The 127273-nt window shown below is 43.5% G+C and overlaps 4 protein-coding genes across 6 annotated transcripts; all 4 read right to left on the bottom strand.

Annotated features, from left to right (window-relative positions):
• Nucleotides 1–12406: 12406 nt before the first annotated feature.
• LOC116979403 (protein FAM243-like) lies at nucleotides 12407–13347 on the bottom strand. Its single transcript, XM_033030974.1, has one exon. The coding sequence runs from the start codon at nucleotides 13269–13271 to the stop codon at nucleotides 12447–12449; it is 825 nt and encodes a 274-aa protein (XP_032886865.1). The 5' UTR covers nucleotides 13272–13347; the 3' UTR covers nucleotides 12407–12446.
• A 3108-nt stretch (nucleotides 13348–16455) lies between these two features.
• LOC116979158 (V-set and immunoglobulin domain-containing protein 1-like) lies at nucleotides 16456–44678 on the bottom strand. The gene is made up of 7 exons (XM_033030683.1): nucleotides 44555–44678; nucleotides 39549–39712; nucleotides 31022–31220; nucleotides 23046–23201; nucleotides 22114–22233; nucleotides 19166–19307; nucleotides 16456–17815 (listed from the first exon to the last, which is right to left on the bottom strand). Exons 1-7 carry the CDS (start codon nucleotides 44601–44603, stop codon nucleotides 17578–17580), a joined length of 1068 nt encoding a protein of 355 aa, XP_032886574.1. The 5' UTR covers nucleotides 44604–44678; the 3' UTR covers nucleotides 16456–17577.
• A 14046-nt stretch (nucleotides 44679–58724) lies between these two features.
• On the bottom strand, nucleotides 58725–92439 carry LOC116979159 (heat shock factor protein 1-like). The gene is made up of 13 exons (XM_033030685.1): nucleotides 92094–92439; nucleotides 83509–83617; nucleotides 81821–81945; nucleotides 77024–77148; nucleotides 75138–75213; nucleotides 73316–73377; nucleotides 72707–72812; nucleotides 71391–71497; nucleotides 68717–68881; nucleotides 65700–65805; nucleotides 63592–63657; nucleotides 61812–61881; nucleotides 58725–61278 (listed from the first exon to the last, which is right to left on the bottom strand). The coding sequence occupies exons 1-13, from the start codon at nucleotides 92184–92186 to the stop codon at nucleotides 61124–61126; spliced, it is 1365 nt and encodes a 454-aa protein (XP_032886576.1). The 5' UTR covers nucleotides 92187–92439; the 3' UTR covers nucleotides 58725–61123.
• Nucleotides 92440–99637: 7198 nt separating this feature from the next.
• On the bottom strand, nucleotides 99638–119272 carry lamp2 (lysosomal associated membrane protein 2). 3 transcript variants are annotated; one of them, XM_033030687.1, is made up of 10 exons: nucleotides 119015–119240; nucleotides 118907–118982; nucleotides 109235–109350; nucleotides 107499–107712; nucleotides 105484–105645; nucleotides 104470–104666; nucleotides 104264–104377; nucleotides 103107–103173; nucleotides 102583–102753; nucleotides 99638–101186 (listed from the first exon to the last, which is right to left on the bottom strand). In XM_033030687.1, the coding sequence occupies exons 2-10, from the start codon at nucleotides 118953–118955 to the stop codon at nucleotides 101047–101049; spliced, it is 1230 nt and encodes a 409-aa protein (XP_032886578.1). In that variant the 5' UTR covers nucleotides 118956–118982; nucleotides 119015–119240; the 3' UTR covers nucleotides 99638–101046. The 3 variants fall into 3 exon arrangements, with proteins under 3 accessions (XP_032886578.1, XP_032886579.1, XP_032886577.1); XM_033030688.1 differs by having other exon boundaries at nucleotides 103107–103170; nucleotides 118907–119272; XM_033030686.1 differs by having other exon boundaries at nucleotides 118907–119240.
• Between the last annotated feature and the right edge of the window lie 8001 nt (nucleotides 119273–127273).

Consider the following 127273-nt stretch of genomic DNA (forward strand, 5'->3'; position numbering starts at 1 on the left):
ATTTTATGAGGAGTAACATTGAGGGATTACGTGAAGACCCCGTCCAGTACGCATGCGTGTCAATCTTCAAAGCAGCGGTGTGAAATCACAGATAACAGTTGTTGAACTGAACATAGTAAGATAAGAGAACCATAATACCAGTTGAACTTTATGATAGAGGGCTGGGAGCGGAGGGCACGTAATCCCTCAACGTTACTCCTCATAAAATAAAGATCAAACTTCAAACTGGTAAGTTCTCATTTAATCTTACTATTTTACTTCGGAGTCACGTGAGTGACTACGTGAAGATTTTAAAGCTCTGTGATTTCATGCCGTGGAACCGAGTCCAGGCGTCATACACTGCATCAGTAGGCCAATGATGAGTGAACATTAAGAATGCATTCAGACATGACATAGATATAGACATGCTGATGCTATTAATGAATAATAGTGGCAATAGTAACCTCCCTCAACCTGGAGGAAGTATGAACCATACCTAACATAGAGTTGGCAAATACCCCTGATCTTGCAATAGGTTTATTCTGAATATTTGGACAGATCAATAGTTTGACCATCCTGCAACCGCTAAGATGTGGTCCATCCCTGCTGCTGAGGTATAGCGGTCCTGGTGGAGTGAGACTCAATGTCAATGTACACTCCTGTATATGCCAGACCCATATAAGCATCTGGAGAAGGTTCGTAGTGATTCCTTCTAACAAGATTTTATGTAACTAATAATATTGCTGTCAGTCTATAAGGCTCTTAGGAACCTTGACATACTGGTGTAAATGCATGATCACACGCAACCCAAGGTCCATAGGATATGCAACTCTAGTTTGGTCTTGTGTCCCTGTCTAATCTGCTTGATTAATCATAAACAAATTGATTGATTGATTGATTATTCCTTTAATAATCCTTTTCAGGAAATTACAGTGCCACGACAGCTTCAAGACAAACATAACACCACGCTTTCATACATAACAAGTTAAAATACGTTAAAATACAGGTTAAAATACAATTAATTTAAAAAAAGTGCAGTTATTTATGCTCATTATAAAGTCTTATAGCAGCTGGTAAACAGGACTTCCTGTATCTCTCCGTTTTGCACATTGGTGCAATCAGCCTCTGGCTGAAGATGCTGCTCTTGATCACCTTCAGGGCATGGAGTGGGTGAGTGGGGTTTGTCATTATGGAACCTAGTTTATTTAGAGTTCTGGCCTCTGCCACCTGCTGGACCGTTCGTTGCTCAGCCCCGACCACTGAGCCGGCCTTCCTGATTAGTTTGTCCAATCTGTTTTTATCCGCTATACGGGCGCCATCTCCCCAACAGGCCACAGCAAAGAACAGAGCACTGGCCACCACTGAATGGTAGACACTGCACAGTAGGGGTTGGCAGATATTAAAAGACCTCAGCCTCCTTAAAAAATACAGTCGGCAAAACATGTTATTATAGCCCGCAGATATGATAATCCTATCCAGTGTTGCAATGACTGGACCCATAGCGCTGTACTCAGTGCCATGGCGTAATCACTAGTACGTGAGGATGTTGCTGGTGCCCATCGGTGAAGTGACGTGGTACTATGTTAACAACCCATATCTCTGCGTCCCTAAACCTGGGAGGGTTTAAGCTGACGATACCTTCATTCTCTGGATATCAGAGGGTGACCGGACAGAGTGGTTTATGTACTCATCAGCCAAATGATTAGGAGGTACTTAAGGCACAGTAATGGAATAGTAACTTAATGTTATAATCCCATAAAACTGAATGTTAATGTGTCAGCCATCCGTGCCGAGTTAAACGTAAGGAAGCTGCTATTTGGTGCTATCCCTGCAATCTGTAGTGAGCACTCTTAACGCTTATGGTTTGATAACCCAAGCCGCAGAAACGATCTCTCAGAGTCTGTAAGTCTATGATTGATTATATCATGCAGAGGATGGTTTCAACATCACAACTGAACCAGCATCTTTTTATCCGGGATTAACCATGTAAGGTTTTATGTTCATTCTTCACCTCAGCAGGAGCCATGGGTGTATAACCCAGGCAGGCACTATGAAACCCGGAAGCGGGAATCTTGCTGAATTTTGCAAACCCGTCTATTGAGGCCAAATGGAGGAAGACATAAAAGAACATTCCTTCCTAGTGTAGCGAGAATGCACCCTTCGCCACTATATGCCTCGTTCACTGTTGATTGAAACTGGATGCAAGCAACTCAATAGTTAGTGTTCTATCAATCCACATTGTCATTAAATACTTTGTGATCATACATTCATACCGTGTTGTCATTGATTTTGCATAATAATACACCAGTGCTAAATGTGGTTTGATAAAACTATCACCGGATACTTTGATTTGATTGTACCTTTGTGATTAACATATACCACCACCAAACTGTATCACCTTGTGCATGCCGTATATGCATATCCACACACCCTTTAATGCACAGAATGCACCTGGTGTCCATTGGCAGTTGATACCATGACTGAACACTTGATAACTCATGCTAATCCCATCTGCCTCCGTAACTAGAGATGGTATTAGTAAATTATCCATCTTTGGGCAATAGCATCAGTTTGGAAATGACTGAAGATTTACGACTAAGAGGTTTTTGTGGAGCAAAGCTGTCCATCATTGTGATTTTGATTGTTTCAGCTAAAAATAGCAGAAGTCTAATTTTTTGTCTCAGTGCTGATCCCAGACCAATAAATGGATGATTGTATCCCAACAATCAATAGTTTCAGTTGGTATCAACTTAATTTAAATTTAACTGGATGGGTGAGAACCAATTCCTCAAATATATGTGGCTGATAAGGCTAATTTAGTAAAATACAGTATGTTCAATATCATCCAGATTGGCCATGCTACTTATTGTTAGCTCTGTGCAGCCGAAGCACTGATAGTAGTTGTAGATGGTTTATGCATGCAACCTATAACGTAGCTACCTCAATATCACTAACCACGCCTACCCATATCAGTATAACTGTGAGATCCTCCCTTTGTTCCTCCCTGTTGGTTCCAGCACGCCTGAAGACTAGATGCAGTCAGTGCTGGGACGTGTGTACCATGTGCTATAATAAAGGACTCAGTAAAGGTTACAGTGTGTTAGACTTCACTCCTTTACATGGTGTCAGCAAGTAAGCCTAGCGCCTCCTGTTTATCGGTTTTTATTTCTCCCTTGTGTATCAGTGTTTAATTTCATTTTGTCAAGGCATCTTCATGCCGAAGGCCATCTCCCCTTGTCTTTGACGCTGACATTGCGGAACGATGGGCTACTTTCGTGATGGACTTCAATCACTTCGTTAATATCGTGCACCGAAATGACCCAGATGCGGTCAAAGCCTCCCTTCTGTTGAACCTTGCCGGTCCAGACGCCATGAAACGTGCTCAAGCTTTCGTCTACACTCCAGCGGTCCTGGATGACAACGACCAGGTCATCGAGCCGGCGGAATCTGCTAATGACCCGGTATGTCTCTTGCGCAAGTTTGCGGAGATTTGTGACTTGCCCTCCAACCGCATATTGGAGCGGGCTAGATTCTTTACTCGTAAGCAGCAGCCTGATGAGCCTGTTGAGTGTTTTATCGCTGACCTGCGCTACCTTGCTCAGCGGTGCCGTTTCGATACCATGCGTGATCAACTCACCAGGGATATCCTGGTCACCGGCATGCTAGATCAGAAACTACGTGCAGATCTGCTGCAGAAGCCGGACCTCACTCTAACTCAGGCAATGCATGCCTGCCGTATCGCTGAAGTGGTTGTCCCGCCTCATGGGCTGAGGGGGTCTGAAAACCGTGCTATAAATCTAACGGGCTTCGCCATGCCTCGTCGTAGGCAAGACCATCTTTGCTCTCCGCCGCGTCCCTCCCGCACATCCAGGGTCCCGAATACCAAGAAGTGCCCCAACTGCAGTTATGTCCACTCCATGCAGTCCCAGTGCCAGGCATTTGGAAAAGCCTGTAATTTCTGTGGTAAACTGAACCATTTTGCAGCTGTGTGCCGCTCCCGTGGGAACGCTCCCCAACCTTCCAGACAATTCTTAAACAACCTTCAGCAGGTTGATAATGACCTCGATTCTCAGTCTTCTGCCGACACTGCCCCCGACTCTGAGCTCAGCATTTCAATGGGTGACACCAGTATTTACACTCTCCTCCATAGCCGATCTCGCCTCCCCGATCCTTCGGTGCTCGTTACTGTGAACAACAAGTCTTTCTCTGCGAAGTTAGATACGGGTGCAAAAGTGAATGTTATGTCAACATCACTGTTCAACAAGATAAGTTGACTGCTGATCGCTCTATACTACGTGCTTATGGGGGAGAAGAGCTAACACCCGTGGGGAGGGCTACCTTCCACTGTGTGCTGCAGAAAGCATCCCGTGACCTGTCGTTCTTCATTCTGGACTGTGACTGCGTGACTCTTTTGAGTAATCAAGCCTGCCAGGAACTTGGCCTGGTGTCTTTCGACCGCATGGTCCACGAAGTGCGGGTGATGCTGAACCCACTCTCCGAGTACCCCGACCTCTTCGATGACAAATTGGGGAAGCTGCCTCTTGTGTACAAGATTGCTACTGACCGCTCTGTCACGCCTGTGATCCGTGCCCCACACCGGGTGTCATTCGCTATGAAGGACAAAGTGGAAGCCATGCTGAACAACATGGTTAAAATGGGGGTGTTGGAAGCCGTCAGCGATCCCACCGAATGGGTCTCCACCATGGTCGCCACCATGAAGAAGGGTAAGAATGAAATACGGGTGTGCATCAACCCCAAGGATTTAAATATGGCTATAAAACGTCCCCACTACCCTATGCGGACTGTAGAAGATGTTGCTGCCCAGGTCGGTCAGGCCACAGTGTTTTCGGTCCTCGATGCCAGAAGCTCGTTCTGGCAAATACCTCTGGACAAACGCTCCTCAGACTTAACTACTTCAGAAGGTTCAAGTTTTTACGAATGCCGTTCGGCATCAACTCCGCTAGCGAAGTGTTTCAGCGCTCCATGGAGCAACTGTTTGCCGGTCTGCCGTGTGCCATTATTGTGGATGACATTCTTGTTTATGGGAGAGATGCTGCTGAGCATGATCGCAACCTCCGACGGATTCTTGACCGCGCTCGCCAGATCAACCTAAAGCTGAACCCGTCTAAATGCAGGTTTCGTGTAGCTGAGGTGCCATATGTTGGCCACATTTTCACGTCCCGCGGGTTGAAACCTGATCCGCAGAAGACAAACGCTATCTCCGAGCTGCCTGCCCCGACTGAAGTTACCAGCCTGCAGCGGTTCCTGGGTATGGTCAATTATCTGGGCAAGTTTATCCCGAACCTCAGCGATCTGAGCGCGCCTCTGAGGCAACTGACAAAGAAGGACATCGCCTGGTCCTGGTTTCCCCAACACCAGCAGGCTTTCGATCTCCTCAAAACGAAGCTGATCAGCACACCGACTCTTCGGTTCTTCAATCTGCAGCGTCCAATCGTGGTGACGTGCGATGCTTCCCGTTTTGGACTCGGTGCTGCCTGCCTGCAGCTCTATGGTGATGGCTCGCTGCAGCCCATATCCTTTGCCTCGCGAACTATGACGGACACCGAGCAGCGCTATGCTCAAATAGAGAAGGAGCTTCTGGCGGTTGTGTTTGCCTGCTGCAAATTTAAGGACTTCCTTTTCGGTGCCAGGTTCACTGTCGAGACGGATCATCAACCTTTAGTGACTATCCTCAACAAGCCAATCCACATCGTCCTGGCCAGACTGCAGCGGATGATGCTGCAACTACAGCGGTTTGACTTCAAGATCGTGTACAAGAAGGGCACTGAGATGCACGTGGCTGACGCCCTGTCCAGAGCCCCCCGGTCCTCCTGCGACAGACATCCCTACGAACAGGAGGACTTGCAGGTTCTCAACGTCAATTTCGTTCCCTCCAAACAGCTGCAGTGCCTGGTTGAGCACACTGCCAACGACCCCGATCTGCAACAGCTTGCTGCTGTCATCAGGCGCGGGTGGCCAGACAAGCGCACCTCGTTGCCTGCGGGTGTACTTCCTTCCTTTCTGGTTCGCGATGAACTGGTGCTCTGGGACGGGATCATCATCAAGGGTCACAAGGTGGTCGTCCCTGCCTCCCTGTATGCCTCGTACTACACCACTGCCCACATGGGGCACCCAGGAGCCGATGCCACAGTCTCACATGCCCAAGAACAGTACTATTGGCCTGGCATGGCAAAGTACATTAAGGCCCGTGTAGCCTCCTGCCCTGATTGCAACTCTCTTGCCCCTCACCAGCAGCGCCAGCCGCTTCTACAACAGCCGGCCCCTGACATGCCCTGGTCATCGCTGGCCGCAGACATTTTTGATTGGCGTGGTAAGCAATACCTCATGTTGGTTGATTCCTACTCGAACTGGTTCGAAGTGGACCTTCTCCCTGCCATCACCTCTGAGATGGTCATCAGTAAGCTGCGTCGACACTTCGCCACCTTTGGGTCCCCGGTCCGTTTACAGACCGACAACGGCCGTCAGTTCACCAGCGCCGAGTTCAAAGCTTTTGCCGTGAAGTGGAACTTCACTCATTTCACCAGCAGCCCAGAATACCCGCAGAGCAATGGCCTGGCCGAACGTGCTGTCCACAGCGCCAAGACCTTGCTCGAACAGTCTCGTCTCTCCAACAGTGATTTCTACCAGGGCTTGTTAAACCTCCGTAACATTTCCAGGGACAATACCATGCGATCCCCTGCTCAACGTCTGATGTCACGCGTTCTTCGCCCACCGATGCCGATCGCACAACAATCCTTGGTGCCAAAGGTCCTTCAGCCTGCTGCTGTCCAGCAACGGATTGCTCAACGGCATGAAGTTCAGCGCCGCTCCCACGACAAGTCCTGCCGCCCCCTCTCACCTCTGCTGCCTGGCCGGGTCGTTCGTTTGCAGACTTCCACCGGTTTCTCCCGACTCGCAACCGTGGTCGGGGTGGACAATTTGCCACGGTCCTACTTGGTGGACTTTGAAGGGACTATCTATCGCCGCAGCCGCCAGCACCTGTTGGCTGTCAACGAGCCTAAGCCATCCCCTGCGGCCCCGCATGCTCCTCGGTTGCGATTCGAGCCTGCTCCCACTAACTACCCCTCGACTCGCTGCATGCCCCCATCTGCCCGTTCGCCGCGGTCCCCTCACCATGCTCCTCCTCCGGGTTTCTCAACCCCTGTCCGCTCCTCCCCTTCCCGCGCTCCTCTCTCACCGCCTGCTCCGATCTCTCCTGCACAGTCCCCTTCCCCAGGCTCTCCTGTGCCGGTCGGCTCCCCTTCCGCATTCCAGGCTGAGTCTCCGCCTGCGTTCTCCATTCCAGCTGTTCCTGCTCCTCCTCCTCTTCTTTCGGGTGGGGGAGGGGGAGGGTGCCATGCGCACCTGCTCGGGTCGGGTTGTCAGACCTCCTGACCGTTACGGTGATTTCGTTTAGATTTGCAGGTTTTGTATAATCTCCCTGCCACTGTTGTATCTTTGATTTCTTAATTTCCTAAGGGGAAGGATGTAGATGGTTTATCCATGCAACCTATAACGTAGCTACCTCAATACCACTAACCACGCCTACCCATAACAGTATAACTGTGAGATCCTCCCTTTGTTCCTCCCTGTTGGTTCCAGCACGCCTGAAGACTAGATGCAGTCAGTGCTGGGACGTGTGTACCATGTGCTATAATAAAGGACTCAGTAAAGGTTATAGTGTGTTAGACTTCACTCCTTTACAGTAGTGATTTGGTAAATAATCTGGAAACGAGTTAGCCAATTGTAACGCTACTGAGTGAATCGTTGCCTCATCCAGTTAAATTTCAAATATCTTCAACCCTGTGAGCGGAAATGATCACATGGAAGTTATTCAAAAAAGTCTATACTGCACATGCGGGTTGAGGCTGTTGACAATGATCAGTCCACATCCCATTCTTGTGAGCCTTGTCTTGAAAGGCAACTCCAACCATACCTGTGTGCAGTATAAACTAATCTAGTGTTATCCCAAACCAGTGTAAATATTCAAGCCAGTTTAATATTACCAACTTGTATCCGTGACAGGAGACATCATCGATGAGGTTCCATACCTTTATCCGAATGGGAGGACTTATGCAACCCGACCAGGAGCTGCCTCAAACATGTGTGCATGATTTTACATCTGCTCCTGGGAGGTAGAGGAGCTCGAGTACGAGGTTGGCGCATCTTCCAGGAAGGCCGTTCTGGGCTGTGGTCTAAAAAAGACCTTTGTCCTGGTTGTACGGCCTTCAAGCTTTAACCAGCTTCAGTTCATCGTGGTTTGCTGGTGGGTGCGTAGGGGTGCTGCCGTCGAAGATGTGAGGTCTTGCGTGATGATGTGGCCTTCCTGAACCCGATGGCCACTCGTCGAGCTCCTGCTGCTGGTAATGTTGTTACTGCACCCCCTGCACACTTGTGGTTTCTTCAGCCAAACCCCTGTCTTCAGAGGCAGCCCAGAAGTGACTCCTAATACACCACTCTGTCGAGGGAGTTGCATTATGCAGCCCTCAATAAGGTGCTGCTATGGGCGTCCCAGGATCCCCTGGTGACTAGGCTCCATATACCGGAGCATGTCACATTGGAGCTTCGGTTCCATGCGGGATATGCGATCACAGTTGCTCCCGCCGGCGTCCATTCCTGTAACATATTCTCACAAAATAGCACAAAACGACCTTCGAGTAAGGAATTTACCTGCATGTCCTTTTAAAACCTTCTGCTGCGGGGCAACGCTCCTCCCGAGCCTGGTCTCGTGGTCGTGGTTTGTTACAGCTGGGGTTCCTCTGTGGTCCTTGTAGAAACACTTCCATTGCGGGTTATTTCTCCCCCGAGCTTTTTCTCCATGGTCCCTTATAACAGGGCTTCTCCACGGTGTTCTCTAGTTGGGGCTTTCTTTCCCCCCCCCCCCCCCCCCGATCTGGGTATTCCCGCAGTAACTGCAGCCGGGATATCCCCGCGGTCCCTATCAAAGGGATAGTCGCGATTTACAAAGTCGGGGAGGGTATCCTACTTCGGGGGGGGAGGGTATAGGGTGATTTCACGAAAGGTCACTGGAGCGTAAATCCCCACTCACGTGACCGAAAATTTTAACTGGGGGACAAGCGTCACTTCCGGTACATGTTAGTGAATGGGAAAACACGCACTTTCACACCCGTTAAAAACATCGAAAACGGCCAGGTTTTGAGCTGCAATTAACGGAGCCAGTCGGGGTGACCGTGAGGAACAGCTACCTAAATTTACAGTCCAGAAAAAAGGTAGAAACTAAGGTAAATACAAGAGCGAGCTGAAGGTGTAAAAAAGGCGGAAGTGCTAGCGGACTTTTTTCTTGGAGATTTAAAGATCCAAAATATCGGGAATTATCGCGTTTGCTCGCTGCATTTCATCAAAAGTGGCATTATTGACTTTTTTATCTTTATTCATTTGTTATATGAAAAGTATTAAAAGTTAGAAACCCGTCGGTAAAATTGCAAAATCGCCCATGGTTCTCGGGTGGGTTTTAACATGCAAAATGAAAACGCATCTGAAGCTACATTTACCATTTAAATAATCGTAAACTCTCAATGCTTTTGGAAATCAATTTTACTCAGATGCAAGCTCGTTTAACTGCCAGCAGCACAGCACTTACTGCCGTCCGCTCGTCGCATCCCGCAGTCTATGGAACGGGTTCTCAGGTCGCTCCCCATATTCCACGGACTCCGGAGCGGCTGTCTCGGTGCCCCCGGCACCAATATGAAGCCGTTGGCACCACCGCCAGCGGCTTGAAGGCGAATCCACCGCCGTCCGCTCCCCGCTTCCCGCGGTCTCCCGAGCGGGTTCTCCACCAATATGAAGCCGCTGGTTTTACTGCCAGCGGCTCAAAGGTGAATTTTCCGCCACTCGCTACACCGCATTCCGCGGATCCGAGCGCCTAGGTCCGTGGGCGGGATTCCCCGTGACCGGGGTTCCCTGAAGTCCGAGACTGGGGTTTCCCCTCCGTCCCGACTTAGCCCCGGACTTTTAGCAGAACCTCTAAGTAGAGGTTCCTGCAAGAAGATTTCTTCTTCTTCTTCTTTGGAGTTTTACGGCAGCCGGCATCCGCAATGTTGCATTGCTGCCGCCTTCTGGCTTCATTCCACAGTACTCATGTCTTTATATTAGATCCATTTTATAAGCCCAGAGGCCCTCAAGAAATCAAACAACAACTTTATTCCTTTTCCTTTCCCCCCACACTCTAGAATGTTCTTTACTGATATTTCTGTCAATCCAATTTTTCTCATTTCAATTATCATAAATCCTCTTTCTGTCTCATATCTCCTACATGCAACTAGGGCATGCTGAACTGTTTCTGGTTGATGGCATTCCTCACACAACCCAGTAGGGTGTTTTCCCAATATTTTTAATGGGCTGTTCAGGTGAGTGTGTCCTATCCTCAATCTTGTTAATACTACCTGTTCCCTCCTGTTCCCCCCTCTTCTTACTGTAATGCCCACTCTGTTTTGTAGCGAATAGAGGTGTCTTCCCTTTGTCTCCTGTTCCCAGTATTGTTGCCATTCCTGATTTATTTTCTTCCACACAATGTGTTTTCCTTCAGATTTGGATAGTTGTAAGTTTACCTCTATGTTTCTTTTTTTACAGCCTCCTTTGCCAATTTATCCACCTTTTCATTCCCTAGAACACCAATGTGTGCTGGGACCCACAACAAAGTCACGTCACTGCCCCTCCTTGTCACTTGGCTTAATAGTAGCAGGATTTCATAAACTAAGTCAGGCCGCCTATGGGATGCACCAGATAATGAGTCGCTACATATTACTACTTTACATGGTTGCACCTGTTCCATCCACCGAACTGCCATCAAAATAGCGTACAGTTCCACTGTATATACTGTCAAATAGTTGCAAGAAGATTTTAAAACCTGAAAGTATTTAAAAAACTTACCTCAGGTCTGTTGCTGGCAGGAGAATGACGTTCACCCTGCCAGTCATCACGCAATGTGATAGACGATATGACACGCATGCGTACTGGACGGGATCTTCACGTAGTCACTCACGTGACTCCGAAGTAAAATGGCAGAGTAGACTCTATGAGCTGAATGACCTAATTCTGACTTAAGAACTCTTATGAACTATACCATCACATCTGCGGAATAAGAGTTCTGGTAATGAAATTAATTTCATTATGGAATTCAATCTTTTAACTGTGAATTCAATAATTGATCAAACTGCTATTGTTGTTCCAAAGTGACCATTTTCTGATCAAGAAACAAGTATCTACTCATTGGGAGAAACAGATATATTGTCTATATTATGGATCACGACAAAGCATTTTTTAAAATCTCTTTCTGACCTTCATATAATGTCTCCAGCACTGAAACTCAAATCAAGAAATGTGGTTACATTTTTAGCCTGAAGGAATAACAAAAGACGTCAGTTTAGATTGTAAACAAGACAATATGATGTGGGCCTTGAGTCTGTTACTATTTAATCCAGAGATTGCACATTGTCTCAAATTTGCAGACTGAATGTAAGTAGAAAAGAAGGGGGATGGTGACTGAAAAAAATATGGACTTGGAAATTTAGACGTGATCCAAGATAAACCTTGTGTGCCAATTTAGTTTTAGTTTTAATTTTAATGTTAGAGATACAGCATGGAAACAGGCCCTTCAGCCCTGCTGAGTCCACGCCGAACATTGATCACCCGTTGACACTAGTTCTATGTCATCCCACATTCACATCCACCTCCTGTGCATTAGGGGCAATTTTTTTAAAGAGGTCAATTAACCTAAAGACACACAGGTCTTTGGCATATGGGAGGAAACTGTAGCTACCTAAAGGAAGCCCACGCGATCACAGGAAGAATGTGCAAACTCCACACATACAGCACCCAAGGAGAGGGTCGAGCTTGAACCTCTGGTGCTGTGAGGTGGCAGCTCTAACAGTTGTGTGGTCAAGCATTGAAAGTAATGTTAGGTTTTAAAGAAGGATTGAAGGTATTTTGAGAACCAAATAGAGAATGGCTAGGATTAAGAAAAAAGTAGAAAATTAATAAGTTATAAAGATGTTGTGTGCTTTCAACAAAAAGTAAATCCTTCAGTTAAATACAGGTTCACCACCAATATTCTGACAACCAATGGTGCGGCACCTGCTTTATCATGAGAGCATATTTAAAATACCCCCCACCGTAGTCTCCCCCCGAAAATGTGGCGCTTAGGTTAGGTGGGGCGGCCAAACTTAACCTCATGGGTTCTTCCACGCCGATCAGTGTGTTGAATTTGCTCACTGCAGCCAGGGCTCTGGACCTCCAATCCCATAGATCTCAGCTCCGTTCCCATAGCCAACTTCCGAACTAGAGTCATGACATGGATTCCATCCCCTAAATAAGATCACCTTGCAACAACACCTCTGAATTGGAAACATCGAAAATTGCCTTTCCTAAAATCTTTTCTGATGTTTAAAAATGATACCTCAAAAATGTGGCATTGATATTTTATTTGCAATTATCAGAGGAGAGGCCCCTTACTGCGCTTGGTTGTCAAGATATCGATTCTCCCACTTCTTGACTCGGTTAAAGGATGTTTCCCATTTGGAAGGCGTTACTCCCTCAATCGCGTTTTCAATCAAAGCCTTCAAGTGGATGCGCTTGTAGTCGTTTATTTTTGGAAAGGCCGCGACAGTGAAATGTTTCCTATTGTTGATTAAGGCCCATTTAACTGAAGACCATGCTGATTCTAAAGGACTGAGATGAGGATAAGGGGGAGGAAGGTACAAGAACTCGTGGCCCTGGTGTCTCGCAATCCTGGGACAAAAAACCTTTGTCATTTGGAGATTGTCTGGAGATTGTGAAGGGGGATCGAGCTTGGCCTCTGGGTTCCACGGAGGGGTCACTGACTGGTCTTCAGAGGAACTTTGAACCTGTGACTTAGTTGCAGGAACCCAATATTTGGATCTCATCACCACTGTGCATTTTCCATAGGTTTTCCTGAGCACCTGACAAAATTCTTCAAAGATCCGCTCATTAGCATCTACAGGCTTTGGAGACATCCATAGCTGCTGTGACTGGAAGAAGACTCTGTATTGCCACGGGACCCAGCCTCTTAGTCCCCCAGCGTGGATTAATGTCAATTCTTCAAGAGGCGATTTGGTTTTGACCACGCTAGAGTTCACATCGCCTGTTATCAGGTTTTCAGAAATATGCGTTTCGCCCAAGTAAACCGTGTAAAATCCATCATTCTGAAAATTCCTCAGTGTCTTCAAGTATTGCAAGCATTGGAATTTCCCTGGGCTGCTGATTGCAGTTGAGTATGCCTTGGAGTGTAGGAATAATTTAGTTAAGATTCTCATATTGTTCCATTCTTATGAAATTAGTCTTTGAGCGAAGGGCTGCCGTAACATATTAACAGATGGGTTTCATTGGACATAACATGATTCAGGAGGTATCAGATGACAACATAATGCATGGGATGACCAGTGCATGACATCGCAATTGATGTGATGCACGTCGCGTGACATGGCAAAACAACATGAAAAGATCTGCTGCAGCGCCCAGCGGCTGTACGAGTCAACCTCTGGAGTTTCACTGGCCGAGGTTTCAAGACCAACAATGTTATCAGAACTTGTGTGCAAAATAATGAAGAGGGAAACTAAGACAAGGAGGATAAATAAATAAATAATAAATCATATCTCATAGTAGTGTTTCAGTAGGTGAGTTGAGCTCTGCAAGATTGAACAGACTGGATGCTTTGCAGGCTGTTTTAATTGTATATAAACTCAACATGATTGAACTGTGAGTTACCATGTGAAAGAGGGATTTAAAAGTGTGGAGTCCTATATATCGGCGAGACCAAGCACTGACTGGGAGATCTTTTCGCTGAACACCCTTGCTTGGTCTGCCTTGGCCTAGTGATCTCCCGGTTGCCAAACACTAACTCCCCTTCCCATTCCCATACTGACCTTTCCGTCCTTAGCCTCCCCCACACTCTATGGGCCGAATGGCCTAATTCTGCACCTGTAACTTATGAACTTGTATGTTTCGGCAACGTTAACGCACGTTATTTTATTTCAGAGGGCTTTGTGAAACTTTGATCCACAAAGGTTATCCCCAAAGTCAATCCATCATAAGCGCATTTCACTACCCAGCTATGACTTGCTGCTTAATGACAGATAATATTCTCCTCCAGAACAACCAAGGAACATTACATTCCAAAGAGAATCCATCATTGCATCGCATCATCCTCATAGAAGATGGTGCTAGTTATTGGCCAGCATAAATTCTGGTATTGATTTTCCCTCGTGTTAGAGATGAAAGCAGAATGATACCAACAGTTTTATTTAAGAAGTAGTTTATATTAATGCAATCCTATTTTTATACAGACGTTATTGACTTCAGACTTTTTTTTTTACAGAATTGTAAAATGTACAGTTGATTAACACTTTACAGTCTTGGTGGCAATATAAGCAACGATTTAATCAAATAAACATGATTTAAAAACAAATGTTTAACTTTTGACAGGCAAATCCATACAAAGGCAATTCATTAGAAAACATATTAAGAAAGCCACCTGCTTATTTAGAAATTGGAAATTCTGACGATCATCAGTCAACATCTAATATTTCAGGTGTCATTATCTTTTACACCAATTAACTGTATTGCAAAGAAATAAGAAGAGATGGGTAGAAAAAATAAGCGTGTACAAAAAAGAAATTATTAATCTTCTTAAAGAAAAGAGAAGAGCAAATAGTTGCAGCGATATTAAATGGTGAAACTTAAAATATTGAAGACATTTAGAAGGTACATTTAGCCTTTTTTTTCCGGCTTAGATTTTCTATCGCTTATTACAAAATGTTTATGTGCACTTTGCAATAGAACTTAATCAAGAAAGCAAATGTGGAATGCAATCTGATATTTCTGCATTGATCTGGAAGATTGTAAATCTGTTTCCAGCTCTAGTATCTCTGACATAATGAACAGCGGCACCTGACCTGCAAAATAACCTGTGACAAATCTGTGGAATTCAATGCCACAGAAGGCATTAGAGGCCACGTCAATGGATAGTCTTAAGGCAAAGATTGATAGATTCTTGATTAGTATGTGTGTCAGGGACTATGGGGAGAAAGCAGGAGAATGGGGTTGAGAAGGAAAGATAGATCAGCCATGATTGAATGGCAGAATAGTCCTGATCGGCCGTATGACCTAATTCTGCTCCTATAATTTATTAACTTAATGCCCAATAAGGTGCCACACCTGCCTGGACACAGGGCTCTGTCAACTACATGAGACATTCATGCAGAGGCAGGCAACTGCAAAACGTTAAAAGATATTTTAAATCTGGCACTTGGAACTTGCTGCAGGTAAATGAATGTAAATTGAAAATTAATCTGTTAAAAATGAAATTTGGGTCGCTCTCAGCTCCACCCTCCAAATTTTGATTCCAGACACTGAGCTACAGTGAAAAGCTTCTGTTGTGTGCTATCCAGTCAGCAGAAAGACAATACATGATTACAATCAAGCAATTGACATGGTAATTCTAAAGATCTATTCTAAAGCAATCTCTGTATCTTTCCCTTTTTACATACTTTGCTCATTCCTTCTAATTTATTTTTCAAAGAGATTCGTTATCTGATAAGTGTCTTAAATCCATATTAGGAGCAACTTCCTGCTGTTATTTAAGCAGGATTTCTGTTAAGAGAATAGTGGGTAGTTTCTGTATTTATAATGGGGACACGGGGCACATACCTTGAAACTCCAGCTCATTGCTACCCATTAATTAATAATGATGTAAAAAACGCGTCTGGGTGAGAGTGCATAACTACATAACATCTGCTCCCTAAACCACGGGTTGTTCAACAACACATTTTTCAATGGTATTTACTTCATACAAACATAAAACAAAAGAAACTATTTAGCAATCACGCAGTCCCCAATTGGTTAAACAGTGACATTTACAAAGTCACGATAATGACCATTATGGACATTCCCATTGAATCCTTGGGACTCGGGTCCAAACCAGATTGATGAGATGTCAATTATTTGTCTGCGTTGAAGATAAGGATCTTGATAAGAACGAAGAGCTCAACGGAGCTTCATGCCGAAAAAAAAACGATGTTTGGATTTTTTTTTAAACTATCTCCGCAAGACATTTGCTGAGGAACTGTTCTGTGATCAATGGTGGTTCTACAATTCTACCCCAAAGTGACCACCCTTCCTCTATATATATCTCGTGTAGGTAAATGTTAGCTTAAAAAGCAGAACATGCTGCAAATAATCCGAATGCAAAGGCATTTACGGAAAGAAACAAAGTTAACCATTCAGTCACCTTTCATCTCGTTGAAAGGCCTTTGATCTAAAATGTTAATCCAACAATAAAATACTGCACTTGTTGGAAATCTGAATTAAAAATAGAAAATGCAGGGTATACTCAATGGGTGAAGCAGCAACTACAGAGAAACACATTTACCATTTTAGGATGATAATCTTTCAATAATTGGATTTCTCTCTCCACATAGGCAGCCAAACCTACTGAACATTAGCAGTGGTTTGTTAGGTATCCGTGAATGTCAATTTCCTACCGATCTTCAGGGGTTTATGACCAACACTGACCTTCTTCATAGAATCATGGAATCATAAAATCCTACAGCATGGCACGAGGCCATTCAGCCCAACACATCCATGCTGTCTGGGAGGTACCCTTCCATTATAATCCAATTGCCCAGCATTTAGTCCATAATCTCAACCAATGTAGCTCTGTACAAATAATCAAATTGCCTTCATTTAAAATGTCAATTGCATGTGTCTAGGCTCAAAACCATACTTGTTCTTATCATGTGTAAAGCTGCTTACAGATATATTTAAATCTACTTTACACCCGATACAAAATGTCATCTATCCATGTTCTCCAGAGACGTTGCCTGACCCAGCGAGTTACTCCAGCACTTTTTGTCTTTTATAGTAAACCAACATCTGCAGCTCCTTGTATTTCTCAATGTAAAAGTATTGATCAACAAGCAAACTGCTGGAGGAATTTAGCGGTTCAGGCAGCATTTGTGGAAATAAATGGGCAGATAAGGTTTTGTGTCCTGACCCTTCATCAAACTGATGAATTTCCTTTCACAGATGCTGCCTAACCTGTTGAGTTCTTCCAATAGTTTGTTTATTGTTCAAGATTCCAGTACAAGGACTGATCTCTGGGTAGTGACTGAAAGAAGGATTATTTTCCCCGTCCTTAGTTGAGGAATCCCTAGATCCAGCGAGCCATCCTCACCCTTGACCCAATAAACTTGTCAAATGCAAAATGATTCATAAGTTCTAGGGGCATAATTAGGCCATTCGGCCCTTCAAGTCTACTGTGCCAAAATGATGTATTTTCATCAATGAGGTGGGAAATTTAGGACAACAAATTATTCATTGCTTTGCACTCAAGTCAAATATATCTTGAACCAATTTTTAAAACGCATAATAATAACGAGAATGGCTTTGGCTGGGAAGCAATTGGCAATACATATGGAAGGAAATTCTATTATGTGTACAGATTCACTCATAATATTGGGCTTGCAATATAAATTATTTTGATGTTTTACTTAGAGACCCTTCATTTCTCTTTTTTTTTGTATAAAATGATAGCTCCTGATTATTAGTCACCCTGCTGGCTAACTAAGTCTCCTGTGGACCATCTCCCTCACTCTCCTTGCATTCTGCTTGCCCGCTGCCCGATGGAGCAGCATGTTCACTCAAGGGCAGATGTTCGTGCGGAGGTTGGTGGAGCTCAGGGGTGTCCGTGCTGTTTTGGCCCACATCTGGTGACTCAACATGGTTTGTACTTTCCACAGTTGCAGCTTCAGTGGGGACAGCCACATAGGTGGCCAGATTGTTCTTGGATTCTTGCTTGGACCTTGGAAGAAGAGAAATAACGATTAGTGGCGACATTCACTCAATGTGACATGAAAGATGAAAGCAATATGGCTCAGCCTCAAACAGTGGTTCCCTGCCATCATAAGTTTAAAAGTGGAGACTTTTACTGATGAGTGAATATTGTTCAACTCCTCAGAAAATGAAGCTGTTCACATCTACATGCAGGTAATCCGACACAACATTCAGGCAGTAGTTGGGATTGTTCTGCTATTTGTAGAAGACATATTCGGAGGCATGGTGGCGCAGCGGTAGAGTTTCTGCCTTACAGCGCTCACAGCGCCAGAGACCCGGGTTCGATCATGGCTATGGGTGCTTGTCTGTATGGAGTTTGTACTTCTCCCCGTGACCAGCGTGGGTTTTCTCTGAGAACTTCGGTTTCCTCCCACACTCCAAAGACCAACAGGTTTATAGGTAAGGTACACAAAATTGCTGGGGAAACTCAGCGGGTGCAGCAGCATCTATGGAGCGAAGGAAATAGGCGACGTTTCGGGCCGAAACCCTTCTTCAGACTGATGGGGGGTGGGGGGGGGGAGAAAAGGGTATATAGGTAAATTGGCTTGGCATAAATGTAAACATTGCCCGTAATGTAGGATAATATTAATGTGCGGGGATCGTTGGTCGGTATGGACTCGATGGATCGAAGGGCCTGTTTCCGCACTGGATCTCTGAACTAAACTAAACTAATATCTGGGCAATTTCTATATAGGGGATGATCAGCCATGATCACAATGAATGGCGGTGCTGGCTCGAAGGGCCAAATGGCCTCCTCCTGCACCTATTGTCTATGTTTTCTAATTTCCCACATTGTCAAGTCAATGTCTCCCAGATGTCTCCTTCTCTCCAGAGATGCTGCCTGTCCCACCGAGTTACTCCAGCTTTTTGTGTCACCTTTGGTTTAAACCAGCATCTGCAATTCCTTCCTACCCAAGTAGATGTCAGTGTTGTACCTTTAGTAGAACAACTTGGTTGGAGACACAGACGATTTTGGAGAGCAAGTATCCAGTACTGTAGCTGAGATGTTATCTGCTCCCATGCATTTGACTGCATTCAGTGCTCTTAATAGTTTCCCTCGCCCATTATTGCAACAAGGCAATTTTTACCAGGGTAAGATCAACTAATTGACGACAGATGGTGATTATTTGTAGGGTTGTTGCCAGAAAATCACAAGCTCAGGTGAAGGTTAGAGCTGGTATTTCATGGAAAATGCCAACTCATGATTCTTTTCCATTGTGCTGATAAAAACAGACAACATAACATAGACAAAACCCAAGCATTTCCCCAAGGACTAAATATAAAGCATTTGGAACAACACAGTAAACGTCATACTCACTGAAGTTCGGTATCTTTTTGCGCATTTTTCTTTGCATTTTTCTTTGCATTTTTCTTTGTAACCATCCAGATGATAACTCCAATGATCGATGCTATCACAACCGCCCCAATAATACCTCCGATGATGCCATCATTCTCAGAAGCTGAAGCAGAAAGGAAAGATCAATGAGTTAACTGTTTGATCCATTCAACGTATCTTTTGATAGAAGGAATTGCTTAATATAAGTTTGTACGTTTAGTTTCGAGCTACAGAGTGGAAACAGGCCCTTCGGTCCACCAAGTCCATGCTGACCAGCACTTACACTATCCACACGCACTTACACTATCCTACACACACTAGAGACAGTTCATTATTTTACCAAGCCAATTAGCCTACAAACCTGCACGTCTTTTGAGTGTGGGAGGAAAGCGGAGCACTCTGAGAAAACCCTCGCAGGTCACGGGGGAGAATGTACAAACTCCATACAGACAGCACCAGTAGTCAGGATTGAACCCATGTCTCTGGCGCTGTAAGGCAGCAACTCTACCACTGAGCCACCATGCCTCCCTTTTTTAGAGATTTATTTTTTAGAGATACAACTGTTCTAGAAACATGTTACCCTTAACATGATGTTTTCTGGCATTCCACTGCAATATTGGGAGTTCAATTTCACAGATTCAACAAACAAGAAAGCAAGACACAAATTGTGAATTTACAAAACTCCAGCATAATCATATTGTGTAATTTCAGCTCAAACCCACCAGTTCATATTCAAAATATCTAAACGCTACTATCAGGCAGAGGAATTCCATTCAAATAACAGTAGATATCCACAAGATAGGAACAAAGTGCTGGAGTAACTCAGCGGGTCAGATAGCATCTCTGAAGAGAAAGAATGGGTGATGTTTCAGGACGGGACCTTTCTTCAGACTCTGAATCTGAAAAAGGGTCCTTACCCGTAACATCGCCCATCCAGAGTTGCTGCCTGACCCGCTGAGATACTCCAGCAATTTATGTCTATCTTTGGTATATACCAGCATCTGCAGTTCCTTTCTACACATAGATATGCACTGTTCTTTTATTCTTATTCTATTATTGTGAGGCTGTTGCTGGAGTCACCGAGCTGGTGGTCAACTAGTCGTACTAGTTGATTTTATCCCAAAATACCTCTAGTAAGCTTATCCACAATGTGAAGCTTAAAACAGTTTATTTAGTGAATTAGTATTTATCACTAGTAACATCTATGCAAAATACTAATGTAAACAATAAACAGTTTTATAAAATGTAGAAAATTACAATCTTATGAGAAGAAATATAACATGAGATTTGTATCATGTGTATATTGCGGGGTATACCAATCTTGATTAATACGGTGTCTAGGGGTTATGGTGAGAAAGCAGGAGAATAGGGTTGAAAGGGAAAGATAAATCACCCATGATTGAATGGCGGAGTAGGGTTGATGGGTCAAATGGCCTAATTATGCTCCTATAACTTATGAACCTTTCCTCAATTGCACTAGAGGATAAAGGTTAGTGCATGAAAGCCTGAAAAAGAAAATCCAGATGTTGTAGGTTTAAAGTTGGGCAAGTAAAATTATGGTCACTCAGAACGTGTTGAGTTTTTATATTGGAATTTTATAATTGATCAATGTTCAAGGAAAGTGTAACATGACATTTAGATTTTGAATAAGGCAAGGGTTTCCCATAAGCTTTTGAACATTCACTTTCCTGGCTCCAATACGCCCATCCCGAAGTTGTTAAAGTCACTTCTGACCAGCATTATACTCTCTTCCATTTAAAGTTCTTACTCTCTTCACTATACACTCCCCAGCTCAAAAACTCTCAGCAGTTCTAGCTCTCAGTCTTCATTCTGTCTACAATCCTACAAAGTGGGGGGCGACCATCGACTCCACAGTCAAAAAAGCACAACAGAGGATGTACTTCCTACGGCAGCTGAGGAAGCACAATCTGCCACAGGCAATGATGGTCCAATTCTACACGGCCATCGTAGAGTCTGTTCTCACCTTCTCCATCATGGTCTGGTTTGGCTCAGCCACCAAGCACGACACGTGGAGGCTGCAGCAAATCGTCCGATCAGCAGAGAAGATTATTGGCTGCAACCTTCCCTCCATTGATGAACTGTACACTGCAAGGGCCAGGAAGCGAGCAGGCAAGATCATATCTGACCCCTCTCACCCTGGCCACAAACTCTTTGAATCACTTCTCTCTGGAAGGCGACTCCGGACTGTCAAAACTGCCACAGCCAGACATAAAAACAATTTTTATCCACGAGTAGTTGCTCTACTCAACCGCCAAAAATCTGTAGCCTCCCTTTGATCCGGTATTTTGTTGGTTCACATGCTTGATCAATGGTGTTTTATCATTAATGTTTTATTATTATTAATGTTTAGTGTTTTCTGAGTCATTCGTAACTCTCACTATATGTCATGTGTTACTTGTGGGCGGAGCACCAAGGCAAATTCCTTGTATGTGAATACTTGGCCAATAAATTTACTTACTTACTTAAGTGATTTGCATCGTTAGGATGCCCAGCAGTTGAGCTCTCAGGAAATAGCAGAGAATTGTGGACGTAGCCCAGACCATCACACAAACCAACCTCCTTTCCATTGACTCCATCCACACCTCACACTGCCTTGGCAAGGCCAACAGCTTAATCAAGGACAAGTCGCACACTGGCCACTTCCCCTACTCCCCTCTTCCATCGGGCAAGAGGTATAGAAAACACACACCTCCAGATTCAGGGACAGTTTCTTCCTAGCTGTTTTCAGGCAACTGATCCATCCTACCAACAACTAGTGAGCAGACCTGAGCCAATATCTATCTACCTCATTGGAGACCTTTGGCCTATCTTTGTATCTCTTTACACAGATGCTGCCTGATTATTGAATGTTTCCAGCATTTTTTGTTTTTCTTTATCCCAAACTTAACAAGCTATCAATGGATACTTACACATTTTTGACAAGTCGACAGTGCATGTTTCATCTCCCAGTATATTGAATGCGATGCACTTGTAAATACCATGTTCATTATCGGAAATATTTGAAATGGTCAACATTCCGGTCCTTGGATCTGAAATATTAAACAAAATAGATACCTACAGTAAAAACTGTTCACTCGCTGGTTAGCAAGAATCAGGAGACAAATAATAGATGGGAAAAGTTGAAAGTTGGGCTATTAAACATTACAACCTCCAAATCAGCTTTGAACTACATATTGGCATTGGTTTTATCCTTTTGCATTATTATTTGTTTACTTTTATGTGTGTGCATGTATGAGTATGCATGTATTTGTGTGCCTGTGCGTGCATGTATGTATATACATACTTTTTTCCCCACTGAACATTTTTTTGTTTATTCTATTAGAGCCATAGAGTGATACAGTGTGGAAACAGGCCCTTCGGCCCAACTTGCCCACACCAGCCAACAATGTCCCAGCTACACTAGTCCCACTTGCCTGCGCTTGGTCCATATCCCTCCAAACCTGTCCTATCCATGTACCTGTCTAACTGTTTCTTAAATGATGGGATAGTCCCAGCCTCAACTACCTCCTCTGGCAGCTTGTTCCATACACTCACCACCCCCATGTGAAAAAGTTACCCCTCAGATTCCTATTAAATTTTTCCTCTTCACCTTGAACCTATGTCCTCTGGTCCTTGATTCCCCAACTCTGGGCAAGAGAATCAACCCCATCTATTCCTCTCATGATTTTCTATACCTCTATAAGATCACCTGTCATCCTCCTGCGCTCCATGGAATAGAGTATTGTTTATAGTGTACTATGTTTACACGTTCTATCGTGCTGCTGCAAGTAATAATTTAATTGTTCTGTCTGGAACATAGGAGAATAAAACAGTCTTGACTCTAGTCTCTTTTGGTTCTTACCAAGATGACCAGAAATGTTTTGATGAACGTGGTCTACCATGTTCACCCAGCGATACCTGGGACTTGGGACGCCTTTATCGCAATGGCAGGTAAGGATTGCTGACCTGGCCTTTACCGGGTGTGCGACGATGCCACAGTTTGGCTTGGAGGGTGGAACTGCAATTAAAAAAATTAAATGACTTTATTAAAATCTCTGAAGATAGACACAAAATGCTGGAGTAACTCAGCGGGACAGGCAGCATCTCTGCTCTGGATTATTATTATTATTATTAAAGCTTTATTACAGACACAGGTCCATATAACACATCAAACAGAAAAAAAAAAGATACAAAAATACATAAAAAAAATTGCATATTAGCCTATAAAATATACAAGCTATTGCACCTATTAGCCTAGAAGTGAATCTATAGCAGCTTTTCAGAGGGCTGACTAGGGCTTCAATTATATGGTTCTCTGACTTGTCCAGTCGACACATAAAACTAAACATCAGCTGTCTTAAGAGTGCCTCACAGGTTGGCACTCTAGTGGACACGAACAATTGACTGGCACTATGCCACCTAGGGACACGAAGCAGCAACCTCATTGCATCATTGTATGCTACCTTGAGCCTTTGCATACTCTTTTTCTTATACTTCGACCACAATTGGGCTGTATACAACGGTGTGATGTAGGTTCTGAACAGGGAACACTTCACAGAGTCAGAGCACATATAAAACTTCCTTATAAGCATGTTCGCTTGAAGATAAGTTTTACAGCGCTGTCGGTAAAGGTCTTTGTCATCCGTCCAGTCATCGGATATGACATGACCTAAGTATTTAATTTCCTCACACACAGCAAGAGGACCGTCTGACAAATAAAAGGTCGGAAAAGTTGATTTCCTGTCCTCAGCGCTCCTAACTACCATTATGCGGCTTTTCTTAGCGTTGTACTTAATGTCATAATCAAGGCCATACTCAGAGCACACCTTCAGCATCTGCTGCATCCCAGCACTATATGGACAGAGCAGGACCAGGTCGTCTGCATACATCAGATGATTAACAATAGTGTTGCCCACAAGACAGCCAGTTTTTAACCTATTTATCTGATTTGGCAGTTCGTCCATATAAACATTAAATAAAATAGGAGACAAAATTCCTTCTTGCCGCACTCCGTTACTAACACAGAATGGAGCAGATACAACATTGTACCATTTAACCTGAAACGTTTGATGGGCATACCAAAACACTAAAATTCTCACTAATAATTTAGGGGCACCTCTATCTAGCAATTTTACAAACAAGTGTTCGTGATTAATTCTATCAAATGCCTTGGACGCATCAATAAAACATAGAAATACAGATGAATTCAGGCTTGTGTACCTGAACACAATCTCTTTAAGAGCATAGATACACAGGTCAGTTCCATGTTTCCTTTTGAACCCAAACTGATGGACAGTGGTAAGGACAAACATTTCCAGCTTTGTCAACAGTATTCTCTCCAGTACTTTAGATAAGATGCTGGCTAAAGCAATAGGTCGGTAATTATCCATACTGTTGAGCTTACCAGCCTTATCTTTAAGCACAGGCACTAACATTACAGACATAATAACATTTGGCAGGACACCATGAACCAGACAACCATTAAAGCACATGGAAAGCAAAGGGCAGAGCTTATAGCTGGCATATTTTAGATGTTCTGCAGTAATGCAGTCCATACCGCAGGCTTTGTTGTTATCCAACATGTTAATGGCATCATAGACATCTGCTGCCCTAACTACCAAATCTACAGAGAGATCAATATGTTCATGATTGATTCTAACTGGGTTACTTTTAACACAGTTAAACAGGTTACAGTAGTGCTCACGCCAACTCTCAGCTATTTTTTCTGGGCTACTAACACCTTCAATGTCCGATGGTAGGGGTGTTTTACTATTATTCATAACTTTGACCTCTTTCCAGAAGTTAGTAAGGTTGTTATTCTGTAGCTTCCTGGCAAGCGAGTCTGCTCTCATTGTATTTTCATTTTTCTTAATAAAACGAAGTGCATACTTAACCCTAGCATTTGTGTGTTTTTTCATATCTAGCAATACCCCCTGTCTAGGCCTACCTGCCTCTGACCAGAGTCTAAAGGCCTCTCTTGCCTCAGCCTACTGCTCAGCCACAAAGTCATTCCACCCAGGTCTGATGTTGGGTACCTTACATTTCCTTTTACAAAAGGGTTCACTGGAGGCAATGAGACATTTCACAATAACATCATACATGGCACAGAGTTTTTCAGCATGTTGCACGTCTTTACAATTCATATCTGAGCACGTTAGGGCCTCTTGAGGCAATGCAATATTATTTAAAAACTCTCCGTTCGCAGTGAGTAACCAGCCATAACCTCTCTGCTCAGTTTTGACCAGTCCAGTTTACTTGAGGAAGCAGTATTATTATTACTGGACAGCAGGGGTACATTCTCAACATTTAACCGTGCAGCAATAGGTATGTGGTCAGAGGTGGCAAGTTCATAACAAATCTCCACCTTTTCCAGTGAGGCATGAGCATCAGCTGTGGTCACAATATGGTCTAACCAGGATGTTGTGTGCCACGCTTCACTAACATAGGTAAAACTTGTATCAGGCAACAGAGCTTTACTCGATAGAATTAATTTAGACTCATTACAAAACTGCTGCAGGTGTGCTGCAAATAAAGATTTGCTATCTGACAAGTCAGCATTAAAATCACCCATGACATAGACACAAGATGAGCTGTTGTCCTCTATAAAGGACTGAATAAAAGCTAATCTGTTCAGAAACTCGTCCTCATGCTCATATGATTCATACGGTGTATAAACATTTAAGACAGTAAATTTCTTTTCATTATAATTACACTCCAGCCCTATGGCCCAGTCAACATTTAGTCGCACCACCTTCACCAGTGAGTCATATTTGATGTTCCACAGTATAGCTACACCACCAGCTATCCTACCCCGAACCAGCCTCGTACTGAGGTCAGTAGTGGACTCTCCAGCCCCATGGAAGTTCATGTGTAGAGTGTTCAACTTATCCAGATCTTGTTTCGCCATCCAAGTTTCTTGCAGGCACAGAATGTCACATTGGTCTAGCAGTGTGTCCACCACCAAACGTCTTGATCTATCAGTAGCAGAATGTCCTACTCGCAAACCGCGAGTGTTGTATGAAACAACATGCATTTAATGTATTTTGTCGCTCCCTGCGGAGCAGCTGGCATTCATCCCGTCCTCGCCCACAGATGCGACAGGCACCCCAGCATCATTACCGTGCAGCAGCTCCTCATCCTGAGAGCGAGGGGCTTCCTCTGGACCAGACGGACCTCCGTCTGCTCCTCTTGGGCGACGAGGCTCATAGTAGCGTTGGACAAAAGACCCAGCGGGCCAAAGCTGCGGATCATACAGTTCCGCCACATCATTACATTCAGCAGTGACACAAAAGGAGCTGAATCTACTCTGTGTCATCTCTATTTTCCTACATATCACTTCCCGACCCAGCTTCGTTTTTAAGTAGTCACTGAGAGTGTTGGCGTCTAAGCTGGCGTCAAACTTTGTAGCAAATACCTTTACCATCTTTGTTTTGACAGCCAGTATATTGCTACCCACACCAGTCCCGATTATGCCGGTCTTCTTTCTCACACGCCTCGCTGGAGTTTTTACAGTGCGAGGTGTAGGGCGTCGATGGGCAGAGTTCTCAGGTACCTGCTTCAGTCGGCGCCCTTCCTTCACCACCATGCCCCACGGGGGGGTCTGCGTTCGTCCCAGGGCTGGACCTTCAGGCTGGGCTGGTTGTCTATCGTCGGACCCACCTGGCATTGCTGTCAACCATCCATTAACCACAGAGGGAGTGAAGGGGGCAGGATCAGCGCCCGGCGGCTTCTCCATCACAGCCGAGTAAAGACCTGTCGCACTGGGCGCAGGGCCCGGTTGTATCTCCACCGCAGAAAGGCAGGCAGCCGAAAAAGTATCGTCCGGGCCACAGGGCCTCTCCACAGCAGTCAGACAACCGTCGAGTTTAGCAGAAACCTCCCGCAATGTTTCACAGGCTGCTACCTGAGTTCCCATAGTTCTTTTTAGGTAGTCAATGTCAGCATTGATTTGCTGCATTCTCCCGAGGAGCGCAGACACATCGATGTGTTTAAATGAGACGGGGGGTAATTCATCCAGAAAGTGTGATACAAATCTCGGGATCTCTTCACCGCACTCATTAAGCACTTGCAGGCACATTTTGACATTGTTAATGTCCTTCTTTTGTCCCCTGTAGGTGATCCGTCGTTTGTTGTGTGGAAAGAGCTCTGACAAAACTGCCTTTGAGGACTCAATCCGCTCGGAGCTGAAACTGCTCGTAACTATCGACACAATATTATCGTGGCTTAGTGTTCGCATTTTGACCACAATAAAGTTCAGCAAATCATCCTCGACTATGACTCTACCGTCTTCAGTATGGTAAATCTCCAGTTTAATTCGCAAAAACTCTCGAGAAAACTCTCCCACAGCACGCCGTGCTGCTGCTGCTGCACCGGCCGCCATCTTCGATTGAAGGAATGGGTGACTTTTTGGTTTGAGGCCCTTCTTCAGACTGAGAGTCTGGGGCGAGGTACAGTGAAAAGCTTTTGTTGCCTGCTATCCACTCAGCGGAAAGACAATACATGATTACAATCGAGCCATCGACAGTGTACAGATACATGATAAAGAGAATAAGAGGGATATAGTGTTGTGAACTGTGGAACTGGTAAAACAACATTGGACAACATTAACAACATATTATTCTTTTTTTGTGGAACCTTTAAACAACAGACTGATGTCCCAATTAGCTGAACTCCCACAATATGGAGATACACATTATAAAGGTTGAGGCCTTCATTTTTTAAATTATCACTCCATATCACTCTCTATATTTGTTCTTGCACCATTTTCACCTTGTATTATCACCCCTCTGCCATTTAATCTCTCCTTGCTTCCGTTTCTCATAAACTGAAAACTTGTTTTATCTCAATTTTTTTCCCCCCGGTTCATTTGAAGTAAAAGATAGGTTTGGGTTGGACTACGGCTGCATGAAGTACATGAACTGACTGGAACTACCTGTACTTAGAACACCTCTGACAATCAGCCTCTGTACATACACAGAACCAACAAGTTGTACAATAAGTTTCAAAGTTTGTTCAGGTGTGGTCATTCATTTTGGCTTGAATATAGTAGACATCTGGGAATGCTTACAAGGCAGCAAGGTCATCGATGATTCAAGTGACTTGATTTATGCAAGCTCAAAAGGTTCAATGCCTTGAAAGTGTTCTCAAAAATCAGGAAAAATGGCACTGAAATTATCATGAGCTTGCTTTCGTATATAATTTACAAAACAATATTTATGCCACAAGGGACTCAAAGTGCAGGAGTAACTCAGCAAGTTAGGCAGCATAGACACAAAATGCTGGAGTAACTCAGAGGGACATGCAGCATCTCTGGAGAGAAGAAATGGGTGACATTTTGGGTCAAAACCCTACTTCAAATTCTTCAGTCTGAAGCATGGTCTCAACCCAAAACGTCACCTATCCATGTTCTCCAGAGATGCTGCCTGACCTGCTGAGTTGCTCCAAACACTTTGTGTGTCTTTTTGTGTATGAACCAGCATGTGCAGTTCCTTGTTTCTAAAATTCATGCCATTTGTTTGTTTGGGTCTTTTTACACTGGCAGTCAACCTTACTTTTCTTAATGGTATTGAATCAATCTTCAAAACAGTAATGGCAGCGATATATTGATGAAGGTCAACAATTGGCGACAAGGAGATAACATACTCAACATTATATAATGCTATAATAATATAATTGATATCAAAATAATTTTAAAAGTTCTTTCTTAAGGATACTTATTGGTGCATTGCAGACTTCAGCCATATTGACTGAGGGAATTGCAAGCTTTCTACATAATGCTTCTACAGGAACCCCACCCATATTACTCGCAAACAACATTTTTACTGGTAGTACAATATTTGTTCAATGACAAAACGCCATTCGGTTTCTTGTGCATTGGAATGATGCCAAAGTTAAAAAGTAAACACTGTAGCTACAAAAACTCTAAGAGCTCACTAAGACTTAGAAACATTGACTTCAACAAACTTGGGGAACACTTAACTCCAAAGTGCCAAGGAGAGAAAATGTTGCAAATATGTTACACTCGAGGCAAACAGTATATTAGAGTCTGGCCAAGATGAAGAGGAATATCACAGCTAGTTTTTGTTTATCGCTGTGACCTCGACTTTCACAAAATTGCAGGTTAAATATTTTCCTCATTGTGGAAACTATATTGGTCTTCTTGGATTCCACATGCTGCACTAAATTAACAGATTGACTTCAAATTTCCCTCTGAAGACTCAGTTGATAAAAATAATTGGATAATTGAGCTAATAGATGCTAAGTACAGGCACCTTGCATTTCACATGTGCGAGATTCATGTGTTTTTGCTCTTCTTTAATACCAAAGCTTCATTTATGTGCTGGTATTTTTGGAATAGCTTACTCAAATTTAATTCTCAAATGTACAGGTTTGTAGGTTAATTGTCTTCAGTAAGATTGTAGATTGTCCCTAGTGTGTAGGATAGTGCTAGTGTGCAGGGATTGCTAGTCGGCGCAGACTCGGTAGACCGAGGGGCCTGTTTCCACGCTGTATCTCTAAACTAAACTAAACATGGTCGCATATATGTTTAATTCACACATTTTTGATCTACACGCTGCTTTTCAAGCACATAACCCCCGTGTGAAACACAAGGTGCCTGTATAACCTCTGATCAATATTAAACTAGATACATTTGGTAGAGACATTGCATTAGCTTCAACAAGCGTGAAACTGCAAGGATTTTCAGACTAATCATCATTGGATCACACGACCTTTTCCCAGTCACGTGTTGTCTGACCCTTTGCTTTGTACCACCTTAAACTACAGCCCTAACCATTTTCATTTGTAGGAAAGAACTGCAGATGCTGGTTTAAATCGAAGGTAGATACAAAATGCTGGAGTAACTCAGCGGGACAGGCAGCATCTCTGGAGAGAAGGAATGGGTGACATTTCGGGTCGAGACCCTCCTTCAGACTCCACTTTCATGCTTCTACACATGCAGAGCCCATCTGAACGACAGCCTATAAACATGGTCTTAAAAGATGGACTAAACTTATAAGAAGGAAGTCCGTAATTCTGCAGTGCAGTGTGGTAGTCTTCGGATTTTACCTCAGAGATATGCATGGAGTCTGCATATCATTGGAATTACGACCCGAGTGATGAAAGTCTTCTCCGTCTGAAGACTATGAGGCCCCTGTGTGAAATGAATTGGGAGATCCTCAACCCAATTCCATACCCACAGCACAAAATAGGCCCAAGTTAATGATGCTTAGCAGCGTTGTGCAGAATGACAATGGGAGGACTGCCACGTGAGGTTCTTTATGGTTCAATGGAGCTTTATTTCTCACATATGCAACTGCACAGTGGAATCCTGTTGCATATATTACACCCGCGGGCGCCATCATTTTTGGCGCCATTATTCAAAGTCCAAAGTCCGATCCGCACGCTCGATGTACTGGAGCAGTTCCCACGAACCAACGTCCCTCTCCTCTCCTCACCCGTCCATCTTTGTGTCCTGGGCGCGCCTCCTGCAGCCGACCGTGAAGGCGCTTGAGGCATTACCCTGGTTTACCCTCGTACCAGCCCACTCCTAGCGCCTGACATCTCCAGCTCCCTCCTGGTCACACTGTCCACCGAGCCTTCAGGCAGGTTACCGGTCCCACCGGCCGACGAGATTTGGGGTGGATACTGGGTATTCTGAGATTAGAGTTGACTACTGTTTTTTGATAGAGTGACTATATGCACGTTACACTCGAACACTGTGCAAGGGTTGAAATGTTGGATGAACCGTGTGAAATGCGTTTCAAATCAGCATGAAGTGCACAAAATTATACATGGGGAGAAAAAGGTGTATAGCAGTGGAGGTAAGTGATACACTACCGAAAACTGTGAGTGTTGCTGATCCGATGTTATTGCCTGTGAAGTCCGGTGGATTCTCAACTTCACAGATATAATTCCCAGAGTCGGTGGGTCGCAACTTCTCAATGGTAATTGATGCATTTCCTGGATTATGTCCTGCCAATAATCTGCCTTTGAAGGCTGGATTTATAAACGTCAAGTTGCCCCCATAGAAGTAGATCTGTAAATAAAAACATGCAGTCATAATACACCGAGTCAGCCTTATATAACAGTATATGAGCATGTGTACGGGAGAGAGCAAACTGACTGGTTGCATTGTGGCCTGGTTTGGTAACTCGAACACCCAGGAATGGAGGAGGCTACAGAGAGTGGTAGACACTGCCTGATCCATCACAGGTACTGACCACCCCACCATCGAAGGCTGGGAGAGTCTAGGACTAGTCATAGCCTCAGAATTAAAGGACGTTCCTTTAGGAAGGATGTGAGGAGGAATTTCTTTAGCCAGAAGGTGATGACTCTGTGGAATTCTTTGTCACAGATGGCTGTGGAGGCCAATGGATATTTTTAAGGCAAAGATAGATAGATTCTTGATTAGTACGGGTGTGATGGGTTATGGGGAGAAGGTGAGGATGGAGAGATAGATCAGCCACGATTAAATGGCCAGGTAGAATTGATGGGCCGAATGGCCTAATTCCGCTCCCATCACATGACATGGCCTTATGATCTATAGGAGGAGCTTCCTCAAACAGGCAGCCAATATCATCAAAGATCCACATCACCCTGCCCGCACTGTCATCTCACTACTACCCTTGGGAAGAAGGTACAGGAGCCTGAAAAGCGTGACCACGTTCAAGAAGAGCTTCTTCCCGGCAACCATCAGGCTCTTGAACATTGCACAACACTAACCACTATCACAGAACTATGATCTTCTATGAACTTTCATTTTGGTTGTCTACGGTCTTCGGTTTTGCACAATTATAGTTACCTCGTGTAACTGTTATTATGGTATTATTGATTATTACATATTTATTTGTGTGTTGTTGGGCCTGTTCTGCTGCCGCATGTAAGAATCATATTGTTCCATTGCCGATTCATATGACAATTAAACACTTGAAGCCTCCAACAATGAGAACTGGACATCAATACTGTAGATTCATTCTTGTCCTTAGAGCGAATCAACAGATGTCAGTGCAGTTTTTGAGACTAAGATCCATTCGGAAGAAAGAAACATTCAGAGAGACGGCACAGTGGCGCAGCGATAGAGGTGCTGCCTTACAGCGCCAGAGACCCGGGTTCGATCCTGACTGCGGATGCCATCTGTATGGAGTTTGCACGTTTTCCTTGTGAACGCGTGGTTGTCTCCGGGTGCTCCAGTTTCCTCCCACAATCCAAAGACGTGCAGGTTTCTAGGTTAATTGGCTTCAGTAAAAATTGTAAATTGTCGCTAATGTGTAGGATAGTGTTAGTGTACGGGGATCGCTGTTTGGCACAAACTCAGTGTTTCCATGCTGTATCTCTAAACTAAGCAGCTTCTGATAAAAATAGCCAATGCGCATAATTTGTGGTAAAATTAAAGAGCGCTCCTTTGGTCAGAAACATACAGTGCAGTTGGTATCTACCCCATTACCATGGCAAATTAGTCAAACGTGTGAATTTGAAGAAATTAGCACCTTTATACCAAGTAAAGAGATTTGATAATTTATTTCATGAAGACTGCAACCCTTAAGCTGCTCTTAATTTAGCTTAAAGGTACACAAAATTGCTGGGGAAACTCAGCGGGTGCAGCAGCATCTATGGAGCGAAGGAAATAGGCGACATTTCGGGCCGAAACCCTTCTTCAGATTCCCTTAGTTCAGTTTAGATACAACATGGAAATAGGCCCTTCGGCCCATCGATTCCATGCCAACAATTGAAAATCCGTGCGTATTCTATGTTATCCCTCTTTATCATCCACTCTTTACGCACTAGGGGCAATGTACAAACCTGCACATTTTTGGGATGTGAAAAGAAAGTGAGCACTCGGATGAAGCCTACGCGGTCACAGGGAGAACGTGCAAACTCCACACAGACAGCACCCGATGTCAGGATCGAACTTGGGTCTCTGGTGCTGAGACATCGACCCTACCAGCCGCGCCACAGACATCTGTTTATTCTTCAACAGTTGAAGAAACAGGAATCTGGTGAGTAGGTTCTGAAAGTTATGAATTTACTGTAGCATTGTGTGTTAATTGCACACAACACACCCCAATGCATTCATCATTTGTAAATGTCATCAGGAGTGTTTGATAAAAGGGTTGTTGGATACAGCTGTGCTGTGTAGATTTTTTTTGTTTGAACCAAATTAAATAAGGGCACTGTTTGCTTTGTCCTGGTGAAAAGATACTATTGTTTGAATATTCTTTTCGTGCAAAGCACTTTGTATGACGACTCTCTCAGAAGGAGATAAAGAGACCACTCTACATAAGTAAGTGCATAGAGACTTGACCATTGCTACGAGGGGTAAAAGATTAACTATTATGATGTGTGCTTTTAGAGGGATCTGAAAAGCTACGGGTTTAGGGGTTGGCCAAGCCTGCTATATGCTTTTGAAAGAGCTGGCTTGCTTATCAACTAGCCCTTTTAATAGTGGCAGGTCTTGGCTGGCGCTTTGATGACTAACGGGTTGACTAATGGCTTGATTCTCTCTATCAATTCCTGAAAGCCACAAGCTTATGAAATTAAAATTGCTCTAATTAAGCCTCAGCTGACATATCTTCAACTTACACGGCTGCTTATGCGTGAAATAGTAATGTCACACTCATTCCTCATCGACCATCTATTAAGAAATTAATCAATTTAAAATTAATCAGCACAGTCGTGCAGTCATAGAGTTGCTACCTTACAGCCACCTGCCTGCATTTGGTACATAGTTATTTTTTTCTAGTTGACTTAAGGGCCTGTCCCACTTTCACGACCTAATTCACGACCTTTTTTACTCGTGGACATTTTTCATCAGGCTAGAAAAACGCCCCGACCTACTTGATGCCACGAGTACCCACGACTAGCATCACAACCTACCCACGACCTACCTACGACCTCGTGACGACCATGCTGCGAGTACGAGTCAAGGTCGTGAAAGTGAGACAGGCCCTTAAAAGCCTGATTTATCTAGTAAGCTGCAGAATGGATTCTTGTCTGTGTTAGACTGGCTAACATTTCTTATTTCTAAAAGTGCAATTTGAAGCATTAATATCTATTTCTCTGTACTTCAGTCTCAGATAATCCTTTCTGTTCTCAATGTGCTCTTTCCTGCACCCAAAGAGCATTTAACTTGCTAAAAGTTACTAACACAAATGAGAGTGCTTTTTTTTAAGGTGAAAAATATTACAAATAATATAAAGGAATGATTATCTGGATGACATAGATCGAGTGAAGTTTGAATTGGTACTTTAGTTTAGTTTGGTTTAGAGATACAACGTGGAAACAGGCCCTTCACCCACCGAGTCCCCACCGGATAGTAACACACATTAACACTATCGTACACATACTAGAGACAATTTTACATTTATACCAAGCCAATTAACCTACAAACCTGTACGTCTTTGGAGTGTGGGAGGAAACCGAAGAACTCAGAGAAAACCCACACGGTCACGGGGAGAACGTACAAACTCCGTACAGACAGCACCTGTAGTCCGGATCGAACCCAGGTCTCTGGCGCTGTAAGCACCGTAACGCAGTAACTCTACCGCTGTGCCCCGCTTTATTTTCATTAGCTTATGTTATATTTCAAAGGCGACTTTATTCATTTGTGAATGGTTTGTTAATGGAGAGATAAGTTTACTGATCTAAGAAGCATCATTTCCATGTGCCGTTCACAAACAGAGAATGGACAGCCACGGACACATGGTTCACAATAGAGAACGTGGAGGACTTGTCGCTTTACAACATTGCATGGTGCCGTATTCTGTCCGTCATATAGAGACAGAACTTACCTCTAAATGTTGGCTACACAATCCTCGTTTATCAAATATGTGTACCGTCTTGGGGCAGTGCATCACGCTGCTCTCATCCATAACATAACCAGTGGGACAGGGGCTCTGCTGGATTTGGGTAGAAATGTGCTCGTTGGATAACTTGCTGAAGAAAGGCTTATATTCTGTCATGCTCTACCATTGAAACTCCCACTTTACAGAGATTGAAATGTCTCAATGGATTGTTTTAGAATCAATGAATATATAATTAAGGACGAGCATAATCACGGACGAGTCACATCACAGCCATTCCCTCTTCTCCCCTCTCCTATCAAGCAATAGGCACAGAAGTGTGAAAACCCACACCTCTAGATTCAGGGACAGTTTTTCCCCCCAATGTTATCAGGCAACTGGACCACCCTACCAACAACTAGGGAGCAGTCCTGAGCTAATATCTACCTCATTGGAGACTCTCGGACTATCTTTGACTGGACTTTATCTTGCACTAAACGTTATTCACTTTACTCCCTTTGTCATGTACCTGTACACTGTGGACGGCTCAATTGTAATCATGTATTGTCTTTCCACTGACTGGTTAGCACGCAACAAAAGCTTTTCACTGTACCTCAGTACGTGACAATAAATTAAATCTAACTCAACAATTAGCTGTTTTTACTTCTGATCTCGCTTATTTGGCAATATTTTCTCTTTCTCATCCATTCTCTTCTGGATGCATTGAATAATTTGGAGCCAATTATAACCACATTAATAACATGCACCTCCAGTAAATGGCCAATGAACACAAGCTGTGAATGAATAATTAACCTTCAATATCTCTGACATTAGCGATCCACCGGGAGTTTGTTTTTAGTTTAGTTTATTGTCATGTAAACCAAGGCACTGAAAAGCTTTTAGCTGCGTGCTATCCAGTCAGTGGATGGACTATACATGATTTCAATCAAGACATCCATAGTGTACAAATACAGGATAAAGGGAATAACGTGTAGTGCAAGATAAATTCCAGTAAAGTCCGATTAAAGACTGAAGCCCAATTAACCTACTATCAATACGTTCTCAGAATAAATAAATATTTATTTCATGAACCTAGAGGTGTCAAAAGCAGATGCAAAAGATTGCATAGGAAGGAACTGAAGAAGGGTTTTGGCCTGAAACGTTGCCTATTTCCTTCGCTCCATAGATGCTGCTGCTCCCGCTGAGTTTCTCCAGCTGTTTTGTGTACCTGGGATACCAGTGGAGTTGTTCAAAACTTAAACTTTAACTGTTTTTCTTTCAAGAGTCAAGAGAGTTTCATTAACACATGTATTGGCAACATAACAATGAAATTCTTCGTTTCAGATATTGCTGAACTACTGAGCATTTCCAGCATTTACTCTTTTTATTTCTGATTTCCAGTGCCTGTGCTTTTTTTTGATCAAGTGGACATAGAACGTGTAGGGAGGAACTGCAGATGCTGCTTTAAATCGAAAATAAACACAAAATGCTGGAGTAACTCAGTGGGACGGGTATCTCCAGAGATGCTGTCTGTCCCGCTGTTACTCCAACATTTTGTGTCCATCTTGGATACATAGAACTATTGAAGATGAAATTGATGTGCAGAAATATGATTTGTACCTGTTTGAACCAAGTCTAAACGGTGTTCTGCTTTAAAGCTGTGTGGGAGTAAAGGGGTTTAGCCAATTGAACCTACAACATAAAATCTTAAAGCTAGTCCACAAGCCCAAAGTGTGTTTAAAAAGTCTAACGCAATAATGACCAAAGATCCTCTAGTATCTTTGATGCTGACTTTGCAGAAAACTGGAAATCAACAATGAGGATGCGATGTTCCATTATAGAGAACCATGATCTAACCCCATGGGTCTCATTTAGGCTGTGTACAATGTGTTTGATTTAGTGCACGCTATCTAAATATTGATCAGATCGATACTAGGGCTGAAAATGTGTAAATAAATGTCAGGATGGCCGAGTGGTCTAAGGCGCCAGACTCAAGGAATAAAGTCCCTCTGCAGTCAAGCGGGTGTTCTGATCTCCAACTGGAGGCGTGGGTTCGAATCACACTTCCGACACACATCATTTTGAGGTGCGCTCACAATGTCAGAGTCCCGGGTACAATTCTAACTAATAAAATGTCATGAATGTAGGATTAGTGTGAATGGGATTAGCTAGGAACTCGGTGGGCAATAGGGACTCTTTCTGTGCTGTATTTCTCTATTGGGACAGCACGATGGCGTAGTGGTAGAGTTACTGCCTTACAGTGACAGAGACGCAGGTTCGATCCTGACTATGGGTGCTTTTCTGTACGTTCTCCCTGGGAGCTGCGTGAATTTTCTCAGAGATCTTCGGTTTCCTCCTACACTCTAAAGAAATACAAGTATGTAGGTTAATTGGCTTGGTATAAATGTAAAAACTGTCCCCAGTGTATGTAGGGTAGTGTTAATGTGTGGAGATTGCTGGCCGGTGCGGATTCGGTGGGCCGAACGGCCTGTTTCCGCCCCATATCTCTAAACTAAACTAAAAATTAAAACTACATTTTTGTTGCAAACTCTAAGAAGTTTAAGCATAATCCAATTTTAAAAGAAGATTTCAACAAGGTAAGTATGTAGAGGCTTTTTAACCTGGTAATGGAAGGGTAGAATAAGGGGGCACAATATGAAAACTGGGCCTTTATTAAAACATTTTGGGAAACACAGTCAAAATAATATTAAAGTAGCTTGCTAAAGCTGGGGAATGTGGCCTGTATGGAAGGAGGGTAGAACTGTGGAAAGTCCCTATGTAATTTCCCCTCCATTCTGTACAACCAGCTCTGTTCTCAAGCCAGCTACCAAGTGTGAGGTGGATAGAAGATTCTAGTCCCACATACCGAGCACCAGTCTAATGAACTGATGTGCTACAATGCACTAGGATGATGATAACTATATTCTGCACTCTATATCTTTCCCATTGCCCTATGTATTGTGCTGGAGTTTCATAAGTTGATAAGTGATAGAAAAGAATTAGGCCATTTGGCCCATCAATTCTACTCCACTACTCTATCTTTCCCTCTTAACCCCATTCTCCTGCCTTTCCCCCATCATTTCTGACACCTGTACTAATCAAGAATCTATCGATCTCTGCCTAAAAAATATCCATTGACTTGGCCTCCACAGCCTTCCGTGGCAATGAATTCCACAGATTCACCACCCTCTGTCCAAAGAAATTCAAGGAATGTTCTTTAATTCTGAGGCTAGGACCACTGTTCACAGACTCTCCCACTAGTGGAAACATCCTCTCCACATCCACGCCATCAGAGTTTGAACTGTTTGTATCTATGAAAGGCACATCTGTTTGGATAGTGTGCAAAACAACACCTCAGTTCATGTGACAATAATAAGCCTAAACCTTTTGAATAATTATCATTCATGAGTCAACATTTCTTCACCTCTTGACATTCCCAACCCCACCAGACTACTTGCAATCATTCATTATCCCAATATCCCACTCTTGGGTCCATTGTCTCCCATCCATACCCATTTACACTCTGTGTTCTCACTTACCCCTGATCAAAATATTGTATGTAAAACATTACTGTTTGGGAATATTCACATGGAAAAGTAGGACACAATAGTCATTACATGGGACCATAGAACTGGAGTAGATCACTCACCCCTCTAGCCAAATTACACTCTGTCTATTTTAAATCCACAAACTTCATCAAACTGCCAAAAACTAGTCGCTCTTAATTTTTTTAATATAATTTTATCGAGCAATTTTATGGAGAGAATTTCAGTCTTCCCAGATCCTATGTGCAAAGGAATATTTCTGTGCTTTTTCTCCTAAATGATGTAACTGATCTGTATACTGGAATCTAGCACATGTGGCTAAAACCACTGAGGTCTCAGACCTGTAGTCCTGACTACCCGTACCTTATCAGTGTGGCTGTTCCAAAAACAAGGCTAATCCAACACTAATATTTTATGAATACATGTTTCTTAGCATTTCAGAGCTGTTACCCTCCCCCATTGATCCTCCACTCCAACATGTTACTTCTGCCAAGACAACGGGCCTCTCTGGCCAAACTAAGACTCTAAAACCTTTACAGAAATTTGGACTTGAAGGGTACAAGATGGCGCCTGAAACGTGGTGACTCTTGTGTACTGTTTCAGTGTTGTCTACTATCTTACACTCTTAGTATGATTGTGTCTAATGTATAGTTGTATTGTCACTAAATTGTATGCAAAAAAATAATTTCACTGTAGCTAGGTACATGTGACAACCATTCCTAGGAAGTTTTCTATCTCATCTTCTATAAAGTTATTGAATGTTTTTGCATTTCCCTATCTATCAGTTTGCCAGCATTACTGAGTTGGTGGTGGGAGTGGAACCTTTCTACCAAGCCTCTCCCTCCCCTCCTTTTCATCCTCGTGGATAGTCGCAATGTAGCAAATACATCCTTGGTCAATGGTGCTGACATGCACGTATAGTGGCCTGACCCTGGGCCTGGATCACCGAGGAGAATCGAGAGCAGAGCTCACCAGCTCCTGCGCTACTCTGCCTACACACATAGCAAGACCAAGATTGTCACCACCCATACTCGCATTTACCTGCGTATGTGATTTGGACTGGCTTGGCACGAAAGACCATTGGACGTTCAGATTAGACGAGTCACTGTCTGAAGTTGTGTAGGTGCACAGCAAGGTCGCGCTCCCTCCTTCCGTCCCATTCACATGGCCGTACTTCACTGTCACCTGAACCGCACGCACACATCCTGAGGACAAACAGGTTTAGTGTAGCATTCATAGCAAAAGGATTTGAGTATAGGAGCATGGAGGTTCTACTGCAGTTGTACAGGGTCTTGGTGAGACCACACCTGGAGTATTGCGTACAGTTTTGGTCTCCTAATCTGAGGAAGGACATTCTTGCCATAGAGGGAGTACAGAGAAGGTTCACCAGACTGATTCCTGGGATGTCAGGACTTTCATGTGAAGAAAGACTGGATAGACTCGGTTTGTACTCGCTAGAATTTAGAAGATTGGGGGGGATCTTATAGAAAATTACAAAATTCTTAAGGGGTTGGACAGGCTAGATGCAGGAAGATTGTTCCCGATGTTGGGGAAGTCCAGAACAAGGGGTCACAGTTTAAGGATAAGGGGGAAATCTTTTAGGACCGAGATGAGGCAAACATTTTTCACACAGAGAGTGGTGAATCTGTGGAATTCTCTGCCACAGAAGGTAGTTGAGGCCAGTTCATTGGCTATATTTAAGAGGGAGTTAGATGTGGCCCTTGTGGCTAAAGGGATCAGGGGGTATGGAGAGAAGGCAGGTACAGGATACTGAGTTGGATGATCAGCCATGATCATATTGAATGGCGGTGCAGGCTCGAAGGGCCGAATGGCCTACTCCTGCACCTATTTTCTATGTTTCTATGTTTTCCTTACGTTTTATTCCAATTAACACAGTAGCATATCTACGGAGCAGCAAAGAGGGGCACGGACAGTATCGCCAAGCCATGCCAACCCTACATCATTGAACCAGTGCCATCACCAGGACAACGGGTCTTTAAGGTCAACATAAGACTCAATATCTTTAAGAACCTGATTCTTGAAAGGTACAAGATGGCACCGGAAACATGGTGACTCTTTGTGTATTGACTCAGAATAAACCTGCAATTTGACACTATAATTGGTGCACTCGTGTACAATTGTGTTTATGTTTACTATGATGATTTTATTTAAAAATAAGAGGGTGACCAGGGAGAAGGTGAGGCCGCTCAAAGATTAAGGAGGGAATCTATTGTTGGAGTCGGAGGTTGCAGGTGAGGTACTGAACGAGTATTTTGCATCTATATTCACCAAGGAGAGGATGTGGAGGAGAGCAAGATCAGTGTGGAGAATAAATAATGATAGTCTGAAGTCTGAAGGTCTGAAGAAGGGTTTCGGCCAAAACGTTGCCTATTTCCTTCGCTCCATAGATGCTGCTGCACCCGCTGAGTTTCTCCAGCATTTTTGTGTACCATAAAAAATGATAGGGCAGTTTGAGATTGAGAAGGAGGTGGTGCTGAGTCTCTTGAAGAACATTAAGGTGGATATGTCCCCAGGGTCTGATAGGATCTATCCCAGGTTCTTGAGGGAGGCAAGAAAGGAGTTTACATGGGGCCTTGACGAAGATCTTTGTTTCTTGTCTAGCCACAGGCGAGGTCCGTGAGGGCTGGAGAGCGGCCAATGTTGTTTCTTTGTTTAAGAAAGGAAGTAGGGAAAATCCAGGGAACTATACGCCAGCGATCCTCTCGTCAGTGGTGTGGAAACTATTGGAGAGAATTCTTCAAGATAGGATTTACTCCCATTTGGAAGAGAATGCACTAATTAGGGATAGCCAGCACGGCTTTGCACATGACAGGTCATGTCTCACTGGCTTGATTGAGTTTTTTTGTGGTGATGACAAAGGAGATTGATGAAGGTAGTTGGGTGGATGTGGTATACATGGATGTTAGTAAGGTGGGTGGTCATAGTTTTGTATTCCCAGGGTAGAGGATCACTCCCTCTGTAGCTGTAACACTATAGTCCGCACTCCTTTCCTTTCTCTTTTGACACTACCTGTTGTACTCATGCATCATTTTGATTATAATCAGGTATGGTGACTGTACTGAATCTGTACCATTGTATCTCGGTACATGTGACAATAATAAAACACTTCCAATAATAATAACACTCAATAAGGCCATAGATTTAATTGAGAGGGGAAAAAGTTTAAAGAGATCTGAGGGGGCAAGTTGTTCACACAAGAGGCTGGTGGATATATGGAACCAGCCGCCTGAGGAATGCATAGAGACAGATGCAATTATAAATGTTCAAGAGATATTTGGACAGGTACATGGATAGAAACGTTTTAGAGGGATATGGGCCAAATGCAGACATTTGGGACTAGCTCAGATAGACAACTTGGTTGACACAGGATGAGTTGGGCTGAAGGGCCTGTTTTCATGCTGTATAACGCTATAATGCCCCTGTCCCACTTAGGAAACCTAAACGGAAACCTCTGGAGACTTTGCGCCCGGCCCAAGGTTTCCGTGCGGTTCCCGGAGGTATTTGTCAGTCTCCCTACCTGCTTCCACCACCTGCAACCTCCGGCAACCACCTGCAACCTCCGGGAACCGCACGGAAACCTTGGGTGGGGCACAAAGTATCCAGAGGTTTCCGTTCAGGTTTCCTAAGTGGGACAGGGGCATAAGGAAGCAATGCCCAGACTGGGCATCTCATCCATTTTCACCTCTCCTCCAGGACTGAGGAAGGATAGAATTCCCTTGGTTCACACCTTCCACCCACCAACCACCATATTCAACAGATCACTCATTGCAATGTCTATTACCTTCAAAGAGATGCACTAGCAGACACATCTTCTCCTCTCCTCCCATTCCAGCAGTTCACAGGGACAATTCCCTTCATGACTCCCTGTTGCCCATTATACACTCCATTGATCCAATGCTGTTTAGTTTCTTATGATCTGTCCTCTGCTTCCCCTCAGCTTCCCCCATTCACAGAAACCATTCTTCAGATGATCAACATACTCCACAGGGTAGCAAGAAATGGATGAGGAAGACTAAAGGGTCATCTAGCAATCTGCTCGTAGTGCTAAAAACTGCTCAGAAATATCATTACCCTCCTCTCCTTTATGGCCCCATCATGAACTTGCACCTTTCTCCCCTTCCCGCCCACCTTCCACCTAATATTCCTTCCTCTGGCTTCACGATTCACACGTCTACCATCCTTATCTCACACCTTTTGTCTTCTCATCTCTAGCCTATGTCCAACCATTAGCTTATCAAGAGTGCCTCTCAATGATATCTACCTATGACTCACTAGGTTTTTTCCTGCCCTTCCTCTCTTCGAGCTTTCTTCCCCCCCCCACCCCCCCCCCCCTCCTCATCCCCACCGCAATCAGTCTGAGGAAAGGTCCCGACCCAGAACTTCACCGATCCATGTTCTCCAGAGTTGCTGCCTAACCCTTTGAGTTATTCCAGCACTCTGTGTTGTTTTTTTTTTACCATAACTGTACTGATTGGCACAATTCAAGAATGATTCAATATCAATTTCTCAGGACAATTAAAGAAAGTTGGTCTAGGTAGCTGCACCCACATTCTGATAAGTTAATAGAAAAAGATAAAATCTCATCAAATCACTGGTTATTTCTCTCCATTATCTTCAAACCTGCAGTCATGGGGATTAGTCTTTCATTTCAATTTCTCAATAATTATTCAATTAGCTGGAACAAGTTAATTAATTCATGGGGAAGCAAGTGGCAGTTATTTTTTCACAATTAATACTCTACTGTCCAATCTCTAGTTGGAGGTTTATATTAATGTCTTCGTACAACAACTCCTTCTGTGATTTCCCTACATTGTAATCACCTCTGTTTGACCAGACCTCGAAAGAGATGGGCAGTAACTTGAAGACAGACTTTTCCATAAACAAAATGAAAGAACATAATGGTCCTATCCTCAATCTGGCCTGGAACTGGCTTTTCCTGGACACTGCTAATGCAGTCTTATGCGTTAAGCAAATTTGTTCATAGCCTCCCAAAAAAATAAGAGGAAAATAAACTAAATTTAAAATGGAGAGTAAGGTAATATCCCTGTTCACTGTAAATCGGGACAACTTTTGTTTTTCTGAGGAAAATTAGTTTCATTTTGTCACTATATAGCAAATTATAAAAATATAGATAATAAATAAAAGCATTTGGAGCAAACAGAAAAAAATAATAAAGTCGTCAAATTTAAAACACAAATAGTTTTAAAAGAATTTTACAAATTAATAAGACAACCTTCCACTGCAAATGGAATTCGAAAATTTGTTTAGTTGCTAATCTACTTTTAACATTAGTTTTCAAACTAAAAACATTCCTTTCCCTTCATTGAATATTTTAATGGAAGGCCAATTATGGAAGACATTAGCAAAGCTGAATGTAAGCATTTGGTAATGTTTGCTATGGTATTAGGAGAACTCATCAGCTTGCTCTATGTTCGACATTGATTCAAATTATACATCATCTCCAAAGTTGCTATCTAAACACCAGAATTGTGTTCGAGGTATCCCAGAGATGGTGTGGGAACAGCACGATCACTAAATGAGAAAAGCAAATAGGCGGTCCTCGCAAATAACTAGAACTGAGCTCTCTCTGTTAATGTGAACGGCCATTTTCTCTCTTTGTCCTTGTGTACGGGACTATATCAATGTAACTTGAAAGTTATCAAGAAGAATGGGACCCAATGCTAAAATAGTTTGAAGAAGAACTGGTAGGCATTTGCCATTTCTGAAGATTTAATTCTAGATTGTCACCTTAATTATTGATTATTGCTGGTTGGCTTGAGGACAAAGACGTAAATCGTACAAGATTAAGAAATACGAAAACTATACAGCCTGATATAGAGATTTGACTGCACTGATTGAGGGATGTGGCATTGCCACACTGTGATACTCACTACCAAAAGAAGTATCGTCCTACATAATGAGAAAACTAAGCAGCCACAGATATAACTTGTCAAATGCAAGTATTCAGATTTTATCCTCTCCATAATCCAGGTCAAACCAGAAATAAACCAATTGAGCGTACATACCTGAAAATGTGATTAGAGTCACCAACAACTGCAATTTGAGAGTTGACATCTTTGTACTAATGCAACAATGAAATATGTGGATTTGAACGTCTCCTGTTGCTCGAGTTCCCAATCGGTTTCTGCAGACGTCTGAGCAAGGAAGGCAGGTGCAGTCATTTATCATTCCTCGATCTCCATGACAAATACACGTTTCATTTTCCGGGGCGTGGGTGCAGGTCTTTTCACTAACTGTAAACTTGTAGTCACGACCGAGTCTTAGTTTCGATGAAACACTTGTTCCTTTTCCAATTTTATCTACTTTCATTAATATACCAGTTGAAACTGTTGTTATATCAGTGGGGCGGGAATTTAAACATAGGGAGGTTTTGCTGCAATTGGAAGATGCTTAAGGCCTCAATTGTAACACTATATAATACTACACTATAGAATGCTACACAAAAAAACTACTAACACTGTATAATACCACACGATATAATACTACACAGAAATTACTAACCCATGTAATACTGCACTATATAATATTACACAATTAAACTACTAACACTATATAATACAATACTATATAAAAATCTCATCATGTCTAAAGAGTTGAAAAGGAGTAGGGACCTTGGTTCACTTCTGCCACCCAGCCACAGATCTAAGATTAAATTAAGCACTTCCATTGCTGTACCACAGAGACTGACATTGAGTGCTGCTGGAAGGTCATCAACTCAGTGAAAGACGCTCTTTGGTCTGCCTGAGCATTGTTGACCACCCAGCGGAGCGAGATGTCCGTCGGGGAATGTTGCCGACTGGCCCGCTGCAGACTGCAGGAGTACGTGCTGAGGGACGCACTGAAGCTCGGTGCAGCCAACGCCAAGGCTCGGTGGGGGAGGACCACAGTCTAGGGTCCTTCCGCTGCTGGTCATTGGGGGGCAAGGTGTGATGGAGATGCCGCTCAAAATAAGGGAAGGGATTCCACGCCAGTGGGCCACGTGTGTGGCAAGGGTGGGGGATAAAATTGTGATTTGGGGTAACTGTATTGTATGTATGTGTAACCTCCAGGAATGTCGGATGGAGTTTTGTAAGCATCATGTATTGTATATATTTATTTCTCAAATAAAGTCTATTTTGAAATTTAAAAAAAACCTGGTCTGCATTTCATGTTCTCCCAAAAGCAGATGGAACATGGTGCTATTGGTTAGATGGAACCATGCATGTACGGTTCCACAACATAGGTCTAGTAGGAACGAGTACTACCAGGTAAAGTTCTACACAGACATGGGTCAATTTGAATTGAATTGAATTGAATCGAATTGAATCCTTTATTTGTCATTCAGACCTTTCGGTCTGAACGAAATGCTGTTGCCTGCAGCCATACATGTAATAATAACAGCACACAATAAACACAAATTAACATCCACCACAGTGAGTTCACCAAGCACCTCCTCACTGTGATGGAGGCAAAAGTCTTAGGGTTGCTGTCTCTTCCCTCCTCTTCTCCCTCTGCGCTGAGGCGATACCCCACCGGGTGATGGTATCAGTCCCGCGGTTCAAGCTCCGCGGCCCGGGGGTGGTCGAAGCTGCCGCCCTCCAGTCCAGGACGCAGCTGTTGCAACGGGAGCTCCGGAAAACAGGCATCAACCTGTGACCCGCGAGCTCCCGACGATGTCATCCACTGGCCCGCGGCCAAGCCCCGGATTCAGGTCACCGCCGCCAGAACGCCTCCTCAGCCACCGGAGCACCGTCTCCACTCCGCACCAGGCCGCCCACACGGGAGCGTCTCAGCCCCGCACCGGGCCGCCCACACGGGAGCGCCTTCCAGCCGGGAGCCGGGCCGCCCACACGGGAGTGTCTCAGCCCCGCGCCGTCCGCCTTCACCGGAGCGCCGAGTCGTGCCACTGCCCGAACACCGCCGCAGCTCGAAGACAGCCAGCCTCGCGTTGGTAAGTCCTGGCTGGCTCTACCTCCGGAGCCTCGAGGTCGGTCGCAGGTTGGAGGCCGCCAGCTCCGCCATTAGGCCTCAGCGCAGACGGGGAAGAAAAGGGGGATACGACAAAAAAGTCGCATTCCCCCGAAGGGAGAGACAGAAAGCCCTGTTTCACCCCCACACACACATAACACAACCCAATAACCAAAGGTTTAACTGAACAAGACAAAAAAAACAAGACAAAAAAGTAAAAACAGACAGACTGCAGGCGAGCCGCAGCCGTTTCACAGCGCCGCCACTTCCGGTTTGCAATTTGCAGTTGGTGGCGTAGTAATTTATTCCTATTGGTATATAGATCTGCTGGCATAATATGAATGAGGTGTGAGGTTTCTGGGATACGGTTTGCTGGAGTATTATTCCACAAAGTTGTGCTTTTAACAAAACATAAAACTGTTGAAGTATGGATTCATTTTACTATGGTTCTGCAGGATTCTAGCACAACTGACAGATGGCTCTGCGTGGAGTATGATTCCACCATGGAGTGACACAGTTGGGTGTGATTCAAATGGACATTATAATAGAAAATGTCTCATCTTCACCTTATTTCTGCCTTATTCATGGCCACAAATCTTTAATTCCTAAATGTAAAGAATGGGGAGAAGACCTTTATGTCTAACCGTCTTGCTGCTGCTGCTGCTGCTGCTGCTGGTCAAGTTTAGTTTAGTTTAGAGCTACAGTGCAGATACAGGCCCTTCGACCCACCGTGTCTGCACCGACCTGCTATCCCCGCACATTAACACAAGCCTACACACACTTGAGACAATTTACACTTATACCAAGTATACAAACCCAAGCCGATCAACCTACAAACCTGTACATCTTTGGCGTATGGGAGGAAACCGAAGATCTCGGAGAAAACCCGCGCGGTCAAGGGTCAAACATGCAAACGGCGTACAGACAGCACCTGTAGTCGGGATCGAACCCGGGGTCTCCGGCGCTGCAAGCGCTCTAAGGCAGCAACTCTACCGCTGCGCCACCGTGCTGCCCCTCTTAATTCTTGTGAAGAGGATGGTCATCAGCTGCAGAATGATGCATTTTTATTTCATTTTTATTTACTCTATTGCTTGGATTTGTTTTACTTGGAAGTTTAGGTTTAGATTTATTATTGTCACGTGTACTGAGGTACAGTGGAAAGCTTTGATTTGCATGCTATCCAATCAGAGTAGATAACTACATAAATAACCTCAAGTGTAATATATACATCTTAAAGTATAGTAGATAGAGCAAAGGGTAAGATACGGAGTGCAGAATATAATTCTCAGTATTGTAGCGCATCAGTTCCATAGACAAAGTGCAATGTCCTCAATGAGGTAGAATTGGCCAATTCCCTAGCTTATGGAAGGACTGTTCAGAAGCCTGATAACAGAGGGGAAGTGTTGCTGCTGAGTCCGATGGTGCGCGCTTTCAAGCTCCTGTACCTTCTGCCCGATGAGAACAGGGTGAAGAAGGAATGGTTGGGGTGGGTCAAGTCTTTGATTATATTGGCTGCTTTACTGAGGCAGCCTGAAGAGAAGGCAGAGGGATAATCTGACTGAGTTTGCTAAAATAATGTGGGGTATAGATAGGGTTGATAGTGAGAAACGTGTCCCATTAGCTGAGGTGTGTATAACCAGATGACAAGAGTTTCAGACAAGTGGTAGGACCGGAGGGGACTGGAAGAATATTTTTTTCAATGAGAGAGTGGTATGAGTCTGGTACTCACTGCCTGGGGGAGTGGTAAAGGAAGGTGCTCGCACAATATTTAAGAGGTATCTAGATTGGCACTTGGAAAACCATGTTTGGAAGGCAACAGGCCAAGTGCAGAAAATGGGATCAGTCAGTAACGTCATTGGGTGGTCGGCATGAACACTGTGACCATAAGACTTGTTCTTCCGCTGTAATAATACGATTCTGGAGGTCGTTCAGTTTTCATGAGATTTCTAAAGGAGTCGTAGAAACTTTGGGGGGAGTAAACGGATTCCAGTAATAGGTTTAGTTTAGAGATATAGAATGGTAACAGCCCCTTCAGCCCATCTAGTCCACGCCGACCAGCGATCCTCCACACACTAACACTATCTTACAAACACTAGGGACAATTTTACCAAGACAATTAACCTACAAACCTGTACATCTTTGGAGTGTGGGAGGAAACTCTGGAGCACCCAGAGAAAACCCACGCAAGTCACAGTGGGGAACATGCAGACTCCGTACAGTCAGCACCCGTAGTCAGGATGGAACCCAGGTTTCTGGCGCTGTGCTGCTCTACCAATCCTCTACCGCTGCGCCACTGTGCCGTCCATAAAGGCGAACAAAATAAATATCAATCATCTAAAGCTTAAGCTTTTGGGCGGGCACGGTGGCGCAGTGGTAGAGTTGTTGCCTTACAGCAAATGCAGCGCCAGACTGCGGGTTCTGTCTGTACGGAGTTTGCACGTTCTCCCCGTGACCTGCGTGGGTTTTCTCCGAGATCTTCGGTTTCCTCCCACACTCCAAAGATGTACAGGTTTGTAGGTTAATTGGCTTGGGTGTAACTGGGTGGTGTTAATATGCGGGGATCGCCAGTCGGCACGGACCCGGTGGGCCGAAGGGCCTGTTTCCGCGCTGTATCTCTAAACTAAACTCAAAATCTATCAACATGAAAAAATTCAACACTACCATAAATCTGCTCAATCCACTGGACAATTTAAAGAACTATCTCACTGAATTTTATTCTTTGTAGAGAGTGACTCAGACCTTGCATACAGGAGTCCTGCCTCAGGTTTATAATGAAACTGTGTCAGGCAGCGCTTGGAACCTTTTTAAATTAGGAGAACAAATATGAGTCATTCTAAAAGAAAATAATTAAAACAACACCACTCCCTTTCCCCCAGATTTACACCCTACAGTTAGATGAGTGTGAAGCTCATGAACAGTCCTCAGGGTGGAAACGACATACTGATAAATATTATGATTCACTCTGCATATATGTATTTTCACATATTCACTGCAATAATGTTCATGTGATAGGAGCAGAATTAGGCCATTCGGCCCATCAAGTCAATCGTGGCTGATCTAAGTGTTCCTTCTCAACTGCATTCTCCTAACTTCTCCCCATAACCCCCGACACCTCACATAATCAGACATTATATATGCTTCTTAAAACCCAAACTACAACCACATATGTTGAGGAATACAAGAAAATCAACTTCCAGCCACAATTAAGCCCTTGGCATTCAATCATTAATGGCATCATGCTGAGGGGGTTGGCATATGGGCCAAATATCCAGGGAGTCCTGTTCCCTTTACAATTTCTTTTCCCTTCAAGGATTTATCCAATTCCTTTTTGGAAGCTGATATTGAGTCTGCTTGTACCAGATCTTCAGGATAAGTGGCCGATTAGGAAAAGGGGAGATGCAACGAGACCTGGGTGTCATGGTACACCAGTCATTGAAAGTAGGCATGCAGGTGCAGCAGGCAGTGAAGAAAGCGAATGGTATGTTAGCATTCATAGCAAAAGGATTTGAGTATAAGAGCAGGGAGGTTCTACTGCAGTTGTACAGGGTCTTGGTGAGACCACACCTGGAGTATTGCGTACAGTTTTGGTCTCCTAATCTGAGGAAGGACATTCTTGCCATAGAGGGAGTGCAGAGAAGGTTCACCAGACTGATTCCTGGGATGTCAGGACTTTCATATGAAGAAAGACTGGATAGACTCGGCTTGTACTTGCTAGAATTTAGAAGATTGAGGGGGGATCTTATAGAAACTTACAAAATTCTTAAGGGGTTGGACAGGCTAGATGCAGGAAGATTGTTCCCGATGTTGGGGAAGTACAGAACAAGGGGTCACAGTTTAAGGATAAAGGGGAAATCTTTTAGGACTGAGATGAGAAAAACATTTTTTACGCAGAGAGTGGTGAATCTCTGGAATTCTTTGCCACAGAAGGTAGTTGAGGCCAGTTCATTGGCTATATTTAAGAGGGAGTTAGATGTGGCCCTTGTGGCTAGGGGAATCAGGGGGTAATGAGAGAAAGCAGGTACAGGATACTGAGTTGGATGATCAGCCATGATCATATTGAATGGCGGTGCAGGCTCGAAGGGCCGAATGGCCTACTCCTGCACCTAATTTCTATGTTTCTATGTTTCCATAAGCTATTCAGATCGTAGCATCTTCTGGCATTAAATAAATTCCCTCCATCGTAAACTGCTCCTTTTGCAAATAGCAAATGTATAGCCCCGGCTTATTAGTTATTTCGCTACTGGGAGCAGCTTATCTGCATCTAAACCTTCAGGCATTAACAAGCTTGAGTTTCCACCAGCTCCATCCTAATCAGCAGTCTGTATCCTCCCCAATTCCTCGACATTGTCCTTTATTATGACATTGGAAATTGCTCATTTAATCGACCCGCCTTCTGCTCCATGAGCTGGTATTTGTTAGTCATTTATCATCCCCCACAGACCACACCCTTCCTTTGATTACCGTATCAGAACACAGGGACAAAGTCTCAGGGTAAGGGGTCAGGCATTTGGGATTAATAGAAACATAGAAAATAGGTGCAGGAGTAGGCCATTCGGCCCATCGAGCCTTCAACGTCATTCAATATGATCATGGCTGATCATCCAACTCAGTATCCTCTACCTGCCTTCTCTCCATACCCCCTGATCCCTTTAGCCACAAGGGCCACATCTAACTCCCTCTTACATCTAGCCAATGAACTGGCCTCAACTACCTTTTGTGGCAGAGAATTCCACAGATTCGCCACTCTCTGTGTAAAAAATGATTTTCTCATCTCAGTCCTAAAAGATTTCCCTCTTATCCTTAAAATGTGACCCCTTGTTCTGGACTTCCCCAACATCGGGAATAATCTTCCTGCATCTAGCCTGTCCAACCCCTTAAGAATTTTGTAAGTTTCTATAAGATCCCCCCTCAATCTTCTAAATTCTAGCGAGTACAAGCCGAGTCTATCCAGTCTTTCTTCATATGAAAGTCCTGACATCCCAGGAATCAGAACGAGAAATTCCTTTGCTCATAGGCTTGTAAATCTTTGCGATCCTCGATCCAAAAACTCTGAGGATTTCAGTTGTTCACTAAATGCAAAGACGAACAAACCCTTTGGGCGTGAAGGAAATCAGGAGGTGTGGGAATAGGCACAAAGTGATTTTGAAGCATAGGAACAGTCATGGTTTTGCTGAATGGTGAAGCACGTTCAAAAAAGATTATTGGTTTCCTTGTGTCGGAAGGAACTGCAGAAGCTGGTTTAAACCGAAGATAGACAGAAAATGCTGGAGTAACTCAGCGGGACAGGCAGCATCTCTGGAGAGAAGAAATTGGTGACGTTTCGGGTCAAGACCCTTCTTCAGACTGCAGATATCTCACATCTCTTCTGTTTTCCGAGCCCCCACTCCTTCAACTTTACTATGGACGTTCAGATGGCAGTCTGAAGAAGGGTCTCGACCTGAAACATCACCAATTACTTCTCTCCAGAGATGCTGCCCGTCCCGTTGAGTTACTCCAGCATTTTGTGTCTATTATTGATTTCCTTGATAGATTGTTGGTTCCGTTACTCTTAGTGGAGTAGACTCAATGAGCCGAACAGCCTAATTCTGCTCCTATCACTTATGACCTTACTAATGAACCTATAACTCCTTGATAATGCCGTTGTGGCGGCACCTGGTGGTGAGCCACCACAGTACGAACCCTCGGCTCTGGAGGGAGGTGTCAAGTGTTCATGGTGAAGGGAGGTGCAGGTCACGGGGCTCCCTGGGGAGTATATAAAGTTGGGCAACGCCTGTGCCCGGGGTAGGAGTAGGGAGCTGTACTGAAGAACGAATAAACATCAATTGCTTGCACAAACATTGTGTCCCATTTTATTCCTGGATGGACATCTACGAGTCCTGCCACACCATCTTACTCCTCTTACCCTTTTAGATCTCCAGTTTAGATAGTCAGTGGGTTTGTAGGAGAGTGAACCCACTGACTCCCATGGTTATCTGGACTACACTTCTTCCCACCCTGCTTCCTGTAAGGACTTTATCCCCTATTTCCAATTCCTCCGTCTACGCCGCATCTGCACCCAGGATGAGGTGTTCCAAACCAGGGCTTCAGAGATGTCCTCATTCTTTAGGGAACAGGGGTTCCCCTCTTTGACTATAGATGAGGCTCTCACTAGGGTCTCCTCTATATCCCGTAGCTCCGCTCTCACTCCTCATCCCCCCCACTCATAACAAGGGCAGAGTCCCCCTTGTCCTCACCTTCCACCCTACCAGCCGTCACATACAATAGATAATCCTCCGACATTTTCACCACCTCCAACGGGATCCCACCACTGGCCACATCTTCCCTTCTCCTCCCCTGTCTGCTTCCCGCAGAGACCGCTCTGTAACTCCCTGGTCAATTTGTCCCTTCCCACCCAAACCACCCTCTCGCCTGGCACTTTCCCTTGCAACCACAGGAAATGCTACACTTGTCGCTTTACCTCCCCCCTCAACTCCATTCAAGGACCCAAGCAGTCTTTCCAGGTGAGGCAGAGGTTCACCTTCACCTCCTGCAACCTCATCTGTTGCATCCGCTGTTCCAGGTGTCAACTGCTCAACATCAGTGAGACCAAGAGTAGGCTTGGCGATCGCTTCGCCCAACACCTCCACTCAGTTCGCATTAACCAACCTGATCTCCCGGTGGCTCAGCACTTCAACTCCCCCTCCCATTCCAAATCCGACCTTTCTGTCCTGGGCCTCCTCCATGGCCAGAGTGAGGACCACCGCAAATTGGAGGAGCGGCACCTCATATTTTGCTTGGGTAGTTTACACCCCAGTGGTATGAACATTGACTTCTCCAATTTCAGGTAGTCCTTGCTTTCTCCCTCCATCCCCTCCCCTTCCCAGCTCTACCACAGCCTACTGTCTCCGCCTCTTCCTTTCTTCTTCTCCCCCCCTCCCCCCCCCCCACATCAGTCTGAAGAAGGGTCTTGACCCAAAACTTCATCTATTCCTTCGCTCCATAGATGCTGCCTCATCTGCTGAGTTTCTCCAGCATTTTTGTCTACCTTCGATTTTAACAGCATCTGCAGTTCCTTCTTAAACTCTTAATCAGTTCTTTTAATATGTGTGCAATTCACAACAGAATACAAATGTGGCGTTAACTCCTGCTATGAGCCTTTCCTGGGCAATATGAATGGACATCATGGACCAGCTCTTATTTACCCTAGAGCACCCCTCTAGTCCTGTAGAGAAGACCATGCAATGACTGGGCATTGAGAGATATCATGGTGATTTCAAAGACGTGTTACAGAGCCACCTGGTGACAAAGAGAGAACGTGGTTTTGAGAATTCAGTCTGTAAATAAAACATTAGTCAAAAGACAGGTAAAATAACACAGAAAGTGGGCAAAATCGAAAAATGATGGTGGTGATGAACAAATATCCAGAAAAAGAGGAACTTTTTTTTTGCTGCATTGTTCTAACATTAAACATTAGATCAGTAGAGACACAGAGTCTCTTGCCCAGAGTAGGGGGGTCGAGAAACAGAGGACATAGGTTTAAGGTTAAGGGGGAAAGATTTAATAGGATCCTGGGGGTAACCTTTTCACACAAAGGGTGGTGGGTGTATGGAACGAGCTACCAGAGGAAGTTGTTGAAACAGGGACTATTGCAAGGTTTATGAAACAATTGGACAGGTACATGGATAGGGCAGATGGGCTAAATGCAGGCAGGTTGGATTAATGTAGATGGGGCATGTTGGTTGGTGTGGGCAAGTTGGGCTGAAGGGCCTGTTTCCACGCTGTATGACTATCTGCAACTCCATCCAGCATATCGTGAAGCTCCTCAACACTATCCAATTATTTAACTTGCAAAATGAATTTATAGCTTATTACCATTACCAAAGCAAATATGAATAGTAGAATGTAAAAATAAACAATAATAAAATCAGTGTCTAACCTTAAAACATGAAAGCAAAGCCTGGCGTGTGTTTCAATAGCTAGTTGCAGCTAGATTACTGGGCATTACTGTAACTGATCAGAGTGCCTTTTTGTTGAGGAAGAATTGGCCTGAGCCTGGTTGTGGATTGTTCTTCCATATCTTGTGAGAGAAAATACATTAAATAATTCTACTGGCACGGAAAGAACAAAGAGGGACCTGGCGTGGGGGAGCTGCCGAGAACAAAGAGGAATCTTTGGGGACAACATTGAACACTTTGTAACTTTGGCGACTCTTTGCACACTTTGTGTCTGGTCTGCAAAAGTCAATCAATCAGTGCATTGTGACGGCACTGGCTTTGAAATGGCCACTAAGTTTGTCACACTCACCCACAGAGGTAAGGTCATAAGTGATAGGAGTGGAATTAGGCCATTCGGCCCATCAAGTCTACTCTGCCATTGAATCGTGGCTGATCTATCTCTCCCTCCTCACCCCATTCTCCTGCCTTCTCCCCGTAACATCTGACACCTGAACTAATCAAGAATCTATCTATCTCCACCTTAAAAATATCCACTGATGGCCTGCACCGCAGGCAGCACAGTGTGGTGACAGATCTGAGTCAATATGTCTTGCATGTTCACCAGCATATGAACCAAAAACAGAGACAGACTCTCACAAAGCACTGTACCTCATCCGGAAATAAGGGGACTTCACTATGGACGTGGCCATGGAGAGTTCTCAAAGCCTTCACTGGCATGAAAGAACAACGTTCTGCACAACAGCAGTAACATTATCCATTGAGTTAAAGAAACATACTTCACAAGTAGCAAACAAGATATGCAACTGAAATTTTACAATGCATTTATTAATATATAGCCACTGTAAGAAATATACTTAATATCAAACATTTCATAACATGGATTTAAATCTCTCCATTATTGTGTTAGTGTAGTGCATGTGAACAGCATTGAGTGAGCAAACTTGATTCCTTAAACATTTCTTCAGACTTTTCTGTACAAAACCATATACTTCCTTTAAAAAAAAGTCCTAAGAAACAAATCGTACAGTATTTACATATCAAGAGATAAGCAAAAGACAAAATAGTTCCTGGGCATTAGTGAAATGACCACAAAGGACCTTTCGAAAAAATATGGCATAAAATTGATCGAGGAACAACAAAATCGGTTAAACCATATAACAATTACAGCACGGAAACAGGCCATCTTGGCCCTACATGTCCGTGCCGAACAACTTTTTTCCCTTAGTCCCACCTGCCTGCACTCATACCATAACCCTCCATTCCCTTCTCATCCATATGCCTATCCAATTTATTTTTAAATACCAACGAACCTGCCTCCACCACCTCCACTGTAAGCTCATTTCACACCGCTACCACTCTCTGAGTAAAGAAGTTCCCCCTCATGTTACCCCTAAACTTCTGTCCCTTAATTCTGAAGTCATGTCCTCTTGTTTGAATCTTCCCTTTTCTCAAAGGGAAAAGCTGATCCACATCAACTCTGTCTATCCCTCTCATCATTTTAAAGACCTCTATCATGTCCCCCCTTAACCTTCTGCGCTCCAGAGAATAAAGACCTAACTTATTCAACCTTTCTCTGTAACTTAGTTGTTGAAACCCAGGCAACATTCTAGTAAATCTCCTCTGTATTCTCTCTATTTTGTTGACATCCTTCCTATAATTGGGTGACCAAAATTGTACACCATACTCCAGATTTGGTCTCACCAATGCCTTGTACAATTTTAACATTACATCCCAGCTTCTATACTCAATGCTCTGATTTATAAAGGCTAGCATACCAAAAGCTTTCTTTACCACACTATCTATATGAGATTCCACCTTCAAGGAACTATGCACGGTTATTCCCAGATCCCTCTGTTCAACTGTATTCTTCAATTCCCTACCATTTAAGAAGGAACTGCAGATGCTGGAAAATCGAAGGTACACAAAAATGCTGGAGAAACTTAATTGTTTAATTACTTACACATAATGGGCGGGTTGTGTGTTAGGTAAGAATTGAGGGCTTAAACCGTTAACTAATAACCCCATCTTGTGCTTAACATCACTTTTCTACAAGGTGACTGTTGTAAATAATTCATCAAAACTCTCAGAAATATGACATATTCAGCATCTAATAAAAAAGGTAAGGCAGTAGATTACACTTTCCAATAAATCAAAAATCAGGGGAGGCAGCGTAATCAAATAGGGGAATATATTCTCTCCCCTCCTTCCCACTGCATCCATTCATCAACTTTCTAAAAATTCAAACTCGTTAGAATAAATGTTGAAATGGGCCAACAGCAGGAAGCTCAGGTAGGTCAGATTAGCATGGCCAGATGCAGAGGAAAGGTCTATCTATTGTGCTCCAAGACAATCTCAATACAAAAACTCTCATTGTGCCAGTGATGTGTACGCAGAAATTCCCAAATTAACATTCAAAATGATTTGACATCTGGTGCCAACATGGAGACAATTTTGTGTCACTTAATCCTGACTTCAATTTCATTTCTATCCTAATTTCAAGACCCTCCTCTATGTCTACAAAGCCCTCAATGGGCTTGCCCCCTCCTACATTAAAAGTCTTCTCATCCACCACTCCACCTCCAGGTCCCACAGATCGGCCGACTTGGGGCTGCTGAATATCCCGCGGTCTAGGCATAAGCTTAGGGGCGACCGCGCCTTTGTAGTTGCAGCTCCTAGACTGTGGAACAGCATCCCCCTTCCCATCAGAACTGCCCCCTCCATCGACTCATTTAAGTCAAGACTAAAAACGCATCTATACTCCCAAGCCTTTCCTGACGTCCACTGAGCGAGGGCTATATGTATATATGTATGTAGTTTGTTTGTTTATACTATTCTTATAACAAATGTAAAGCAGTTTGGCCAACGAGAGTTGTTTTTTAAATGTGCTATATAAATAAATGTGACTTGACTAAATGTGACTTGACTGAACACATACTTTTGGGAACAAATTACATTTGATCTAATACATTCAGGTGAATTTTAGTTTCCATCATTTGTCCTTTAGTTAAAGTGAAGATAAACTTTCGACGTTATACTTTAGAGATGCAGATTGGAAACAGGCCCTGCAACTGAGTCTGACTGACCAGTGATCACCCCGTACACTAGCATTTTCCTACACATTAGAGATAATTTTTTTTTTACCAAAGCCAGTTAACCTACAAACGTGTATTTCGTTGGAGCATAGGAGGGACCCGTAGCACCCAGAGAAACCCCCACGCAGTCGCAGGAAGAACGTACAAACTCCGTACACACAGCAGCCGTAGTTAGGATCGAACATGGGTCACTTGCGCTGTAAGGCAGCAACTCTACCCCTGCGCCACCATGCCACCCTTGTTGCAGGAATAAGCATCATTTGGTACAAGTTAGGTCTTCACAATGCAGGACTAGTCTGAGACCCCACTCTGGCAACTTGGGGGGGGGGGGGGGGGGGGGATGGGAATGAGGGGGAACAAAATCGACATCAAAAGTGAATGTTCAAAATAGAATCTTAATGTTCACTTTGAATCGCAAACATGCAATGAATACAGTAGAAGTGACAATTAGCATTGTTAATTTCAGTCATGAAGAGTATAAATACATCAGAGTTGATACTACAAAGGCAAAGACATCACCAAGTCACATGCGATCCGTGATGCTTTCATTAACTGTTGGGATTCCCCCTCTCTCTGGCATTGTTGCAAACTAGCTGAGTGGTATCAAAAGGTGTGCATTTAAAAGACCATTATGAAAGTGCAGCATACTTCTAATAAAATCAAGGTTTCATTTTAAATCAAATGTATGTTTACTGGGTATGTGCAAAATTCTCTCTGTGCTGAAAGGGTCACAATGACAGGTGCGTTGATGTATTTGTACTAGTAAAGGCTGTAATGATAGATACCCTAGTGTTTAATTCCTTTGTATGCTTCCCTTTATCATTATGGTCTTCTTAACTAGTAATGTTTTCAAATATAATGACACGTTAAAAGGATTTTTTTTTAAAGAAATAAACCACTTTATGTCTATCTTTCCTTGCATGTTTGTGAAATTATTCTATCAATGACCCTCATAAATAACTAATGTACTGTACACACGTACATTGAACAGACAAGAGGACACTCTAACACTTTCCACTTGTCTGGATGAGTGAAGCTTCAAAATCCCTCAAGGAACTCAACACGATCCTAACATTGACATTGCATTGACATTGAAAGGATCCTTGTAGTGGGAGATGCTATCCTGGGACAGTTAAAACGGTTCCTTCTTTTCACCAATGCATTCACCCTTGAAGTTATCAACTTTACACTGTTTCAGTAGCTCTTCATGAAACATTATATCTTTTATTGGACAACAGTCAATGTGTGATTTAAAAAAAAAATCAACCTTGCAATTCAGGCATAAGACATTCATGCGACATGATCATCACAACTACATCTTCACAATCCAAACTTAGTCAGTATCAGGAATCTTTTGTCAGCCAACCTTATTTTGTTTTGTCCAGAGTCTTGGATCAAAGTGATTCAGTTTCTCAATGTAGTGATTATACCGTCGACACTGACCTATTGCATGGTCTAACGTAGGGTTGATAAACACAGCATCCTGTCAGGTCAACCCATAGCAGAAGCCTCCCTACTCCAAAATGTGTTCAGAGCATCTGTAAAGCATTATCCTTGCAATGGTGATTCCCCTGCTAAATAGGGTGCCGCCTGGATAAATCATGAGCACCACACAATATTTTAAATGCTGAAAGTTGTGCCAGATTGCTGGCTAAGCTTTGAAAGGTAATTTAATACTGCCTGTCCTCACCATTCGAACAGCCACGGAGATGTAGGTTGTCAAACACTCACTGTGTAAAATATGTTTTTTCCCTTTGCATCTTTTAGCCATCACCTTAAATCCACGTCCCCTAGATTCCCAACCACCCTCCACTTGAATCAGATTCCCTCGATTTACTCTATCTACACCTATCATGAACTTGTCCACCTCAGCTGAATATCCTTGCAATCTCTGCTTCATGGAGATCAACCACCTTTGCTCCTGTCCAATCTTAAAGTTAAAATCCATCACCCCAGAAAATATTCTCGTATTTTGTCTTCAAAATAATCTGGCCAAAATAATCTGAAGAAGGGCCTCAACCTGAAATGTCACCTAGTCATGTTCTCCGGAGATGCTGCCTGACCCGCTGAGTTACTCCAGCACTTTGTGGGCTTTTGTGTAGCCAAAATAATTGTTTGGAGTTGGCTGGGTGTGGTTCGGCCTGTAGAACTTGTGTGAATAACAATACAATTAGACAAGTAGAAGAAATCCAAAATGGGATTGCGTTGCGTTTGTGTGGAAAGCGGAGAAATGCAAAGACTGAGATGTTACAATAACAGTGGAAGAAATGATTAAACCTGTCCATTTTACAACTGCTTTCAAAAATTGATTCTGAATTCAATACAAAAATAGGAAATCAATGCAGGCCTGTCAGCAGCAGGTAAGCTAAGATTGTGTTCAACATTTCTCTGTCAAACTATGCACTAGTGCTGACCAACCTTCTGGGTGCTCCCTGCATTTTATGTTTAATTCTCCCATTTCATTGACTATTCCATAGAAAATAACCCGCTACAAAAACATTCCAAACTTTCACCATTTGCCACGATGCAACAAGGAAAATAAAGACCAGAAATTGTGCAAGTGAAACCCTTTTGGAAATTAAGGATGAACAGACCAGATCAGGACCAGGACTGGAAATAACAGGTAGGTAAATGCCAAAATAATCAAAACTCAAAGGGTCCCTATGTCAAAGGTCTCTGCACAGAGACAGCTTTTACAGTGGGCTTGTTGCATTCAGCTAATGCTAAATATTCATTATCACACAACTAACTGCACACAGAAGGAAACCCATGGCTGGTGGCGATCCAAAACCAATGTGAGGGGGGAGGGGAAGAACAATGGAGGACCCGGCATGGGGGGGGGACTGTCGTGAGGGAGGTGAGGGGGAGAACAATGGACAATAGGGACTGGGCGTGGGGGAACTGGTGGGGGACAAGAGGGGGAGCCAGCGTGCTTTGTAACTTTGTCAGGGCTGTAGGTGGCTGCTATGGAAAATAGGTGCAGGAGTAGGCCATTCTGCCCTTTGAGCCTGCACCGCCATTCAATATGATCATGGCTGATTTTGTATACATTGTGTATGCAAGCAAAGAATACTCACTGTGCCTAGCCACATGTGACAATAAAGTATTGCTATTCCTTCCTATTCCAAAGAAACATAAGGAAAAGCTAATAATAAATAATCTCCTATGTTGTCTTTCCCTTCCCTTCCCTTGTCTACCAGAGCTTCAGTTCGTCATTACCCTTGTTGATATCTAGTGATAGTTTGCCTCGAGCACTTTGTGGAGCAGAGATGGAAATGTCACTAAAGGCGGCCAGTTGACCAGCCCAAAGCTGACCTGTCCATTTATATCACACAGCAGTCTCTTTTATAATGATGTTAGCTTTTGTCAAAAGGAAGAGCGCGGTCACTTTTAGGACACTGAATGGTGGATAATTCTGCTCGCTATTCTAATGTCATTAAGTGCAAGCTAAAGGAACACACGGAGCCTAGATATTTGCTGCTCGTTAATGAGGAAATTCTGCTTTGCAGCTGGAACGCAATGTTCTACCATTTCAAAGAATTGCACCATCTAGTAAAAAGCCAGGTGTCGTTTAGTTGTAGATCGGATGGCATCCTTGGTTTCAAGTGTCGCTGTCAAAAATTGAGATGTCGCTGGGGAAAAATGTGACATCGCTGGCCTCTTCCGCCAGTTCCAGTAAGGTCGGCAACATATCGATCTCATCCACTTCCTCCTTTGAGAAAGGCAGGTTGTTGCAATCTCGACGTTCAACTTCACCTGAAAATATGAGCGAGGAACAAGAGGAAGGTTTACAGAGAGTATAAACAAATGAACGGCCATTGTCACACTATGCAACTGTTCTGAACACACATACACAGTCAGTCTCTGAGAAACACAAGTGATCTCAGTCAACCCAGATACTTCCCAATGTTGGACTGGAATGGAATAGTTTATTGTCACATGTGACAGGGCACAGTGAAATTCTTTGCTTGCATGCCCAAGGTATGCAACAGTCGTCAGAGCTAACAAAGTGCCCCCGCCAGCTCCTCCTTTGTTCTCCCTCCTCCCTATTGCTCTCCCCCCCTTCCCGGTGAGCCCCCCCCACTACAATTGTTCATTGTTGTTCATCCACCTCCCCCACCTCACAGTGGTTTCCCCGCATCCTCATCGACCGCGGGTCGACCCGCAAGGCTCGCTTGAGACCAAGCTTAAAATTGTGCAAAGCCAACAAACAGATATTTATCTATAATCTTCCATTATTAGTTTAGCAATCTGATATATTACATCCCAAATCATCAAGAGCAGTTTACCTTGTTTGACCTGCAATTCTGTATAATCTTGTTCCTCGTGTACATCATTATCTTTTTGTCCATTTACCCTCTGCAAGAACAGGTTCAGTAATACTTAGCTGCGACTCATAAATTTGTATATATCAATGTGGCAAGGTATGAACATTATTAATCACACAATTTTGATTATAACAGAATTGGTTCCTGGTTCCTAAATCCACTAACACTTGTGGGCCCGTCCCACTTAGGCGATTTTTCAGGCGACTGCCGGTGACCGTCAAGTTGCCGTAGTCACCTGAGAAACCGACGACTGGAACGGCGACTGTCAGAGTGGAACACACACACACACACATCGCATCCTCCACCAGCCTGTTGTAGACATAGACATAGAAAATAGGTGCAGGAGTAGGCCGTTCGGCACTTCAAGCCTGCACCGCCATTCAATATGATAATGGCTGATCATCCAACTCAGTATCCTGTACCTGCCTTCTCTCCATACCCCCTGATCCCTCTAGCCACAAGGGCCACATCTAACTCCCTCTTAAATATAGCCAATGAACTGGCCTCAACTACCTTCTGTGGCAGAGAATTCCATAGATTCACCACTCTGTGTGTAAAAAATGATTTTCTCATCTCAGTCCTAAAAGACTTTCCTCTTATCCTTAAACTGTGACCCCTTGTTCTGGACTTCCCCAACATCGGGAATAATCTTCCTGCATCTAGCCTGTCCAACCCCTTAAGAATTTTGTACGTTTCTATAAGATCCCCCCTCAATCTTCCAAATTCTAGCAAGTACAAGCCGAGTCTATCCAGTCTTTCTTCATATGAAAGTCCTGTCATCCCAGGAATCAGTCTGGCGAACCTTCTCTGTACTCCCTCCATGGCAAGAATGTCTTTCCTCAGATTAGGTGGGGCGGGGGACAGGACAAGCAGGGGGAGCGCTGTCTAAGTGAAATTCACACGGTGCAAAGCCAAGGTGATACCGCAATGAACAGGAAGGTTGGCGCTGTAATTAAGACAGCTAAAGCACAGTGTATGGCAAGTCCTTTAAAAGAGGGGGGGGGGGAGATGGAGGGAGAAGGTGTGGAGACAACATTTAAGAAAAATGAGATACACGGCTCTGAAGCTCGGCGGACATTAACATTCCCGGTCGCTTATCCTTGTTTCTGAAAACTACTGCTTACATTTTTTTCCCCCAATGGGCCAATGGAATTCACCGGTCAGCACCGACTACAACCTATGAGAACCTTTGACCTCCTAGCGACCCACCTAGGGCACGAGAATTCTCGCTACTCTCCATGGCGGCTTCATTCTAGTCGCCACTAATTTTTCAACATGTTGAAAAATTTGCGGCGACCATAATGAGGCCGCGACTAGTTCCCAGAATGCGGGAACTCCTCGCGACCATGAAGGCGACTCCCCGGCAACCACCCGCGAACATGTGGCGACTGCATAGTCTCCTGCAGGCGCCCATTAGGGTTCATGTGTTCGATATTTTTGACCAGATTTAAAAAAAGAGAAATTAAGGCAAATTTACTATCTTCTAACCTAAAATTGCTAACATTAACCGCAGCACTCCAATTGACATGCTCTGTTTAGAAAATAAACCTACTCCCAACTATAATTTCGAAGCCCAAAGATATCTCTCCATCTCTTCAATCTGGGATTAACTATTTTCAAATGACATAATAAAAAGTGGCATTTGAGGTAAAGGGCAACAATCGGCTCTCTCTTGACTCTCTGCAACCAGCTGAAAATAGACCACTGGTTATAATGATATCATTTTCCGTGAGCTGGGTACCTTGCTGTTGTCCAGTCCTACTTCAGGAAATGTTGTTACTAATCCTCCAACCGATGGGTTGTAGAGCTGGGGATAAAAAAGTAATCAGAAGTGTAACTGCTTAACCGAAGACACACTGCACTCTTACTAAAATGGCTTAATGCCTCTCGTGATCTTATCCAACATGTAAAAGATCTTATAACTAGAGTGCTTCGCACAGTTTGTGGGTTTTGAGCATGCTGCGGGCTTTCTGGAACTCAATGGTTCTCCTTGACTACTCAAGATCAGGTTATTTAAGAGAGGAGGTCAACTCCCCCTCCCACTCCGTATCCGACCTCTCTGTCCTGGGTCTCCTCCATGGCCAGAGCGAGTAACACCCGAAATTGGAGGAACAGCACCTCATATTCCGCTTGGGGAGTCTGCATCCTGGGGGCATGAACATTGAATTCTCCCAATTTTGTTAGTCCTTGCTGTCTCCTCCCCTTCCTCGGCCCTCCTGCTGTCTCCTCCCATCCCCCAGCCTTCGGGCTCCTCCTCCTTTTTCCTTTCTTCTCCCCACCCCCCCACCCCCCATCAGTCTGAAGAAGGGTTTCGGCCCGAAACGTTGCCTATTTCCTTCGCTCCATAGATGCTGCTGCACCCGCTGAGTTTCTCCAGCTTTTTTGTGTACCTTCAGGTTATTTAAGATGTTATTAAAGATGAACATATAATGCCACTTATTTTCCCCAAGATTTCTGGGGACATACAATGTCACTGTAAGTCTATGACTCTAGACAAGTACGTGGATGGGATAGGTTTGGAGGGATATCAAACGCAGGAAGGTGGAACCAGTGTAGATGGGACATATTGGTCGGTGTGGGCAAGTTGGGCCAAAGGGCCTGTTTCCACGCTGTATGACTCTACAATGACACGTGGAAATTGATTTTCAACTCAATTCATGGAACAAAAGCAAAGACAATTAATTAACTTCATCCCACGCTGCAAATTCTCTGACATAAAAATTGCTTTGTGCAACAAATTCGCAAATTTGCTGAAGTCTTAATATTTTAATGCGGCCTTGATGGTAAGACTTGGAAGTTAAGAAACAGCCCATTCTTAAGAACACTCAATATGCAAGTCTCCCACTGGCCTGAAAAAAACAACAAATTCCTTTGACTTGATGACTAAGCAGAGAACTGCCAAATTATCAAGAACGGTTGATTGATATTTTGATGCTAGGATGGTGCCACTGTTTGCATTCCCTTTCATGGTTCATTGGTTATTTGTGCTCCCTGTCAGTGCTTGTTCTTCATCTTGCTTATGCATGCATTATTTCTCCCCATCCGCCACTTTTCTAGTGGGGGGGAAACACATAAGTTCATAAGTCATTCGTGCTGAATTAGGCTATGATCACATTGAATGGCGGTGCTGGCTCGAAGGGCCGAATGGCCTACTCCTGCACCTATTGTCTATAACCCATTTCCTGCCTTCTCCCCATAACCTTTGACACTCTTACTAATCAAGAACCAGTCAATCTCTGCTGTAAAAATACCCATTGGCTTGGCCTCCACAGCCGTCTGTGATAATGAATTCCACAGATTCATCACTCTCTGACTATAGAAATTCCTCCTCACCACTTTTTTTTTTAAAAGGTATGTCCTTTTATTCTGAGCCTGTGCCTTCTGGTTCTTGACCCTCCCATTGGTGGAAACATCCTTCATCCGCATCTAATGAAAGGCCTTCATGGGTAAACCAAACTCAGGCCAGCTTTTTGTTGACATGGAGAAATTATATGTGGGCCCATTTAGTCTGGTGCTGTCCGTGTAGCGTTTGCATGCTCTCCCTGTGACCACGTGGGTTTTCCAAGTGAGTGTTCTGATCTCCACCCATGCACCGGAAACGTGCATGTTGGTGGGTTGGTTTGTGTAGTGGTAGCTGGAGAATGAGGAAGGAGTCGATGGAGTGTTGGAAAAATACAATAGGCTCGGCTTAGCATCAATGTAAATGGATGCTTGATGGTTGGTATCGATTAGATGGGCCAAAGGGCCCAGTTCCGTGTAAAATGTCAGTGTAACTCAATGGCTATCAGGAAAGACACAGATCTACATATTTTATTGCTCTTAGAAAAGATAAATTGTATTTCAACTCACATCTTTGAGTAAATCCAAATTGATGTCTAGTCGATTATCGCTGAGGGAGGAATGCATCTGAGCCAAACTGTTGTCAATCATATCCAAATGGTCAATTATTTCACCCCTGGAGAGAAAAGGAAGAACAACATAGAATGAGATGATTAATTCAAAGTGACCAGTTCCAGCCCTTAATCAGTCTTTTCCCAAAATATCAAAAATAGATATCAGCAACTCACTTTGATAAGGAGCAGTATTTTTTTTAAGTCTTGCATATTCCCAGTCTCAACATCACAGTAATGCTTCAAAATGGGTGATGACTTGGTATCACTTTGTCAGTTAAGCTACAATGGGTAGCACAGTGGTGTAGCAGTAAAGCTGCTGCCTTAAATTGTCAGAGATCGGGTTCAACCCTGACTGCTGGCGCTGCCTGTACAGCGTTTGTACATTCTCCATGTGGGTTTTCTCCGGGCGCTCCGGTTTCCCTCTACATTCCAAAGACGTGCAGGTTTGTAGGCTAATTGGCTTCTATAAATTGTCCCTAGTGTGTAGGATAGAACCAGTGTATCGGTGATAATTGATCAGCGTGGACTAGGTGGGCCAAAGGACCTGTTTCCACGCTGTATCTCGAGCTAAACTGCAAGGTATGTGTCCTCTTCATTTTGTTTCTTGCATTTTATTCCCCAAATATTATTCCACGACATTTGTTGGGACATGGGGGAGAGATGAGTTGGAAGAAGGATTGTACCATTGAACAGGTACTGGTACTGTGGTGTTTGGATTACCTTTCCCTCAGACCACAGTACGTGCGCCTACAGAACAATGTCTCAAGCACCATCTTGAGCAGCACAGGGGCTCCACAAGGAACTGTGCTGGCTCCGTTCCTGTTTACCATCTACACAGCGGATCTCCAATATAACACCAACAGCTGCTTTTTGCAGAAATTTTCGGATGACACAGCTGTTGTCGGCCTCATTAAAGGGGGCAATGAGGAGGAGTATAGAGACATAATAAGTAACTTTGTGGAGTGGAGTGCACACAATAACCTCCATCTTAACACCACAAAAACCAAGGAGATAGTTGTGGACTTCAGGAGGGGGAGGAGGAGGACTCAAGCAACACCAATCACCATTAAGGGCACTGAGGTGGAGGTGGTCGCTAACCACAGGTACCTTGGGGTGCAGCTTGACAGTGTGCTGGACTGGAAGTGTCATATGGAGGCGGTGTACAGGAAGGGACAAAGCCGACTGCCAACCCCTACTGTGCAGTGTCTACCATTCAGTGGTGGCCAGTGCTCTGTTTTTTGCTGTGGCCTGTTGGGGAGATGGCGCCCGCATAGCGGACAAAAACAGACTGGACAAGCTGATCAGGAAGGCCGGCTCAGTGGTCGGGGCTGAGCAACGAACGGTCCAGCAGGTGGCAGAGGCCAGAACTCTGAGCAAACTGGGTTCAATAATGACCAACCCCACTCACCCACTCCATGCCCTGAAGGTGATCAAGAGCAGCACTTCAGTCAGAGACTGATTGCACCAATGTGCAAAACTGAGAGACATAGGAAGTCCTGTTTACCAGCTGCTATAAGGTTATATAATGCGCATAAATAACTGCACTTTTTTTCATTAATTGTATTTTAACTTGTATTTTAACTTGTATTTTAACTTGTTAAGTATGGAAGCTATTTGTGTGGTGTTATGTCTGTCTTGAAGCTGTCGTGGCACTGTAATTTCCTGTAAAGGATTATTAAAGGTATAATCAATCAACAGAACGCTGAGCACTTTGTACATTGCCCAAATGCAAAGTGCAAACTAGATGGGAAGCCCCATGCATCAGTGTGTCTAGGCTTGATGCAAGATAAACATGATCCAGCATCAAACTGGGAATAAAAAATCCTCAGCTATAAGTTACACCAAATCACAGGTGCTCTTCCCTCTGTCATGGTGATGCATTCAATGTAACCAACTCCTGAAGGCACTGTGCATATTTCATACCCCTCTCCACCTCCACGCTTCTTTCCCATCATCTGATAAAAACATATGTCCGTGCACCAGAATCTTGTGCAGCATGGACCACTGCTGTTAACAATTTTTATTCAGCAGATAATTTTATCTCTGGCTATCATGATGGTCATGGAACAACCGATTCAACAATATTCATTCATTACCATCCACAAAACTTTCCACTACTGGTGCCAAGACCTGGTGACTCTTGTGTATTGTCTCAGTGGGCTATTTCTACACACGTTCGTACTTAATCTGGCATTATGCCATGTCTCATGATAATTTACTGAATTATATGCAAAAAAAAAGCATTTCACTGTACTCCAAGAGTAGACAAAAAATGCTGGAGAAACTCAGCAGGTGAGGCAGCATCTATGGAGAGAAGGAATAGGCGACGTTTCGGGTCGAGACCCTTCTTCAGACTGAATCTCACTGTACTTCGGTACATATGATAATAAAGAACCATTGAACCATCCCATTCCCAGCAGGAGGCATTTTGTCCCGTGGAGTGTGCGCTCTTCAGTCAGTTAAATAAAATTAGACGGTTCAAATTGACCCATGAGCTAAGACTCCTCCGTCACCCACGCACAATCTCAGAGTGGTGAAGGGAGAGAATAAACAAGCGTTAATTCTTAAGTTTACTTTTCAAACATCATATTTTTTATGCAGGAAAAATGTTCCTGATGTTGGGAGGAGTCCAGAACCAGGGGGTCACAGTTTAAGAATAAGGGGTAGGCCATTCAGGACTGAGATGAGGAAACACTTTTTCAACCAGAGAGTTGTGAATCTGTGGAATTTTCTGCCACAGAAGGCAGTGGAGCCCAATTCAATGGATGTATTCAAGAGAGAGTTAGATATAGCTCTTAGGGCTAATGGAATCAAGGGATATAGGGGAAATGCAGGAACGGGGGGGGGGTACTGATTCTGGATGATCAGCCGTGATCATATTGAGCGGCGGTGCTGGATCACAGGGCCGAATGGCCTACTCCTTCACCTAGTTTCCATGTTTCTATCTTTCTATCTTTCTAAGCAGAATCTCACCGGTCAGAATTGTCTTCTGTGGTCATTTGACAGTTTTCACCCAGAAGTGTGTGGTACAGGTCATGTGATGTGAATTGTGAAGCCACTGTGCTGGACGTGTCAACCAGGTTGTCTGTGTCTGTGCTGAACAGCTCTTCAGCAGTTCTCCGCTTTCCAATCTCAAAACTGTAGACAGTAAAATAGACAGGTAGAAATAAAGCATGCAACATCTCCAGCAATCAATGCTATACAAGTGTTAACTTCTTTACGCCATCAGAAATAATAGGCATTAGTTATGAAGTAATGTAGCAACTCCTCTTCTTAGAACAGAAGTTAGACCACCCAGTCACTGTTCCATTCTTAGAGGTGTTGATACATTTGTGAAAAAGTGACAATTATTTGCACTGTTCTAAGTAATTAGAGAGTGCGTATAAAACATTACAAGGTGTCCGTTTTCAAACTTCTCACCATTTTACAACAACTGTTTGGATTTGTATTAAAGTTACATTTAGCCAAGAAGGCAAAATCATCACAGCAGCCAGAGTTTGACAGATGAAAGGGATGGGAGAGGACATTTATTTTAAGCTGGATAACAAATGTATGGGAGTCTGCTGCTTGTACAACACTCCAGCCCATCACAGTGGCACAGTGGTAGAGTTGCTGCCTTTCAGCGAATGCAGCACCGGAGACTACAGGTGCTGCAGTTCGATCCCGACTACGGGTGCTGTCTGTACGGAGTTTGTACTTTCTCCCCGTGACCTGCGTGGGTTTTCTCAGAGATCTTCGGTTTCCTCCCACACTCCAAAGACGTGCAGGTTTGTAGGTTAATTGGCTTGGTAAATGTAAAAATTGTCCCTAGTGGGTGTAGGATAGTGTTAATGTGCGGGGATCATTGGTCGGTGCGGACCCGGTGGGCCGAAGGGCCTGTTTCCACACTGTATCTCTAAACTAAACTAGACATGAAGCATTATCAAAGTAATTGAGACATTGTGTGAATGATGTAACTTCTTTACTGTAGGCTTATGGTATCAGGGAAGCCTTAACCACTGGAGTCACAGAAGATGGTGGGGAGATAAGGGCTATCTATCATCCAGATGGTGGATGCCAGTTTAATAGGAACTGGATAAAATCAGCTCAGAGAAAAGAAAAGATCAAGTCTCTACGTGTAGGAAGAAACTGCAGATGCTTTTTAATACCGACGATAGACAAAAAATGCTGAAGTAACTCAGCGGGTCAGGCAGCATCTCTGGAGAGAAAGAATAGGCGACGTTTCGGGACTGAACCCTTCTTCAAACTGAAAGATAGAGAAAGCAAGAAACAAAACAGGGACCTCAGGAAGAGCAGGGTCCATAATGGCCCATTGTTGGGTGGGGAAGATGTGCAGTGAGTGAGGCTGCTGCAGAACTCCTGTCAGAGAGAAGAGGAAAGGTTCTTTTTAGATCAAGTCACTAATTTGCTGCCATACATGGTCTAGGTATGTTGCAAAACTTACCTTCAGCAGTGCTGCAGTTCTGTCGCTGGCCGTGTGCGCGACTTTGGCGCCTTTGAGAGGGGGCGGGTTTAAAACGCGATTTTCTCTAGGCTGTTGAAATCGATGTTGTTCAGCCTACTTATTTGCTGACGAATAATCGCTGCGAAATTCGTTCGCTGCAGGTATTTTAAAACTAAATTGGGTTATTTAATTGTTATAGTAGATTAAAAATCATCCTCTAAAGCCGCGACCCCGACAACGGGGCGGATCTCATGTAGGGGACAAGGCAAGGTAGGTTGTTTATTTTTACATTAAAAAGGGCTTCTTAAGATCCCTTTATACAAAATTTTATGTTGCGAGTAGCTGACTTGGGGGCCCATTCAATCCCGCAGTATCTTTCATGCCATATGGGCTTCAAATTCACCGCAATGGCAGCGTTCCAAACCATCGCGTTCCACAGAATCCCACTTGCAAGCTGATTTAAATGGCCATTAATTTACAGCAATTGAACACTAAATTCCTTCCATTTGGCCTATAAATTAATGTCAATGAGATTTTAAAATCATGTTTTATTGTGAATTATTGTGTGAATGTTATTTGGACACAGGCTATTTAAAAATGTTAATCTTTCCTTAAGAAATGGATAGATGTTTAGATCTAGTAATTGAATTTTGGAATTAGCTACAATTGAGTAACTAACTAATTATATGCTTTAATTTCAGGCCATCCAAGTAAGATTGTTTAATATTTGTTTCAGAATGCTTCAATCTATAATAACTGAACATTTCTTTCAGTTCTCTTAATTTTTAATAAAGTTATGGCCATTTCACTGTCCTTGATCACAGCTTTTGTGTTAAGTCAATGGAAAATCAATAGGGAACAAGATGCTGATTTCCGAGTATGAAAATGGCCATAACTTTTTTAATACTGAAGATATGAAAGTGAATTAGGTGTCAAATTAAACTTCTTTTTATGCTTTATCTGATGGGATAAATTGCAGACTTGATTTTTTAAATCTCAAAATTTTGTAACATTGCTACATGGTATGTGTGATATTATATCACGATATTGAACACATTGCACGAGAACAGTTTTTTGAAGATCTGTTTATCTGAAGAGTCTGTCCTAAATGACTGCCATTCGGGTGAGGCTGCTCTTCAATAATTTAAAAAAATCTAACAGCTAAGCTTTAAAACAGAGTGGGTTTCTGACACAGATTCCTACCTGTGCTGTTCTTCGGAACAGTGTTCGGGACTCCCAATCAAATGAGTGATTTCAGAGATGATAACGCCTCCGGGATAAACGCTACTTTTCTCACAGGTTTCACATTTCTAAACATGTTAATCAAGGAAAGTGCATTAATCTCTTTATTCCATACAGGTCCTGCCATGAGCTTATCTTGCTTATCCTAAGCCACAAATCCACAGCAGTAAGATTCAAGCTTGCTCAACGGAAAAAAAAAAAAATAGGAATGACCAAACCGACACTATGTTCTGGAGTAACAGAGCAGGTCGGGCAGCATCTCTGGCGAATATAAATTGGTGATGTTTTGAGGCGGGATCAGGGTCGAGACCCGAAACATTATCTATCCATGTTCTTCAGAGATGCTGCCAGACTCGCCGAGTTAATACAGCACTTTGCGCCTTTTTTTGTAAACCAGCATCTGCTTTTTCTTGTTTCTACTCTAATTACCAACGTCTAATTCCCTGATGAGAAATCTCCCATCCTTTAGGAAATATGAAGCAAAATCCTTCAGTGATACATTCGATTTCTAACTCACTTCGCTAGTCGACAATGTCACTCATCCATTCACCCCCATTTCAACAGAGCATTTTCCACCTTCCTCCCAATTCTCCTCCCCCATCTCCCCTCAACTTCTACGGCACTCATCATTCCTTCTCCCTGGTTTTGGGCAAATGAGGCAGGTATGTTGTGGGAAGAAAAAGTTCAAACTAGGAGGAAATCTTTTTCAAGAAGAGTTTAGACACTGGGACCAAAAAAACCCTGTAATCCACTCAACCTCTTGCAGAGAGCAGAGGGCAGCCTATGAAACAAGCTGAAAAGGATTATGTAGTACCTGCCAACTAAATGCTAGAGTATTTAGAAACATAGAAAATAGGTGCAGGAGTAGGCCATTCGGCCCTTCGAGCCTGCACCGCCATTCAATATGATCATGGCTGATCAAAATTTAACTTTACTTTAGAGATACAGCTCGGAAACAGGCCATTCATCCTACTGAGTCTGTGCCAACCAGCAATCACGCCGCATACTAGCACTATCCGACACACTAGGGACAATTTACAATAGTTGCCAAAGCCAACTGCAAACCTGTACGTCTTTGGAGTGTGGGTATAAACCAATGCACCCGGAGAAAACCTGTCCACATTTGGCCTATATCCCTCAAAACCTTTCCTATCTATAGAAAATGGTGGAAGTCTAGAAGGGGAAATCATCACTTCACAGATTTACTCATCTTCACTCTTCCTTGCCCCATCTTTTTAATCTCCATTTCTCAACAAACAAAGTGAACTTTAACCTACCGGAATGTCATGCACAGCAGTGCCAGCCTGACTAGAATCCATCGTGATGGGTCGACTGTACTTGGCATAGGAATGAGGTAATCCAGAAGTACCAATCATCAGAGGCCTGGAGGAATGTGCAACAAATTACTAGAGATACAAGATAATATTTTGTATGAATTAAATGACAAAAATAGGAATCCAGCACATTAATACATGGAGCAGCTAGGCTTGTACACTCTGGAGTTCAGAAGGATGAGACGGCATCTTATTAAAATATATAAGATTATTAAGGGTTTGGGCATGCTAGAGGCAGGAAACATGTCCCTGATGTCGGGGGAGTCCAGAACCAGGGGCCACAGTTTAAGAATAAGGGGTATGCCATTTAGAACGGAGACGAGGAAACACTTTTTCACACAGAGTTGTGAGTCTGTGGAATTCTCTGCCTCGGAGGGCGGTGGAGGCCGGTTCTCTGGATGCTTTCAAGAGAGAGCTAGATAGGGTTCTTAAAGATAGCGGAGTCAGGGGATATGAGGAGAAGGCAGGAACGGGGTACTGATTAGGGATGGCGGTACTGGCTCGAAGGGCCGAATGGCCTACTCCTGCACCTGTTGTCTATGGTCTACTCACATTTTTCTCTTGATTCCAGCCATGCTGTTTGACTGCACCATACTAGCAATGAAGTGGATGATCTGCAGAAAAGGATATGTTGAGGATGTGAATTACAAGTTACAGAGTCACAAAGCACAAGATGTCCGTGCCAGTTGTTTAACGGATTCCCATTAAGTCAGTCTCTTGCATGGTGCCCAGAGCTCTGCAAATTCTCACACCCCCATGAATGATTTTGCTGCCACCTTTTCAAGTAGTTCAGTTCACTGTGGATCACAGAAAATTTCCTAGTTTCCCCCAGGAATTTTGCCAAATATTCCAAATCTGTGGCATCGAGTTAAACAGCGGTAATCTTATTTTTAACCCACATCATCCAGAATTTTGAATGCTGCCCTGAAATCTGCTATGGCTTCCCTGCGTCGAATACTACCCCCAGCTTCTCCAGTGAGCGGCCAGCGACATGGTAAATGAAACAAAATGTGGCTAAATGTGAAGTCATTGCCTTTGATAAAAATAAATAAAAAAGCAGAGTGAAATGGTCTAAAAACATAATGGGTTGGTATTCAGAGACCCGACAAAGCCTGTAATGTCATTAATCCGACACCCGCTGAGTTATTCTCCTCGGTACCCTGCAGCTCTGCCCTTGCTCCCCCTCCCCCTTGTCGCAACAGGGACAGAGTCCCCCAAGTCCTTACCTTTCACCCCATCAGACGTCGCATACAACACATAATCTCCCGACATTTTCGCCACCTCCAACGGGATCCCACCACTAGTCACACCTTCCCGTCTCCACCCCCTTTCCGTCTTCCACAGAGACTGTTCCCTCCGCAACTCCCTAGTTAACTCATCCCATCCAACAAAACCACCCCCTCCCCAGGTACCATCCCCTGCAACTGCTTGAGATGCAACATCTGTCCCTATACCTCCTCCCTCGACTGTCTAGGGACCCCGACAGTCCTTTCAGGTTAGCCAGAGGTTCACTTGCACCTCCTCCAACCTCATCTACTGTATCTGTTGTTCAAGATGTGGACTCTTATACCTGTACATCGGCGACACCAAACACAGATGGGACGATCCTTTCACGTAACACCTTCACTCAGCTCGCGTGAACCAACTTGATCTCCAGGTTGCTAAACACTTTAATTCCCCTTCCCATTCCCACACTGACCTTTCTGTCCTAGGCCTCCTCCTTTGTCAGAGTGGGGCTAAATGCAATTTGGAGGAAGAGCATCTCATATTTCGCTTGGGCAGCTTGCAACCCAGTGGTATGACTTTTGATTTCTCTAACTTCAAATAACCCCTGCATTCCCTTTCTCTTAATCCCTCCCCCACCCAAGTTGCACCAGCTTCTCGTTCTCACCTAGCAAACGGCTAACAATGGCCTTTTTCCTTTATCATCGTTACTTTTTTGCACATCTTTCATTCATCTGTTCTATATCTCTCTACATCACCGTCTATATCTATCGTTTCCCTTTCCCCCGACTCTAGTCCGAATATGGGTCTCGATCTGAAACATCACCCATTCATTCTCTCCAGAAGTCCCGCTGACTTACTCCAACATTTTGTGTCTATCTTCCAGTTACTCGACTTCTCTTTCACCCCTGCTCCACCACTGAAGACACTTATGTTCTGGGACATGATTTCACACAGGACCTTTTCTGACCCTCAATCAGCTCTGCGTGATCAAATATTAGAGCACTGAAATCTTGTTAAAATATTTTGTAAAACATGCATATTTGCAGATTGAGTTGACCACCTGTAAAACTTTGCCTGAATATAAAAGTACAACTGAATATTGGAATAAGGAACAAACTTTGCTGCATTACTATGTTCAATGACGCACCTTGCGGATAACTTTGTGCTGTTGTAATTGCTTCTGTTTCAGGGTTGATAGCTCCTTCCACAATGCCTCATTTTCCCTGTGGAAACACACAAGTCTGTATTGCAAGCCTCATTTGACTATCCACATGAGCTTTCCAAGAATATTTAAAGCCACATGCAAAGACTAAAGTGTAACATATTCTAAGTTGCAGATTTCTCTTAATCCCTCCCCCACCCAAGTTGAGAGGCTCTTGCCACCCTGAAATCCAAAATATCAAACCTTTGGCAATACCTAGCATACTGATTATTTCAGCACCCATGTAAGATGAGAGAACAACTACCCAGTTTTCTGCTTAACTGTTGCTTTACATTTGTATCACCTGCAATCACCAAATATGTTGCTTGGACTCAAGGGCCTGAGCTGTAGGGAAAGGGTGGGTAAGCTAGGACTTTATTCCTTACATTGGAGGAAGCTGAGGGATGATCTAATAGTGTTGTATTAATCATGAGAGGAATAGATAGGATGAATGCAAGGAGTCTTTTCCCCAGAGTCAGAGAATCAAGAACCAGAGGACATAGATTTAAGGTGAGAGGGAAAAGATTTAATAGGAACCACAGAATCATTTTTTTCACTCGGAGGGTGGTGGGTAGATGGAATGAGCTGCCAGAGGAGGTTGTTAAAGCAGGCACTATAATAAAGAGATTTAAAAGATACTTTGACAGGTACATGGATACAAAATGTTTGGATGAATATGGGCCAAGCACAGGCAAATGGATAAAGCTTAGATGGGGCATCTTGGTCAGCACGGACAAGTTGGGCCGAAGGGCCTGTTTCTGTGCTATATGACTCTAGGACTCCAATTACAACTTCCTTTTGCTAATTTTCTCTGGCTGAAGTGAAGAATGATACCAGGTGCAGGTCTTGCCTTGGATGGACCCCAGGGGTCGGAGTGGTTTGGAAAGGCAAAGGAGAAAGTCCTATCTCCCCTCTCTTGCCGCCACAGTCTGGTCTCCACGCCTTGCTCCATTTTAGGACAATCTCAGGGATTCCCAGGAAATGTTGTCAATCCTGCAACTCGAGCAGTTAGCAATGCCTTGTGCCGGCAAGGACAGAAGCTGCCCTCTACTATGCTGGAAGTCCCATACAGTTTAGTGAAGATGGCGATGACGGGACTGTCATATGAGGAAAGATTGAAAAGACTAGGCTTGTATTCACTGAAGTTTAGAAGGATGAGGGGGATCTTATAGAAACATATAAAATTATTAAAGGACTGGACCAAGCTAGATGCAGGAAAAATGTTCCCAATGTTGGGCGAGTCCAGAACCAGGGGCCACAGTCTTAGAATAAAGGGGAGGCCATTTAAGACTGAGGTGAGAAAAAACGTATTCCCAGAGAGTTGTGAATTCGTGGAATTCCCTGCCACAGAGGGCAGTGGAGGCCAAGTCACTGGATGGATTTAAGAGAGAGTTAGATAGAGCTCTAGGGGCTAGTGGAATCAAGGGATATGGGGAGAAGGCAGGCACGGGTTATTGATTGGGGACGATCAGCCATGATCACAATGAATGGTGGAGCTGGCTCGAAGGGCCGAATGGCCTCCTCCTGCACCTATTTTCTATGTTTCTAAAGGGCAGCATAGTGATGCAGCTGTTAAAGCCAGAGACCCGGGTTCAATCCTGACCTCAGGTGCTGTCTGTGGGATGTGGGAATGAAGTACCTCAATCACTGTTATTGAAATACCCATAAATATTCATTATACCTTTCATAATTCTTGTATCCCTATTACAAAGGGAAAACAGAAAGGGCTGTTTTGCTTAATCTGGGAAATCCTATTTTCAGACAATTTAGTTTCTTAAAAATTGAAACACACTTTATAGCTGACATGATCAAAATTAAAACAAAATGTAAACCTTTTAAATGCCAGAATCATGCCGTCAGCCAAGTCATGTTTCTCCTTCATCTGTCGAACCTCTGACAAGATGTTCAACACCTCTTGCTGTTTCAGTTTACGGTCATCAACTCGGCTCACAGAAACCTTAAATATAAATGAAAAAAGTTGCACGTTAGGAAACAGCTTCTACGGGTTTTAGCTGTGGGGCCAGCCAGGTAATATCCCAAACAATGTGCAAGCCTGTGACCAGGGGAGTGCCACAGGGATCGGCCCCTCGGAAAAACGTCTTCACTCGGAGGGTGGCCCGTACCTGGAGTGGACCAGAAACTGTAGAAGCAGAAACAATTCTGATTTTTTTTAAAGAACATATGGACAGATATATGGCTAGGAAGGTTTTAGATGGCTGCGGGCCAAATACAGGCAAATGGGAAGAGCCCATTCCTATGGTGTGCAGCTCTATGACTCTGTGATAGCACCTATTTTTTCACAGTGTGAACTATGGAAATTTATTCTCCAAAACACATTCACGTGTTATAGGAGTAGAAAATAGGACATTCGGCCCATCGAATCTAACCCGCCATTCAATCATGGCTGATCTCGGCCTCTTAATCCCATTTTCCTGCCTTCTCCCCATAACGCACGACACCTGTTCTAATCAAGAATTTGTCTATCTCTGCCTTAAAAATATCCACTGACTTGGCCTCCACAGCCCTCTGTGGCAATGAGTTCCACAGATTAACTACACTCTGACTAAAGAAGTTCTTCCTCATCTCCTTTTTAAAAGAGCACCCATTAATTCTGAGGCTATGACCTCTGGTCCTAGACTCTCCCACCAGTGGAAACATCCTTTCCACATCCATTCTATCTAAGCCAGGAGTCAGCAACCTTGTTCTGTATAGGGGCCGGGACACATGTCTGTGAGCAGATGGCTGGCCACATCTATCACGTGTACACATGGATCCCACCCCCACCCCGACCTGGATGGCAGGCATCAAATCACGTGTTCACAGAAGGTGGATGATAGAAAAATTCATTCCTATAGATATCGGGGACTGTACCTTTAATTAATGCTTTAAAGATGTTAGCATGTAGTTAAAACAAGCTTTTGCAGTGATCCGGCAGAATGGATCACAAATCGGCCTTGCAGTAGCTGAGAGAACATAGATAAGAACTGTTCTCATCCTTATGACATTCCATGATAATGCTATCATCCTGTATATGTGTTTCCAAACAATAAGGTCTTATTGGTGCTTTGGCAGGTGCTCTCCTCCCTATAAACTCCCTGCCTCCCTAACCTTCATTCATGTAATGGAAAATTACTAACCATGTGCTTATGGCTGTTGTATTAGTATAAAGATGTGTGAATTCTCTGTATTGCCAGTCAGAAATAGCGCCGGCATTTGGTGTGGACGCTCTGTGCACATCGTTGCTTGGGTCTATCACCATGGTGAAGTAAAGCTATTGCAGAGATTTTCTGACTCTTTGATTTATTTGAGCATAAACATTCAGGTTATATCTTTAATACTGTTGCTGGTGTAGTTGGGAAAAATATTTCTAACAGTGGACAAATATGCTGGAGAAACTCAGCGGGTGAGGCAGCCTCATGCAATCCTTGCATGTCTCACCCGCTGAGTTTCTCCAGCATTTTTGTCCATCTTCGATTTTTCCAGCATCTGCAGTTGTTTCTTAAACGTGTTCACAGAAGGTGCGTGGCCGTGCCGGCGGCTTTGCGCAGGATTCAGTACAGCCAGAGCTTGGACGCTGCTCGGGGTGCCTGGCCGCTGTTCTGGGCGCTCGGTTGCTGCTTGTGGTGCCCAGCCGCTGCTTGTGGTGCCCAGCCACTGCTCGGGGCGCCCGGCAGGCCGGATGATTACGGGGAATAAAATCTGCCTGCGGACCAGATGATTTCAGGTTACAGGCCGCATTCGGACCGCGGGCTGTAGGATGCCGACCCCTGATCTATGCCTTTCACTAATCTGTAAGTTTCAATGAGGTCCCCTCTCAACCTTCTAAACTCCAGCGAGTAGAGGTACAAACATTTTATACCCTTGCACACATTTTGTTATCCCATTATAAATAACGACATAAAACTGAAGTATGACACAAAATGCTGGATTAACTCAGTGGCTCTGGCAGCATCTCTGGATAGGTAGACCGACAGACAGATAGGCTGAAGAAGGGTCTCGACCCAAACGTTACCCATGCTGCCTGCCTCGCTGAGTTACTCCAGCTTTTTGTGTCTATCTTCAGTTTAAAGCAGCATCTGCAGTTCCTTCTTACACGTCTCTGGATAGGTGACTGAAGAAGCCTGAACCAAAACATCACCTATCTATTTTCACTTGAGTTGCAGCCTGACCAGCTGTGTTACTCCAGCATTTTATATCTAGCTATGGTGTAAACCAGCATCTGCAGTTCCTTTTTATTATTACATTAAAACTGAAGTAATGACAATATACATGACTTTAAATTGGCACAAAATTATAGCTGCCTGCCCTGGTTGAATTGAACTTTTTACCCTTGAGCAGTCAACCTGATTGCTCACATAGATTTGCTATGGGTTGCTACAAACTCTTTGCTGTTTCACAATTTACCCTGATTTGCTCTTTTCTAATTTGTTTAAACATTCTTTATTTGGAGTCTGCAGTGCAAGACACACAATATATCAATGGGACATACTATGGTGGTGATGCAAGCCACTAGGTAATGCTGTGCATGGTTTCCACACTAGGCTGGTCTCAGACAGGCCACAACCACACAATGCCTTTGGCAGAAGCAAACCCCACACTTTGCACAGATATTGATTTCAAGAGATTGTAAATGTCTGTGACATGAGGTATTTGAAAACAATTTAAATTACATCAATAACCAAAAACATACATCATTTCTTGATTAGTAAGGGTGTCAGGGAAAAGGCAGGAGAATGGGGTAGAGATGGCAAGGTAGATCAGCCATGATTGAATGGCGGAGTAGACCTGATGGGCTGAATGGCATAATTCTGCACCTATGACTTATGAACTTAGAAGTTACTGAAAACATTAAAACAACATGTACAGGCCTGGGATCCCCATTGAAATCTATAGGCTGGAGAGAGAAAAAATATTAGTGCTGGGTAGTCTCAGGAATTACCAGTCTGTAAAGTGAAGTTAACAGGAGCAGAGTAGGTAAGTTTGCTACTTGTAATATTAAAAATAGCAATAAGAAATCAATTGAAATTAACTAACAGAATGGTGCATGGGTGTATTGTTACATTAAAATTAAAAATTAAATCAGCCAGAAATGTTCTTAAGACTGCCGCCAGCATTCTGTGAAATCATTCAAAACCAGGATCCTACTGATGCTGGAAATTCAAAATCAAAACAGAAAACATTGGGAATATGTGCAGGCCAGACAGCATCTTGTGGAACGTGAAACAGAATTAACAAATAGCACAGTAGCTGCTGCCTCATATTGCCAGAAAAATAGGCTCAACCCTGACCGTGGATGCTGTCTGTGTGGAGTTTGAACATTCTCCCTGCGACCACGTGGGTTTCCTCTGGGTGCTCTGGCTTCGTCCCACGTTGCAAAGACGTGCATGTTTGTAGGTTAATTGACTTTGGTAAATTGCCCCTGGTGTGAAGGGTGTAGGTGCGCAAGCAGGATAACATGGAACTAGCATGAACGAATGATCGATGGTCGTCATGGACTCACCGAAGGGCCTGTTTCCATGCTGAAGCCAATCAATCAAAATTAGGTTGGTGAACCTTTCGCCAGAGGTGGAAAACCTGGAAACAATGCAAGTTTTAAGTTGCAGAGATAGTGGGGAAGGGTAGAGGGAAGGGTAGAGGGAAGGTTGAAGTTGGGACGAAAACTGCAGCGGTAGAGTTGCTGCCTTGCAGTGCCTGAAACCTGGGTTCGATCCTGACCATGGGTGTAGTCTGTACGGAGTTTGCACGTTCTCCCCGTGACCGCGTGGGTTTTCCTCCGGCTGCACCGGTTTCCTCCCACACTCCAAAGACCTACAGGTTTGTATGTTAGTTGGCTTCAGTAAAATTATAAATTATCCCTAGTGTGTGGAGGATAGTGTTAGTATGTGGAGATCGTTGGTTGGCATGGAGTCAGTGGGCCAAAGGCCTTGTTTCCCTGCTGTACCTCTAAACTAAACTAAAAAAGGCTTGACTGGTTGATGATCTCAAATGATGAAAATCAATGTTGAGATCAGAAATAACATACCTATAATGTGATTTGACGGTCAAATGATTTATGTGATAATGAGTTTTTTACAGTATTGTAACACTACATGGTACAAGCATTTGTCTGCGACTACAAAATCAAAACGGCTCCAACAATTACAAATCTGCTCAAAGATTGTAGGTCAACCACTTCAGAAATTGTATGAATACATCCTACCATAAAAACATACTGAGGATGGCCAACAATATTTCTTCTGACCCCAACCACTTTCTGAACAGTGAATACAATTTGTTACCATCAAACCGGAGATATAGGGCTCCAAAATGTAATAAAGTCGGACTGAAGCACTCTTTTGTGCAACAGTCAATCCTCGAATTATATACGGGGCTTAATCCCAGATCAAATGCACGCTGATGGGCCTCAAATGTTGTCTTCCATTATTGTAATGTTGTGTTGAATGTATTTATTTTTGGGTCTTGTCTTGATGTCTTAATGCATGACTTTTCAAGTCTCTTTTATGTGATGCTGTAAATGGAGCTGCTGCGATGCAAAACAAATTTCAGACTTTGTTCTGACAATAGAGTAATATCGTATCGTATGAGGAAAAGTTTATTGCAACCACAACCCACCTGTGAGTTACACTCACCTTCCTTTTAATGTTGTCCAGTAACTGAGGCTCTCCTTGTCTGAAATGTGGATGTTGAAACTCAATTGCATCATCCAAATCTCGGGGCAGGCCCACACCAATGTGAACCACTTTGTGGAAGCCATCTGTTGAATAAGAATTAAATAGATTTTTATTTTAAATGCCGATGATAAAATCTTTGTTTTTAAATAGGCCATGGATCTTCCCACATCACCTAGTTCAGAGAGAAAGGACAGTGAGATCAGTTATAACGTGGCATCATATTCGGCACGAACATTGTGAGCGAAAGTTAGACAGTTATGCCCCTGTCCCACTTAGGAAACCTGAACGGAAACCTCTGGAGACTTTGCGCCCCACCCAAGGTTTCCGTGCAGTTCCCAGAGGTTGCAGGTGGTTGCCGGAGGTTGCAGGTAGTGGAAGCAGGTAGAGAGACTTACAAAAACCTCCGGGAACCGCACGGAAACCTTGGGTGGGGCACAAAGTCTCCAGAGGTTTCCGTTCAGGTTTCCTAAGTGGGACAGGGGCATAACTCAGCAGGACAGGCAGCATCTCTGGAGAGAAGAAAGGGGTGATGTTTCGGGTCGAGGCCCTTGAAGGGCTTCGACCAGAAACGTCACCTATTCCTTCCCTCCAGAGATGCTGCCTGTCCTGTAGAGTTACTCCAGCATTTTGTGCCTATCCTTGATTTAAACCAGCATCTGCAGTTCCTTCATACACATTTTGTGAACCACAGGGCCTGTTCCTCCGCTGTACTGCTCTATGTTCGACAAAACAAGCTTGATTAGAACATTCAGATAAACTACCTTGGCCTTACTGTTCATGTCTTGCTCTTTACCTATTCCCAATGTTCCCAGATCTCCCTTTCTTCTCAGCTGCTCAGAAGGTTATAAGGAATAGGAGTAGAATTGGGTCATTTGATCCATCAAGCCTCCTCCGCTGATCCATCTCTCCCTCCTCACCCCATTCACCTGCCGTCTCCCCATAACCTCTGACACCTGCTCTCACATAACCTAATGCCTCTGCACAGCTCCAGTGTTTCAGCCACATTCTCTCTCTCTCTCTCTTTCTCTCTACATTGCAGCTTGTATACAAGTAGATGAGATGCCACACCTTGGCTATTCTTCTTTCAGCTCCAGATAATCTCCCGAAACTGCCAAGGCCCCAGTACATTAATCATTCTCCAATTCCCATCCTTCTGCTCTCACCTTCATTCCCACCTGGTTATTTTCTAGCTGTCTCTCATGCTCAGTCTTAACAACTGATAACACCATTCCAATCAAGGGCGACCATCAGGCCATTATTTTTTTCCTTTCCTCGGTATGAAGTGCAAAGGCTGAAGGCAGCTCTAGATATGCAAGGTATTCCCCTCTCCAAATACAACCCTTTGATCGTGTGAGTGTGATTGCCTAACATGGGCTCCTTCACCACATTGATCCATTGCAGCTGTCTGAACGACCAGACATGTCCATTGGCCTTCCCGTAAGTGCAGCGGAAGCAAACAGCACCGTTGACCACTTGGAAGAAAGCCATTGGAATCAATCTCCAGCAAATCTCATCATAATCTTCCCTTCAAAATCAATGGGATCAAACAGAAACCTTCAGGATTTGGAAAGTTGCATTCCAGTTTCCATTCAAAATTAGCCCTCATTACAGCTCGTTGCCAAACCAACACGATATAGTGGACTTACACATGTTGAGTTGTCTGACGAAGCTTGCCATGTTATTGTGCTTGAAGTACATGGGGAGGATCTCCTTTGCAAAGTTCCTTTCATTGGACACTTGAAAACAGGTGCCATTCTGCAACAATAAAGTATGATAATTGTCAGATGGCAAAGTAGCGCAACGCTCGAGCTGCTGCCTTACAACGCCAGAGACCCGGGTTCGATCCTGTCTACAGGTGCTGTCTGTACAGAGTTTGTGCATTCTCCCTGTGATCTGCGTGGGTTTTCTCCCAGGTTTGTAGACTAATTGGCTTGGTAAAATTGTAAATTATCCCTAGTCTGTGTAGGATGCTGATAGTGTGCAGGGTTCACTGGTCGGCACGATCTCGGTGGGCCGAAGAGCCTGGTTCCGTGCTGTTTCTCTAAACTAAACTAACAAGATCAATTGCAACTCGCTGGTAGAGACATGTGCAAATTAAATGGAGGGGCTTTTGGTTTCTATGGTGCACCCATAACGCAAAAACATAGACACAGCATGTACATGGTGCAGATTCACAGCAAGCCTCTTTCATAAAGTGTCTCCATTTATTTTCTGGGTAAGACAGTGAAATTAGTGTGTTCAACCACAACTGCCATACCACATGTTTACAAGTAATATTTAAAGATTCTTGGCTTATTAAGGGTCAATAATATATCATCCATAAAGCTACATATCCCAGACATAGAGTACCTCTACCAAGGAAATTTGTACTTTGTACCACTGGACTCAAGGCCAAATCTGGCCGCAAGGCTGTAGGTGAGATAGGCCTGAATCTCCTGACTTTCTTGTGCAAGTTAAAATAGGGTGACCTATTAACTTCAATAGCTGGCAGTCAATTCACAGTGAAAATTCCAGCTCAAGATCAAGATCCACGCCGAAAATAAATCCTTAACTCAAATCAACATAATTGTTTATCTGCAATTTCCCACAACATCACTGGATGGCAGTACTTTCAAAATCAATAGGATTAATAGCCAGACTGCAAAATATCTCAAGTAACTTGCAACCCACTAATGTTTTGCAGGGAGTCTTTCACCTGGAAAGCGCTCTGCACCCCACAGTACCACCTCCTTGAACACAGTCCTTTGATTTTTATGACCCATTTGAGAACTGTGTTCCCTCCTCTCCTCCCTCCTCCCCTTTCCCCAATCCTCCCTGTCCCTTTCCATATTGCCCTATGCTCTGCCATGTTTCTTCTCTCAATTAATCTCTTCATTGCCACCATAACCGACCAACTGAATGAGGCCAATTATCTTCCCGTTCTTTAACTCTGCTCAAAATGAAATTGATATTTCGTGTGTACTCCTCAAAGCTCCAAGGAATCAATTAGAGTTAATTCGACCTTTGGAACCAGTCACTTAAGGCTTGTTGGAGCAATGCTTATCTCTATGATATAACCACATGAATCCATAATATTCACAATATTATTGCTCTTCACAATAATTCCTTATGAATATACACAAAATTCTGTAGATCAAAACCCAAGAATTAACTTTCTGATTTAATGCTGCTCTTTGCATTCTTGCTAGTCACAGCTACAAAAAAAATTTTCTCCAAAGGAGTAAAATATGATAATTACTTACAATCTGGTCCAAGTCACCTCATAAATTCGATCCTCTCAACAAAGCTTCAGCAAGCCCCAATCTCCAACACCATAACGCCAATTCCAACTTGCCTCTTGGCAGGGAGTTTGATATTCTCCCTACCATCCAACACATGCACACAAATCAACAAGTCCCTTTAGACCTGGCCTTCAGAAGGAGTGAGGGTGGTGCAATTTCCACTCTAAAAATGTTGACCTGCTGAGTTACTCCAATATTTTGTGTCTATCTTTAAGCATTATTCAATGTCACATGAAGCACAAACCAATGTTCAGTGTATAAAAGAGCATTACTATTGATACAGTAGATTGTTGTTAGCTGTTCTCAAGGTAAAGTAATCAGTATGTTGGAATCTACACTGGTAAAAATGTCAGTAAGTTTCTTACCAGATTTGTGCAGTAAAGCCATTTTGTTTTACTCAAAACATTAAACATTTGCAAGTAATGGAAAGAATCTGGATTAGTTAGTACCTCTCATGCCCCAAGTACAAGCCTAAACACTGCACAGTTGTAAATACTTTCTCAATGTTGTCACTGCAGCTCAGAAGGCAGTGGATATTTGTAATCCAGGTCACAGGCGGTTTGCAATGTTCCACGTGACTAAACAGGCCAATTTAAGATCTGCATGTTCTATGACAGTGGTTGCAAGCACGCGTGTCCTGTTCAGGTCATTCAGAAGCCCCGCCCGTTTCCAGTGGCCTGGTCTCTTAGATGGAGCCAGATTGGGTCATAGATTTTAATGTTCTGCCAGAGACAGGGGCGCCGCTTGTTCCAATCATTTACCAGAGTTTCCCGTTGTACTGAATCAATTCCATTACCTTCACATCTCTCCAGAAAGCAGCATAAAGCTCTCATTCCCCTTGAACCTTTTGCACAGCCTGTCCTTGAGACTGGCCACATTCCAACTTGCTCAGATAGCCTAACCAGTGCAATCATTTTTATCTGGCAAAGGCTGCCACAAATGGCAGAACCACACATTGAGGAACCTCTGCATTGGTGTCTCTACCTGCTCGCTTTATACTGAGTATGCAGTGTAATTAAGATTAAGCAGCCCTGGTGGAAAAGGGTTAATCCTTACTCTTTGTAGGAAGGAACTGCAGATGTGGGTTAACTTCAAAGATAGACTATGTGAAACACTGTGTGGAGGAAGGGACTGCAGGTGCTTTTACACCAAAGATAGACACAAAATGCTGGAGTAACTCAGCTGGTCAGTCAGGCAGCATCTCTGTAGAAAAGGATCTGGTGACCTTACCCTGTGTGTATGTGTTATGTCACCCACGTTTCCATGGCACAGGAGAATGCTGAGTAAGCAAACTCTCCCCACCAGTGTATTGATCTTGACAGCGAGCCTAGTGTTACTCCATGTTCATTACTCCCTCTGCTGAAGTGGGCAGCTGCTTTTCCCAAGAGAACATGATTTTATTTCACCCATTAAACGATCGGTGATCACTGTAAACCCCAGTAGCTGAAATTTTGAACTGCAATAACATTAATAAGCTGCGATGCCTATTTTTCAGAAATGCTGATAGTTTGCCATCTATCCCAGCAAATGATGTTTGTTGTACTTTACTCAAACTTCATAGGACCCCATTTCACATGCCACCTTTAATTTATTACCATGAAGCATAATCATTATTTATACTATTGTTCTGCCAAGTAAACCTTGAACTACAGATTAGGGACTTCAGGCTTTTGTTTTGCACTAATATTGCTTTTATTATTTATTGAACTTTTTGTTGTTTGTTTTATTATATTATCTATTCAATACTGTGTCTACAGACCTGTTATGCTGCTGCAAGTAAGAACTTCATCGTTCCTATTTAGTATCTACGACAATTAAACACTCTTACCAAACATCTAAGATCATAACATCATAAGACATAGGTGCAGAATTAGGCCATTTGGCACATCAAGTCTGCTCCACTATTTGATTATGGCTAATCTATTTTTCCCTCGTAATCCTATCCTCCTGCTTCTCCCCGTAACCTTTGATGCCCTTGTTAATCAAGAACCTATCAATCTCCGCTAATGACGACCTCCACTACCGTCTGCGGCAATGAATTCCACAGATCCACACTGGCTATAGAAATTCATCCTCATCTCCATTCTAAAGGTACGTCCTTTTATTCCTAGGCTGTGTCCTCTGGACCGTGACACTCCCACGACTGGAAATATCCTCTCCAAATCCACTTTATCTAAGCCTTTCAGTATTCAGTAGGTTTCAATGAGATTTTCCCTCATGCTTCTAAACTCCAGTGAGTACAGGCCCAGAGCCATCAAAAAGTGAATTAACACAATATTCGTGTGTTAGTAGGAATAACATCTAATTGTCCAGAAAATCTGCTAGTCCAACACCAAAATACAAGTTGTTCAGAATCATCCGAGCTTTGCTGCACTTTTAACTGATCCCCTTAAGGCTATTAATGAATCTTGTCAAACACGATGTCCTAGTACAAACATTTTCTTTACATTGATGCTGACCATCTTATCAATCTTCATCAGCAGTCACAGAACATCAGTGGGTGAAAGCTCCCTGATAAGTATCTTTCGGACTTTGGTTTTCAAGTTGCAGTCTGACGAGCAAAATAATTTCCCATCCAATCGTGTATGAAATAAATTTTCAGACCCGTCACTATTGAGTACACAAACACAACAGCCAATATACACAATAGTAGTAGGCCCCCTTCGGTCATGACTGACCATGGGAGATGCAGCCTGGTCGGATGCAAGCATGGGCGATGTCATATGGAGGACAGGCTGCTGCCCATGCAGCACGTCCCCCCTCTCCACGTCGCCGATCGATCTAGGTAATCGATTCTCACGTGAATAAAGTCCTAGCCTGCTCAACCTCTCTCTCTGTAGACCAGACTCACAAGTCCCTCAAGTGATTCACAACTCTAACTCTCAACGTATTTGTAAAATAAAATGTTTCTTCAGTATCTAGATATCAATATCTAGAGAATGATGTTTCTATAGACAGAAGGTAGTCAGATGGACTGATTCGTGGGGAGGGGGGCATTTAATAAATCAACACATTAAAAAATAAGAAAGAGTGAAAATACCAATCTTTAGTTTGTAAACAAGCCATGGCAACTTGCTAAATTTAAACCAAGAAAACATTTGAGGGGAGTGTGGAATATCTTTTAGTCTGGAAGTTTTGATAGAGGGCTATCCACCCCAACCCCAAACTTTCCAATCAAGTCACTAATAGTGGGTGTGCATTGTCTCCTTCCACCAGAATTCATGACAACTGAAACCTTGCAATTTCTCATTTTTAACCAATCTCCATTAGATATTCATGAACCTGTATACAGTATATCTACACCCATATTATATGCCTATTAAAAGTCTTATTGCAACTCTGCTTTGCTCCTACTGCCATTTAACTGCTTGATGTTCCGTCCAAGCACTGCACATATCAAGACATAAAGTGAAGGAGTTTGTGTAAGAAGGAACTGCAGATGCTGGAATATCGAAGGTAGACAAAAATGCTGGAGAAACTCAGCAGGTGAGGCAGCATCTATGGAGCGAAGGAAATAGGCAACGTTTCGGGCTGAAGCCCTTCTTCAGTGAAGGAGTATCTCAGCGGGTCAGGCAGCATCTTTGGAGAACATGGATAGGTGCTGTTTGGGCGTAGGACCCTTCATTGCTCCAGAAATGCTGCCTGACCTGCTGAGATACTTCAGCACTTTTTTTGTAAACCACCATCTGTAGTTCCTTGTTTCTATATTTTACTGCACCTATCAGTCTATGAAGGTCTGATGAATGCAAGCATTAAGACTGATGAAGGCAAATATGCCAAGCGCCTTCTACACCACCCAGTGCAATTGTTTTTATTTCAGATTTCCACCGCCTGCAATGTTTTTGCCTTTAAATTATACCATACTTTACCTAGTACAACTTATGTGACTCAGACCCACCCAAGCAGTTAACTCCTACTTGCAATTACAATGGCTAATAAATTCCAGAGCTGCCAGTCACATCTTGCCCCAGGCACAAATACTGGGCTGTTCCTAGGGACACACTTGGAGATGGACATCAAGTGCTGTTGGAAGACTGTGAACTCAATGAGAGATACTCTTTCTGTCCGAGACTTGTTGGTCTCCCAGCACAGCGAGATGTCTCTCAATCTCTGTGGGTCTTGGGTCCACAGATGACCAGTCTAGGGTCCTTGTGGACATTGAGGAGCAGAGTCCAATGGGTACATACCTTCAAACGAGGGAAGGGATATCACCTCAGGAACCCATGAGTGGTGAGGGTGTTTAGTTTAAAGATAGGTGCTAACGCTGCTGAGCATGATACTATTGAATGTATAGACACTGAGAATGTACGAAGAGCTTTTGCAGTTTTTCATTTATATATATTATTCCTGAAGTCTGGAATGAGCCAGTCATTAATATTTCTTGACGGGCATCTTGCTGTGCTGGAAGACCAACGAAACACAAGAAACTGCTGGCAGTTCTGAGATTTATTAGCCACTGTCATTGCAAGTAGGAGTCAACTACTTTGGTGGATCTGAGTCACGTCACTTAGACTGGGTAAAAAGTGGCAGATCGAAAGGCAAAAACGTTGCAGGCGTTGGAAATCTGAAATAATAACACTGGCAGACAGGGTGAGGGCAGCAGCGTTTGGCATGCCAGCCTTCATCAATCTTCATACTCGCCATCATCTGACCTTCATCGCTCAGAGCATTGAGATCAGAGAATTGCTAATACCACGACACTATTGAATGGATAGACACTGTGTGGTTTTTGCACTGTTTTTGTGCAAAATGTTATTCGCAATGAAGTAATTTCCAAAATAATGAAAAAAAAATTCCTGTGCACCAATAATTAAAACACACACTCCTGCATCTGCCATTCGAGGTGGTGGGGGGTGGTAGAGAGGCTTTCCCCACCACCCCGCTCTCCCCCTCCTCCATATTCGGTCGGTGGGGGCGCTGCAAGCCAGCAGCCCTGCCAGCAGTGTGTTAGTTTTTTCTGCTCTTTTTGTTTTTTTTAGTGTGACAATGTATGTTTTTAATGTTTCTCTGTGTGTCTTGTGTGGGGGGTGGTGTGGGGGGGGTAAGGGGGAAACCGCTTTGGTCGCTTCCTCCACGGAGAGGCAACTTTTTCCATGTCGCCTCCACCGCGGCCTAATATCGAGGATCGGTGCGGCCTTTCCCGGAGACGTGCCCGGGGCTTCAGCTGCGGGCGCAGCGCGGACTCTCGTCGTGGAGCGGGCGAGCCCTCGCCGGGGGTTGCCGGAGGGGAGCGCTCCGTTTGTTTGCCCGCGGCAGCCTGAAGCCGTGGTCTGCGGAGCTCCAACTGGCCCTGCGTCTGCAGCCTGGGATCCCTCGTTGGGGACCCAGGAGAAGAGCTCCAACCGCCGGCCCTGCGGTCTGCCGTGCTTCTGGCTGCGGCGCGGACTTTAAATCTTTGACCGCCGGCCTGCGGCCTACACCATCTTGAAGCCGTGGTCTACGGTGGGGAGGCACCGATTCAGGACTTGCCTGGACTTACCTTGTCTGCACATTTGGACGCCCGCAGCAGCGACTGCGGAGGGTTGAGGTCCCAACCACGGGGGAAAATGGAGGAGGACTGGCCAAATTTTGAGCCTTCCAACACAGTGATGAATGCTGTGGTGGATGTTTGTGTTAAATTATTAATGTGTATTGTGTGTTCTTTTTTATTGTACTGCTGCTGGCAAATTCATTTCACTTGTACTTTGTTGCAAGTGACGAATAAAACTTGACTTGACTTTCCCTCGCTTTCTCCTACACCTCTTCCTCCCTCCCTTCCCCCACCTCCCCCTCCATTCCCTTTCTCTCTTCCCCCACCCCTCTCTTCCTCTTCTCCCCAGCCCACTCCCCTCCACACAACGCCTTGACACAAGCAGCCAATCAGCGCCCGCAGACCGGGAGCAAATGAAGACATAAAAATATCAACCGGCGAATCAGCGCGGAGCAGCAACAACGCAGCAACCAATCAGCGTGGAGCAGCAACCAATCAGTGCAGAGCAGCAACAACCCAGCAACCAATCAGTGCAGAGCAGCAACGACCCAGCAACCAATCAGTACAGAGCAGCAACGACCCAGCAACCAATCAGTGCGAGGGGGCGTGGCGCGGGGTGGCGCCCACGTGGGCCAGGGACCTTCACCCCCGCCGGTCCGCATGCTGGTGCCTGTCTGACACCTTCACAGTGGACAAGGCATGACACACAATGCAGGAATAATCCTCCCAGCGCAGTTTACCGCTGTAACTCACTGCTGCACAAGTCTGCAGCGTGCACTGCATTCACATTCTTTCTTTACGCCATACGGCGAGAATTGCATTGCAATGTTTTATTTTAAGTGCGACACAGGTTTGGGAGCTGCCCAAAGGCCTGGACTGTGCAACGGGTGTCCACCCCCTGAGAACAACATTGAGCAAACAGCCATATCCAAATATGACCAACTTTCAGACTTTATAGTTGCAACATTGGTTCGCGATCTCAAGAGATGATGGGAATAATAAAATCCTGATGCCATATCGGGTAATACATATTAGGGGGGAAAAACATTTGGGGAAAGAACGATAAAACTACCTACTACAACCAATAAAAATGGAATGTATTTTCTATGTCGCATTCTCCCACCAACAGGAAGAAATATCTACTTTAAGAGGCAAGTTTTAGGGTTTGGCTTTTTTTGCCCCCGTTATGAATATGTATATATCGAGCGCTACAAATGTGAATGCAAGGGAACAAATCTAAAGCAGAAATTACAGAAGCATAACTAATACATCCAAAACCTCATCTGTCAACATTGGCATTTAACTGCATTCCAACACCATAACATGTTTACATTAAAATGTTTTGATCCTCAAGGTACACCGTTTTCCGTGCTTGGTCTCTAATAAACTAAATCAGACGCAATACATAGTTGATATTTTTTAAAGTGTATCTGGTTTACAAGGTTAGCACGGAGTCTACACTGTCAACCTTATTACTTACTTGACTCCAGGAGATTAGATCATCCGTCCCTGGATCTTCCACCAAGGTCCACAACTTGTTCAAGAATGCAGGCACGCTGCAATTTTGTCTCATTTCCCCCCCGCCCCTCCTCCAGAAGCAATTGTAAGTTCAGAATAGTAAGTTCAGAACTCACTTCTTCTGCCACTTTTTTTTAATAACACAATAAATACGTTGCTTTCTACGCAGGCACGGGTAGGTTGGATTGCTGCACCCATACACTTCCAAATGGGTGAACTCCCGTTTATTTATAATTACGTTTGATACGAAGTACATGCTCCACGTGTGGGTGGAGCCTCTCGCACAGCGACCGACCATCGTGTTATGAAAAGGCACAGACAGAGCAAGGAGTGGTGGCCGCAAGAGAGCCTTCTAACCAACTGGACAAGGAGCCGCCAGCTCCCATATAGACCGACAGCTGAATTATCCAATGGATCGACTTGGGTCTTGCTGACTGCTTCTTACTTTCTCTAGGCTGGGTGGAATCACGCTTGCGCATATAGCAGAGCTCTTGCATAATCACAAGTGGGTAATGAATAATTTTCTATTCTAATAGCAATACATAATAGTTGTTGCAACTACAGCCATTAAAACTGGCAAAGAAACAGCAACGAGAATCTGAAGAAGGGTTTCGGCCCGAAACGTTGCCTATTTCCTTCGCTCCATAGATGCTGAGTTTCTCCAGCATCTTTGTGTACCTACGAGAATCTATCACATTAGTAAAATACTGGATCTACTCAATAGATTAGGCAACATTTTATGGAAAAGGCATCAAGAACAACCATGTGTAAGAAGGAACTGCAGATGCTGGTTTAAACCAAAGATCCTCTAGTATCTTTGATTTAAACCGAAGATAGACACCAAAAGCTGGAGTAACTCAGCGAGACAGGCAGCATCCATGGAGAGAAGGAATGGGTGACGTTTCGGGTCGAGACCCTTCTTCAGAACAGGTTCATGGTATTTCATTCTGAGCGTTTTATTCTAATTGATGGCAATGGAACCACAGACGATTGCCCTGAAGGGTAAAGGTCGAGGGTTGAAGAGCGAAGACTGTCATCCATGTTGGGCTCAAAATCTGTTAGTATTGATAGATAATTGTGGTAAATCGGAGAGCGTCACCGGTAGATCGATTGGTAAAGGAGGATTTCGATACCAGTTGTACAACACGCTGTTTAGGCTCACATTTGGAATATTGTATTCAGTTTTGATCACCTGCTCTAGGAAGGATGTCAGTAAAATGGATAGAGTGCAGAGATTTACGAAGTTGTTGTGAGGAAAGGAGGGGAAAGGGAGAGGTTGGACAGGGTAGAATTTATTCCTTGAAGCAGAGGCCGAGGGATGATCTTATAAAGGTGCATAAAATCTTAAGGGGATTTGACTGGGTAAATGCAGTCTTTTCCCCAGGATAAGGGAATCAAAAGCCAGAGGTTCAAAGAAGGGTAATTTTATCCACTCAGAGGGTAGTGGGTATAGAGAATGAGCTGCCAGGGGAGGTAATTTTGTATGAGGCACTAAAACATTTAAAATACTTTCAGACAGGTAGGTGGAAAGGGAGGGATTAGAAGGATTTGCTAAACTGGCATAGACAGGGTATCTTGGATAGCATGGCTAGGATGGGCCAAAGGACCCATATCTGTGCTGCAGGACTCCAGGACATAGGGATCACGGGAGCACCTCAAGGCTGCGTGCTCAGCCCCCTGCTGTACTCACTCTATACTCATGACTGCGTAGCCGGTCATAGTGCGAACTCCATCATCAAGTTCGCTGACGACACCACTGTTGTGGGACGTATCACTGATGAGGATGAGTCAGAGCATAGAAGAGAGATCGAGCGACTGTCAATATGGTGCCAGCACAATAACCTGGCCCTCAACACCAGCAAAACCAAGGAACTGATTGTGGACTTTGGAAGGAGTAGGATGGGGACCCACAGTCCCGTTTATATCAACGGTCAAGAGCTTCAAATTCCAGGGCGTGCACATCTCTGAAGATCTTTCCTGGTCCGAGAACACAGATGCAATCATCAAGAAAGCTCATCAGCGCCTCTACTTCCTGAGAAGATTACGGAGAGTCGGTTTGTCAAGGAGGACTCTCTCCAACTTCTACAGGTGCACAGTAGAGAGCATGCTGACCGGTTGCATTGTGGCTTAGTTCGGCAACTTGAGCACACTGGAGAGAAGAGACTACAAAAAGTAGTAAACACTGCCCAGTCCATCATCGGCTCTGACCTTCCTTCCATCGAGGGGATTTATCGCAGTCGCTGCCTCAAAAAGGCTGGCAGTATCATCAAAGACCTACACCATCCTGGCCACACACTCCTCTCCCTGCTACCTTCAGGTAGAAGGTACAGGAGCCTGAAGACTGCAACGACCAGGTTCAGGAATAGCTACTTCCCCAGTCATCAGGCTATTAAACCTGGCTCGGCCAAAACTCTGAACATTAATAATCCATTATCTGTTATTTGCACTTTATCAGTTTATTTATTCATGTGTTTTATAGTCAATGCCTATTATGTTCTGTTGTGCTGAAGCAAAGCAAGAATTTCATTGTCCTATCAGGGACACATGACAATAAACTCACTTGAACAGTAATAGGCTTGATCGGAACTGCTCCAATCTCTGGCCTACATCATTGGTTCATGGAAAAGGAGTTGGAAGATAGACTTTGACTACTCATCATGCCAGGACATAATCGTGATTATGATCCCAGGATGGGAGGTTAAGAGATGGCGTTCTAATATTAGCCAAGAACAAGATAAACAAAGGGTCTCGAACCAAAACATCACCCATTCCTTCTATCCTGAGGTGCTGCCTATCCCGCTGAGCATTTTGTGTCTATCTTTGGTTTAAACCAACATCTGGTTCCTTCCTACACATTAGCCAAGAACATGTCCATTATTGCAATAAGGAAGGATATGGAAAAAGGGATTCTTTAATGAGGACCCTCAATAAGATCAGAAGTTGGAGTGAGAAACAAAACAATGGGAGAAAAACTTAGCTGGAAAAAAAATTGAAGGCCTCCAAACAAAGGTAAAAGCATCATGAAGCAGATTTCAACATTTCCCCCCCCCCCCCAAATTAATTGGGATTGTTTTGGTGTCAAAGACTTGGATGAGGCAGAACATTTGACACGTGTCTAGACGAGCTTCACAAGTCCGTGGTAGCCAATTCTACCTGAGAAGTGCAATACTACATCAATGTAGCTTGGCAGGTGGAGGGAATTTAATGGACCAGAACTCAAGTTTTATGTTAAGGAGAACAACAATGGTATGCAAAATTCCCATGTGATTAAAAAAAAAAAAATTGTTTTAAACAAACATATTCTTCCATGAAATTGCCAGGATATTTCATCCAAGTCCCCATTTTGCATAAACATAAACACAAACATCTAAATTTATTGAAAGGGGGAGAAATGCAATGGCTAAAATAGCTAATCCCTCACCCTTTCAAATCAGTTGTCAAATTTATGACACCTTGACTAAAAGTAAAAGGACATACCAAATGGCAATATTTTGAAATTGGAGCTGTGAAGATGGTTAAGTTTAAGTATGCCAAGTTCTCATTCAACGCTTGTATATGGTTGCAATTTAGAATTGATCAATCCAATAAGCTAGGAGTGACTCAGAACAGGCAGCATCTCTGGAGAGAAGGAATGGGTGACGTTTCGGGTCGAGACCCTTCTTCAGACTGAAGATGGGTCTCGACCCGAAACGTCACCCATTCCTTCTCTCCAGAGATGCTGCCTGTCCCGTTGAGTTACTCCAGCATTTTGTGTGTACCTTCGATTTAAACCAGCATCTGTAGTTCTTTCCTACACAATCTAATACGTTGTATGGTGGCTGAATAAAATCAGATTTAAGTTATACATCAATTGTTAATCTTGCTCAAAACAAAATTTAGTTTGTAAAACACTTTATTTAAATAATCCCACTATTAGTCAGATCTCATTCCACTCTCTGGCTATTGGGAAGACCAAACCCATTTTATTTGGTGCAAAACAATTCCATATACACAAAAAACATTTTAAGCAACACTCCAAAAGTAGAGCAACTGGAATCTTCATATTGCTATTATTTTAACAAATACCCCCCAAATCTTTTTTTTTTCCTCAGCTGCAGGTGATCATTTTGATATTCCTGCTTAGTCTTCCTTATTTTACTTCGAGCATACAAAATACTGTCATTTAGGAAGGAGCTCCAGAAAATCCTGCACCCAATCCCCTCTGTATTGTCGTTTCTTGAAGAGGTTTTAACATTGAAGGGTGCATACAAGCAGATGTGAACAATGGGATTAGATGAATTACAGAGTGCAAGTTTAATACAAAAATCAATTCAAACATAGGACATGAGCCATGTTAATTTCCCATTTATTGATCAGTGCCAGTAGGATATAAAAGCCATTACAAATTTTACATCCCAAGAAAATAACTAAAAATTAAATACTCAATGACTCATTTCCATTATTAGGTATATTTGGTCCAATCTTGAATCTGCAGCTAACAAAGGCATTGTCAAATAATAATACACATTAATTGTTTAGTGTTAGTTGGGTTGATTAACATCTCAATTTCTATCCCCCCCACACCGCGGGTACAACTGCACACATAGAGCAAGTGCATCCAGAAAGGAATTGTTAGGTGGTGGAGGCAGGTTCGTTTTTATAATTTAAAAATAAATTGGATAGTTATATGGATGGGAAAGGAATGGAGGGTTATGGTCTGAGCGCAGGTATATGGGACTAGGGGAGATTATGTGTTCGGCACGGACTAGAAGGGTCGAGATGGCCTGTTTCCGTGCTGTAATTGTTATATGGTTACACTGATTGGGTGGAAGACCCAGACTGCAACAATCACACAAAGCAAATAGCAGGCCCAATGTAGTTTCAAAAGCAGTTGGCACCGGAAGTCCCATATCAGAATTAACAAGACATTCTTCAGTCGTAATGTACAGTACTAGTTTTAATCAGTTGAAGGATCATTGAGAAAAGTGTGGAACCTGAAATGCCATTTAAAAATACAAGTTTGTCTTCAAAACCAAGTGTCCAAGATGAGAACTTGGTAATTATGAAGCTTTAAGGAGGTTCAGTTAATGATATGAACCAACCACAAAGCTAATTGTACATTAATGCCTATTAAAGTTTAACCGAACGTTAGCCATGTTCCAACTTACAACCATATAATATAACCATATAACAATTACAGCACGGAAACAGGCCATCTCGGCCCTTCTAGTCCGTGCCGAACACTTATTCTCCCCTAGTCCCATCTACCTGCACTCAGACCATAACCCTCCATTCCTTTCCCGTCCATATAACTATCCAATTTATTTTTAAATGATAAAATCGAACCAGCCTCCACCACCTTCACTGGAAGCTCATTACACACAGCTACCACTCTCTGAGTAAAGAAGTTCCCCCTCATGTTACCCTTAAACTTTTGTCCCAAAATTCTCAAGTCATGTCCTCTTGTTTGAATCTTCCCTACTCTGTGGGAAAAGCTTATCCACGTCAACTCTGTCTATCCCTCTCATCATTTTAAAGACCTCTATCAAGTCCCCCCTTAACCTTCTGCGCTCCAACGAATAAAGACCTATTTCATTTCAGACTTGAAATGAATAATGACAACCATGAAAACTGTGCAAAATATTTAAAAACATGCAAGTATAATTACACCACTGGAAATGTCCAGCAAGTCCTTGGCTCCATTCCATCTTTATCACAAAAAAAGTTTGATTTACACAAATTAAACCTGTAGATTTTAGACTAAAAACTTGCATAAGGACACCATGAACAAGGCAAAAATGGTTAAACTAAACTGATCAAAGTTAAATAGTCAAGATTTTGTAATCTAATTGCATGACTCGATGCATTAATTTAATCTTCCTGCATATTAAAGACTATGATGATTAGGGCAGCTTTTATAGCCAAAGGACATTCTGCATAGCAGGAGTAGTGACAAACGCAGAAGGGACCAGAACAGATTCCTAAACACCAGCAAACCCTACTAATGAGCTTGCATCTTCATTGCTTTATGATATAAACAACAAAGGATTGTGGAAGCCGAGAAGTTAGTTAGGGTTTTATCCAAGTTCATCCAAATACAACCCCAGATTTATAGTTTAATGCAACATAAGCGTGCAAATTATGACCAAATAATTTCAAATCCCTTGCACTAGTCAACTGGATAATTATACGTTTAGTGCAAGAACTGCACGTGGACATTTGCTCAATTCAATAGTTATCCATCTATAAGAACACACAATTTTCTACCTTATATAACACTCAAATGACACCCGAGTGTAACATTCAAATACAAATTTGTAAGAAAAGCAAAAACACATTTAAAGTGATGAGAATTGTTCAGTGAAGTTGGCATGTGTTCTTATTCCATTGCTCAATAATCCAAAACAGCAGGTTTAAAGGTGCTCGTATCCACTAATTTAATATATCTGTAACCAATAATGTATATCGCTATAGAAAAAAAATCGGAGCTCCCAACAGTGCCCCGACTGCAATAGGCAGTGAAGTTCTCGTCTGCTTTGCATTCTTCTACCAGATTTTAAAAAAAGATAACAGTTGATGAAATCAGTAACCCAAATCCAGAGGGAATCCAGAGAACACATTAAAATAAGCACAATGTCCAACAATTGCAGCAAAACAATTTCAAGACCAATACATTTATTTTTGAAAGCAATGCAGAAAAGTTCAATGTTATGCCATTAGTATGGTGCCTTGCAATGCATCATCAGTGGCCTATAGATACTGATGCAATTAATATTGCATTCGATTCAATACACCAGCACATGCAGTCTCTTTTGTTAATACACATAATTAGCTTTAACAGAAAGATCATTGTTGAAATCCAACTGCACTTAAATGTATAATTAAGGCCAAGGTGAAACTGGGAGAGGAAACACAATGTGCTGACCTACACTTCGGAGAATAAAATCTACGGAAAACTAAGTATAAAAACCAGAGATTTGGATAAAATTGATTTACTCTCCAAACACGTGCAAAAATCTAGACGGGGAAATCAATACCAAATTAATATAGGCCTTTTTAAAAAATAAATAAAAAATAATGTTTTCATCCTTCAAAGTTAAACGCTTGCAACTTAAACAAGGAAAGCAATCTACATAAAGGCATTAATCAGTTAGTACAATGGCTAGCCTACTTAAACAGACCAAGTAACTTTCTTTGAATTTAGAGCCATAAATAACAATTCTTACCAACTCAATTTCACTACAAATTAATCCAAATTTAATATTAGTGTGAACTGTAACAACTTAAACTACAGTTGTGTCAAATCAATACCAGAGCTGATTGCAGCACTTAGATTTCTAATTCTGTTATTTGAGCGAAAAATAAGAGGTTAGAGCTGGTTTTAAATGAAGCCCAAAGAAACAGCATTGACAACATTTTTCAAACTTCCAATCGATAGGGCAGCTGCAATATTTATAGCACAAAATAAAACTTGGTGTATTTAACACAACAACAGAAACAAATAATCAAGTTTCAGAAAAATCTTAATTAGTTTGTTGGTCATATTAGCTTTTATTGTTTTTTTCAAATGAAGAGATGCAAGATCAGCTGTTCTGACAAGTTTTTAAAGTGACCTGGAAAACTTAGTAACATGTGATTTCTGGCATCAAATACAGAGTCTCAAAGGCAAAGACTTATTAAACTATCACAAATAATGAGACCAAACTTGGATTTTAGCATATGTCAAAATACAATACAAATGGTTATTACTCAGCAAAACACAAAGTGATAGGTCAGGCAGCATCTGTGGAAGGAATGCACAGACAACTATTTGGGCCAGGTCCTTCGTCACACTGATTTCTTAAGGATCCTGCCAAGTTCCTCCAGCACTTTGTGTTTTACTCAAAATTCCAGCATCTGCAGTTCCTTGTATCTCCACTAATGGTTATGGGACTAGCGATTCCGGGTTTGAAACAAATCCAGAAAGTGCCATCTTGGAATTAACAGTATTATGCCAGCTTTTAGGTTAAGTATTAACAGATTTTTTGTTGTGACAAGTTGTTCTATTAATGAATGGCATTGTAATAGCCACATGCATCAAGTGTACAAGAAAGTGTACATGAAGTGTATACCAGTTATGCCTTAAAAGCTCAGGCTTTTTAAATGTTGCTTCCTAAAGAAGTGTAAAACTCAAAGCCTCCACATTCCTCAACCCCAAATAAAACTGTACAGGCTTACAGCAGGATCCTTTATTATAAATGCAAGTTAAACTTTACATAAAAATGAACTACAGGAAAAGCTTGTAATTTGTCTAAGATATACCAAGATAAAAGCCAAAATGTTCAAAACTTCATGTCTCGACTGCAGTGAAAAACTCCAGATTGCCAAATTAGAAATTATATCAGTGGTTAACATTAGAACATGCCAATAAGAACAGATGTTACAAACTTGGAAAGGTTTTATACAATTCAAGGCACCCAACAGCTGTTCCTATAAACATTTTTGCTAAATTTGAAACTTATATACACAAACATTATTAACATTTATACATTTTCCACAGCACATCTAAACAAGCTACATTAGAACTGATTGTATAACATTCAGTTTTAGATTTTATATTCATTAAATAGGTAGAAATGTTAGAAGCATTGCTGGCAAATATTACTCATTCTTAAATGTTAATCTCAAGAGCAGGTTACCAAACAGATCTTATAGATTGGACTGAACAGCATTATCTTGGAATAACGCCTTAACGTCTAAGCCAAATTTTCATCCCTCAATGCCAGCAATGTACTTTCAACATTTCACCTCCATAAGTAGAATTAGGTGCAAGTTCAGCCCCAGAGACATGGCAAGGACCTAGTGCAATTTAAAAAGTTGAAGGGGCGAGGACTTCCACCTGCTAGATAGCAATCATATAATCACATCACTGATTATTTGGTGAATCAAAACCAAATCTAGAGTGTTTGGTATCCAGCGTAGCTTTTTCTCCTTCCAATCACATAGGCAATCACAACAATCACAATTAAGACAGCTAAAGCTGCTCCAACAATAATAGGAATAAGAATGCTGTCATCATCCAGAGAACATTCTTCAGCTGCGGATTAAAGGAAAACATGAATCACCAGATACCATAAGAAAATAGTTAAATGCACATTAACATTTCATTTATTACAAGGGATGCAAATTACTTTAAAACTGGTATTAGTAGGCTACACAATTGATTGACACTTTGCTCAGTCCGTTGGTTAACATTTACAAAACTGATATTCCACCTCTGTAGAAAGTAGGTTAACTGGCTATTATAAATTGCACTGAGTCCAAGGACAGGACAATTGGGGAACTAATGGGCATGAGAATAACAAGGAGGAAATAAGTGGAGGATAAATGAGCCTGATAGAAATCTTCCAGTTAGTATGGTCACAATAGACTGACTGGCCTTATGTTACAAACAACATGGGAAAATATAGTGTAGGAAAGAACTACAGATGCTAGTTTAAATCAAAGGTAGACAAAATGCTGGAGTAACTCAGCGGGATAGGCAACATTTCTGGAGAGAAGGAATGGGTGACGTTTCGGGTCCAGCCTGAAGAAGGGTCTGAAACATCAATCATTCCTTCTCTCAAGAGATGCTGCCTGTCCCACTGAGGTACTCCAACATTTTGTCTACCTGAGAAGATATAGTGCCTCTTTGTAAAAGTTTGCACTTAATTCAAGAATGCAAATATCAGCTGTAATCTTTCTGGTGCTCCCAAGTTCTCAGTTTAGTTTAGTTTATTGTCACATGTACAATGAAAAGCTTTTTTTTTGCATGCTAACCAGTCAACAGAAAGATTACACATGATTACAATCAATCCATTTACAGTGTATAGGTACATAAGGGAATAACGTTTAGTGCAAGGTAAAGCCAGCAAAGTCGGAGGAACATCAGAGGTAGATAGTAGTTCAGCACTGCTCTGTGGTAAGATGATTTAGTGGCCTGATAACAGCTGGGAAGAAACTGTCCCTGAATCTGGTGGTGTGCATTTTCACACTTCTATACCTTTTGCCTGATGGGAGTGGGGAGAAGAGGGAGTGGCTAGAGTGCAACTCGTCCTTGATTATGCCTGCTGGCCTTGCCGAGGCAGCATGAGGTATAAATGGAATCAATAGAAGGGAGGTTCTACAATTGGCTGGTAAAGGGGATCCCAAAAGAACATCAGTATAAATGCCAAATGTGGCAAGTAACAAAACTCAAAAATACAAATATTACCATGTTAATCCAAAGAAAAGGCATATAAATTGGCCAGAGGAAGCAGCAAACCGGAGGACTGGGAGAAATTTAGAACTCAGAGGAGGGCAAAGAGGTTAATTAAGAGGGGGAGAGCACGAAAGAAAGCTTGCGGGAATATAAAAACAGACTCTAAAAGCTTCTTTAGATATGTAAAAAGGAAAAGATTAGTTAAGACAAATTACATTCAGAGACAGGTAAATTTATAATGGGAAACACGTACCTCGCGAGAAGGTTCCAGACTTCAGCTCAAATGGTTGGATCCACACATTAAATGTATTAATAACCATTTGGTCAGTCACCCTCAGCCTCTGCTCTTTGTGGCACATGTATGAACTTCCGATAGATGTTTGCCAGTACTTCAGGCTGCTATTGTTGATGTAAAGTGAGATTGCTGGAAATAAAAAACACTTAATCAATTCAAAGAATAAAATCTATACCTGATTAAAACTAAAAAAAACTAAAAATTTGAACACATCCAGGGGGGTGTTCGAGCACCGTGCATTAAGAAGTTTCAAGCAATGCTTGTAATTAAAACAGTCTAGGACTAACCTCTACATAATATTAAACTTGGTGAAATTACCTGAGATCAGATAGCAGTTATAAAAAACAAGTCAACATTTGGGGGTCAATCAACTTTCATTTGGAAGAACAGTTTATCTGTTGTCCTTCCCATCAAGGACTAAATATCTCTGAATGGCCACCTTGCCATGCTTACCTTCAACTACTGTAATCGACAATACTTACTTGAACCATTCACAACCAGGCTTATATTAGCTTTCACCTCCTTTAAGAAGAACTTTGATTGCTCCTGCAACAAAATTTACACAAGTACGCAAAAATGCCAACAAGTCTCAGTAAACGATAATCAAAATAATTATTTACAAGACACCATATGAAACTAGAAAATCAGTATTAATCTGAATTTACCCCAGTACAACTGAGCTAATTGTGGAAACGAATGTATCAAATGGCATTCGTCGGGAAAACAACCGACCGTCCGCCATGAAACCGCCCCCACCACCCCACACACACACGCAGCAAAGGCGGGGGCCAGGGAAAGCGGGGGAGCGCTGTCTGAAATTCACACCTGTGATGAACAGGAAGGTAAAAGACGGCTGACACAGTTACGGTAAGTCCTTTAGAGAGCACGGAGGGGGGAGGGAGAGAAGGGGAAGGGGAGGAGGGGAGGAGGGGAGGAGGGGAGGAGGGGAGGAGGGGAGGAGGGGAGGAGGGGAGGAGAAGGAGACACTTTTAAGAAGCCAGACAACTTATAATAAAGTTTGGCTGGGCATTTAACATTACCGGTCGGTTTTCCTTGGTTCTGAAAACTCCAATGAGCCAATTAAAATGCCCGGTCAGCGAAGGAGATTGCCTACATAGTGACCCCACTCCACTGCACTACGAGTTCAAAAGAACCGTGCCGACCAACTTTTACTCTCAGAAAATTTTTCAACATGCCCAGAAATTTTCCTCGACCAAACTGAGGCCACGAGTATGCGGGAACTTCCCTCGAACATGAAGGAGAGGTCCAGTGACCTCCTAGGACCACGAGTCGACCATGCCGCGATTTTGAGTGGATAGCAAACTCTTCTAAACTCGCAGATTAGGTCGCCGCAGTGGGACAGCCCCTTTACCCGACCCTTGTCTTTTCCCTAAAACTACTCGACTGCAATTAACATTAGGCTCAAATTTACAAGTGATATTGTAAAACATTGACCTCTCCCCCTCCCAGAGCTCGTTTACTGGGAATTACCAGGACATTTTTATTTTGCAACACTATCAAGTCTTGCTACTTCCTGAACATAGGTTAAAACTTGCCCAAGGGAAGTTTGATACCTTCCAGGCCACAACATCTCAAGACACTATACATTGTTTTCTCCTTAATGAAATTGAATACTTACCACGATGAAGTGAAATATAATAGTTGTTTTCATATCTTCTAGCACAAGAGTTGCATCTTGATCCCCACAGTATCCACTTGCAGTAGAATTGGAATCAATATTAATCAGTCGTGTCTAAAATAGTTTGGGATGAAAAAAGAGGCAGAAGTTATTTTTTTGTAATGCACAAAACAAAACTGTGGCAAACAATGCAAGAAAAAAAATACCTGGTTATCCTCCACGTAGGTAAGATTCAGCTGTAGTCCCATGTTGGCAAGGAGACAAGTCTCACTGCCATTTTTGAGTGTATAGTTGCCCACTGATGGTATTGGTGGTGGTGGCGGTTTAGTCGGGGCCATGGTTGAGGCTGTCCAAGTGGTGAGTGGACCCATGGTGGTGGACATGTCTGCCTTACAGATTGATTCTGGAAAGAAAAAAGATTTTAATGATTTGAAAACAAACCTAGGCAATTCAGTCAATAGTTCACCACATGGCTCTTCTTATTGGTCCACTTGGGTTCAAAAAACAACACTTGATCCCAGGTTAACCAAACCTGACCCAAGTCGTGCAATTTTTCTCAACATCTGACCATGTACCATTAGTACAGATGGATAGCACAAGTTCAAAAATGAAATCCAACACAAATCAAGAACCCAAGCATTCCATCCTCGCCGGGGGCAGCAAAGCAGGTTTATTTCAATAAAACATTGACACAAACCAAGCATTAGGTGAGTCACATCATGTGTTGATCACCATGCTCTACAGCAGCCCTTCAATCCTTACCATCCAATTACCTTTTACTGAAAATTTCTAAGTTTACGATTTTAAAAGATTATCTAGAAAGGGGTGCAAATAGACTTATAGGCAATCAAATTGACATGTACAAGCCCTGTGACAGGAAATGGACATTACTGGAATGATTTAACCATGAGATGATATTTGCTGGAATGAACATATTTCAGGTGTTCAGACTGGAACCAGGTGAGCAGGGAGAGCAAGTTCGGGGCAGAACAGCTATTCTCCTCTCTGGATGGTGCTCAATAACTTCAGACCACAGCAATGGTTTTGTTTGAATTGGGCAGGGAGGGGGTAAGAGTAGAAATGGTAGACGGGCAACTAGTTAAGATTCACATTAAAGGTCAACTCAAACATACTCGTACCCCAACACAAATTCTCGAGCTATAATAAACATTAAATTCAGAACTCAAATCTGAAGTTTGACTTAATGGAGCATTTCTCACCATTTTTGCTAATTGTTCCATTCTCCACTAAGGCTTGTAAGCCAACATCATAAAAAACCATGATTACTTCTTTGCTTGCAATAGCTTTGGCACTTCTACATGTGTAAACTGTGTTCAGTGGTGCAGCCTCCATTAGGGAATCCACAGCTACTTGCTTTACACCTAAAATAGATCAGAGAAATTAATGAAATTGAGGTAATGGAGTGCACTGGACATCAACTTAGTGTGTAAACAGGAGCATGCCATGTACAGTATCTAAGCATTCATGCAGTGCAAAGTCTACCTTGCATTAATCACAGCAACTAAACGTTTAAGCATTTTCAGAAGACCAGGAACTTGTAACAAAAAAAAACAAAAAAAACGTTACCACTTATGGAACCTTTCCATATAGGGAAGTGCTCAGATAGACAATGATTCACACGCAACATTCTATTCACCTACAGCAACGTGTCAATTCAGACCTTCTTTCACTTAAAGGCTTAGGTTAGGTCAAATTTATTGCAATGTGCGGCAAGGAACCAGTAAAACGAAAAGCTTGCTTGCAGCGGCATCACGGGCACAGACTCAAACCACAAAAACATTATAGATGAATTAAACAAAAATGCTGCATGACAGTAAAGCGAAGAACAAAACATACTTCATTACTGCTCCAATTAAAAATTAGGGATTAAAACAATCATTATGTCAGGAATAATTCCACATGTAGGAAATAGTAATAAACTTCAAATAAAATGTTGCCAAATCTTCACATTTCATTGCAGCTACCAAAATATGACAAAATAGCTATATTTTTAATCAGATTATTTAAACACAAAATCTCAAGCCCGCTCTTTGCTACCCAGTGAATAGATAGGCAAATTTGGAAACTAATCCACAATGAAAGGTAAAAATGCCTTAGAAACATAGAAAATAGGTGCAGGAGGAGGCCATTCGGCCCTTCTAGCCAGCACCACCATTCATTCTGATTATGGCTGATCGTCCCCAATCAATAACCCGTGCCTGCCCTCTCCCCATATCCCTTAATTCCCCCATATTCCCTTAATACCCAATGCATCACCGGTTCCTCACTCCCCTCCATTGAGTCTGTCCAGAGCAAGCAATGTCTGCGAAGAGCGCACAGGATCGTCAAGGACTGCTCTCACCCCAACCACAGACTGTTGACCCTGACCAACAAGTTCAGGAACAGCTTCTTCCCTGCGGTTGTTACCCTACTTAACTCTACACCTTGGTGATTGCCAGTCATTCCCCCCCCCCCCCCCCCCCTCCCGAAAATTGCACTACTGCGTGTGTGTGTGTGCGCACGCGCGCTAACTGCATTTCGTTGTCTCTATACTTGTACATTGCACAATGACAATAAAGTTTGAATCTGAATCTGACTTAGTGGCTAGAGGGAGTAACCTCTTGAACGACATAAAAATCTGCCGCTACAGCTTGGACAAGTTACCACAAGTAGAAAGCGTGCAGATTGGGAATTTATTAAACAAATGGTATTTACTTATTTATCAGAGGGGAAAAATCAGCAAATAAATGATCAAAATTTTCAACTATGCAAGAGTAACAAATATGGGCCTCAGACATATGAATTAAAATGGGGAATAAAGAAATAGTTGAGGAATTAAGTTTTTTATTTCTGTCATGAACCAAACCAGGAAAACCAATTATTGAATGACTAAATTACAGTAACAAAATCCTCCAAACCAGAAATTACAGGGACCTGATACCATTGCATCTCTGGGACCTACAGAGGAGCCACAGAGATCAGATTAGTGCAAAAGGCAATAACTTTGATGTATAGTGCAAGATATACAACTTCAGACACGAATAGCAAGCCCCCAATGGATCCTATAAGTCCTAGAGCATTAAACATATTTTGCACTACTTTTTCAACAGACCATCTACCTCAGACTGTCTGAACGAAGTGGTTCTGCCACAGATTGCCAATTACAAATACGTTTCCCTGGTCAGCTGCTCAAGAGTACATACTGTTTAATACAAGGCAACAATAAAAATCATACTTGTGTTTTTTGCTCCAGGAAATAGATTTGTATCACTGGTGTTGTACGTGAAGGTCAACACATCTCCTCTGAATATTCCAGCAGAGTGGGAGAAATTTAGGCTCAAGGAATGACCAGGTCCAAAGTTCATTTTCAACAAAGGAGCTGATTTATTATCGCCACATACACTTCCATTTGACGACAATGAATTAGGCAGTGTAAAAGTTGTATTTTCCTAAATGAAGTACACACACAAAAAAAAATCTGAATAAGGTTGGGCACAATGATGGTACAACAGCTATGCCACAACAGCTCAACTGGACAAGCAGTGAACCAGATAAAACACACTCAGTTCAAGGACACACTGCAACAAACTCTACAATGTTGGATTAAAAAGGTTTGCCAGCAAAATTGTCAAAAAAAGTTTATATTTAACTTGTAATAATGACCAGACGGATCATCGATTTTTAGCTCAACCACTACCCATCCTGAACAGTGTTCAGGAGACCTATATAAGGCAAAGGTACCAGGTAAATCTTCACTTCTTAAGATTTCAAATAAAGACAAATAGCTGGAGTTGAATGTAAAACAATGATCTAATCGAATATCAAGATACGGTTGTGGTCAAATACCCCACAACTTCCTTTGACACATTAACGGCAATATATACACAACACATTCAGACTGGAACTGTCAGAGAACTACTATTAAATTAATTGGATTGGAAATAAGTCAATTTAAATGTGATGGGGAAAGTGTTTAGGAGTAGCAAATAGTGGTCACTCCATTTCCTCCACCCAAGAATCCGGACATCTATTCAGCTACGTTCATCATTGGGGATACTTTAAAATAGCATGAATTCAAATTAATTAAAGCATAGAGCATCATCAGTTCTCATCCATTCTAATGCCATCCTCCCGCACTGTAAGGGAATGATTGATCCCTAAATGTAAATGCGAGATGGTGTACACTTGCGTGAGTTTGGCAATGTAGTCTCCATTTGACTCAATGGAAAAAATACAAACAACATATTTTTGCAGAGATAACCAAGAATGTGACAATTTGCAGTTTTTATAGACGGGATTCAAATGATTCTAGTTTATTTTCTCCTTTAAATAGGGAAAGTTTGAGCATCACATGATTATTTAACCCTAAAGCAAAAATTTGTTTCATTGGAGATTCACAGAAGTCTGAATGGTCTTTATAGACAAAATAATTCAATTGCTACATTTCCAGAAAACAATTGGCACCCAACACCATTCTCTGCATTTCACAAACTACTATTTATTTTTAAAGATGACAAATAACTTGACAGTAAGGAATTTTGTTCCGCTGATTACACTAACTACATGATATTGAGTTTAACAATGTGTCCTCTCAGTTCTTCCATTAATTAAAAAAACTATTGAAGTCTGTTTTTTTTTGTCTGGTAGCTATTACAAATTGAGCTTAACTTAAGATAGACACAAAGTGCTGGAGCAACTCAGCGAGTCAGGGAGCATCTCTGGAGAAAGGGAACAGGTGATGTTTTGGATCAGAACCCTTCTTCAGACCTCAGCTTAACTGTGTTGCTATCAAACCTCTAAGGGTGCTGGTTTTCAAATGGGAGTTCAATTCCCAAATAAACCTTCCCTCCCAACTAATTCCAAAATAAAGCATTAGAAATAATTATAGCAGCCATAATTGAGCCATGAACAAACAAACAATTCTCCAATCTTACTGTTTGTTACAAGCAAATAGAAATTTACATAACTTACCATTGTTCCATTTCCCTCATAAACAACAGTGAAGTTGACGGATAAAATTGCATATATGCAGGTTTTGTTATTGTTGTCGTGGACTTTAATCTCCACTGCTTCAGTCAGGGAAAATCCTGAAAAAAAGCGGTCACTTAGTTACCATGGAACAACAATCCAATAGGCAAATCTACAAACTTAATTTGCGCAACAAGGTTATTGTGTTCTCAAGAAACATTGCAGTGGGCCAAAGAAAACTAATCGGAAAGCATTGGCAATAGTCAGGCTTGGATACCCGTGTCAAGCATGTGCACCTATAATGGGGATGACACCATCTCACCTGCACTACATTCTGTTCTGGATCAACTTGACAATAGGAACACCTGTCAGTTTGCTCCTCATTGAATGCCACTCGGCCTTCGACTCCATAATATTGAATAAGGTCACCCCTACACTTCTGAACCGTGGCCTTCATCTGAACCTGGTTTCTGTATTTATTGACAGGCAAACCTCAATTGGTTAGAATTGGTCCAGCATTTCCACCACCTGATCCTCAACACTGGGTTGTCTGCTCAGACCCTTGCTCTACTCACTGTACATCCACGAATGTACAGAAAAGTGCAAAGTCAATTCAATTTTTAAGTTTGCTAATAATATCACTATTGTCAGCCAGATCAGCAACAACGAGATGAATGAGGGAAAAGAAGAGATCAAAACCCCAGTGAAATTGTGGTCAGGACAACCTAGTCCTAAATGTAAAAAAGTCAAAATAATTGGTTATTGACCCAAGGAAGAGAGGGAGTGAACACAACAACCCAGTCCTCCGAGCTGCTGTATAGAGTGTCAACAATTTCAAGATCCTCGACATCCACATCACCAGCAAACTAACCTGGTCCCTTCACACTGATCAAGAAAACACATCAACATAATTTACTTCTTTGAGCATTCGAGAAGATTCACCATGTGCATGAGGATTCTCTGGAACTTTAACAGATAGGCTATGTAAACTATTCTGACAGGATGGTATGTCAACTGCTCTGCTCCTGACCACTTAAACCCGAAGGGGAGATGAATGAAGCAGTTCACATGCGCGTCACTTCCTTCAACCCAGTCTATCCTCACAGTGGGCTGCATCAGAAATGCAGGGAGTATCCTCAGTGATGCTTGCCATCCTTGCCATTCCCTTTTCTACCTTATTGGAGAAGATTCAAGAGCTTGAAAGCTCAGACATCCAAAGTTACGAGGAGCTTCTTCCTGACTGCTATTAGACTCCTGAACTAATCACTTCTTTCACACCCTCTTCCCAAATGGTGCCGCCAGGTATTCTTTCCTCGACCTAATTTGGTTATTCCATTATTGTATTTTAATATGTATTTGCACCATTTCAGATGGGACTACAATCTTGCACTCTTGTTTTGGGCTTGTCATTTATTTATCATTGATCGTTTACTGTGCTTCATTTGAACAAGGAATTTCATTGCACTCTGATGCTTATGACAATAGACAAATCTGAATTTGGCTACGTGCATAAATCAGTGAATCCAAACCCAACTACTCCAAATGGCCGTGCTCAATGTATGAAATGAGATGCCAATAGATTGGCATATCCACAATGGAAATAATCAGCCTATTTGAGCGAGTTTCATTCAGCGTTCATTTAAAAAGTTCCAGGATCGATGATTGCCCATCTATCTTGTATAAATACACCGATCGACTTCATAACTCAAAACAAAGAATGTAAAGGATGATCTTGTATTTCACAGTGGAATGCTGTTCTTCCACGCCTGGGAAAAAAACAAGTACTTTTGTTGCCTGGCTGCAGCAAGATCATTCACTCAAAAGATTCTCAATTAAACTCAAAATCTGTGCTGTTTGGTGGACCGTGCGGGATGGGAGGACGCATTGCTCCTCCCGTGCAGCAGGTGGCGCTGCACAGGACAAAGGGAGATGTTTTGTATATAATTACCTCTGTCTGTACACAGTGTGAGTGTGCAGTCGGATCGTGTGGTTGCAGCCATTTTGAGTTGTCTTGCTGCCAGCATTGAGTTAATGTAATAAAGACTTCTGTTGTACCTTGAAGACTCTCAGGTTTTATACAGACATAGAACAAGAACACGAAAGAATACGGAGACTTCGGATTGCGTCCAAAGAGCCTATTTTTCGATATAATTTTTGAGTTGTGCAGTGTACTCAAACTAACATGTCTCGTCAATTTGATCGTTTTGATCTCGAGCGTGAAAGGTGGTCGTCGTGTTTAATTCGCGCTGAGTTTTATTTTGAAAGTATGGCAGTTACGACTGACCCGAGGAGGAATGCTCTCTTGTGTTCATCAATGTCTCCAGAAACTTTTGCACACCATCACCGTGAGTGCCCCTATATCGAGTCAGTTTGTTATGCCTGTTACCGAAAAGGTAATCTCCAGGCAGTATGTCAATCGGTAGGAAAGCTGAGGAAGGGCAAGAAATGGCAAAACACAGTCGACCAAATCGCAGAGACCATTTCTATTGAAGTGCTCGGTGTGTCCACGATCTCCGACAAGCCGAGGATATTGCTGCGGGCCTCGAACGTCGATCTACAGTTCCAGGTGGACACTGGTACGGCTGTGTAGCTCGTGGATCAGGACATCTGGGAGAGGATCAGATCGCGGAAACTGAAACCGGCCAACATCCGCCTTTTCGGATACGGACGACAGCCCATTCCCACGAAAGGCAATAGCACTGTCGCCGTTTCCTGTAATGGTATGACACAGATGTTGCCGCTGATCGTCGTTGGCAAAGAAGGTACATCCCTGAGTTCCATCGGCTGGATCCATGCTTTCAAGCTTGACATGAATGCCTTGATCTACGATAGATCAACTATGGCATTGTCATCTACCCTGGATTGCAACATGGTCAGCAAGTGCGAGAACAACCTGCAGAAGGTTCTTGACCCGTTTCCAGCCGCTTTCGCACATGTACTTGGACATTGCACAAAGATGAAGGCACGGCTCATACTCAAAGACGATGCCATCCCCAAGTTCTTCAAACCAAGACCAGTTCCGTTCAGTCAGATGGACGCCTAAGACAAGGAACTCTGCCGTCTTGAAGAAATGGGAATTATCACCCATGTGGACCATTCAGAATGGGCCACACCCATAGTTGTCATTCAGAAGCCTTGCAGCAAGGTGCGCATCTGTGGCGACTACAAAGTGACTGTAAACCCTCAATTGCACATTGATCAACACCCATATCAAGAGAGGATGAGCTGTTAATCAAGCTGCAAGGAGGACAGTACTTCACAAAATTGGGCATGTCTGAAGCGTATCTTCAAGTAGAACTGGACGACGAGACAAAAAACCTGCTCGTGATCAGCACGCACAAGGGACTGTTCAGATTCAACCGATTGTCGTTTGGTCCGGCACCGGCCATCTTCCAAAAACTGGTAGACAATCTGGTTGCCGGGATTCCGTACATAGCCGCCTGGAGGACATAATTGTCACCGGCCGGACAGAGGAAGAACTCCTGCAGAACCTAAAACAGGTCCTCACGGCACTGAACAACTACAGCATGAAGTTGCGCATGGACAAGTGCGCATTCTTCCGACAACAGGTCACATATCTCGGACATGTGATCCCGGCAAGTGGTCTGAAGCCATCGGAAGAAAGAGTGGACGCCATTGTGAAATTGCCGACGCCCGAAAATGTGAAGCAGCTTGAAAGCTTCATTTGCAAGGTGAACTACTATGGCAAGTTCATACCGGCACTTTCGACTTAGTGCGCACCATTGAACAACCTGCAAAAACAAGACGTTGAATGGCACAGGTCCAAAGAGTGTGACCATGCATTCATCAGGTTGAAGGGGATGCTCGCCCAGAAGACGCGTTTGGTCCACTATGACCCATCAAAGCCGATCTCGCTGGCCACCGATGCATTACCGATGCGATGGTCTTGGAGCTGTAATCTCACAAACGGCACCAAACGGCAAGGAAGAACCAATCACGTTCGCATCCAAAACAGCGACGACCACCGAGAAAAACTACAGTCAAGTGGAGAAAGCAGCATTGGCGATCGTGTTTGGCGTCCGGAAGTTCCACCAATATTTGAGTGGGCGATATTTCCTGCTTATCACCAACCACTGCCGACTACTTCTAGTCCGGAATAAAGGTTTGCCTGTCATGACGTAGCAGCGTCTACAACATTGGGCCCTGATCATGATGGGATATGACTACCACATCATTTTCCGACAGTCTGCCAAGCATGTCATCTACCGATTGGACCCGACCTAACTTTCGATAAAGAGGCAAATATGAAAATTGAGATGGACGTGAACTTGCTCAACATGCGGGTCATCGCCGATTTCCCCGTCTCCGCAAGGACGGTCGCCAACTACACGAGCACACCCCATTTTGTCGAAAGTACGACATTTTGTCACTCGGGGTGGCCGAACAGTCCCAAGCTGGACAAGGAATTCCGCTTATTCCAGAAAGCGCAAACGGAAATCTCCTCAAAGGATGGCATTCTGCTCCGCCATTGTCGATGTCTCCAACAATTTTATTCTTATTTTCAGTCTCATAATGGCTTCTTTGACTTTCATTGGCACAACTTTGGTCCTCCTGTTGATAAACAGCAATAAAAGTTTCCAAAGGTGATGGCAAGACTGGAGGAAAGACTAAGTCTAGGGGACGCCGGAGGAGGGAGATGGCAGCCCTGCCGGCAGTCTGTTCGTTTTTTTCATCCTTTTTGTTATTTTCAGCATTTGTTCAAAGTTTGTTTTAATGTTCTTCTGTTTGTTTTATATGGGGGGAGGGGAAAACTTTTTTTTTCAGGTTCTTACCTTCCCGGAGATGTGATCAAGTTTCGGATGTGATCAAGTGATCTGCGGCCTACCATCGCTGGAGCTGGAAGCCGCCTCGGACTGTCGTGAGCCCCACTGCGGGACGTGGACTTACCATCGGAGCGGATCCCTTGCCTGGGATCGCTCCCACCGCGGCCTGCGGACTTACCAACAAGGGCTCGCAGTCTCGGGAGAGGCTAGTCGGGAGCTCCAACGTCGCAGAAGGTTCGTCCACAACCCGACGCGAGGTTCGATCGCCCGGCGCGGGGGAGCTGACATCCCCCCGATGCAGGAGCTGAACACCTCGTTCAGCCGCCGGCTATGGGACTCAAGACCGTCCCGTCAACGGGGGACTCGAGGCCCCCGACCGAGGATGAACAACAAGGGAAGGACTTGAAACTTTATTTTCGCCTTCCATCACAGTGAGGAATATGTAGGAGTCACTGTGATGGATGTTTATGTTAAAACGTGTTTATTTGAGTCTGTTGCTTTCTTAAATTGTACGACTGACCTGGCCAGTGAATATCACTATACCAGAGCTCGAAATTAGCGGTTGCCCGGGTGCCATTGACCACCCAAAGTGCCACCAGGCAACCTAAACGCCGAGTCATTTTGCCCGGCTTGGCACGCAGATACTGGTTTATACCGATAGACACAAAAAACTGGAGTAACTCAGCAGGTCAGGCTGCATCTCTGGAGAATAGGAACGTGACGTTTCGTGTCGGCGGCGGCTGTATTGCGGGGCAAAGATACTAGGTGCGTGGTGACGAAGGGTCGGAGCGAATGATGGGCCCCGAACAGCAGCAACAGCGGCCGCTACAGCGGCTCCATCGCCTCCTCCTCCCGCACCCCGCCCGACGGAAGGAAGCCTCCCTCTCTCTCCCTCTTCTATATGATAGCTGCTGCTGCTTGCAAATCCGCCAACGGTGCTTTCAAAACAACCCCTCTCACATGCCGAGGCCGGGAGGAGAGAGGGGGAGAGGGAGAGGGAGGCCTCCTTCCGCCGTCTGAAGCAGCTGCACCAAAGATCCTATAGCTATAGGATCTTTGAGCTGTACCGCCCGGCCCCGCACCTTCCTGTCGGCTGGCGATGAGATCCCAACCGCCACCCCCTTTGGTGGCGTTGGACAGGGACGGCCAAGGCAGTGGGGCGATGTTGTCCGAGGAGCGCTGACCTTCCTTCCTCCCCACCTCCCCTACCCCTTCCCCCCCACCCCTCTCTCTCTCTCGTATGCCCCCCTCCACCCCTCTTATCCTGGGACCCCTCCTTTCCATCCCGCACTGACCCCCATTCCCTCCTCTATTCAGTCCTCACTGACATTCCCTGTGCTCCGCTCCCCATCTACCCCCCCCCCCCAATCTATTCATCACCCTACCCACCTCGCATTGATTCTCCTGCCACCCCCCCATCCATCCTACACTGGTCCCCCAATTCATCCAGTACTGACCCCCCTTCCCAAAAGTTAAGTGAGAGCCCTGTACACCAATTGGTGTATGTGACAATAAATGAACTTATGAACTAGGTGCTGAGAGCTCTTATACCTGCATTAAGGAGGCAATTAAACACACCTGAGTTGCTGTGTGTATACATTACGAACGATAATTGTTTTGATCTGAATTTCATATTTATTTTTGCATATTTACTTTTGTATCTTTGAGGTAAGAAAATACTGCTTTCAAAACTATTAACTAGGTGTAGCATTGTTAGTATCCCTGCCATCAGAGGCGCTCCCGATCTGCCGACTGCTGTGTGCGGGACGCGAGAGGCTTTAGTGGGGGGTTGAATAAACTGCAGGTTTTACATTTTAAGAGGAAATCCCTCCCTGACAACAGGCTTACGATGTAGAGGAAATCCCATTCTGACATCCGTTCCTGTTTTTTATTCATCACGTTGCTGATCTATTGAATCGCTGGATTTGAAAGTCAGGGGCTCAAATTCAAGGCCGTTAAAATCATGGATTGAAAGTTCACATAGAAACATAGAAAATAGGTGCAGGAGTAGGTCATTCGACCCTTCGAGCCTGCACTGCCATTCAATATGATCATGGCTGATCATCCAACCCAGTATCCTGTACCTGCCTTCTCTCCATACCCCCTGATCCCTTTAACCACAAGGGCCACATCTAACTCCCTCTTAAATATAGCCGACATCACGCTAAAACAAAAGGTATATAGGATGTTTATTTAACATCTAGTTTTTGGTGTAATTTAATTTTAATCTGATGATGGCAAAATAAGTTAATTGGGCCCTGATATCGGCAACATGATCATTATCCGTATTGTGTAATTGTTTATCCGTGATAACTATTTTCATGCTAAATATCTGATTAAAAACTTTCACAGTACATACAGATCGGATTGAGGCCGCCGCGATGTTAAACATGGCGACATCTAGAAAAAAAGTATACAAAACCAAGAATGTTACCATTGTCCACATTCATGTTGAATGCATAGGTCATCAAAAGTTGTTTAACATCCTGAGAAACACTTTACCCATCACTTTAGTTCTGCATATTGATGATATTTTCACCATCTGTGCAACATTATATAATTTACTGTCTCCATTGGTGTGTAACTAAGATGTTGTTGCACTTGCAGATCATTTTGATCAGAAGTTCAACTTTATGTTCAACCAGATTTGATGTGAACTGAAATCCAGAACTTGCCGAATTTGCAACATGTACATTTCAACTCAGAGCTTTACATCTCTTACATCGTACTTATTTTGCAAAACAGTTTTGTTATCACCGTGTACAGTGCCCTCCATAATGTTTGGGACAAAGACGCATCATTGATTTATTTGTCTCTGTACTCCACAATTTGAGATTTGTAATAGGAAAAAATTCATATGTGGTTAAAGTGCACATTGTCAGATTTTATTAAAGGCCATCTTGAGCAAACAAAATACTGGAGTAACGCAGTGGATCTGGGAACATCAGTGGAGGGAATAGATATGCGTTGTATCAGGTCGAGACCCTTCTTCAGTAAGGGATTAATGCTGGATTAGTACTAATATATGAATTACGGTTGGCTGTTTCTGTTCTGTATGAACATGGCTCTGAATAAAACAATTTATCCAAGGTCATTACACCAAAGCAAAATCATTCAAACATGCTATCCCCTTTTACACTCAATCCCTATTGAGTCACAGATCACATGCCAAATCCAACCTAAGAATGCCAGTGGCAAAGCTTAGCACAATGACAATGCCAAACAGCATATCCAGATTCCAACAGCAAAGGGAATTCAAGTCCCACGTAAATATGAGACTCATTTCAGCAATGAATGCTGGTGCCTTCAACTAGCACAATTAGTGCAAAAATAAAATCTAGCACATTACACTTCTGCTCCCTTGCTAAATGTTGGTAGTTATATGCCCACAATTGAATAAACAAGATGCCTTATTAAGAATTACAAGCCAAGTTAGTGAAAATGTTACCTATAACAGCCCTGAAATGTAACATTCATCCAGATTAAATAATTAACCCCATTTATCTGGTTGAAAAATCCCAAAAGGTAGAACTCCCAACCAAGGTTACAGTACACTTCTCCAGCAAACCAGATACACGATTAAGCAGCATAAATATTCTATTCCAGAATCCTAGATTCTCACCACACCCAAGACTTGATCAATGCAGATGGAAGCCATATTGATACAAAACAAATCTCAGTATTTGTGACCCAGGAAACATGATGGATTCCAAAACAATTACATGTTTACTGCAGCACAAGCTGATAATCTAGACAAAAGCTGAAAATAAAATCAAGTAGCCATGCCAGAAATAGAACAAAGCCATAAACAACTGAAACAGCATCTCCAGTAAACATCACCCAGTAAAATTCACACAATTTAACAGACATTCCCAATACAAAATCAATATCTATAAGAATCAAATGCCGCACTTCAATCTAAGACATTCTTCCAAATTCTACAACACTGCAAAATATGCTGCCACTTCCAAAGTCTTGTTCCTTCCTTCTGTGGGTATGGACTAACATTTTTCAACAATGTTACATTAACTCCTATTTTTAAAAAATGTGAATAAAGTTAACTTCAAATGTCAGTTGGCCAAATATAAATTTCAGAAGAGAAACAGCCAAGAATTCTACTCTATGCCAAAATAAACGTGCACTGTCAAGTCATCTTCTTTATCAAAAACTAGAAAATGTACATCGTCTGCTTGTTAATGGCTTTTAAGGATAGGAGCAGTCTCAGGTAAAATTAGGTAAGTTGAATCTATTTTCATTTATTGCAAATTATATTAAAGTCGCGGTATAAATACTTCCACAAAACAAAATGCAAGAGAAAAGGCAACACAAGGAGATGCACAATTGGACCCGAAACGTCACCCACTCCTTCTCTCCAGTGATGCTGCCTGTCCCGATGAGTTACTCAGTATTTTGTGTTTATCCTCAGTGTATATCGTGTCTCGTTTCCCCCAACTCTTGGAGCTTACCACGTCTCTTAATGTGATGCAATGATACTTCGCCCCGATCAGAACGATTTAACACTAAAAACACAGAATGCAGAAAGAGTGAAGCTTGACCACCCAGGGCGCTGAAGCCCAGATACAGACGATGCCAGCGCTGAAAATGCCAGCCAGCAGCCGGATCTATCTATGGCCAGCAAACGGGAGATACGTACATCTCAGGACTTCTGAGCGCACAGAGCGGCCGCCGGCTGCAAAAGGACGGCGTGGAGTGGAAACATACACACGAATGGAGAAAACCTTAAGCGAGAGAGTAACTGCCAGGCCTGCAGCACCGGGGGAGTGGAGCCAGCGAACAACGACGGTGCCGCCGCCGCCGCCGGGCTGTCCCCACTCAGCCGGGCCGTCACACACTGACTCGGCCATCACTACCCCACCAAGGACAAGCTCACCTGTAAGCAGGAGGAGGGCGGCGACGTGGAGCACGGGAGGTCGATGCATGGTTGAAGGGATGGAGAAGACGACGGCGACGGCAGTGGTCCGGCACAACGAAGGTCTGCCCTCCTCAACACTGTGAACCGCTCAACGCCGCCTGGACACGGCGAAGGTCTGGTCGCCTCAAGCAGAAGCCGGCACGAAGAGCCCCGTCAGCGACGCCTCAACCGCAAGCTGCGCAGCGACCGCAAACTCCACACAGCGATGGTGTCACCGCCTCAAACCCCCACCCCGTGAACCCCTCAGCGTCACCTCAAACAGAGCCCCGGCACCTCGAGCCCGTCAACCGCCGCCGCCGCCGCCGCTCACGTGACTGGTGCGCCCCCCACTCGCCGGGACAGCCAATCACCCGCTAACGCTACCCTGACCAATCGGGAGGCGGTTGCTGCCCTCCTCTGACCTATCAGCGCACTGGCCCAGCCGGTGGGTCAATCAAACCAATCGGGACGCGCCGGTCCCCGACATTGTCCAAACACGTCTCGCGGTGCCCGGACTAGCGCAGTCACGCGCAAAGACACTAGAGCAGCTTTGGTCACGCGCTCCCGGGCAAGATCCCGGGGAGGCACGCATTTGCAACACCGATGTAAAGCAGCAACGCTGCAGAGATAAATAAACGCACACACACACAACATGCTGGAGTAACTCAGTGGGACGGACCCCATTCCTCATCTCCAGAGAAGCAGCCCGTCCCGCTGAATTACTCCAGCATTTTGTCTATCTTCGGTGTAAACCAGCATCTGCAGTTCTTTCCAACGCAAGCAGCAACGCTGCGGTTTGGTGTCGATCTTCGACGTAAATTAGCGTCTCCACTTGCTTCCTACACACTTTTTTTGTCTACGATTTAAGTTCTAACTAACCTTCATCAACATAACTAGATGACTAGGAAAGAACTACAGGTTTACAGCGAAGACACACACAAAACGCTGGCGCAGCTTGATTGTTAAAGCGAATACTCCCGCTTTTTGCGTCTGTAACCAAATGAGTGATTGATACCAGATTTTGTCCCCGCGCTGTTGTTACCTGCTGTGTTGGCAATGACAACATGATCACGAGTTAGAATGTGGAGTTGATTCATGGTTGCATGTGATGTTGCTTATTAACGCATCCTGCACTTAGTGATAATGCAGCAGCAGTTATAAATACAAAACTAGTTTTAAATAATCTGAACACGTAGACATTTTGCGATATTTTGTTCTTTTACGTGAAGGATGCTCGAGCACAAATTGTTGTGACATGTTTCCAGCCCCACCACTACCAATGACTTGGGGGGAAAACAAACCTCTGGAGTGTACCATTCTCGATCAGTTGATTCTATGCTGAATTCTTGGGGAGGGCAATGGACCTTGTAGAAATGTAGAACACATTCATGTCATCGAGCCTTTAATGTAGGTGGTGATGTCGAAGCAAAGTTCAGCAAAGAATCTCAATTGGAGTCAATAGTATGTGGTTGAAAAGTATTTTGAGTTTTTCTTTTAAAAATAAACGTTATTCAAAATATATATAAAACTAGACCAAGTGCAGACCCGTTGGGTCTGTTCCCCCAACGTGCGATTGTGTGTGTGTGTGTGCGTGTGCGTGTGTGGTGGGGGGGGGGGGGGGGGGAGAGGCGGCATGCAGCGTCACACACACTAACTATTTCCCCCCCCCCCCCGCACTCACGCTAATTACCCCCCTTGATATTATATTAATATTATTAATTTGCTCCTTTTACCCCATAACCACCCTATCTACTGACGCATAGCCACCCAACTTGCAGTCACATCTAGAGAGGGAGGGGGGGTAGAGAGTGAGGGCAGAGAGAGAAGGGGCAGACACAGCGAGAGGGGCAAGAGGGAGAGGGGGTGGCGAGGAGGAGACGAGGGAGGGTGGGTGAGAGGGGAAAGGTGGGGGTGGAGGAGAGAGAGAGGGTGAGAGTGAGGGGAGGGGGAGAGGTGAGGGGGAGAGGTGGGGAGCAGGGAGGGTGGAGGGAAGGGGGTAGGGGTGTGGAGGGGAGGGGGGTTTAGGGGAGGGACGGTGGGGGAGGGGGATGGAGGGGAGGAGCGGGAGAAAAAAGAGAGGACAGGGGGGGAAGAGGAGAGGGGGGAGAGAGGAGAGGGTGGAGTGAGGGGGTGTGCTGAGAGGGGGTTGAGGGGAGGGGGAGAGGTGGGGAGCGGGGGTGGCGGGAAGGGGGTTGGGGTGTGTGGAGGGGAGGGGAGGGACGGTGGGGGAGAAAAAGAGGGGAGAGAGATGGGGGGAGGAGAGAGGAGAGGGGGGGAGAGGAGAGGGGGGGAGAGGAGAGGGGGGAGAGGAGAGGGGGGGAGAGAGGAGGGGGGAGAGGAGGGAGGGGGGGGAGGGGAGAGGAGGGAGGGGGGGGAGAGGAGAGGAGAGGGGGGGGAGAGAGGGAGGGGGGGGGGGAGAGGAGGGAGGGGGGGGGGGGAGGAGAGGAGAGGGGGGGGAGGGAGGGAGGAAGGAGAGGGGGGAGAGGGGGGAGAGAGGAGAGAGCCTTTTTACTTCAACCCAAACCCAAACAACCATTTGCAGGCAGTGCTTTTTTACCTCTAACCATATTTTCATTTTCAAACCAAATTAAGGGTACTCAGTGCTGAAGACATTTGTTCAGTGTCATTCAGAGCTCTGATTGAGGCACACCACTTGCAGAGACTGATTGAGGCACACCACTTGCAGAGACTGATTGAGGCACACCACTTGCAGAGACTGATTGAGGCACACCACTTGCAGAGACTGATTGAGGCACACCACTTGCAGAGACTGATTGAGGCACACCACTTCCTGGTTTTATAGTCCCTCCCCCTCCCTCCAGCAGGGGCAGCAGAGAGAATGGGGAATTTTGTAAAAACATTAATATCTCTGTCAGTTTTCATTGACGGGAAAAATCCTCGGTACACATGCGGCAGAGGGGGGCTCTGAGCGAGGTGGCCAAAAATGACGGCCGTAGGTGGCGGCGTTCTCTCGGAAATCACAGCACAGATGGCCAAAACCGGTCAAGAACGGACTTTTAGTAATATAGATATAGATAAATAAGTCCAAAGCTGTTTACTTAGCAACAGTCCACACGTTCTGCGTTGCTGGTTTTATGCATGGTGCTTTTAACCCACCTCTCTTGGATATAGTACTGTTATGCAATGCCCTGGGGTTGCTACCCCCCTTCAATTGTTTGAAGGGTTTCCCCCCCCCCATTGGATCTAGCCCCTCAGTACCCAATACCTTCTGTTATCCTTCCACACAGAGCCTTCATGTTAGCTGCACAAAGCTTCAGTGCATCTGTCAGCATGTACTCCTGCAGTCTTAAACATGCCAGTTGGCACCATTCCATTAAATACATTTCACTGTGCTGGAAGACGAGTGAGTTACAGGCAGACCAAAGATCATCTTTCCCTGAACGGATGATCTTCCAGCAGCACTCATGACCACCTCCGCCTGTACCCCTAGGAATAGCCCATGGATCAGAGGCCTCTGTTGCACAACTGCTTGGCATGAATCATGACAAGGACACTTGTGTCCTTTGACTGACCCTCTGATTGAATCCAGTGTGTATTTGAGCACACTTCGAATCACCACACTCTGGGAAGAATTTAATCGTGCTGGACAGAATTCAGAGGAAATTCATCAGGATGTTGCCTGGATTTGGAGGACTTTAATTACAGAGATAGATAGGCTAAACTTGTTTTTCCATGGAACAAAGGTGGCTCACCCTCAGATATACAAAAATGTAAGATGTGCAGATAGGGATAACAAAAACACGGCCTAGGGTTAAGATAAGAGAAAGGAGTTTTAAAGGGTAGCTGAGGGTTCTTTTATTAAAAACACAAAGTAACTGAAGCACAAAACTCATTGCCAGAGGAATTGGATAGAATCATTACATTTAAGAAACGTTGAGACAGGCACTTCAATAGCAAAGCACAGGATACAGACCAAATGGTAGCAAATAGGATAGCTGTAGCTGGGTAAAAGGATTTTAATGACACTTTGAGCCAAAGGGCCATTTTTTGTGCTGTACATCTCTCTAACTATGACACTCTAGAGCAGAGGTTTTACAAAAAAAAGACAAAGTGGTGAAGTATCTCCGGAAAACATGATTACGTGACATTTGAGTACAAATCTCTATTTAAATTTTGCATGAAATTATGACAAGAAATTATATCAAGGTAAATTATACCAGAGAAGTTGGACATTACTTTTTAGTTACAGGGGCAACAGTGTAGAACACAGCTATACAAATAAAATGTTTCATATCCTATAGTTTCAGTTACTACTAGGAAAGTTTAAAAAGCAAAATCTCATTGGTGCAACTATTTGAATAGCAGGGTAAAGCAGGAGACTAAGTGACTGGACAAATGGATCAAGAAAGAAAGTTGCATTTTTGGGGCAAGAGGAACAGGTGTTGGATGGAAGATGCCATGTGCCAGCGAGTGGCATAGGAAGAATAATTTAGGGAATAACAAAGATAGACACAACATGCTGGGGTAACTCAACAGGTCAGGTAGCATCTCTGGTGAAAAAGGATGGGTGACATTTCGGTCCGGGATCCTTCTTCAGATAGAGTAACAAAGTGAGTGTACCTGCAAAAAGCAGAAAAGGGAAAGTATAACACTGATGACATAATCACTTTCGAGCTGGTGTAAATTGGGAATTATATCGTATTGAATGATGATTGAAAGAATATTGAATGAATTGAATTGAATATATCTTCAGGGACAGTTTCTTCCCAGCTGTTATCAGGCAATGAATCATCCTACCCCAACCAGAGAGCAGTGCTGAACTACTGACTACCTCTTTGGTGACCCTCGGACTATCCTTGATCGGCCTTTGCTGGCTTTACCTTGCACTAAACATTATTTCCTTATCATGCATCGATACACTATAAATAGATCATTTGTATTCATGTATTGTTTTTCTGCTGATTGGTTAGCACGCAACAAAAGCTTTTCACTGTACCTTGGTACACATGACAATAAACTAAACTAAACTGAGCTGAGCTGAGTGGATCATTCAATAGAACTCTTTTGCCACATGTATCGAGGTACAATGAAATTATTTTTTAGTTCAGTAAAAGTATTACTATACATAAGCACAATCTTAGTTAAGTACAAGTGCATAGGAAGAGTACACTGAGACAGTATACAAGAGTCAAGATGTTTTGGTGCCATTTTTCATGATCCAAATCCAAGTTGTTATAAATGTAGAGTTCACTCGGAGGATCATCAGTATCTGGAACAAACTGCCAGAGGAAGTTACAGACTAGATACAATTACACTTTCAAAATCCATTTGGAAAGATATGTAAACAGGAAGAATTTGGAGAGATATAGATCAAATGCAGGCAAATGGGACTAACCCAGAACACTTATTCGGTCAGCATGGACAAATAGAGCCGAAGGGTCCGTTTCCGTGCCGCGAGGCTGTACGACTCACCTAACACATTCTTTCCACATACCCTCCTAAAATACAGGACATCTGGCCCCACCTACTGTATTCCTTCAATCGCACCCTTCTGACATCAACAACCAACATACCCCATGCTTGACCGTCATCATCTCCCCAGCCAACCTTGCCCCAGCTATCCATCCATCCACCAACCATAGAAGTTCACAATTGATCCACAGTATTTATTTGGTTTAGTGGAAACTGCCACCAAGTCCATGCTGACCATTGATCACCTGTTCACACTATTTCTGTTAGCCCTCTTTTGCATCCACTCCGTTACACACTCGGGGTAATTTTGCAGAGGGCCAATTAAACTACAAACCTGCACATCTTTGTGATGTGGGAGGATATCATAGCACCCGTAGGAAATCCACGTGGTTACAGGGAGAACGTGCAAGCTCCACACAGACGGCACCCCGAGTCATGATCAAACCAAAGTCTCTGGGGCTGTGAGGCACTGCTTTACCAGCAATGCCACTGTGCTGCCCATACTAATACGATCTCACCTTTCCATTCTGGAAAGGTTTCGTTGTTCTCCAACTTTTACACCGTCGCTTGTTGGTAGATAAGAGAGATACAGCATGGAAGCAGGCCCTTCGGCCCACCAAGTCCACATCGACCATCAACCACTATTTACAATAATTCTACGCTAATCAAATCAAGTGCCAGGGGAACCAAATTTGTTGTTTTTTTTGGGGGCTTTGCTGGTTATGGAGGTTGTGTGGTTGTGAGCTTACAACTCTACAAATACTCATGTAGTGACAGAAGGAATTTTGTGAGAAAGGTATAGTGAAAACAAAATATCATCAGCTTTAGCATGGTTATGGAAAGTGCCAAGTATAATTATGTTGCTGGAAGAAGGCTACTTACATCACAAACGAACCAGGCTCGGGTGAATTCAAATTTGTTTGGATTGGACTGAAGGATGGTGGCTTGGGTACAGATTAGAGACTTGAGACTGATTAAAAGTGCTTCCAAAGCTAGACAAGAAAAAATAGACACAAGAATGCGAGTTACAAAATGCAGAGTAGGAGATCATATGGCCACGTGGAATTGTTCCATCAATCGGGAATATAATGATCCACCCACTTGGTTTCAACATTCATTTACTTGCCAGTCATATAACCAGAGCCAGTGTTCAGATAGGTGGGAACTTTAACTACCAGTCTGTAAGAATAGTGCCTCTCCTTATAAGCATACACAGAAGTAAATGGAATTAGAAAGTGGGAGTAGTAATCAAAAATGTAATCAAAAATGACTTGAACCAAAATTTGAGAAAATATTTAACTAACAAATTTGTTTCTGTCAATGGGTTGCCAAAGCATCTAGCCACAATACACCAACAGTCTAGTTTGCAAGTAAATGCAATGAGAAAGCTGTCTTGTTGATTCACAGGTCCAGTTCATTCTTCCCAGTTTGTTTAGCCTTCAGAAGAAAAAAAGGCGATCATCACTTACCATCCTTCCCCAGGACCTTCCCAAATGATAAGCGAGTAACATTTGTCCATTTGATGTACTTGTGCATAAGAAATCCTACAGAAGCCAATGTGGAATAACAAAGGATGGTCACAAAATTATAGAAGATATAATTTATGATTCCGACAAGGTCATCTGAAGTGCAGGATTGAATTCCTTTTGCTAATATAACCATATAACAATTACAGCACGGAAACAGGCCATCTCAGCCCTTCTAGTCCGTGCCGAACACTTATTCTCACCTGGTCCCATCTACCTGCACTCAGACCATAACGCTCCATTCCTTTCCCGTCCATATACCTGTCCAATTTATTTTTAAATGATAAAAACTAACCTGCCTTCACCACTTCCACTGGAAGCTCATTCCACACAGCTACCACTCTCTGAGTAAAGAAGTTCCCCTCATGTTACCCCTAAACTTCTGTCCCTTAATTCTCAAATCATGTCCTCTTGTTTGAATCTTCCCTACTCTCAATGGAAAAAGCTTATCCACGTCAATTCTGTCTATCCCTCTCATCATTTTAAAGACCTCTATCAAGTCCCCCCTTAACCTTCTGCGCTCCAAAGAATAAAGACCTAACTTGTTCAACCTTTCTCTGTAACTTAGTTGCTGAAACCCAGGCAACATTCTAGAAAATCTCCTCTGTACTCTCTCTATTTTGTTGACATCTTTCCTATAATTTGGCGACCAAAATTGTACACCATACTCCAGAATTGGCCTCACCAATGCCTTGCACAATTTTAACATTACATCCCAACTTCTATACACAATGCTCTGATTTATAAAGGCCAGCACACCAAAAGCTTTATTTACCACCCTATCTACATGAGATTCCACTTTCAGGGAACTATGCAGTTATTCCTAGATCCCTCTGTTCAACTGCATTCCTCAATTCGCTACCATTTACCATGTACGTCCTATTTTGATTTGTCCTGCCAAGATGTAGCACCTCACACTTATCAGCATTAAACTCCATCTGTCATCTTTCAGCCCACTCTTCCAAATGGCCTATATCTATCTGTAGACTTTGAAAATCTACTTCATTATCCACAACACCACCTATTTTAGTATAATCTGCATACTTACTAATCCAATTTACCACATCATCATCCAGATCATTGATGTATATGACAAACAACAGTGGACCCAACACAGATCCCTGAGGCACCCCACTAGTCACCGGCCACCAACCTGACAAACAGCCATCCACCATTACTCTCTGGCATCTCCCATTCAGCCACTGTTGAATCCATCTTGCTACTCCACCATTAATACCCAACAATTGAACCTTCTTAACCAACCTTCCATGTGGAACCTTGTCAAAGGCCTTACTGAAGTCCATATAGACAACATCCACCACTTTACCCTCAGCAATTTCCCTAGTAACCTCTTTAAAAAATTCAAGAAGATTAGTCAAACATGAGT

The sequence above is a fragment of the Amblyraja radiata genome, chromosome 12, assembly GCF_010909765.2.
Source record: "Amblyraja radiata isolate CabotCenter1 chromosome 12, sAmbRad1.1.pri, whole genome shotgun sequence".
NCBI lineage: Eukaryota > Metazoa > Chordata > Chondrichthyes > Rajiformes > Rajidae > Amblyraja > Amblyraja radiata.

What these genes read in the sequence shown, in the direction of transcription:
- lamp2 (XM_033030687.1), bottom strand. Translation starts at nt 118,955, where the DNA reads ATGCATCGACCTCCCGTGCTCCACGTCGCCGCCCTCCTCCTGCTTACA. An exon ending in ATGAGGGAAATGGAACAATG is followed by an intron (nt 107,713 to 109,234) that starts GTAAGTTATGTA and finishes TACTTCATTTAG; the next exon opens with GAAAATACAACTTTTACACT. An exon ending in GTCTGGAACCTTCTCGCGAG is followed by an intron (nt 101,187 to 102,582) that starts GTACGTGTTTCC and finishes TTTAATCCGCAG; the next exon opens with CTGAAGAATGTTCTCTGGAT.
- LOC116979403 (XM_033030974.1), bottom strand. Translation starts at nt 13,271, where the DNA reads ATGAGAATCTTAACTAAATTATTCCTACACTCCAAGGCATACTCAACT.
- LOC116979158 (XM_033030683.1), bottom strand. Translation starts at nt 44,603, where the DNA reads ATGTCAACTCTCAAATTGCAGTTGTTGGTGACTCTAATCACATTTTCA. An exon ending in GACTCTAATCACATTTTCAG is followed by an intron (nt 39,713 to 44,554) that starts GTATGTACGCTC and finishes GTTTGTCCTCAG; the next exon opens with GATGTGTGCGTGCGGTTCAG. An exon ending in AGCAACACTCACAGTTTTCG is followed by an intron (nt 23,202 to 31,021) that starts GTAGTGTATCAC and finishes TTTTAATTGCAG; the next exon opens with TTCCACCCTCCAAGCCAAAC.
- LOC116979159 (XM_033030685.1), bottom strand. Translation starts at nt 92,186, where the DNA reads ATGAGACAAAATTGCAGCGTGCCTGCATTCTTGAACAAGTTGTGGACC. An exon ending in ATTTGGATTTACTCAAAGAT is followed by an intron (nt 63,658 to 65,699) that starts GTGAGTTGAAAT and finishes TTTTATCCCCAG; the next exon opens with CTCTACAACCCATCGGTTGG. An exon ending in AGAATTGCAGGTCAAACAAG is followed by an intron (nt 61,279 to 61,811) that starts GTAAACTGCTCT and finishes TCATATTTTCAG; the next exon opens with GTGAAGTTGAACGTCGAGAT.